The sequence below is a fragment of the Pinus tabuliformis genome, chromosome 2_1 (assembly GCF_031772625.1).
Source record: "Pinus tabuliformis cultivar Carrire ecotype Pingquan chromosome 2_1, CPIR1, whole genome shotgun sequence".
NCBI lineage: Eukaryota > Viridiplantae > Streptophyta > Pinopsida > Pinales > Pinaceae > Pinus > Pinus tabuliformis.
This window is the reverse complement of record NC_142299.1, coordinates 614,991,310-615,135,488: the sequence shown is the minus strand read 5'-3', so window position 1 is coordinate 615,135,488 and position 144,179 is coordinate 614,991,310. Positions and strand designations below refer to the sequence as shown.

General features: G+C 37.7%; 2 pseudogenes; both read left to right on the top strand.

Annotated features, from left to right (window-relative positions):
• The first annotated feature begins 27,760 nt into the window (after window positions 1-27,760).
• Window positions 27,761-123,576, top strand: LOC149202020 (protein CHROMATIN REMODELING 20-like; annotated as a pseudogene).
• Window positions 123,577-123,608: 32 nt separating this feature from the next.
• Window positions 123,609-138,559, top strand: LOC149202019 (protein CHROMATIN REMODELING 20 pseudogene; annotated as a pseudogene).
• The last annotated feature ends 5,620 nt before the right edge of the window (window positions 138,560-144,179 follow it).

The following is a 144,179-nucleotide window of genomic DNA, read 5'->3' as shown; positions in this document are numbered from 1 at the left end:
TTCCCAGAATGATAGGATACCCAGTGAGCTTTGCCTTTGGTTGGAGAACGAAGAAATCAGCTGGGTACTGCCAAGAATCAATGGAGACCATCACATCTTCCACAATCCCCTCTAGGGTCACTGTGGAGTGGTCTTCCTCAAGGAGCCTTGGAGGTTAAGTTTGATCATTGTGTCCTTTGTCATCACATTAATGGCAGCTCCTAGATCAATCACGGTATGTAGTGCCATTGTGCCACTGATGTGGGCATCAACTACTGGGCTTCCCAGGTCCAGATATTTTGGACAGATTATCTACCCCAACATCAGGTCAGATAGTTGTCCTATGACATTGATGGTTGGGGCATATCTCTTGCGCCTACCTGGATGCCTAAAGCACTTCTCTTTGATCAACCTATTGTAGATAGGAACATCTTTTATGGCTTGGAGAAGTGGTATCTTCACACATAAATGTTTCGATTCTCCCAGGAGTTAAGTCTCTTCTGGGGTAGGTTGGATTGTCATGGATATTCTCTCAGGAAAGGGTGGATTTGCTTTAGGTTCAATTTCCTCTTTATCTTCCTTAGCCTTCCCTGGGTGGAGGTTGGCTATCTGGGAGAACTTTCTCGGATCGCAAGTTAATTTCTTGAATCTCCACAGCATAAGTTGGGAACGATGGTTTCCCATTATACACTTGCTCAGCATGTCTGTTGTTCGGGTTTAGATTTGGCTGGGTAGTTATTTGGGGTTGCCTTGGTGGAGAAAAAGGTAATAGTTGTGGTTGGGCAGGTGGTGGAGGCAGAAGAGCGGGAAGAGAGTTGTATTGGGGCCTCCACCCCTAATGAGATTCATTCCACTGAGGTTGCAGCTAAGCATAGGATTGAAATGAATGGGTGGCTCGTTGGGCATGATATTGAGATGTGAAGGACCAAGGAGGAGGCGTGGACCAGCAAGGGTGAGCAAGGGGGGCCCAAGAAGGTATGGAGGTGACTTGGTTAGGGTTGTAGTATGCCTAATATGTCCCTTGCATCCCCTGCTGGTATGGTATATGTCCATGCAGCCTCCTTTGGTTTATGTAATAGATCTATTCAGTGACTCCTTCGGCCCCTTGGTATACAGCTTTAAGTTTGGGCAAGGAAGGACACTTATCTGCAGAATGATTTTCTTCATAGACTGAACAAACCTCTATAGAGTTCAATGGGAATTCATTCCTAGGATGCCTCCTGGTGCATCTAGGGCAAAAAATGGCCAAAGCCCTCTCTGCTTCCTCTTGTTTTCTTTTGATATTGAAGGTATCCATTTGCATGGCAAGCGTCTGTAGCATCTCACTCTTGAAGTCTTCCAGCATGTTTCCAATTTCACCTTTAATGGATGAATTGGAAGAAGAGGTATTAGCTATTGGTTGACTCCCCCTACCTTTCTTTCTGGCTTCTCTAGAATGGTTTCTAAAAATAGTCTTTATGTTCTCTTAGGATAGGTTGTAGATGTCTCCCCTGGCCAATAGATTGAGGGTGTGTAAAAGGTCTTCCCGAATTCCCCTAAGCATGACCAACTTCAGAGACTCAAGGTCAAGTGTACACTCGGCCCTTTTGTAACTGAGTTGGAACCTCTCTTCATAGTCTTCAAGGGACTCATCACTTCCTATGGTCATTCGAAAGATTTCTTCTTTAGTATCTTTTGACCTACAATAGTCTCAATACTTGTTGTTAAAGGCTTGTTGCATCTAAGCCCAGGTTGTGAGGCTATTGCCAGGTAATCCCATGAACCAGCGCAGTGTTGCATCCTTGAGAGTAGAAGGGAACAGTTTCAACTTTTTCTTGTCTTCTGCATAGTCATAAGTTCAACAAATGACAGCAAACTCGAACAAGAAGGTGTCAGGATCTTCTGTAGTCAAACCATGGAAGTGAGGTAGGGCTGAAGGACTTATATTATTCATTTTGGTGTCCCCATTGGTCTCCCGAATGGGGAAGGTACCCTCTATTCTCTCTCCATTTCCCCTAGCATTTTTGTTTTCAGCCATTGGCTCTAGAGGAATGTTTTCTTCTTCTTCTTCCCCTATAGGTTCTTCAAATATGTCTGGATGTTCACCTAAGGGTTCTTCTTGATTACAGCCACCGAAGAAGAGAGAAGGTTGGCTGTGTGAAGCAGTGGGGGTGTTGGGAAAAATATTTCCTAAGTTATCTCTACTCCTACGAGGCATGAAAGGAAATATTTTTGGTTGGTTTTTTGTTTCTTTTTCCCCACACTGAAAGTACCTGCAGAAACTGAAATTGTGATTGAACAAAACAAATTGCAACTAGCTGAAATGAACTTGTTGAATGGAAATTTTCAGAATTGAAAAGGAAAGCAAGGAAATGCAGAACTGAAAGAAAAGAAATGACTAGTCTACTTTTGCCAAAATAAACTATTAGCAGAATGTTGCAATAGGAAATAGAAGAAAGCAGTAATCACAGAATACTCTGACGCTTCCCCAGCAATGGCGCCAAAAAGTGGTGAGTGCTAGTATTGCAGCAAGAATGCTGCAACTCTTGGGCTACCAACTTTACTTTTATCAACCTGGTAGTTCGTAACAAACTTGGAAGCGTCGGTGCTAGCAGTGAACTTATTATACAAAAATGGATTCATTATTTTATAAATATGAAATTTTATATATCAATTTGATGCATGGCTCGACAATGATCTTAAAAAAACAAAAAAGAAAAAATTAAAAAAGAAAAAAAGAAAAAGAAAAATTAGATTAAAATATTTTAATATCTATTTTTTATTATTATAAAATATATAATATATAATATTACAATGAAGCATTAGATAACATATTTTTAAGATGTGTTTTCTCTTAAGAGGTCTCTGGTTTAAAATCAAGGGGTAGAGTGTGTATGCCTTAGTAGACTTAGCAGTAAAATCGTTGTGTGGTAGTGGGTCCCTTGTCCCACAAACAAGGGGTTCTCATACACTAATTTGGTGTGTGGCTTGGTTGTGACCTTAAAATTAGATAATTGGATAAAAATAATAATGTAAATAGCATTTGTTACAATATCAGGGGTCAATAAAATGGTCTATCAATGCCACATCGGCAGTACGACACATGTTTATATGTCCAAAAGTTTTTTCCAACATTACAGTGCAAGAAGGATGTGATGTGCTAACTGTTATGAGTGATTCCAATATTGGGAGTGCTTTAGTTAAAGGTTGTATATTGTGGGAAGAAGTTGGTATAATTCTTGGATTTTTGAGGCTGGTCGTTCTACCCAAAACCTCTTGGAATACTAATGTAATGAGTTGTTCATAGAAGAATCTTGCTAGCATAACAAAGGCATGATGGGCCTTGAACGCTCCCTAGATTCCCTTAAGAGCATATTCAATGAACTGTATAAAAAACAACTCAAGACCCCAGGGAGAAATTCTTCTTTTGACTAACCAAAAATAAGACAAAATAGTAGACCTTTCTCCAGAAAAGGTGCATAATATGCTCCAATAGATGCATCCAAGGGAATTACAATAGGAAAAAGAAGTGGGTAATTGGCTTTTTTCACTCGGGTTAGACTCAAAGATTGTGAAATCAGAAGATGTCATTCCCACATTAGAAAGGATGAAATCATATCTTTCCAAGGTGTTTCAATAAGATTTGAATTTGAATTGGAATGTGGAGCCAACTATGCATGCATTGGTACAAGCCAGAGCCTTGGAGCATCTAGATGAAAGAGTCATGCTTGTAATCGCCTCTTGTTTCAACAATATTCTTGGGATAGTAGCACCCTTTCTTCCCTACAATGATGACATCATGAAGAGGGTCTTCCAATTGGTGGTAGAGTGATTTTTAAGACTGCATGACACCTAGAGCTCAAACCTTTATAGAAGACACGTGATCCTAGACACCATGGCCAAAATTAAATCCTAGGTAGTCATGGTTGATCTAGAGTAGGATGATATGATCCTTCATTAGAGAAATTTTAAGGTAAAAAATGGGCCTCAAAACAAAAATGTACAACATAAATAAACTTTATAAGAACCAATAGGATTCAATATGATGATGTCAACCATGGGGGATGATTCACCATTTTTGGAGCCAAAAGGTTAAAACATTTAAAAGAAAAAAAAAAAACTAAATTTTCAACTTATCTCTCTACAATTTTACTCAAATTTCGAGTGGGAGCACTTATTGGAAGCATAATTTAATTTTGAATCCAAGGCATATCCATGTTGCACACTTTCGATGAACCCTACTATACAAAAAATGTGAAATACATTGAAAAATGTGACTGTGGTCACATTTTTCATGTATTTCACATTTTGTGTGTAGTAAGGTCCATCAAAAGTATGCAACATGGGTACTCCTTGGATGAAAAAATAAATTTTACATCCAATGAGTGATCCCTCTTGAAATTTAACAAAAATCATAGGGTGTTAAGTTGCAAATATGAGTTGAAAAGTTAGTTTTTTATTTTTTCCCTCCAAAACTTGATGAGGTAATCTAACCTTATTTTATTATTTCCACTATTGTTTTAAAATATTCCTTAGGAGGCCCATTTTTTTAGACCTCAAAATTTCTCTAATGCAAATGTTTTAATTCTTCTTCACCAACATCAAAAATCATCACCTTGAGGAGGTAAAATCCAACATGCAAGATATCTTATCTTCATTACTAGTTGAAGTTGATGTCTTTCACAAATAGTTGCAAACAAAATCATTAGCCATTTGGAGGAAGACATAGGTTGCCTCACCAGCGAACTATGAGCTAGCCAAAGGGGTGGTTGAGTAAAACATGAGATTATTCAAAATACATCTAACCCAGGAGGAGTTGACGACGATGCAAGATATAAAGATCCAAACATGTAGTAGGAATGAGCTGAGAAGGAAGGGTCTTTGCTTCATTTTCAATTACACTTGGGAGGCTTAACCACTCATGCTTGAATTGCACAAAGGAGATGACAGAGGCATATTAGGTGGAGATTCCTTCTAACTTTCTAGATGAGGGTTCTCGATCTATAGTACAGTCCATGGGTTTTTACCAAGATGCTTCTAAGGATCATAAGCAAACAGGTGGTGGTATTGAAAATACACCAAATTTGTAACCAAGTTTGAAAGAGGCATATTATGAGCAATCGATTGACCCCATGGGAGACATTCTAGGAGATGAGTCACCCCTGGTGATTTGTCATGAGCAGCGTATTGTGGGGTATGATTCAGATGAGGAGCATGATATGCACAGTGTGCATGATGGGCCATTTGTGGAGGGTGAGCTAGTGGCTCATGTTGAGCTCATGATGGAGGAGGATGAGAAATTGTCCTTTGGGCCATCCATTAGCAAGGAGTAGACATATGCACAGGAAGCCATTGGACTTGTCAAAACTTACCATTAAGAGGTGCTAGAGCCTAATAGGCTAGCTTTGTAGGAGATTGGTATACTGGAGGAGGACAAAGTTTCTAGTTAGATGAGTGGGGATATTCTAGAGATGGTGGTACATCCATCTATGGGTCTACCCATTGATGAGGTGAAAATAGGTGTAGTGGCAATAGGGAAGGCTCCAATATTTACTAGCAGAAGCCCTCTCGAGGAGTACATAGATAGGCCTTGTGTGTAACAATCCTGGTGAAAATTCCATGAAATAAAATTTGATGAAGGAAAAATAATAACCATGGTTGATGGGACACTTATTCGAAGCTCAAGGTTGGGCAAGACATCCTAGTGTGGGTGTTCATTGGTTTATTATGGATAAGGAAATTGTTAAAGGTAATGGCTAAAGATTTGGAAAGGAAAAATGAAAATTTTGGAACATTTATTTATGAAAATAATGGAAATTAGGAGAAAAGGAAGGTGAAAGGTCATAGGTTGCATGTGAGGAAAATAATGGAAAATTAAGAAAATTCCTCACGGTGTAGGTGGATAAATCCGATGGAATCCATGCTTGTTTTGGCCTAGTGATCGTCTGTAGATCATGGTAAAGCCTATTATTACATTTTGATTGTGTTTGCCTAGTGATCCGAGATGGATTATAGTAAAGCCTGGTTTTTATTGCTGAGGGTTAGGTGGTTTAGCCTCGGGATGCCCTGATTGGTTCTTTTGGTTTGATTCCCACATTCATTCTTGGAATATGGCATGCAGGTAAATTTTTATAGAGATAATTGGCTCATCCATTTTATGGTCGGGTGGAACTTGGTAGTCCCATCTTGGGTTGGATTTTTCATTCATTAATAAGAGGTTCCTTCCTTGATATCTTATGTACAAATGTAATGGCTTATATGTGGCTTCTATGGTTTATGTATCCTTGATATTTAGGTTGTTATTATGCTAGTTATAAGGATGTATTATTATATTGATAATGTATGGATCTCCTCATGTTTTGATTTGTAAATGAATGAATAATGTATCTATGACCTAATAGATGATAATGCAGCTAATGATATAAGGGAACAATGCTTCTTAGCGATTCTCAGATAAATAAGATACCCCTATGCTCAGATTTGTTGTTTACTCCTGTAGATTACATATTTGTGATGTGTTTGACGAAATGTTTGTCATGGTTAGTAGGGGTCCAATCAATCCCTTGTTCAAGTAATTACATTTGTATCACCATTTCATTGTTATCTTTCTATTATGAAGGTGTCATTTAGTTCTCGACAGTGATCTCGATTTGGACCTGAAAAAGTGGCTTAAATCTCGAGGATGCAAGCACATCACTGGAAATAAAAGTCCCTAAATGCTCACATACCATGTTGTGGGAGCATCCAGGGTCTTCCAGATGCATGCATACCCATATCAAGGGAGTGTGTGGGAGTTTAATGGTTGAAAACCATAGTTGGTCTCAGCGGCTGGCTACCTTAGTGGTTGGGATGTCTCTTGGGAGTTTTATTTCTAATGTGGAAGGTATTTGTAGTGTGTTTCCTTCAATTCAACTTCCTTAAGGTCACCTAGGAGGTTCTCATCATAGTAACCTCTCATCACATGTTTACCCCAATTGATCGATTACTTGGGTAGATGTGGGAGGAGGGTGTTACAGAGTGGTATCAGAGCATGGTTCACCCCTTGGACTGAATGGGCAGTGTGCGTTGGTCATGCATTCATGTAGGTTGCATAGGTGTTAATCATCCTTGTGGTCTATGTGCTTGTCGCATATGCATGGTGTCGGTCATGATTGTAGTGATGTCGCCATGTGAAAGAGGATGTGTTTGTTGAGTGTATGATTGGTTACATGTTGTTTATGCTTGTGTATCATTAGTGTACATTGGTATGGTTGTTGTCATGCATGAGGTCATGGTATGTGTAGTTGATATGGTCATGCATTGATGACTGGACTCTATCTAGAATGATGTTTATGTGTTGATGCACATATTTTTTATATGTATATATGTTGTCATGATTATGTTATACATGTATTACACTGATTGGTTGATCTTGCAGATGAGATATCCTCCCTGAATTTTGCTAAGATCCGTTTGTTTATTGTGATTTGGTTTAGTTGACATAGTATGCCTTGCAAGAAAAAGATAAAAATGACTATCAAAATGGTAGACTACAACTATTCTCCCTACGAATTAGATGAGAAACATGGTGTTGGACACTCTTTTGATTTAAAAGACACATTGAGAATCTTTAAGGAAGAAATAAGGAGTTGTAAGTGGACAATGAAAAAATCATGCATGCACAAGAGAAATAAGCAAAGGTTAATGCAATACTCCTTCAGAGTTTGTCAGAATTGTAGCGACAGGGGCCACTTCGGATCGGAAATGAATAGGAGGACATAAATAATGGGGGCATATGGCAGTAGATCTCATGGTGGTTACAAGTCAGATAGAGATGACAAAATTAGAGATGGCATATCGTTGGATACTCCAGATAGGAGAGGTGATGGATATAGGAATTATTCTAGTTCTGGTTTTGATAGGCATCATGATCGTCATTGTTATCATCCTTAGAGGAGGAGTGATAGGGAATACTTGCTGTTGAAAATGGCAACAAGAAATGCTAAAAATAGAAGTGCTAAAAATAGCAATTTGGGTACCAGTGCTGGATTGGGCAACAGGGAATGAAAAATGGAAGTGTTAAAAATAGCATTCTATTTTTTGCAATTCAGGATGGATTCCTAATTTTAGTTAGTCCCTGGACTAAAATAGGAAGTAAAATTCAAATTTGATATTAACAGCAGTTGGTAAATTAATTAATTAATTCATATTGAGTTAATTAGTTAAGGAAAAACAAACTTGAAGTCTATGTGAGGACATGCAATAGTTTATCTATTAATTGAGGAATTTATCCATCAGTTAAAGAGATAAGGATGAGTTGTAATATTGAGTTGTAATTAGTTGGCTTAGTTAACTGAGTCAAGTCTAGTTAGATTAATTTAACAGTTTGTTAAATTAATGAGAGTTCAGTTAGTTAATGCTTGCATGCATGTAACTACTGTATTTCAGATAACTGAGTATTCACTCATGGATAACTCATGCATGTTAGTTCAGATAGAGACCCAGTTGAGATCAGAGAAGGGACAGTGTACTATCAGTTGGATGAATATTTTTCCTATAAAGGAAGCTCATCCATGATGAGGATTTATCTCCTTCAAGACTGCGTAGTTGGATTAGAGGTTAGTGAATGTGTGAAGAGGCCAATTCACACAAGTGGCTGCACTAGACCCCAATTATAATTGCACAAAGAAATAGGAGGCTTGGAGGGAAAACCAAAGGTTAGATAGAGGCCTTTGACTGTCTATGAGCAGCAAAGGTATTGCAGAGAGAGCAGGCTAGCTTTTGATCTAATTCTTTTTGTAATATTGGCTATATTTCCACTTGTCTAATAAATACAGAGTTGGAGTTTTAGGCTAACACTTTCCTCGGGTATTCTTTTGTGTCATGTGTTCTTATTGATGTTGCTCATGTTCGATTAAGCTTCTGCTAAATTGTTTGTAGAAGTAGATCAAGTGTTTTGCTTTAGTACATTGCATTACCAGGTGATCTACAGGTGGAAAATTTCTATATGGTATCAGAGCGAGGTTTTGTAGAAAAAGTTCTACATGGTATCGGAGCAAAGGTGATCAAAGGAGAAAACCATATACTGAGAGGAGATTTCAAAGTTTTGAGTTTTGGGCCGAGAGTTTGTAGAGAAGATCTGAAAATTTCTGTACAAAATTTTCTAAAAACAAATAGCATACTTAGACTCCTTGCATAAAATGACCCAAATTCAAAAAAACAATCGCCTGAATCGGAGTTTGGATGAGGGAGATATCGCTGATTTAAAATCAGCTCTTTTTCCAAAAAATTTCGTGACGGTGGGAAAGTGGAAACAGGTTGGTGTGCTAGCCAAGAACCTGTATGCACTTGAGGTAAAAGATGCATGCAAAGCCTTGAGTAGCATGGCAAAGGTTAGATACTTGGTGGTTGAGAGGGAGAGTAAATTACCTCTCAACATGCAGCACTAGAAGAAGTCTCAGACAATTGTGGAGGAGCCACAATTGGTGAAGCAACTTCAGGAGGTTGTGGAGCAGCCACAACTAGAGAAGCTGAGAGGAGATCAAGTACAGACATCTACTCATGTAGAGACCTCTAGTAGGGGGGAACTTTGAGCCAGGTGGGCAGAGGGATCACATGCAGCCATACCTCTAGGTAGGAGGTGGGGCGATGTGGAGTGATCGTCCCAAGGAGGAGGAGCAGGATCCTTGAGGTACCCAACCTCTTTGATTCGAATTTGCTACAAGAGCCCCGATGAGGAGTAGCAAGACTAACTGATTGGGTAGAGACAGATGCAGATGGAGTGGCAGAGAGAGCTACAATGCAGGAAACCCAAGACAGCGCAGAGCTAGCAGGTTGCAGCAATGCGAGAGGCACAAGTGTGCTGCACCAGTGCAGGATGGCACAGAGAGGTGTGAAACAGTGCGAGATGCATGGAGATGTTACAGTAGCGTAGATGTTAGAGAGGGAGAACTTGTTAGCAGTATGTAGAGCTTCAGAATCAGAGTATGTTTCTAGCCCAACAGAGGGGTCAGTTGGGAGTTTTTTTGTTCCTAGAGTTGTTGGAGCAACCACACTTGGTAGAAGTGTTGCATGAAAAACATTCCAAAGGTACAAGATCGGGTTCGAGAGGAAGCCTTTCTTGTTGAGAGGGAGTGTTGAAAATGGCAACAAGAAATGCTAAAAATAGCACTGCTAAAAATAGCAGTTTGGGTACCAGTGCTGGATTGGCCAACAAGGAATGAAAAATGGAAGTGCTAAAAATAGCATTATATTTTTAGCAATTCAGGATGGATTCCTAATTTTAGTCAGTCCTTGGACTAAAATAGGAAGTAAAATCCGAATCTGATATTAACAACAGTTTGTAAATTAATTAATTAATTCATCTTGAGTTAATAAGTTAAGGAAAAAAAAACTTGAACTCTATGTGAGGACATGCAACAGTTTATCTATTAATTGAGGAATTTATCCATCAGTTAAAGAGATAAGGATGATTTGTAATATTGAGTTGTAATTAGTTGGCTCAGTTAACTGAGTTAAGTCCAGTTAGATTAATTTAACAATTTGTTAAATTAATGAGAGTTCAGTTAGTTAATGCTTGCATGCATGTAACTACTGTATTTCAAATAACTGAGTATTCACTCATGGATAACTCATGCATGTCAATTCAGATAGAGACCCAGTTGAGATTAGAGAAGGGACAGTGTGCTATCAGCTGGATGAATATTTTTCCTATAAAGGAAGCTCATCCATGATGAGGATTTCTCCTTCGGGACTGTGTAGTTGGATCAGAGGTTAGTGAGTGTGTGAAGAGGCCAATTCACACAAGTCGCTGCACTGGACCCCAATCACAATTGCGCAAAGAAATAGGAGGCTTGGAGGGCAGACCAGAGGTTAGATAGAGGCCTTTGACTATCTATGAGTAGCAAAGGTATTGTACAGAGAGCAGGATAGCTTTTGAGTTGATTCTTTTTGTAATACTATCTATATTTCCACTTCTATGATAATACAGCGTTGGGGTTTTGGGCTGAGGCTTTCCCTGGGTAAATTCTTCTGTGTTATGTGTGATTGGTTCCTTCTTATCAGTTATATGTGTTCTTATTGATGTTTCTCATGTTCGATTAAGCTTCCGCTAAATTGTTTGTAGAATTAGATCAAGTGTTTTGCTTTAGTACATTGCATTACCAGGTGATCTACAGGTGGGAAATTTCTACACTTTCCATATGAGTTTAAGAAATCAAATCCACATACTTTTGATAGAGACTTGAATAAACCAGAAGATCCAGAGGCTTGGATACTTGGGATGAACAAGTTCTTTGAATTCAATGAGTACGCAAAAAACATGAAGGCTAGAATTTCTATCTTTAGGCTGAAAGGTAAACCAGACATATGGTGGGAAGACGTGAAGTAGGTCAAATACATTAGGACTGAGGGCTTGAGTTGGTGTGAGTTCAAGAGGATTTTCAGGAATAAGTACTTGTCAAAAAGGTACTATAATAGTAAGGCCAAATAATTCTATGAGCTAAAGATGGTATTGATGACAAATGAAGGGTACACGACTAAGTTCCTGGAGCTATTAAGGTATGTATTGTATCTTAAAGATGAGAAGGCTAAATTTCAATGTTTTTTTAGTGGATTTCCATTAGAATTTAGAGATCAGATTGAGTATGATGAGCCTCGCTCACTTGAGGAAGTTGTTGGAAAATTGAAGCATTTCTATGAACATGAAAAGCATAGGAATGAATCTCGGCAAGGATGAAATGGAAAGGATAAGGATGAAGGTAAGGAAAAATGGCAGTCGAAAATAAAAAGACCTTAGAATGCTAAAGAGAGAAAATGTAGCACCACAAAAGAAGTTTAATGCAGCTAAACAAGGACATGGGTCACAACAACAACATAGAGGTGATGGCACTGGATGGTTGGAGTGTTGGACATGCGATAAGGAACACCTTAGGAGAGATTTTCCACAGAATTAGGGTGGTGGGAATCATATATATAGTGTACAAGAGGCACAAACTGTTGGGGATGTTGGTCAAAGCATTCCCCACATTTATGCAATAGTGGAAAATAAACAGGCAGACCATCAGGCATCTATTATTGAGATTGATGGTAAGATTTGTGATCAAGTTGTTTCTATTTTGATTGACTATGGATCTAATTATAGTTATGTTAGTCCTGACTTGGTGGATATGTGTGGTTTGAATAAAGAAGTGCATGCAAAATCTTGGTTAGGGCAGTTGGCTACAAGTACAAAGTAAAGAGTGAATCATTAGGTAATAGTTGGTGCATTTGATTTGTATTGTATGCCTACTACAACACATTTGAATGTACTATTTTTAGGATCATATAGTATGTTGTTGGGCATGGATTGGTTGTACCTTCATAAAACTAAGGTGAATTGTTATGACAAAGCCATTAAGTGCTTGGATGAAAATGGGGAACCAAGAGTCTTACAAGGAAATATGAAAGCCACATCAGTTAGGATGGTGACAGTTACGCAGGCCCAATGTAGATGCAAGAAAGGTTGCGTGTTATTTTCCATACATATCTCTAGTGACAAAAGGTAAGGAAGTTGAGAATGCAAATGTTTTGAGTAGGTACTCAGTTCTACAACAGTTTCAGGATATGTTTCCTGCATATATTTCAGAGTTTCCACCTCACAAGGAAGTAGAATTTTCTATTGAGTTAGTACTAGGAGCAGCTCCATCATCAAAATCACCTTAAAGGATGAGCATACCTGAGTTGGTAGAGTTAAAGCTACAGTTGAAGGAAATGTTGGACAAGAGATACATTAGGCCAAGTGTATCACCTTGGGGTGCACTTATATTGTTTGTGAAGAAGAAGAATGACACTCTCATATTATGGATTGACTATAGGTAGTTAAACAAAGTGACCATCAAGAACAGGTATCTGTTACCGAGGATTGATGACTTGTTCGATCAGTTGAAGGGAGAAATAGTGTTCTCGAAGATTGATTTGAGATCTGGATATCATCAGGTACACATTAAAGAAGAAGAAATCTAGAAGGCAAATTTTCGAACCAAGTAAAAACATTATGAGTTTGTTGTAGTTCCATTTGCTTTGACTAATGCTCCAGCTACTTTTATGTGCTTGATGAATAGTGTGTTGCGTCCATATTTGGAAAATTTTGTTATTGTGTTCATTGATGATATATTGGTATATTCTAAAAATGAAGAAGAAGATGACAAGCATTTAACAATAGTGTTGAGGTTCTTAAGAGAGCATCAGTTGTATGCTAAGGTCAACAAGTTTAGTTTCTTTTCGACTAAGGTACATTACTTGGGACATGTTGTATCCAAGGAGGGCATAACAATGGATCCAGAGAAGATAAGAGTTGTCATGGAGTGGGAAGATCCTAGGAATGTATATGAGGTGAGATATTTCATGGGATTGGCAGGTTACTACAAGAGGTTCATCAGGAACTTCTCACTGATCGCTTATCCTATCATATCATTGGAGAGGAAAGGTAAGAAGTTTGAATGGACAAAGGAGTGTGCAACTAGTTTTGAGCAACTTAAGTAGTTATTGACACATGCATCAATTTTAAAGATTTCATATCTAGACAAGGAGTTTGTAGTATATACAGATGCTTGCAAGAGAGGCCTTGGTGGAGTCCTTATGCAGGAAGGACAAGTAGTGTTCTATGAGTCACATAAACTAAATGAACATGAGCAAAACTATCTGACACGTGATCTTAAGTTACCAATGATCATACATGCATTGAAGATGTCGAGGCAATATATTATTGTCAGGAGGTTTGTACTAATGAGTGATCACAGTGGGTTGAGATACTTATTTGACCAGTCGAATCTGAATGACAGGCAAGCTAGATGGTTGGCAAAAATAAGTGAGTTCAAACCTACAGGATAGGATCTTGCAGGCAGGTCAATAGGATGTCAAGTATTTGGAGATTGTGCACAGGTTGTAGCAAAGTATAGGTATAGGTACAAGTGGTGGTACAGCTATAGGTACAGGTAGTAGTATAGGTACATGTACAAGTAGTGGTATAGATGCACGTGGATAGGATGTGGACTATTGTCTCATGACAAATGGATTGGTTAGATTTAGAGAAAAGATATATGTGCCAGATAAAAGCGAGCTCAAGAAGGTGATCTTGAGGGTCTTTCATACAAAACCATATTCAAGTCAACCAAGTTATCAGAGGACATTGATTGTAGTGAAGAAGTTTTATTATTAGCCGAATTTGAAGAAGGATGTAGTAGATTTTGTGGCTAGGTGTTTTGATTATTAGCAAGTGAAGGAAGAGTGTAAGCATTCATGTGGACTGTTACAACTGATTGCAATTCCGAAGTGGAAATGGCAGGTCATTTCCATGGAATTTATCATAGGATTTCCAAGGACAGTGAGACAACATGATTCCATTATGGTAGTGGTGGACAGGTTGAAAAAGGTAGCGCACTTCACTCCGTGATGTCTACATTCTCAGCTAGCGATGTAGCACAGGTATTCATTAGATATGTGGTTAGATTGCATGGAGTTCCAAAGAAGATTGTGTCAAACAGGGATGCAAAGTTTACTTCCAAGTTTTGGAAGGAGTTGTTTGCAGGTTTGGGCACAGAGTTTTCCTTTAGTACAACTTATCATCCGCAGACAGATGGAAAAACGGAGAGGGTCAACAGGATATCGGAGGACATGATGAGGATGTGTGTGGTGCATTAGCAACGAAAGTGGGAAGAGTGTCTTCCACTGGTAGAGTTCACTTAGAACAATGGGTATCAGGAATATTTGAATATGAGTTTGTTTGAGGCATTATATGGGTGGAATTGCAATACTCCCATCAATTGGAGTGATCTAGTTAACAGGGCGTTGATTGGACCGAACATGTTAGTAGACATGGAGTGGGAAATACAAGTAATCAAGAAGAATCTAAACACAACACAGGATAGGTGGAAGAGATATGCATATTGAAATAGGTTGTTAAATGAGTTCCAGGTTGGGGAACATATGTACTTATGCATCAGACCGAAGAAGAGCTCCTTGTGGATACGATCATGTGCCAAGCTGGCACCCTGGTTTTGTGGACCTTTCAAGATTATTGAGAGGATTGATCTAGTAGACTATCGACTTGCACTGCCTTCGATAGTGAAATTCCATGAAATTACAACAATGGTTAAGAAGTATGTTAAAGATGGTGGTCATGTGATTAGCTGGTTTGTATTGCAAGTGGAACCAGATCAATAATTCCATCTGGAGCCTCAATGTATATTGCAAAAAAAGGTGTTCATGTTCTGAAACCAAACAATCGAGTAGGTTAAAGTGCAGTGGAAGCACTTTGGGCCCAATGAAGCTACATGGGATATGGCAGATCAGATATGGGCTATGTATCCTTCATTGTTTTCCATTTGAGGCAAAGGAGATTTATTATGATGTTTGGTATATGTTTTGGCATATGTTTTGTTGATATTTGTTATATGTACATATGTATATGGATGTAAATACCACCATGAGATATATTATAAAGCTCCAACAAGTGGTATGGGTGTCATGTCATTATGATGTTATGCTTGTTATGTTGTGATGTTGGTTTTCTTTTCAGTGGTTTTGCTAAGGTATAGGTGTGGTTGAACACCAAGGATGGTGTCCCCCAAGGGGGAGGGTTTTGTAACAGCCCTAGTGAAAATTCCATGTAATAAAAGTTAATAAAGGAAAAATAATAACCACGGTTGATGGGACACTTATTCCAAGCTGAATTTTGGGCAAGACATCCTAGTGTGGATGTTCATTGGTTTATTATGGCTAAGGAAATTGGCAAAGGAAATGGATAAGGCTCTGGAAAGGAAAAAAGGCATTTCTAGCACATTTATTTATAAAAATAATAGAAATTAGTAGAAAAGGAAGGTGGATGATCAAGATCTTGTGGGGAGGCCCCCAAGATATGAAAATTTGCAATGCTAGAAAGAAAATGAGAGAACACAGTAAATAAAACCACAAATAAACTTTTTATTAGAATGGTTAATAACTATAAAAGCTACATTGTGGTGGACAATTTGTCCTTTCACAAAATACGACTTGTTACATATAGCCTTTTTCGGTTACAATACCACAGGTAAAATCCATGGGTGAATGAATACCATGGGTGGATGTCACAATGCAATGGGCAAATACCATGGGTGAATGAATACAATGGGTGGATGCCACTTACAATACCATGGGTGGACAAATACCATGGGTGGATGAATACCATGGGTTGATGTCATTTTATATTCAGATCATTCCTCCCTTCTTAAGAAGCAATGGTCCCCATTATGTGAAGTTCCATCCTGCGAAGCCTTTGTTGGATATGAAGAGCCACTGAAGAGAAAGGTTTTATGTGGTTAACCCATAACCATGATGAACGAAGATCCGAGGATAGAGATACGCTGTAATGATTGTGATCAACTGTGATATTGACAATGTGCAACCAAGAAAATGGAATTCGATGAAGTGTGGGTTTGTGGATGACCCATAACCATGATGAACGAAGATCCGAGGATAGAGACACCCTGTAATGCTTGTGACCAACTGTGATACTGACAGTGTGTGGCCTAGCAAATGGACTTCAATGAAGTGTCAATTTGTGGATGACCCATAACCATGGAAAACGAAGATCCGGAATAGAGATACCCTGTAATGCTTGTGACCAATTGTGATACTAGCAGTGTGCGACCTAGCAAATGGACTTTGATGACAAGGATTTTGTGCAGTTGACCCATAACTGTGATTTTGATTGTTGATGAAGTAGCAGGTGCCTACATAGCTTGGGGTGGGAGGGCACATCTCCAAAGAACCCAAGCTGGATGTTGCTATGCTGAAACTGATGAATGTAAAGCAGGTGCCTAACAAAGCGGGGTGGGAGGGCACATCCCCAAAGGGAATTGGCTTTGAATGCTGCTTCAGGTTTAAAATGGACATAACTCGGGCAATATAACTCATAATATTTATTATAACCTGTTTTTGGAAACATAATGACCATTTTGCATCTTCCCATGTGTTGGAAATCATTATCGGGACACTTTGGAATCTCAGATTCGAACTGCAATTGTTCCTCTGTCACAAAAGTTTTGAAAAAAATAGCTGATTTTAAATCAACGATATCTCCCACATCCGAACTCCAATTCGACCCTTTTTTTATAAATTGGGTGGTTTTTCAAGAGGAACTCAGATATGCAACCATTGTTTTGAAATTCTACACAAAAACTGCAAAAAATGATACGAGAGTCACCATCCACCAATTATCGTCAGAAAAAATTATATAACATAGCTGATTTTAAATCAGTGATATCTCCTTCATCCAGATTCCAGTTCGGTAGAATTTTTTTTTGAATTTTGGTATTTTTTTCCCAAGGAATCCATATATGTTATTTTGTTTTTTTTTGTAAAAAATTCACCAAATGTTTCAGATCTGATCTCCAAACTCGCCACCTAAACAAATTCCTGCAAAAAAATGAAAAATGAAAAGTTCTTCCTGCTTGGCCAAAGAAAGTGCTTTGTGGAGGTCGCAGCATGTGCATGAAGTTTGTTGAATATTGCTGCAAAAATTTGAAACTGAAATATTCATTAAACCCTCATTCCCATGGAATCATAACCTGCTCTGATACCACTGATGTGGATCTTGGGGGAGGCCCCCAAGATCTTAAAAATTGCAATTCTAGAAACAAAATGAGAGAACACAGTAAATAAAATGACAAAGAAACTTTTTATTCGGATGGAGAATAACTGTAAAAGCTACATTGTGGTGGACAATATTTCCTTTTAAAAAAATACGACTTGTTACTTATAGCCTTTTTCGGTTACAATACCACAAGTAAATTCCATGGGTGAATGAATACCATGGGTGGATGTCACAATACCATGGGCAAATACCATGGTTGAATGAATACCATGCATGGATGCCACTTACAATACCATGGGTGGATAAATACCATGGGTTGATGCCACTTACAATACCATGGGTGGATGAATAATATGAGTGGATGAATACCATGGGTTGATGCCATTTTCTATTCGGATCAATGAAAGTCACAAGTTGCATGTGAGGAGGAAAATGAAGGAAAGTAACAGAAAATGAAGAAAATAGAGGCCTAATTGATAAAAAGGCTTTTGAGGATAAAATGGTACCTTTTTGTCAGTTCAGTTTTGGAGCTCTCTCATTATTCTCTCTCTCTCTCTTACTCTTGGACACTTAGAGTTTTCTTGGAGCACTTTGGCATTGGATCAAGAAATGCCAAGAAGGCAAGTGGAAGGAAGGAGAAAGAAAGGACGAGAAGGATCAAGCAACTACAACATTATTTTTTGGATGTATCAATTTGCATGTGTGTTTTCCTTACTAGATTTGGTATGCATGGTATTTAATGTGGCTCGTTATTGTTATGACATGGATTTTGCTAGGTGTGATAGTGTTTTCAGCCTAGCCTTTCCATTTCCAGATAACCTTGGTGTGATGGGGTTCTCATGTTTTGGTTGAGATGGATTTCTAGATTGATTTGAAGCTTAGTGAGGTGGATCTATGAATGATAGAACCAATGATCTAGTTGTGGGTTTTAACCCTATACAGAAATTACTTGCATATGATTTCTAAAACAAAGAAAATAAACAATGCGAGAGCATAACACATAAAACACATATACACAGATATTTTCCCCTGGATCCCAAAACTAGGACTACTAGCTTGATTTTTCATTATATTCCTTTCAATGTTACAATACATATTTATACATGTTGAAGCATCCAATACCATGGATTGAAAACCATCACGTCCAAAACATGGACCGAAAACTGTCGCGTCCAAAACCACGTGCGAAAACCATGCAAAAAACCATAGGTAGGTCCGCCCAACCTAATATAGGGTCCAAAAAAAATTTCCCTGGGGCACTGCCCCAGACCCTTTAGAAGAGGGCTACCCGCCCCCCTCAAACCCCCTGGATAGGGGGGGCTGCCGCCCCCTCCCCTGCTACGCAATTAGCGCAATGAAGGGGGGGTCCCACCCCCCCTCTAACCCCCCGGTTAACTACGCAGGTTAATCATGGAAATAATATAACATGACCCAACATTCTCCCACTTGTTGTTTTCTTTCCACAGGGGGGGCCATAGTAGAGCTGAGTCATTTATCTAGCCCTGAAACGTCCATTTTTTCTCTACACGAAGAGAACTTCTTAGAGCTCATAGATTTTGTCAATGCATCTACAATATTTTTCAAAGTGTCCACCTTTACCAGCAACAACTTTTTGTCTTCTATCATATCCCTCACAAAGTGATACTGAACATCAATGTGCTTTGTCTTTGAATGGTAATCAGGGTTCTTTTCCAAGAAAATTGCACTTTGGCTGTCATAGTCTATCCTTATAGCTCCCTATACTAACCCCATACTTGAACACAATCTCTGCAGCCAAACTTCTTCCTTGCTTGCATGAGTGGTTGCCATGTATTCTATCTCTGTAGTTGATAGTACTACTACAGATTGTTTCTTAGTCATCCAACTGGCTGCACCTCCAAATAGGTTAAACACATACCCACTTGTAGATCTTCTCTGATCTAGATCTCTAGCCCAGTCTGCATCAATAAATCCACAAATATCCAAAACTCTATCCAATCATAGTCTTCCTTGGTAGCACAAACCATAATCAATAGTGCCACACAAATACCTGAAAACCCGCTTAATTGCTATCCAATGCTCCTTCCCTGGTTTTGACATAAACCTGCTCATACTCCCACTGCATGTGTAATGTCTAGTCTCGTACAGACCATCGCATACATCAGGCTACCCACTCCACTTGCCTATGGAACACGGGACATGTCCTCTTCCTCTTCTTATGTCTTGGGACACTATTCAGCAGATAACTTTACACCTACAGGAATAGGAACATTCACCAGTTTAATATCCTACGTATTAAACCTCTGCAATATTGTCTCAACATACTTCCTCTGGTTTAACTAGAGCTTCCTCTTTGCCTAATCTCTTTTAATTTCCATGCCCAAAATATAGTTTGCAACACCAAGATCTTTCATGTCAAATTTGGAGGACAATTGGGTCTTCAAATCCTTGATAATTTCTTTGTCATTTCCAACCAGCAACATATCATCCACATACAAGACCAGATAAATAACATTGTCACCAATTAATTTAAAATACACACAGTGATCTACCTTGCTTCTGGTGAAGCCAAGTCCCTGTATACCACATTCTTGGTGACTGTTTTAACCCATACAGAGACTTATTTAACTTGCATACAAATTCTTTACCACCCTTCACCATAAAGCCTTCGGGTTGCTTCATGTAGATCTCCTCTTCTAGATCTCCATGAAGAAATGTTGTCTTCACATCCATCTATTCTACCTAAAAATTGAAATCAACAACAACAGATAAAAGTAATCTAATAAGCTACCTTGGAAACAAGAGAAAAAATATCAACAAAATCAATTCCCGACACCTGGGAATAACCTTTTGCTATCAACCGAGCTTTGTATTTCTCCACATTTCCTTCTACATTTGTTTTCTTTTTGAACACCCATATTCTACCAATGGGTTTCCTTCTAGCCGGCAACTCCACTAGATCCCAAGCCTCATTTTTGTGTAAAGATGCCATTTCATCAACCATGGCCTCTTTCCAGAGTTTTCCATTCTCTGAATCTAATGCTTCCTTCATAGTTTTAGGATCATCATCAGTAATAGATAAAGCAAAATTTGAACAGAAAGCAGATGGACTATACCTTTTTGGTTGCCTTCTTTCTTGAATTGATCTTCTCACACCTGAATTTTGTGGCTCTTCATCCTCTGATTCCTCTTGTGCTGTAGAGTCTGATTCTTCCTCCTTAAGCTCAAACTCTATCTTCTCAGGTTCCTTTGGTTAGACTTCATGTTTGATAACATCTTTCACCTCTCTGAACACCACATCTCGGCTGTACACAACCTTCCTTGTTACTGGATTCGAAAGATTATAACCCTTTAAACCATCCTTATACCCAATAAAGATGCACTTTTCAGATTTACTATCCAACTTGGTTCTTTTCTTCTTTGGAACATGTACATATGCATCACATCCAAATATTCTTAGATGTGAAAGAGAGGTCTTACCAGTCCATACCTCTCGTGGAGTCTTGTCCTCCAACGCTGATGAAGGTGATCTGTTGACTAGGTAACATGTTGTCTCCACTGCCTCTGCCGAGAATTCTTGTCCTAACTCGGCACCACTGAGCATGCTTCTTTCCCTTTCCATCAACTCCATTTTTCTCAGGTGTGTATGGAGTAGTCTTCTGTCGTGCTATACCACACTTCTTACAGAATTCTTCAAATTCCTTGCTGCAAAACTCTCCACCGTTATCTGTTCTCAAAACCGTTATCTTCTTCTCTATCTAGTTTTCCACCAGAGCCTTAAATTCTTTAAACCTGTCAACGACTTCAAATTTCTTCTTGAGGAAATATATCCATGTATTCCTTTGAGAAGTCATCTATAAATGATACATAGTACACAAACTTACCCAATGATAGAACCTTCACAGGTCCAAACACATCATTGTGCACAAGCTTTAATATTTGTTTCGCGCTCTTAATACCAGAGGGGAAACTCACCCGATTCTGCTTCCCATATACACAATTGTCAGAGAGATCAAAATCTAGAGAGCTATTACTCATACCTTCTACCATACCTTTACCATGAAGTATTTGAAGGCCCTTCTCTCCAATATGTCTAAGCATTTGATTCCACAACATGGTCTTCTCTCCAGAGACAACTATATTTTTTGCTCCACTTTCAAGAACCACGGAACTATTGCACCCATCAACAACAGTGCTGCCTTGCAGCTTGTACAATCTTCCAATCTGAACTCCCCACATCAATACCAGTGCTCCCCAAATCATCTTGCAGGTATCCTTCTTGAACACTGTTTTTACACCTACATCATCCAACTTACTTACAGAAGTTAGATTTCTAGCCAATGCAGGAATATGCAGAACACCCAGAAGTATTTTAACCCTTCCACCTTGCAACTTCAACTTTATTTTTCCGTGACCAACAATTCTAGCCTTCCTATCATCCCCTAAGAAGACATCACCACCATTGTATTTCTCATACTCGTAGAACCACTCCCTATGGGGAGTGAAGTGAAAGGATGCACCTGAGTCAATCAACCATGCCTCATGATCTACATGTGTACTTGAAGAAGCCAAGTACACATCCCCACCTTCATCTAAGGTGGTTTTCACCTCTGCAGAAGGAGCATCATCAAATCCCTTTCCTTTGTCAAGAGCTTTAGATTTACAATCCCATTTGTAGTGCCCTTCTTTTCCACATTTCCAGCACACTACCTTTACAGTTTTTCCCGGAGATTTAGATCTCCCACTCAATGACTTATTTTTGTTTATGTTCTGGGACCATCCTCGTACAGACAAGGCATCACCATTCTGGCTCTCCATATTTTTTCATCTCATCTCCTCCATCAACAAGGATGAGACTATTTCATCAAAATGCAAGGCAGTTGCATTGCTACATATTGCAATAACCAGACTATCTCATGAATCTGGTAGGGAACACAACAAATTAATGCACTTATCTGCATCTAAAATTTTAATATCAATAGACAATAACTGACTTACCGCAATATTAAATGCATTCATATGCTCTGTCACTAAGTCTCCATCTTTCATCCTCAGGTTATACAACTTTTTCCATAGGAACATTTTATTCACCAGTGTCTTAGATTCGTACAAAGTCCCTAACTTCTCCCACAAAGCCTTCGTCGTAGCTTCCCCTGATACATTCTACAATACTGAATCTGAGACACACAATCGTATTGTGCTCTTTGCCTTCCGATCCAGCTTCTTCCATTCTTCATTGGACACTCATGTTGGTTTAGTACCTGGATCCATCGCGATCCACTGATCTTTATCCACCAATAGATCCTTCATCTTGATTTTCCACAAATCAAAACTGTGACCATTAAATTTCTCGATCTCTATCTTTCCACTTCTCACCAACAGAATCAATCCTGCAGATCTCCCACTGAACAGGGTCTACCATAGGCCTGAGTGAAACCCCTTAGTAACAAAGGCATCCCATTGAAGTAAAAAAAAAACTCTGATACCTAATGTAGGTTTTAACCCCGTACAGAAATTACCTGCATATGAATTCTAAAACACAGAAAATAAACAATGCAAGAGAATAACACATATACACAGAGATTTTCCCCTGGATTCCAAAACCGGGACTACCAGCTTGATTTTTCATTATATTCCTTTCAATGTTACAATACATATTTATACATGCCAAAGCATCCAATACCATGGACCGAAAACCATCACGTCCAAAACCATGGACTGAAAACCATCGCGTCTAAAACCATGTGTGAAAACCATGCACAAAACCATAGGTAAGTTCGCCCAACCTAATATAGGGTCCAAAAAAAAGAGTCGTGGAAAGAATATAACACAACCCAACGCTAGTAACACCTGAACTAGACTATGGGTTGCAATAAAGCTGGATTTGGTGTTTCCTCGGTGGGCCTAGGAATCCTTGACTAGTGAATGGTGGGATATATAGTAAAGAATAGAGGTAGTTTCCCTTGAATAGGCCTAAGAATCCTTGGTGAGATATACGGTAAAGCCTAGAGGGCGGTGTCTTGGTTTAGGTCCTAGTGATCCTTGGATCAGACTATGGATTGCCATAAATTCGGAGAGACTAGGAGACAAGAAAATTCTTCACGGTGTAGGTTGAGAAATCTAGTGGCATCCATGCTTGTTTTGGTCTAGTGATCTAGTGGAGATTATGGTAAAGGCTGTTATTACATGTTGATTGTGTTGGCCTAGTGATCCGGGATGGATTAGGGTAAAGCCTTGCTTTTATTGATGAGGGTGAGGTGGTTTAGCCTTGAGATTCCATGGTTGGTTCTTTTGGTTTGAGTCACACATTCATGCTTGGAATTTGGCATGGGGGTGAATGGATGAAGAGAGAATTGGTTCAACCATTCTATGGCTGGGTGGAATGTGGTAGTCCCATCCCGGGTTGGGTTTTGCATTCACTAATAAGAGATTCTTTCCTTGATATCTTATTTATAAATGTACTAATTTATATGTGGATTCTATGGCTGATGTATCCTTGATATTTCTGTTGTTATTATGCTAGTTATAAGCTTGTATTATGACAATGATTATGTATGGCTCTCCTCATGTTTTGATTTGTAAATGAATGAAAAATGTATCTATGACCTAATAAATGATAATGCATCTAATTATGACAACTGGAAGGTGAAGGAGCTTAAGAGACGGTGCACAGAACATTGGGAGAAGAGCTAGGGTTTGAAGCAGAAGAGCAGTGTTGGGCACCATGGAGAGGCAAGAGGGTGGGAGTTCCACTCCCTCCTACAGTCAGGCAGTATCTAACAGATTCAAGAAACCTCTGGAGGCTGAAGACGGGGTTTCAGGAGATAGGAAACAAGAAAACAGAGGCACTCAGGGGCAGGAAAATGAGCAAGAAGAAGCTAGTAAAGGAAAGCAAATAGAAGGAGAGAATCAGAAGGCTGATACCAGAATGAGGACTGGACCTTGTAATCCTAAGGCAACCATCATACCCCGAGTGGTGTTAAGTGATCCAACAATACAAGCACATCGGGAACACATGGCGAACTATGCAATAATTTGTAAATTCATGGGGTTATGGAATACAGAGAAGGCTTTACAGGAATGGATGAAGAATCATTGGAAACCTAAGGGGGGTATAGATCTACACCTTGGATCCAAGGGTTTCTTCACTGTGGTTTTTACAAACATTGAGGATAAAGACAAGGTGTTTGAAGGAGGGCCATACTTATATGCAACAACAGGCCTCTATATGCGGCCTTGGGTAATGAATTTTGTCCCAGAGCATGAATCATTCACATCAGTCCCGGTGTGGGTTAGGCTATACTCCCTACCACTAGATTATTGACAGTCGGAATCATTAAGAGCAATAGGAAATAAACTAGGGCATTTTGTTAAAATATTAGAGGCCACTATGTGAGGGAAGTATACCTCCTTTGCCTGTATATGTGTAGAGATGGACCTCTCTAGAGCTCTACCGGATGAAGTAATTCTGGAATTTTTTGATGAAGAATGGGTGCAAGCGGGTGACTATGAGCAAGTCCCATTCAGATGCCGAAAATGTCATGAACATGGGCATCTATTCATATATTGCCCCTTAAACAGAATGGAAAACAGAACTAAAGCTACCTCAAGGAAAGAAACTGAAAGCTTTAACAAAGTGGGAAACAAAGGTAAAGGAGAGAGAAGTTACCAAAAAAAACCAACGAGGAAAAGCAGCTGAATCAAAATAGGTACAAGGTATTAGAAGCAGAAGAGGAGCAAGATAAAGCAAATCGGACTTTGGAGGACAACCCTGTAGAGAAGGAAAAGGAAGACAGCCTGGAGGACACATAGGAAAAAAACAAAGGAGGATACTGAACACTATGGAACTGGATAGGGATCAAGAGATGACCCCTAGTGAGGTGGGAACAGAGGACCATGAACTGTAAGATATTCTTGAAAGGGAGCATCTAGATCTGGAAAATTTTCTAGAGAAAGGAACCACCAAAGGAATGGACTCGCTACCACAAGAGGAATTCAATAGGGTGCAACAACTATTCCTATGGAGAACCCAGGCGAAAGGTTTGGGAGTCAAAAGAAGCCATGAGAGTCAGAACAATGAAGGATTGAAAACAATGAAGGCAGCACCAGGATTAGCTCCTAGGAACCCAGGCAGGAAAAGAGGTAGGAAAAAATAGAATGAGCTGCTACTAGAGTGTGGAAGACTGATGATTGACTCAGGTAAGATGAAAGACCTAACTAGTTACTCATTTACAAATCTTTGTCAATGAAGCTCACAACATGGAATATCAGGGGTCTAGGATATAAAAAGAAACAAAGAAATCTCAACAATATAATGAAAGAGGAAAAATCAGACATGATTTTCATCCAAGAAACAAAATGTTAAATTGGAAAAATAAGAGAAATACCCAATAAATGGTTGATTAAATATGAATATCTAGAAGTTAAAGAAGATAAAACAGCAGGAGGAATTCTTACACTTTGGAACCCTCTGAAAATAGGAGTCCTTGATGCTGAAGCATCAAGAAACTACCTCTTAATGGTTATTCAACCTTTGGGGGACAAGGAAGATTATTTGATCACAAATGTTTATTGTCCACAAAAGCCAGAGGACAAGCTTAGGCTTCTTACCTCACTTGAGGATCTAAGAAACAGACAGTCGGGCATTCCCTAGATTTTGGGAGGGGACTTCAATATGATCAAATCCCTTTTGGAAAAAAAAAAGGTGGAACTAGAGCACTAGGCAGAGACTCCATAGAATTTCAAAATTTTATAAACAATATGAGGCTAGTAGACACAGAAACAAGTAATGGAATCTTTACCTGGAATAATAAAAGGGGAGGTGAGTCCCAGGTGGCTTCAAAACTTGACAGATTTATAATCTCAGAGGACCTTATCCTTACAGGCCTTGACCTGTCAGTAAGGATACTTCCTTTTGGGGGCTCAGATCATTGGCCTATTCAACTTGAAGCGTCCTTTATAGGAACTCCAAGAAACAGACCTTTCAGGTTTGAAAACATTTGGCTCACCCATCCAGATTTTATCAGCAATATTGAAAAATGGTGGACAGAGGAAATGCATGTTTAGGGCACTAAAATGTTCCTCCTACATAAAAGATTGAAACATATCAAACAGAAGCTTAAAGATTGGAATAAGAATTAATTTGGCAACATTTTTGAAACCAAAAAAGTGGTTGAACGGAAGCTACCTGAGATCAACCAGATTCTCATTACAGATGGCTTCAACGAGGGGAGAAAGAAACAAGAAGAACACCTTCAACAAGAACAAGAAGAATTATGCATGCAAGAGGAGATTTTTTAGAAACAGAAATCAAGGGTACAATGGTTAAAAGAAGGAGAAAGGAACACAAGGTTTTTTCACAAATCCACCATGGATCACAGGTCTCATAATAGGATCTCAGTCATCAAAGATGCTCAAGGTAAGCAACTCAATACCCATAAGGAAATAGAAGCAGCGCTGGTTCAACATTTCCAAGGCATTGTCGAGGACCCTCTCTTAGATAGATCACAGTTCATTAAGGACATAACAAAGCACATTCTGAAGCTTGTGACAAGGGAAGATAATTACAATCTAAACAGGCCTATGAATGAAGAAGAGGTCAGTGAAGTTATCAAAGAGATGCAAAATGGGAAGGTGCCAGGTCTAGATGGTTTCAATGTTGACTTCTTCAAAGCATGTTGGGGAATTGTTAAGTAGGATATTCTTGAAGTGGTGGAGGATTCAAGAAAAAATAGAACTGTATTGAAGGCCCTCAATACTTATTTCATATCCTTGATCCCAAAACAAGATAATGTAATGATAGTAGATAGATTCAGACCAATAACATTATGCAATGTGGTGTACAAAATCATTTCCAAAATAATAGCCAATAGGTTTAAGCCCCTTCTTTCAACTCTTGTTTATGTGGAACAAACTTGGTATGTGGAAGGCAGACAAATTCTCGACAACATCATTCAAGCTCACAAGGTGGTTCACTCACTTAAAAGCAATAGGTAGGTAGGTATGATCATGCAACTTGACCTAGCAAAGGCTTATGATAAACTAAGTTGGACTTACATCAGAAGAGTTCTTATAGCTTATGGCTTTGACCATAATTGGGTACGATGGGTTATGGCCCTTGTTACTACCTTGAGTTTTTCGATACTGGTGAATGGCTCACCATCCAAAACCTTTAACCCTTCAAGAGGTCTCAGACAAGGGGATCCACTCCCACCCTTCCTCTTTATTCTCATGATGGAAGGGCTTGGCAAAGCTATCAATTCAGCCAAAGCAGAAGGCGAAATTCAAGGTCTCAAACTCACCATGAATGGAGAGGCTTTAACCCATCAAAAATTTGTGGATGATACCATGCTGCAGGGTATACCTATGGTGAAGGAAGCTCTAGCCTACAAACAAATCATGAAATTCTTTGTAATGGCTGCAGGCACCGAGGTAAGCCTTACCAAATCAAAGATTTTCTTTTCTAACACTAACATTGCTATTCAAAAAAATATATCTAGAATTTTAGGCTTTCAAATAGATTTGTTACCATCCAAGTATTTGGGAGTACCACTAACAGACAAACCTCTGAGCAAGACAGTTTGGGAACCGGTGACTAATAAGCTACAGGACAAAATTAGGAAATGGACTAATAGGTCTTTGAACTTAGCAGGAAGGTTAGTGCTCACCAAAGCTGTCCTTCAAACTATTCCCATTTTTATGTTCTCAGCCCTCCAGATCCTAAAGGAATCATGCAACAATGCAGAAATATCCAAAGATACTTTCTTTGGGGCAAAGGGGAGGAAGAAAAAATGGGCCTTGGTGGCCTGGGAAAAGATCTGTAAACGCAATACCCATGGTGGTTTGGGGCTGGATGATCCTAAAATGCTAAAAAAAGTTCTGGGGGCTAAGCTATGGTGGAGATGGCTAAAAGATTCAGTTTCCCCTTGGGCCCAAATTTGGAAACAGAAATATGAAATCAATTGGCTAGAAATGGACCACATTAGAATGTTTGGGCTCGTCGAAGCCTCCCACATATGGAAAAAAACTTGGGAAAATAGAGCCATTATGCAAAAAGATAGTTTCTGGGAAAGAAGAGATGGAAACCTTTCTTGGTTCTGGGAAGATAACTAGCAACAGGAACCTAAACTGTTAAAAGAAGAATTCGCCAGTCTGAAGAACGATACTGGAAACAAGGGGTTACACAGGGTAAAAGACTTTGGGATTTGGAAAGAAGGGAAGAAAAATGGAGATCATGGAAGACCCTAGTTTATAGTGAGGACTCCCCGTTGAAGGCACAAGCAAAAGCTCTATTGAATATCTTGGAACAAAGAAAGATTTTGACTTCAGCAGATTCATACCAGCTGAGATGGGGCAATAACAATGAAGGTAACTTTAACATCAAAGAGGCCAAGCGTATAGCCCTCGGACTTGACTTCCCAAACCCTGACGTTGTTTGGAAGGACCTATGGAAAAACCAAAGTTGGATGAAAATCAAACTATTCACGTGGTTAGTGCAACATAAAAAAAATTTGACCAGGGAGAATCTTAGGAAAAGAGGGGTATATGGTCCATCCATATGTCAATTATGTGAATCACAAGAAGAAACCATGGATCACCTACTCAACATCTGCCCTTTCACTTCCACCTTGTGGAATGGAGTAGCTTCAATATTCAAAAAATAGATAGGGACTTGGGCAGCATTACCGGCACTTTGAAGAAGTGGAGGAGAAATTTCTCTAATAGCGAAACAATAAAAAATGCTTGGGCATTAATTCCAAGCTTTCTAATATGGGATGTCTAGAAAGAATGCAACAACAGAATATTCAAGAATAGGAAAGGTTCTCCCCAAAACATCATGGCTCAGATATTAAGATAGCTCAAGGAGATAGTAGGGACCCTCATTAAAGAACCCCTGAAGACTGAACTAAAGATAAGGATGTATAGATTCTTCTGCAATTGGGTCTTCAGGGGCTTACCCCACAGGGAAAAAACAGGAATGTAAGTCATATAAATTATGATAAGGATTTCTAGCAGCCTCCCCCCCAGGGATTCTTAAAATGCAATATAGATGGGGCCTCTAAAGGAAATCCAGGCATGGCGGGGTATGGAGGAGTAATAAGAGATGAAAATGGGTATATAAAAACCCTCTTTCATAGCCATTTGGGTAAATACACTAATAATATGGCAGAGCTTATGGCCCTTGAGCAAAGTCTAGAAATCTTGAAAAACTCAAATCTTTAGAATATCATAATTGAAGCTGATTCTGAATTAATTATTAATTTGGTTAAGAGAATTTGCTATGGTTCTTCTCCAGAGAAAGTCTCGAAACGTTGGCAGCTTCTGCAAGTATATCAACAAATTCATTCTCACCTACAGAACATGAGAACCATAAGTTTTACTCATGTGCATCATACTACCAACAAAGTAGCAGACTTACTTGCTAATGAGGGTGTGCATTAGACCAAGAGCAATAAAGTTTATGATTGGATAGAGATACCCCATGGCAGATTAAGGGAAGAATGTATCAGACAAGCGAATGTGAACAGGGAGCTCTATCAAAGCAGGGGAAACTGATAGCATGTTGACTAAAGGTTTCAAGGGAAGTTCGCTCTTTTATGGTGAAGCAGTGCATGGTCATTGGGGCCACGGGAGGGAACTAGCAACTAGAACTCGTCATCAGGCAGATGTTAATTTGCACCCTACACTCAATGAAAACTGAATTCTCTGCCATTGATTTAAAGTACTTGCAGTTAAGTAGTTTCGCGGAAATCCTATGGATTTCACAAGGCAACTTGCAAGGTGGTTACTTTGCACATCGGACCTAAATTGAACCTAAATTATGGTGGTAATTGATTTCGGGTCCGGATTCAATAATATCTTCCGTGCATGTTTAGCTTCTAGGTTGGAATCGGTGGATTTTGGGTGGATTACATGCGCAAAGTTTATTCCCCCATTCGGACCCGAAATCCGTATAGTTTGGTTTCTATTTCCTCATCGGGTCCATTTTTAGAACCAAATAATGTGCCTGTTTTTTATCCAATATGCGCCTCATCTATTAGATCTTTGAAGACGGATCAAATGGTCCAGGTGTTTGTTTGTAGTTTGAAGAACTTGTAGTTAGGTTTGTGGGCCTGTGGCCTAGATGTTAAGCCTTTGGCTCAGTGCCTTAAGCCCTGAGTGGGTAGTTAACTCTATGTCCCTCAAGTACTTTGGGTTTGTTGTAACATATGTAATTTGTTTCTTTGTTTCAAATGAATAGAAGGTACGACTCTTGCTTTAGCAAAAAAAGATAATGCATCTAATTATATAAGGGAACAATACTTCTTAGTGATTCTCAGATAAGTATGAGACCCCTATGCTTAGATTTGTTGTTTACTCCTGTAGATTACATATTTGTGATATGTTTGACGAAATGCATGCCATGGTTAGTAGAGGTTAAGCCAAAAACTTGTTCAAGTAATTGCATTTGTATCATCATTCCACTATTATCTTTTTGTTGTTAAGGTGTCATTTAGTTATGGCCAGTGACCTGGGCTTTGGGCCTTAAAAAGTGGCTCAAATCCCAGGGGCGCAAGCACAAAACTGGGTAGAAAAGTCCTTAGATGTTGGCATACCATCTTGTGGGAGCGTCGAGAGCCTTCTGGATACATGCATGACCATATCAAGGGAGCTTTTATTATTTTAATGGTCTAAAAACTTAGTTGTTCTTAGGGGTTGGCTACCTGAGTAGTTGGGATGGTTCTTAGGAGTTCTAGTGCTGATGTGGAAGGTATTTGTAGTGTTTTTCCATCTATTCCACTTTATTAAGGTCACCTAGGAGGTTTAATCCCATCATTGTAGCCTCTCGTCACATGTTTACCCTGGTTGGCCAGTTACTTGGGTAGATGTGGGAGGAGGGTGTTATATTGTGGCACTCTTTGCCCACCTTTATCTTTCCAAGAGAAAGGGGTAAAGTTTTCCTTGTTGGTTGATCGGTCAGAGAAATAGGAGTTGAGCATGGACTAGCATTTGCCTAGTAGACTTGTTCTATACATAGGTGTCCATTCATTATATTCTTTCCATGAGATGGATTTGCGAGAGATCATGAGTTGGTACCCTATTGATGGAGCGATATTTGTAGACAGGGGCATAGTGCAACAGGATCCCTTACATATGAGGGATACTGCATGTTTTTTTTGGTAATGGGATATATGTTGACAACTCTTCAACATTCCAACCCAACATCAATAGAGTAGGATTAGCATTTGTTTTTGCCAGAGGTTTGATTGGAGAGAAGTGATGAGTTAGTATTCAGTTGATGGAGTAGAATCTACAACTGAAGACAAAGCGCAATTAGAGACATGGGATAGGGGTGTTGATGATTAACAATCATGGCACTGGGATCCAAGGGGATATGTTGATGGAAAGACAAATAAAAGTTTAGTCAGGGATCTAATCATTAAGGGATCCTTTCATGGTTTGGTAGCATAGAGGCATCATATCACCCATTGTTTTATATGGGTTCTACGTATTTGTTTCCAATTACACAAGACAACTAGATTGGTCGACATATATGGATTTCTTGAGGGAAATAAATGTTGGGGCAGTAGGATATGTCATGTTCCTTTTTTTGGCTTTCCTTATAGCATAGTCAGGATGGACTTCTAAGTTTGGAGGCAGCTAGGTCACGAGAGTAGATTTAATCCATCAGCAGGCCCAGGGGCTTCTCGAGGGGATTTATTTGGTTTTTAGGAGGTCTTATGGGACTACATTCACTTGGCATATTCCATCATCTGCACAAATTTCCTTTTATTTTATAGCATTCCAACAAATTTTGAAAATGGGGTTATTATTGAGCCTAACTCCATTAGATATTCTTAAGGTGGTATTCCAGGATGAATACTTGATGTAACATCTTAGTGTAATAGCTCATTGGAATTGGAATGAGAAAATCTATAGGATGAGATAGTGGGAAGTGAAATTGAGTGGCCTGAGTAGTGATGGTGGTCGATTTACCATTTTCGTTAATTAAAAGGGCATTTTAATTAATTAAATGGAGGCAAAATGTACTAAGTGATTAAAATAATAATAAAAGAAAGGATTCTAGAGGGGTACATGAGATATATAAAAGAGGAGGAGGAGACCATTTGAGGACATCTTGGATTTATGCATGTTGTCTTTGGTGAGGTTTGGATAACCTAGTTCCCAACTTCTATAGCCCTATGACATAAACCATCATGTTTTTTATTATGTGTTGGATGGAATCCAAACACTCTTGAGGAGGTTTCAACCAATAATATCATGGTGATTTAGTGGGTATCTTGGAGAGCATATCGACAATAGTGTTTTTGGGCATTGGATTGGGGACCACACAAAGCTCCAATTTGGGTGATTCTCAATTACAGTTTGGAGGTCAGGTTAGCATTGAAGTAGATTATATGGAGGCCAACTTATTAATCTCAGCTATGTTTATGTAATCTTATGCAAAATAATAAAATAAAGTTGAGCTTGCTTCCATTTATCGTGTTATTTTAGGTGCCATGTTTTTACTTGTCATATTCTACTAACAATTTCATGTTAAATGGATGTAATTTCATTTTAGGAAGAAATTTGTTGAAATTAGCCAAATATTCCATTTGGGATATTACACTAAAATTATGGTGCTAGGAATCCTCTCAAATTTTCTCATCAGACTAGCCTCTAATGCTTAGTTTTTCCAAACCATTGAAATATTTGTAGTAGATAACCCTGATCACTATGGTTTGTTTCTCAGCCACAACTGGTCATCCAAATAAAACAAATGTTTCTCTACTGATTAGTCCCATCTATAATTAACTTATAAAGGGAAAGAGTATAAGATATGGGCAGAGTGAGAGAGATATATGAAACATGTAGTGACTGATCTAGAGGCCCTGAACGAACTTGTACAGTTCAATGACTTTATACTTGAAATTTTTGTATGGACACTTTTTTCAAAGACTTTCAGGCTAGTTTCTCCCCATATGTGGATTCACGATGATAGTAAAAAATAATCAATTGTACTCATATATTAGGCTCAAACTATCCCGCACTATATTCCAATGTTGTTGATGTAAATTTAGATGTTGATTTTTGGTCATTATCTTTTTATGGTTTCATATCCAAAGAGGGTGTAGGTGCTAGATGCATTCTCAAAAATTTGAAGGGAAATAAAACTCTTATTTCTTGTAGATTAGATTTTGAATACACAAACAACACTACTAGATACAATCCTTGATAAAAGGACTAAGGAAATAATTTGATCTCGATGTAAAAATCCTAACTTGTATTTGATTACCCTAAAATTATGGTTAAACAGGTACACAACTCAATAGATATTATTGTGAGTCATTTAAAGAATTACCAACACAAGGTCGATAACCTAACTAGTCATTTCTCTACATTTTGTTTTTTTTGCTCCATTCCTCATTTTCAAAATTTTGATATTGACCTATTAGTGAATGTTGCCTCTAACAATTAATTCCCTCTAAAAAAAATTTCGCTAATGCATTCTATGTGTAATTGATTTATAGCCCATGTTCTCACTTGATCCAATATTTATGGCTAGAATTAAAGCACTTTCTTACTCAAATTGCATTAAAACCTTTTTGTGGTTTCATTAACACCTTCCCACAGTCACCATTAGCTGTTATAAGTAAAGGCTTTAAATGCTACCTTTACTCATTCTAAGCCACATATTTGCATAATCCTCCCTCAACCCTATCTCCCTACAGTAGCAAAGTTATCTTCCTATCTCAGGGTTAACTAGTGTTGTGTATGATTCTAATAGAGTAAGAAATTTTTCTCTGCATATGATTTTAATAATAGGTTGCATGTTTTGAAAATCATATATTTTTATTGCATGCATGTTTCGAATGTATAAAAATATGATAAAATTTCAAGGACAAGTAAAGGCAAGGGATGAAAGACCAATATCATAAAACTCATTATAGTAGACCTACTTGTAACTAAAACCCAATTCATGGTTACCAAAGTCTATAATGGATCCAATTTATACTCATATTGGGGGATGGGGAGGGGGGGCGAGGTGGTGGTGTTCAGACATATTCCAACTCGTAACTTACCACAAATGATGAGGATTTCGATGTCATTTGCAACACAAAGAAGTTTTAGCCATATTGTATAATTACAATACCACCCATTTTGTTGTACAACAACATTAGAAGATGGGAAGTGGCACACGTTGATTTGCATAAAGAAGTCATAGTCAATAATGTAGGGGAATTCGTAGACTCCTTGAAGATTGAGGTTTTTAGTTAGATCTGTCATATGAATAGTCTACATTTTGAGTTGAATAAGCAATTCCTAGACAATTTCTGCACTAGGCATCCTAAATTCATGAAAATTATGAAAGAATGGTGGTGGGAAAATGACTCATTCAAAGATTGCACTAACAAATAGTATCCTATATAGCACCTGCGCCCAACATTCTACCATCTGACAATTATGATCAACAGAATATATGGTGAGTTTAATGCTTTCCACCTTAAATTTGAATGGTTTCCTTTAGCATTAAAAATAGTCTCCACTGGTCGCATATTTAATTTATCAAACATATTATCGACAAAATTATTTAAGGATCTTCTTTAGATAAAGGAAACCCAAGAGAATTAGGGCCCCATTTTTTATATGTTAGCATATCTAATAGATGCATTTTGTGTTGCGAACGAGTTCTCTAGTATTAATTGGAGCTGGAAATCCAATATGCCACACATATATATTTATTGTCAAGAGTTATGGGCTAACCACTATCCCAAGTTCTTCTATGATATTTATGACCAATAGTTGGCTTAAATGCATCAAATTCTCTTCGATTTTCCAGATCCAGGAATATATGAAGAGGAAATAAAAGAATTCAAAGGATTGGGGAATTGGTACTGTAAAGAACATTATACCTATATCTATATGTATGGTTTTTCGACAAATCCTCACCAAATTCCAGAAGAAGTTCCCAATTTATTGATATTCAAGGAGATTAAACTATCAAATAAATAATAGCATTTATTTTGGATAACAATTCTAAGAGATCATGACCAAGCCTTCCTATTAGAATTGGCCACTATGTACTAACTAAATCCACACAAGTAAAACATGAGGAAAACAGTCTTAAGGAAATTAAAATCCTAACTAGTATTTTTAGGAGACATCATCCTCAGGAAATAATTAAATATCATTGCAAGTTAGTGAAGCTTTTGCAAGACAATGAACAAGTCACCTCCCAATGACTTGGTATTTCAAGATATCCTAACATATGAGGAGGAAAGGCAAATGAACAAGGAAAGGGAGAAATAAGACTTATCTCCAATCCAATATCTTGAAGAGGGGCAGAGAGAAAAAGAAAGAGAACATTGAGATTTGAAGATAGGCACAATTTGAAAAGTGAAGGATGAGGAGGAAAAGATAAAGTTGAGGCCTTAGAAAAGAAGCATCTTGAAGCCAAAACTAGAAGACACAAGGGCTTCACTAGGGAGAAATACCATTCCACATTTGTTCACATTGGGGGGATATATATTAAGGAAAAAATGACATAATATATTGAGAATATAATAGGGGATGAAGGGTTTTTATCTTGGAAGATACAAAAAATAGAGCTCAAAGTTAATGAAAAATATAAAGGGGTACAAAAAATGTTAATGAAAAAATGGATACCTACAATATCTAATGTAAGTAGGGGTTTTTAAAATTTGGAAGGTGTATTAGGTTCATACTGGTAGGGAGGTAAGTAATATCATTTTCATAGGTATTTTTCAATATGTAGTCAAATAAAGGGTATTGTTTAGTATGCCACGAATGCACATGATATGTTAGATGTTCATTGACTGAATCCACCGTGCCAAAAGATAATAGGAAAGGTTATCCTAGGTCGAAGCAAAGATAGTAGAACAAACCACCACTATCAAAAAGGGACAACAATAAGAATTGTACATATAGAAAAAGGAGTTTGGTAAGGAAAATGAGCTATATCCTACCTCCAAATCCTCTTAACAAGAGAAGGTTACTAAGGAAAGAAATCCAACAAGTACTTCGATGCAGAGCTCCATCTCTACTTAGAAGCATATTTCCTTTGTCCCTTTGATCCATAAGAAAAAATCACTACACCTATTATTGATAATCCTAGGGATCTTAGCGATGAAGTCATCGAACTAGTGGATTATTATTAGAAAAAATATTTAAAAGTTTTCATTTGGAATGTTCCTAAATGAAGAAAAATAGGAAAAATAGGAGGAGAAGAAGTGATTTTAGAAGGTCTCATAAAAACAATAATATGGAGTGTTTCTAGCCAAAGAAATCAAAAGGCCATTGTAGATACTACACCTCTTCTAGGATCTCTAAACATGGAAAACAAGGCAACTACTCAAATTGTATCTATGGATGTGGAGGAAGTAACCCAAGGGATTACATCACTGAAATAAAAATTGAATGAACAAAAACAACGAATGAATTTCAAGTGCCAAAATAGGCTAGATGAATAGTGCATCACTCTTGGAGTCCTCCAATGCTCAATATGAGCAGCAAGTGGTGCAACTAAAACAAGCTCACACTACTAAGTTAAAATTATTAAAGGCGCGTCATGGGAAAGAAGTTAACATTGAGGTTGAATAAGCCCAGAAGGCCCAAGTTGGCCTTTAGATACTTAATGTATAGTATCTCAAAATCAACAATGACCTTCAAAATTCTTAACACTCTTTTGTAAGAATTTTGGGGGAAATACAAAAGTACTTTATATAGTTGGAGCAAATAACCAATGATAAGAATGTCCAATTAGAAGCCCAAAATAAAACTAGCAAGGATTTGAACCAAATCATTAATTAGTAGAAGAAAAATTGGGACACTCTAGATTCACTACCTCGACTTGATAAGAAAGAAAATGGAAAAAGACTAGTTTCTATTCAATGTTTAGAAATCATAACATGATGCATTTAGGATGGCTATAGATGAGGCTACCAATTTGGCCAAGGAAATGTGAGCTACTGCTACAGAACTAATGGAGGAATGGGACCTCTATACCATAGAGGATTTTCCCATCACTACCCCTATAAAACTAAAACTTGAAGAGATAACAAAATCCCATACTTGTGTGGTTACATAAATTCAGAAAATTTCAAATGTAGATGATGATTCGATGGATAAGATTATCATTTCTCTTTCCAGAGTGGTCGTCCAACTCGACTTTTATGCCACCAACATGAAGAAAAAATATTAAAATGTTATCCAACCAAGAATTGAAATGGGAGAAATAGCTACAGAAGATAGAAAGTCCCTGAACACCTGAAAGCCTAAATATTCACGCAGCCTGAAAGACATGTCAGTAGCAGTTACCATCAAATAAGTTTTAATGCCAAGCTAGCAACAAAGGAGTTACTATCATATTGAATTTGTAATTATAGCATAAAGTATAAATGGATAAGTTCCTTGTAGAATGGGTGGGGATTAAAGTTCAAAGGTTGGATGTTCCTTGTTTAGACTCCTTTTTGCTATATTTTGTAAAAAAGGATCTACATGTCGATTAATGCAATTAAATTTTCTGGAAGACAAATATCTCTCTTTCACATGGTAATTTTTTATGTTAATGGTTTATGAATATTTATATTTTCTTAAATTTATGAAGATATCATAATTCTAATGTTTTAAATTTATCGATCTTAACAAAAAATACACTTATAATGGTTGTAGAGAAAATTAACATGTTGGTAAAAATACAATCATTAAATTCCTATTATTACTCAGTAAAATAACTCCTTGTATAACAATTCAACTCCATCCAGTTTAGTAATTGACTCCCCTAATTCTAAAGAATTAATATTTTAGCATATCTAAAATACAGTAGGTAGATACATAAGTAAGGATTGTGTTGACAGTGTTGGACCCACCAACATTTAGGGATCTCCTCGATATGAAATCCCAACTAGACCTCATACCGTTTGCAGTAGGAGTCCTAGTAGTGGGTGGTAGTGTAATGCCTTGACTACGGTAGCGCATAGAGGAAAGTATGACAACTTTTGGTGAGAGAAAGTGTGTGACCCCACGGAGAGTCAAGTGCGATGAATGAAGGTCCTAAAACATGAAGGGGAAAAGGAAGTGTGCCCCTTAGAAGTTGGTAATAGTACGCGGCTTGAAAGGAACACACGAGTAGAATGATATCACAAGCTAAAATGAAAAATAGACCTCAAATTAAAGTGATGAGTTAATCTAACAACACGCATTCAACATGATTCATACAAATGCATACAAAGTAGTTCATAACCATATGCATAACTTAAATAAAATACATTTCTAACGTAGCCAAAATAGTCCAACTACATTATCAACATATGCATGAAAGCGTGATGGCTCTAATATTATTATTATAAGTGAAAGTTCCATCCATACATACACCATGGATGACCACTAGCTCCAATAGTGGAACATTATAGTTAAGAAAATTTGCTCCTCCTAAGAAGTATACTCACTCTACACTATGGAGAAGCCAAGGATCTTCAAAATCCTCCCAAGCCTTTTCTAAACCTAAGCCTAACCAAAAGCTTGGCTCCCAAAAGATTTTTCTATGAGTTATCAGATTCTATTTATAACAAAGGGTGGGGTGACCCTTGACATTCCCCTTTGTGACTCTTTGACTCCCCTCATGACTCTTCAACTTCTTTACAAGTAACTCATTACCTAACATGATGACTTTTCACATTCCACTAATGACACTTGGAATTTCACTTACAACATATTTACAAATAATATTACATTTTCCACATGTACCCATATAAGACAAAATAGGCTAGAGATAGCCTAAAAAGATACAACACCATGACTCTAGAGTTTGGGTGATCTGAAAATGGGGCACTTAGGCTTGTTGTCTAACTTACAAGAACCTCTCCCACTTCCAAAGCTTTAAATATTCCAAGTATTATTGATTAACCAATGCGAAATTGATAATATGCTTAAAAATATAGGTGTATGCTTATGTTTATTTTAAAACTATTACTTGTTGTAAGTTCACTTACTTATGCTGATATGTAAATACATATAACAGTAAATAATGCAGCAATAAAACAAACACACAGAACAACAATATTAATTTGGAGTTCACCCAAAACTCTTGGGCTACGTCTCCTTGAGCTCTAGTCAACTCAACTAGGCTCTCTGGGATTATGGCAATAATTCTTTTACAAGCTCCACGCTCAACTCCACTGGTTTACACAAAACTCAGTGGGCTTAGAACACCATCTTATCCCTAGCTCTTGAAGCTCTTTAGCTTTCTAGCTCTCGGCTCTGGCTCTGAATCTGGCTCTGACTCTTGGCTCTCGGCTCTGGCTCTCGGCTCTGGCTCTGGCTCTTCGGCTCTACCTCCTTTGGCTCTGGCTTTGGCTTTCTACAACTTACAGCTCTCTCGCTTTTCACTTGACCTCCAAGGGAAAATGACTCCCTCAGCTGCTTTGCGCATTCGCTTTTTGCTCTGTCTACTCTCTTTTCTTTTTCTCGTCAATTGCCTCTCTGGCTTTCTTTGAGGCATTTTTTTGGCTTTTTGTCTATGTCAGCCATTTCTCTACGTATAATCTTCCCTCTACGGCTCTGCGGCTTCTCTACTCCTTGTCAGTTCAACTGGCCATCTGGCTCTGTGGCTCTGTGGCTTCAAAATGCATCATTTCCTGTAAAAACGCCCGCTTGCAGTGTGGCATGATGATCTGGAGCGGTTACAGAGGTTTCAGGGCCTTCTCATAGGCAAAAACCCAAAAATTGAGAAAATCCCATTACATAGAGAATGTCTGCAAAATACACTATTGGGCGTGATTTTCTGACTTGAAATCCCATTCAGTCACCCCTAAAATCCCTATCGGGTCCGTCATTAGGCATTATATCGCATCGAATTAACGTATTGGGTGAGATCCCAAATACACAGGAAAACATTCAAAAACCCGACAAAATCCTTTTTATCGAACTCCAAATTATATCAGTGATATCGCATCGGGTCCGCCTTGGGTCACTTTCACAAGCTCCACCGTCGATCTGGGTGATCCCGATCCAACGATCAACATGCGGTTTTGGGTGGCTTAAGGGTATGTAGGTTACTTGCCCGAAAAGGTGGTTTCTCAGCTCCTCCGCCAAGCCATGCATCGTTCATTGTATGGGATCGGGAGCAGCCGACCCAATACCGCTTACAAAATACCGCTTTATTGGAACTCAAATAAAGTGGCGCCGCATTTATAATTCCCTTTCGAGTGTGCTTTATCGCTTCGAGCATCTTTCTTTTGTATTTCAGTTTTCATGCTGAAATGTGCCAATACACAGAAAAGTCCCTTTTACCGAAACTCAAAACTTATCGAACCGCGCCTATAAAGTCCATCGGGTCTGGCATTATCACCCCTTTTACATCATTGCGAGGCGACGTTGTGATGTGATATATCGTAATTGCAAGTTGCATTGGCCCGGGGGTCCATCCTTTGCCTCGTGGCATCACCGACGCCGATCCGCCGATATCGGCGATTGCAATATCGCATCGGCCCGGGGTCCTTGCCTTAGGTTATATGCACAAGCCTGCCTCCGACTCGATATGTTGGGGATCGGCAATCAGGGGTTTCTCCCCTTTCTGCTTAAGTCCGCCTTTTGGACCTCCTCCGATGTGATTTCCCTTTATAAGGGTTTTTTGCCCATTTTAGGGGATTTTGCCTCTTTTTCCAAAGAACAAAGGGCAACTTCTTTTTGTGATAACTTTTGCATCCTAAGTCCATTTTAGCCCATTCAAGTTGCAGTAGATTCAGAAGGAAAAGATCTCTGCAATGGGGCTATTTCCAGGAAATTCCTTAGACTTTCATTTTCCTCTGTGAGGAACACTTAGACTTAGAAGTCTATCCAAAATCCATTTTGGATCACGCCTTCCCACTAAAAGAACTTTTGGTCTCCAAAAGACTAATATATTGATCTGAACAGTAAATGAGAGTAAAAAAACCCTCTTCCTTCAGCCTCCATACACTTGCCTTGCATAGTGCCTCTGAACCAAAGCGTTTGACCACTTTCCTTCCTAGATATGCTGGTCCTCCTAGGAAGAGTTGCCTTCCTCCTTGCCTTCCTGCAGAGCTCCTGCTGAGATGGTCACAGAAGGTAGTTTGAACTTTTCTACCTTGATCATTGATCCAAGGTGGCTCAAAAAAAGTGAAGTACATCTGCTCCACAAAACTCTCATTTGTACCTATTTGAAACGCTATCAACAACAACTATTAACAACAACAGAAACACAGACAACTGGATGGCCTAAACTCCTGCTTCAACAAAAGAAACAGATTTCACATCTTGTGAATACCTCCATGTCTTGCATCTGCATACAAATGGTGGACTAGACAACAAGCCCACAAAACATGCCTTTAAGAAAAATGACCCTTCAAGTCAAGCATGTAGAAAAATACCATTAGGACTCTTTTCAAAAGATGAAACATTTCATCACTATCTCCATCTTGGAGACCAATTCAACATTACATGCATGTTACAACAAAGCAATCAACCCTTCAAGTTAATTACACATACATGTTCAAATACAAGGAAATCACCAACATCCTTGTGTTCATGCACATCATGCTCATGCATGCATTTCATCCTTCAACTTTCACTTAAGCAAACTGTACTCTCGAAGCTGAAATGAAATATAATGTTGCAGCAACAAAGTGAGCCTCCTACTCAACTTTTCCATTCACCATCTTGGTAGAAACCTGCAACTTGCATCTCATCAACAAAGAAATGCAAATAGATGCATAAATAGACATGCAATCCTTAATTGGAGAAGAACTCTAACCATTTCTTACCAATCCATTTCAAAGGTCTTTCCTTTGTCTGCACATCAACATCAACATGTGAATCATCCTGAGACACATCATTCATGGAAACTTCCTTTCCATTTCTGCCATCTTCTCTTTCCACCTTCTTCAGCTTTTGTGGAAGCATTGTTGGATTCAGAGTCCAACACCTTTCAACAAGATGCCCTTGCTTATGGCAGTAAGTGCAACACATGTGCATCCTCTCAACATCATGATTTGCCTTGTCCACTGGACCTTTGGCTTTTTACTTCTTTTCCTTCAAAAGTTTCCTGTATGTGGCCATTCTCTTCCAACATCTAGAAACATGATGGTTATCCAAACCACAAAAGGAACATGCAATTCTTTTCCCATGCTTATATGGAAATTTACCATGCTTTACAAAATCAAAAGGAAGATGCTTAGAACCAGATTTATACCTTTCTCTTTCACCTTTATTGCCTTCATGAGGAGGTGAAGCAAATGAAGAAGTGGCTTCCTTTGGAACACCATCAATCTCTTCAAGGCTGTTACAGTTTCCACAACTCTCTGGTTCAAGTGTGTGCTTCTGAACACCTTCATCCTGCAAGTGATGTTTCAAGCTATTGCATTCCTCCTGAATATAATCCTCACACTTCTGAGGTAAAGGACTTGCAATGAAACTCCCTTTTGGAACTGTTTCAATGGCCTTCATGGCAGCTTTGGAACTCTCTCCATAAGACTGTCCATAGCCAAGACCCAAATACTTAGGCCTTTCCTCAACCATTATTGGTTCAACAATACCTTGTGCATTCTTTCCCAAGCCCTTTCCTTCACAGCCCATCTTGGACATTAGCTTGGAACCTATGCCTCTAGTATGTTTTTAAAAAGAATGAATATAAGCATTCTTAGAGGAATTTGAAGACAAACTGGAATGGTTTGCCTCTTCTTCAAGCTGATACTTGAACAAGGCTTCTTTTGCAGCAAAGCGTTGTGACTCCAACTCATGCATCCTTTTTAGGTTCATATTTGCAATATGAAGTTGCCTCTCCATTTCCTACAATTTGTCAGAAAGCAACTGCTTCTCTTCCTTCATGGAATTCAACTGCTCTCTAAGTATGCTTCTCTTCCTTCCATCCTCATACATTTCTCTCACCTTGTCCATCATGATGAACAAGTATTCTTTATGTCTCCGTCAAAGAGTCTTGTGATGAAGGAGGAATTTGAGGATACACTTGTAGAAGTTGCCATTGTGACAACGAACAAAAGAACTTCAAACAAGATTAGTAAAGATCTTATTTAAGCAACCTTCTGCAACAAACCTCTTGTGCTTTAAGGATTTCCTTGGGGTCCTTTGGGATAGAAGAATGCCTTCAGCCCTTCTTCCTTCTTGTCCTTCCTGGACCGAGCTATCAATAGCTTTCCCTTCACCTATGCAAACTCAGAAAATAGTCAGTCTGCAAACAAGCATACATCAATCAGACAATCAATCAGTCAAGGATTCGATTGTCAAACACCCTTCAGACAAGCAACCTTTTCTCTGTCAATCAAGCATTATGAGCTGATACCACTTGCTCTGGTATAGCCAGCTTTAATATCACCTTCTTGAAGGTGAGGTTAACCAATCTTAAGCTCTGATACCACCTGATCTGAAAATGGGGCACTTAGGCTTCTTGTCTAACTTACAAGAACCTCTCCCACTTCCAAAGCTTTAAATATTCCCAAGTCTTATTGATTAACCAATGCGGAATTGATAATATGCTTGAAAATATAGGTGTATGCTTATGTTTATTTTAAAATTGTTACATGCTGTAAGTTCACTTGCTTATGTTGATATGTAAATACATATAACAGTAAATAATGCAGCAATAAAACAAACACACAGAACAACAATATTAATTTGGAGTTCACCCAAAACTCTTGGGCTACATCTCCTTGAGCTCTAGTCAACTCAACTAGGCTCTTTGGGATTATGGCAATAATTCTTTTACAAGCTCCACGCTCAACTCCACTGGTTTACACAGAACTTAGTGGGCTGAGAACACCATCTTATCCCTGGCTCTTAAATCTCTTCAACTTTCTAGCTCTCGGCTCTGGCTCTGGCTCTTAGCTCTCGGCTCTGGCTCTGGCTCTTCAGCTCTAGCTTCTTTGGCTCTGGCTTTATCTTTCTACAACTTACAACTCTCTGGCTTTTCACTTGACCTCCAAGTGACTCCCTCAGCTGCTCTGCGCATTCGCTTTTTGCTCTCTCTACTCTCTTTTTCTTTTCTCATCAATTGGCTCTCTGGCTTTCTTTGAGGAATTTTTTTGGCTTTTTGGCTACCTCAGCCATTTCTCTATGTATAATCTTCCCTCTACGGCTCTGCGGCTTCTCTGCTCCTTGTCAGATTGACTGGCCATTTGGCTCTATGGCTCTGTGGCTTCAAAATGCATCATTGCCTATAAAAACGCTCACTTGCAGTGTGGCATGATGATCTGGAGTGGTTACAGAGGTTTTGGGACCTCCTCATAGGCAAAAACCAAAAAATTGGGAAAATCCCATTACACAAAGAATGTCTGCAAAATACACTATCGGGCGTGATTTTCGGACTTAAAATCCCATTCAATCACCCCTAAAATCCCTATCGGGTCTTCCATTAGGTGTTATATCGCATCGCATTATTTTTTTGGTTAAGTAAAAGTGGATCTTTCTATTAACCAAAACAGGTACATTACATATTTTACAAGGTAAACCAAACTTCCTTGTATTTAGCAAAAGATGGTCCACATGACCTAATTGAAGCGAAATTGGCTTAAACCATTAACACTTGGAACCATTCCCACAATCGGGAGATATGGCCAACATAGATAATACACTAAAACCCGACCCCGTAACCTGAAAGTGCAGATTTCAAAATTATTACAATCACGACCATAAAAAAAGGTAGGACTGCATTCCCGGTACCACCAACCCTCCACCATTGATCTACCCTTCGTGGATCCCACGGTCTACGTAGATTTCGGGTGGGCAAGTAGCTCGAGGATTACCCGCCCGAAAAGCGGTATCCTCTTACCTTCTCGCTACTACGTGTCACCTGTCGAGTGGAATCAGAAGTCTTCCTCTGAATACCAGTTACCGCTTGGACCCCTTTCGAAATACTGCTTGTGGTATAGGAAACCACTTTCTTGAAAAATGACTTGCACACTCTTCCACCGAGTGATGACCGTCGATCCACCCATCAGACGCTTCCTGCTTCTTGGATGGATTTTCGATGGAGTTACGCTTAAACCTTAGTTTCTCTATTTTTTGCAGACTCACTGTGTAGCCATTGATCCAATGAATCACTGTGACAAACCTGCAGCATTTCCAGAATCTGTCCTCATGCCACTTCCTCCTTCTTTTTCCTCCACTAATCTCAACCTTTCCCATTGTTCCATATCTTTGGCTACCTGATTGAGACAATCCTCTAATAGTGTGCCTGGGGGTAAACGCTCCCAAATGTACGGGGTGTCCCTTTACTTATTAATCACACCTTCATTAGCCAAACAATCTGGTACCATGTTAGCTTTTCTTTTCATATGGACAAAGCTTACAGTTTTTAGGATTTGCAAGTGGGAGTAGATATGGTGAAAGACTTGTGAGAGCCTCCAGTGCTTCGACACTTTGTCTAGTGATGTACCATTTCATATTTTCTTGGCCGCTCTAATAATCAGTTCCGAGTCTACTTCAATGATGACATTATGAGAATCAGAATCCACCAATATTTCCAAGCATTGCTCTAGGGCCATGAGTTCCGCCATGTTATTAGTAGCTCTTCCTAAGTGGCCATGAAATATTTTCTTTATTTGACCCTATTCATCTCTTATAACACCCCCAAAACCAGTTAACCTTGGGTTGCCCTTATATGCTCCATCTATATTGACTTTTAAGAAACCATATGGAGGAGGCTTCCAAATGTTTATATCTGAATTTATTTGGCTCACTCCCTTGATAATGCCCTATGGGATTATGGACTGGAGACCCAAATGTAGAAAGATACTCGCATCTTGGGGCAGAGGAGGGTCCTTAGGAAGTGTCCTTAACAAGCCACTGACTGTGTCTTTGAGATGCCTTAAAATTTGGTCAAATATGTGCTGGGGCTTTCTTGCTTTGTTCTTGAAGATCCGACTGTTGCGCTCTTTCCATACATTCCAGATGACAAAGCTTGGAATTAGGGTCTAGGCTCTATTCACAATTTCATTCCCTGAGAAGTTTTTCCTCCAATTCTTCAAAGTGTTGGAGATGCTGAGTTTGTCCCTATCAGTGTGCCTAAAGATTGAGGCCACCCATTCCCACACAATGGAGGTGAAAGGACAAAGGTTAAGAAGGTGATCCATCGTCTCCTCTTGTGAGTCACAAAGGTAGCATTTGGATGGTCCAATGAAGCCTTTTTTCAATAGATTCTCCCAAGTTAAAATTTTCCTTTGATGAACTAGCCAAATAAACAATTTTGTTTTCATCCAGTGGGGGCTTTGCCAAATATTCTTCCAAACTTAATCAGGATTGAGATAGTTAAATCATGTTACTACATGTTTAGCTTCTTTGAGGTTAAATTTTCCCTCGGTGTTCTTTCCCCATATTAGTTGGTCAAGCAAGGAGGATACCAAAATCCTCCTATGCTCTAGATCTTGTGTAAGAGATTCTGCCTGGGCCCTCAAAGGACTCTCCTTATTATAGCCTAGATCCTTCCAATTTCTCCATTTTCCATTGTGCCTTTCCTGGTCCCAGAAGTCTTTTATCATAAGTAGAACTTTGTTGTCTGTGTCATTCTTGAGAGCTGCTAATTCATCCTTATACAAGTTGGGTTCCTGCTGCCAGTTATCCTCCAAAAATCGTGCAAGGTTCCCAACTCGAACTTCCCATAAACTATGTTGTTGAACAATATTTTTATTTTCCTGGGCAAGGTTCCAAATGTGGGAGCCCTTAATGTGCCCTGACATTCTAATGTGATCTTTCTCCTGCCAATTCTTGGCATATTTTTTTTTCCAAAGTTGAGCCCAGGGAGTTGCCAATTCCTTGATCCATCTCCACCAGAGTTTGGCTCCTGAAACCTTGTTAATGGTTTCAGGATCATGAAGCCCCAAGCCACCATGGCTCTTAGGTTTGCAGATCTTGTCCCAGGCTACTAAATCCCATTTCTTTTTCACTTCTCCTTTGTCCCATAGAAAGTCCCTCTAGATGCTCCTGATCTACTTAACTCCTTTAGAAGAAGGAATAACTAAGAACATAAATATGGGAATGGCCTACAGGATAGCCTGTGTGAGCACAACGTGCCCTGCCAAGTTTAAAGACCTGCATGTCCATTTTCGGATCTTGTCCTGCAGTTTGTTTATAATTGGCTCCCATACTTCCTTGCTGAGAGGTTTATCTGTGAGAGGTATGCCCAGATATTTGGAAGGGAGCTGGTCCCTTTGAAACCCAATAATTCTGGTGATATTTCTTTGAATAACAATCTCAGTGTTGAAGAAAAAAATGTTTGATTTGTTGAGGCTTACCTCTGTGCTAGCAGCCATAGCAAAGTCATTCAAAATTTGTTTGATCATTCTGGCTTCCCTGACTGTGGGTAAGCCCTGCAACATTGTGTCATCCACAAATTGTTGATGTGTTTTTGTCATTCCATCCAAGGTGAGTTTGATGCCCTATATTCTACCTTCAACCTTAGCCATTTTAATCGCTCTCCCAAGCCCTTCCATCATGAGAACAAAGAGGAAGGGTGAGAGAGGATCCCCTTGTCTGAGACCTCTAGAGGGTGTGAAGAGTCTTGAAGGAGCACCATTAAGCAGGATGGAGAAACTAGTCGTGGTAACTAGTGCCATAACCCATCTTATCCAGTTTTGGTCAAAGCCAAAGGCTTTTAGAACTGCTCTTATATAAGACCAGCTTAGCTTGTCATAAGCTTTCGCTAGATCTAATTGAATGATCATACCAGTGTGTTTTTTTCTTTTGAGAGAGTGTACCACCTCATGATCTTGGATGATATTATTGAGGATTTGTCTTCCTTCCACATAGCATGTTTGTTCCTCTAAGATGAGAGCTGGTAAAAGTGGCTTGAGTCTGTTGGTGATTACCTTGGAAATAACTTTATACACCACATTACATAAGGCTATGGGTCTGAAGCCATCCAGAGTCATGGAATTTTCCTTTTTTTGGATCAAAGCTATGATGGAAGCATTAAACGCCTTCAGAACCTTTTTGGATCTTCTTGAGTCTTCCACCACCTCAAGGATATCCTGTTTGACTATTTTCCAACATGCTTTGAAGAAGTCTATATTAAACCCATCCGAGCCTGGAGCTTTTCCATTTTGCATTTTATTGATCACCTCACTGACCTCCTCTTCCGATATTGGCCTATTAAGATTGTGGTTTTCTCTAGTGACCAACTGGGGGATGTACTGAGTGCAATGGTTGATGAACCTGGATCTATCCTCCATAGGCTCCTCTGCAATACTGAGGAAATGTTGTACAAGTAGAGATTCCATGTCTTTGTGAGAGAAAATTTCTCTCCCTTGAGAGCCTTTGAGCTTTGTAATTTTGTTATGTGTCGTGTGATCCATGGTGGATTTGTGAAAGAAATTCGTGTTTCTTTCTCCCTCTCTAATCCACTGTATCCTTGACTTCTGTCTCCAGAAAATATCCTCTTGAAAACACCGATCTTCCCATTCTTCCTGCAAAGAATTGGCTATCTTTTTCCGCTCCTCAGTAAAGCCCTCTATGATGTTGATTTGATTGAATTCCTGGAGTTTCTACTCAGCTTCTCTTTTGGCTTTGAATATATTACCAAATTCCTTTTTGTTCCACCCTTTAGGCTTGGATTTGATATGTTTAAGTTTATGTTGGAGCATGAACATTCTAGTGCCTTGAATGTTTAGATCCTCTTTCCACCATTTGTCAATATTACTATTGAATTTAGGGTGAGAGAGCCAGGCATTCTCAAATCTGAAAGGTCTGTTTCTTGGTGTACCCATAAAAGTGGCTTCCAGTTGTACAGGCCAGTGATCCAAACCTCCAAAGGGAAGAATAGAAGTTGTCATGGCAGGGCCTGAGAGAAAGAGTTCCTCTGAGATAATAAATCTGTCTAATTTAGAGGCTACTTGTGAAGCCCCTCCCCTCTTGTTGTTCCAGGTGAAGGTCCCATTTATTGTTTCCGTGTCCACTAACCCCATGTTCATTATGAAGTTTTGGAAGGCCATGGAGTCTCTACCTAGCTGCCTGATGCCCCTTTTTTTCTCTATAAGAGATCTTATCATATTAAAATCTCCTACAATGATCCAGGGCATATTCGGGTATCTTGCTCTTAGTTCCTCAAGGGAGGTAAGAAGCTTGAATTTGTCTTCTTTCTTTTGAGGGCCATAGACATTTGTGATCATGTATATCTCCTTATCCCCTAAAGGTTGACATACCAAAGAAAGATAGTTCCTAGATGCCTCAACATCTAGGATTCCAAATTTTTGTGGATCCCATAGCGTGAGAATTCCCCTCACTGAGTTTTTTGCTTTAACTTGTAGATACTCCTACTTGATTAGCCATTTGCGATGTATTTCTCTAATCTTATCCATTGAACATTTTGTCTCCTGAATAAACACCATATCTGGTTTTTCTTCTTTTATTCTATTACTGAGATTTCTTTGTTTCCTTCTACTTCCTATGCCTCTGATATTCCAGGTTGTGAGCTTCATTAAGAAAGATTAGTAAAGGAGTAACTGGTAATATCTTTCATCTTACCTGAGTTAATCAATAGTTTCCCACATTCGTTCAACAACTCCTTCTATCTTTTTCTTCCTCTTTTCCTGCCTGGGTTCTTTGGAGATTGTACCTGTGTCTCCTCCATCATTTTGACCCCTCTATAATCCTGTCTTTCATGATTTCTTTTGACTCCAGTTCCCTTTGATTGTGATCTCCATAGGAATAGCTGTTGAACCCTATCATATTCCTCTTTTGGCAGGGAGTCCACTCCTTTGGTCGTTCCTTGTTCCAGAATTTTTTCTAGATCTATATTTTCCCTATCTAGAATCTCCTATAGTTCATGGTCCTTCATTCTCATCTCACTTGGAGTCATCTCATGGTCCTTATTTATCTCCATCATGGTTTCTATGATATCTTCCATGCTTTCATCTCTTTCCTTCTCATTGGTAATGTTCTCCATTTCCTGGTTTGTTTCTTTGTTTCCTTCTTCTTCTTCTAGGATCTTGAAGTTGTTGTTGCTCGATCGTTTTTCCTCATTGATATTCTTTTGCGGCCTCTTTCTGCCTTTCCCTTTGCCCCCAACCTTGGTAAAACCCTCAAGATTTTTATCCATTGTGGTTTTCACATTTCTTTCCATGTTGTTTGATGGGCAGTCTCTATATAGATGCCCATGCTCATGGCATTTGCGACATCTAAATGGGATGTGCTGATAGTCCACTGCCTGTACCCATTCTTCATCATATACTTCTAAAATTATCGTGTCCGAAAGTGCTCAAGATAAGTCCATTTCCACACATATCCGAGCGAAGGAGGTGTATTTTCCTTTCAGAGTCGCATCTGAGATCTTTAGGAAATGCCCCAGTTTGTTGCCTAGTGTTTTTAGAGATTCCGGTAGCCAATAGTCCAAAGGAAGGGAGTATAGTCTGATCCATACCGGTACCAATGTAAATGTCTCACGTTCCGGAACAAAGTTCATCATCCATGGCCGCATGTAGAGGCCTACTGCAGCATAGAAATATAGTCCTCCTTCGAATACTCTATCTTTATCCTCTAGGCTTGTGAATACAACTCTGAAGAAGCCCTTGCATCCCAAATGAAGTTGTATTTAACCCTTTGGCTTCCAATGGCTCCTTATCCATGCATGCAGTGCCCTCTCTGTCGGCCATATCCCCATGAATTTGCATATGACCGCATGTTCCGTCATATGATCTCTATGTGCTTGAATCGCTGGGTCACTCAAGATGACCCGAGGAATGATGTTCGACTTAGGTTTGCAGACCCTAGTTGTCTTTATAGAAGTGGGTGTTTGACTGCTACCCCCTTTATCCTGTTCCTTACTGGCTTCCTACTAATCCCCTTCCTGTTCTTGAGGTCTGCTTCCTCCCATTATGTCTGTGTTACTTGCCATTGTTGTCTTCTCCAGCGGTTTCTTGAAACGCTACTTTCCAGTGTTCTTGCCTCTATCCGTAACTACTTGACTGTAGGAGGGAGCATCACTCCCCCCTGCGTGTCCCGCCATGGAGCCCAACATTCAAAAACCCAACAAAATCCTTTTTATCGGACTTCAAATTATATCAAAATCGCCCTAATATCACATCGAGTCCACCTTGGGTCGCTTTCACAATCTCCACCGTCGATTTGGGTGATCTCTGATCCAACAGTCAACATGTGGTTTTGGGCAACTTAAGGGTACGAAGGTTACCCACTCGAAAATGTGGTTTCTCTGCTCCTCCGCCTAGCCACATGTCATCCATTGTATGGGATTGTGCTCAGCTGGCCCAATACCGCTTACCACCTAAGGCCCGCCCGAAATCTCACTTTATCGGAACTAAAATAATGTGGCGCCACATTTATAATTCACTTTCCAATCCACTTTATCACTTCGAGCGTCTTTCCTTTGTATTTCGGTTTTCATGCCGAAATGCACCAATACAAAGAAAAGTCCCTTTTACCAGAACTCAAAACTTATCAAACCACGCCTATAAAGTCCATCGGGTCCGGTGTTATCACCAATTTTACATCATTGTGAGGTGACGTTGCGATGCGATATATCACAATCATAAGTCATGTTGGCCTGTGGGTCCATCCTTTGCCTCGTGGCATCCCCGACGCTGATCCGCTGATATCGACAATCGCAATATCGCATCGGCCCGAGGTCCTTGCCTTAGGTTATATCCACAAGCCTACCTCCGACCCGATATGTCGAGGATTGGCAATCGGGGGTTTCTCCCGTTTCCGCTTAAGTCCGCCTTTTGGACCTCCTCTGATGTGATTTCCATTTATAAGGGTTTTTTGCCGATTTTAGTGGATTTTGCCTCTTTTTCCAAAGAACATAGGGCAACTTCTTTTTGTGATAACTTCTGCATCCTAAGTCCATTTTAGCCCATTCAAGTTGTAGTATATTCAGAAGGAAAAGATCTCTACAATGGGGCTATTTCCAGGAATTTCCTTGGACTTTCATTTTCCTATGTGAGGAACACTTAGATCATTGGGGAAATTCCAGCTCAGCAAAATCCACTTAATGCTTCTTAGTCACATATCAATGCCAAGTTTGGTACTCTATGATGGTGTCCCCAAACTATTTGATGGTGTCTTTCTGGAAGCGGAATCTTGCCTCCATGGCATCTAGGTATATGGTCTTGGAACCTGTATCCAACTTGTTCTAAAGCATGAGCATCATGGTGTTGACCTTGACAGGACCACCAATGTACTTTTGCATGTTGTGTACTCCAAGTCTTCCCTGGTGGCCTCTCGTCTTCGCTACTCCATGTACTCATTGATCTCTGGTCGGAATTGGTTCTTCGGTTTATCATCGATGAGGGAGATGATTGATGGGATCTTGTGCTTCCTCAACATGACATCCAAACTATTATACAAGCGCACATATGAGGCTTGTATGCTACCAATGAATGGAGGGAGCTGCTCATAGTTATGGATCAACATTCAAACCTTCACTTTCTCCAACTCTGCCTGTGGATTCATCTTCTTTACTATGTCAAGCAGGGCCCCTTTGTACCGCATTGTCCACTCTTGTACATGGGCAATGGAAGCATGTATGTTCTTGAGAGTTTGAATAAACTCTTTTCTCTGCTGTTGTAGGACATGCTACCACATCGAAAATGGCTTTATGCACAGTGAAAAATCCATCATAGGGCTTCTGCATGGTACCCTCAAGTGTTGATACTTCAGCAAGTATTGTTGTCCTCATTTCACCCAATGCAAAAATTGCATTCTGCATTGATGCTCGGAGTTATTCTACCTCTTTCCTGGCAGCCTGCAAGTTATTTACCAGTTGTTCATTCTTGGTCGTCAAGTAATTAACATTTGAGCTTGTTGCTCCTGCATAGGCCAAGCTATCTTTGGCAAGGGAAGTTGGGTGCTTCTTAGTGTCTGACACTATCACATTTTCCTTGATGAATTCATGTTATGTTTTATCATCCAGTAAGTGCTTCCTCCGCGCTTGTACAATATTCTTCTACAACTCATCAAATGATAGATTTCTCACATCCATGACTAGATCATCATCAAGGAGAACATTATCTCCTTTCTCGTTCGGGATTGGTTTTGACACTAGAGGTGGTGGAGAGTGAGAGATGACCTCTGGTTCTCTTGACATAAGAATAGTGTCTTCATTCCATGGCTCCTGTTCCAACTCCATGTCTATCACTTCAATCAATTGCTCAATTTGTTGAGAAAGCTCCTGATCCTACATTTGTTCACTATCTTCCTTAGTTGTTGGTTGTTCTGGCTTATCAACCTATACCGGTTTTGTTTTTTCTGTCATTGCACCTTGCCTTTGTTCTTCTTCCTGAATATGCTTCTGTTATCTTTCTCTTCTTCTCAACTCATGTTCTTCCTTCAGCTTCTTCTCCGTCTCTTGCAACTTCAGTTATGCTTCTTGCAACTTCTACTTGTCTCTCTTCCTTCTCTCTACTCTCTTCATCCGCTGCTCCCTCTTTGTTTCCACTGCCAAAGCTACCTTTCCCAAGATATGATCTTCCTTCATCTTATATCTTTTCTCTCCCTCTAGGTTCTCAACAACCTTCCTCTTTCCCTTGTCCTTCGTTTGATTTTTTCCTTCTACTTTTGTTGTTGTTGCTTCTGAAGTTGCTACTGTCTGTAGAGTAGCCCTCCAATTTGTTTCTATACTGACCAGCGCATTGAGTCTGGAGGCATTGTATTAGTACCTCCAAGGGTCCTCCTCTGACTAATGAAATGTACCATGGATCCATGGAAAGTACACTCTCACACATTGGTCCTTGTAAATATCGTGGGGATCATACGGACTAAAGTAATTAGTGACGAGCTCGAACTTCACTATGTACTTAGCCTATGCATCTACATATTTCAACCTCTTAATATCATATAACCCGGTCCAAAAATTAAGAGAGGGCCATGGTGCTTTCTTCTTTCTATGTAGTCCTACTGACGACCTTGTAGCGAGGTGGTATGAAACTTCTTACATGATTAGCATGTAAGTGGCATACCTTCGTGGAAAATTCAAAGACTTCTCTCTGCCAAACGCTTTGATGAAGGTGCCACCTAGTGAGGCATACAAATTTGCAATGTTTATTATCACCTCCATTTCTTATCAGGACATGCAAGGTGAATCCTGCTTAAAGATAAGCTTGTGCAACAAGATGATAAAATGGTCAGTTAGCCTTGCCATCACTCCTTGATAGTTGTAGTTGGAAAGAAACTTGCAATAGATGTTGACGAAAATCTCTCTTGGTGTCCATATCCAACTCATGCCAGGGAACTACTGCTGGGAACAAATTTCATCTAGTAAGTATGCGGGCATGTAAAAACTTGCTTGCTCATTCTTGGGCAGATTTCGAGCCTTAGCCACATGGGTCTTGAACTAATGATCCAAAAAATCCGACCAATTGAACGACCTTCCATCATTCACTAGCTGGTGCAATAAGACCACCCACCCTTCAGGAAAGGTTTATGTTTTCTCTTGATGATATATTTTGTAGGAAAAGATGATCAAGAACTGGTAAGCCTTCCTGAGGGACTTTGTCTTGTAAACATGGGTAAGTGTTTGTCTAAACTTCGACAACTCTTTCACCCAATGCTTGAAAATATCTCTTGTGTTCACATAGCTATGGGTGGCATATAAGAGTGAGTCCATGTGCTTCACCAGCTTGGGCAAGTGATAGATCTACTGAAAGTTTTCCACCCTAAAGGTGGCAAGGTCTCTCCCGCTTGCAATGCTCAATGTCATAGTCATTTCATCTGTGTGTGGGATAATCTAGCTGATGATGTAAGCACATGGGAAGGAGGGGAACTTGCATGCAACCTTGTATAACCCTGACCGCTAGATGGTAAGATAAACCTACCGATCCTCTAAGTATGCCTTGAAGTACTATGCACAAGTGTTGTTTATATGCTACCATGTCAATGTTGTACCCTTATTAATGAACAACTCAGTATCTGCATATACTAGAAAATCGACTGATATCTGCCCCATAACTTCCCCGATACTACTATCGGCGGTTTCCTTCGAGGTAGCTCTCTTGGATGCCTGGTAATTGTAACTGCTAGAGAGATGCTCAACAACTGTTGTACCTATGGAATAGAGAGGACACTCACACAAAGAAAATGTCAAGTAAAATAAAAACAACTTCAAGACACGATCAAGCAGCAAGTCAGGGTCATGATGGGAAGGATTGCACAGTTTTGGCTGATACATGGGATTGGTTGACTGTGGGAGCTTCGCATTACACAGTCCCCACAATCAATGTGGGAGCTTGATGACTCGAACTATGTAATTCACATCAGTCTGGGCCAAGGCTGGGAGAGATTGTGCATTGTGCAGTCTCAGTGGCTAGGCTACAAGGCTAACTCTTGGAACTCAGAAGTGTGTAGTTGAATCCAGCCCAGGACAAGCTCTGTGCAATTCCAGAATCCAAGGTAGAGGCCTTGAGCTTCCATATTGCACAATGCAAGTAGTGAAGTGTGAGATCCAGGGAAGGGAACCCAAATTTGCCCATGGGGAGTGCGAAAAACAAGTAGATATGAAGGATGATGTGATTCTGAGTGTCGATCTGACTAAGTGTTGATGCATGCATGTGAAACAAGTGCATGAGTGCATGAATTGATTAAATTTAGGAAAACGAAGCATGTGAAGAGAGTCGCTACAACAACTATCGCTGGTGAAAAAACGGGAAAACACATGTGACACTTGGGAAAGGAAATCTAAAACTTGAAACAACACTTCTACAAGTTAAAAAACGTTAAAACACTAGCATTCATTCAAATAAATAAGTGAAACAACAATCTCACAAGTTAAACAACAAAAAACGATAGAAAAACGACAAAATATGTGAAAAGAAAAACTCACTCGGAAAACAAGGACGATCGCACCGAAGGCTCCTTGATCTCCTCGGGAATGCTAGAGCTCCAAGATCAAGTATGAAAATTAGCTCTAGTGACATCGATTAAATAGATTTTGTCAAATTAGGGTTTATGACACGTGTGCCAAAAATAAGGAAAAAGTGACACTTGGTGGCAGTTTCTAAAATAGCTCAATTACCTCCTTCAGGTTACTAACATAGATCCCTATTTTTTAGGGATGTTTTTTTCGTTTTTATTTTTCGAGAAAACTGTCATGCATTTCCCGGAAAGATTGCGTAGTTCTGGGAATGACTAGGTAACTCTCCAGCTCATGCACGATGCAGTTTCTGAGCATAGTGAGGTCTGCACAGTTTCTGAGCATAGTGAGGTCTACACAGTTTCTAAGCTCAGTGGCTCTGGGCTGCCTCTCATGTTTGTGCAATTTCCTAGCTCAAGGTTGGATGTCATTCACTACTACGCATTTTATGAGCTCAAGGCTCACTGGCAGTCAAGATTGTGTAATTCCCAAGAGCAAGGTGAGTTTCCCTCAAGAATTGCTCAATTATCAAAGGAAAGCCTAAAAGAGTCGAGGGACCAAGTCAAGGGATCGGCTTGTGAGTTATAAAATGAACTAAGTAAGGAAGCACAAGCGAAGATGAAAAGAATAAGGCTTAGTCGAAGCACAAGTACCTGGATGAGTGTAAGATGAGTTGTTGTAGTTTAGAAGGAAGGCTCCAAATTTGAAGTATAGGAAAAATTTTGGAGGGTTGTTGTAGCTGCTACAACATATTGAATACTAATTAGAAAAGGTGTAGTATTTATTGTAGAACATAATTTAATACTAAAATAAATAATCTCTACCATGCAATTGGCAACCAAGTCAAAATTCCATTCGGAAAGTACCATACCAAACGAGAGTACATCTATTTGGAGCCTGTGATTAGGTTGTTTCCCTACTTGAAGACTTCTCCAACAATATCCCCATGAAGGGTTTCAACACCACCACATTTGAATTGGGAGTTTGTTCTTAATCTATTTTGAGATCTAAGTAAGCAAGATGATGATCACCAGTAATCTAAATTTCTTGAGAATAAAATTGATCATAAAGAAATTTTAGAGCCATTGGAGGAAGCTAACTAAATCCTCTATGAAAAATTGAAGCCATGTGATCATCTATGCCATAGTCCTATATGAACTTGGAATCAAACTCTAATAATGTGTGCCCCATTTTTCTCTAATTTGCAGGTCTTCAACAACTAGATCTATATTGATTCTAAGGAAGTCTACATGGAAATAATACCACGGATAATTACAAGTTCCTTCAAATATATCAACGCTTAATTCCACATATCTTTTGAGATTGTTAGTGTCGGTATCTTCATCCCTCCATCAGAGATCAAATCCTCTTGTTGCATTGCATATTAGGTGTCCCGCTCAGTCAGTTTCATTCCATTAGGCGCATGGATCATCTGATGGTAGTGGCTATCCTACAGTTTCGCTCATGTTATCTACCTGCTGGCTCATGTTTGTTCATTGCAAAGCATATACAGTCATCTTTTGTCTTAAAGATTGCAAAGGTTTTGATTTAGGGTTTCATTGTCATTTAGGTCTAGGGTTTCATCAAAAGGAGTTTCAAAGTGTCCAATAACAACCAGTAGGCCATGAGGAGGTTCTAACATCAATAAATTTCATCATCAAGTGCTCAGATTATTTTTGCTTTTATGGTACAAATTTATGTGATTTGATTTTCTTCATATGTGAATCACTCCATCTGTAACCCTGCTCTCTTTCCCTAGCCCCAGTAGCTCCAACTACCTGCAAAACAAACAAAGCACAGGTCATTCAGTCCATCACAAGTTTTAATAAAGTGAAAAAAGTCCAAAAACAAAGTCCTTTTCAAAACATTGCAAAATGGGTTTTATGAATCAAAAATTTAAAAGCTCCATATATAAGTCATTCCTTCAATTTCAAAAGTTCATTTGCACTCCAAGACAAAGTGGAACCAAGGCGAAGTCATGTTGGTGAGCATGTGAGAGGAATTGGTGAAAAATTGGCCAAAAACAGGGGTGCGGCGCACTGGGCAAGTGGCGTGGCGCACATAGACGGCGCGGTGCATAGAACCGCAACCTCCAGTGCAAATTAACACGGGCGCGGCGCATTGGGTTTGATGCGCGGCGCATACAGCCGGCAAGCCGAAAACTCCAAAAACTTGCTCCAAATCACCCTAATCTCGTGGATCATCACTTGTACAAGTAAGTTGGGCTTCCATCATTGCTTTTCATCCAAGGTTAGTGCTTGTTTGATGGTGGTTGTCTTATGGTGTTGGATAGAAAAATCAAACCCTACCAAGGAAAATAGTGTTAGGGTTTTGTATTGACTATTTGGTTACCAAGTTATTCCTCCCACCTCACACTCCCTTATTCCATTTGTCCCTTGATTTTCCTATTCCCTACATTCACATACCCCTAAATTCACTAATCCCATACCCCAATTCCCATTTCCAAAAGTCCCAAATACTCTCTAACTCCCAAGCCCTAGTCCTATACAAAAACTCCTAAATCATTCCCTAATTCCCTATTTCCCTAATTAAGCCTGTCCCAACAGTCCCTAAACCCCTCATTGTTTCCCCTCCCTCATATCACTATTTCCCTTGGTGGCAAGAGTCAAACACATCATAGCTCACCTATTTCTCATCAAGACAGTTTCAAAACAATCCATCCACTAGCAGACATGGCATCTGGTCCTTCATATGATTATGAATAGGAGACCCACAATGATTCACCTACAGAGGTACGTGCACCGAGGAGGCCTCATAGAGGTGGCAAACATATTAGAGAAGAACCAACTACTCTCGCTGAATTATAGGCCTGCCCTCTTGCCATCTCTTGTTTCCAACATCAGTCCTACTATGAATTTTGTGAGAAGGTTGCTAGCATTCAGTTTCATCATGAGTTGGCTCGATTGTTTGTGCTGCATTTACATGATGGTCAAGCCACTCTAGCTGGTGTCACCTTTACATTAACACCAGAATCCATTTCACTAGCAACCGGTATTCCCAACATTGGAGAGCAATGGAACAAGAGGCAGCAAATTGACTGGCAGCATTATGAACCATACATCAAACCTGGCTATTTGAGACAACTCAGCAGAGTATTTCCTTTCTGGTACCTCAAAGATGCTTATGCTCCTTTGATGAAATTGATCATGAGGTATTTCAGCTGTGAGGGCCGGTTTTCACATTTATATGCTTATCATATCAGGTTGTTGATGCATTTTACCAGGGTAAGGATGATGAACATCCCTTACTTCATGTGCCGAAACATAGAGAAGATGACCACCCTTGTGCAGCACAAGACTCCTCAGTAGTAGTTCAACAAAATTTACCATTTTTTTCTCATTAAAATTGTGGTCATTCATCAGCTTGGCTTACAGGGCATCACTTGGGAGGATTTCATCTCTCGTGAGTTTTTCAGAGCTCCTCAAGGACCTTCAGAGGCTTTGCATGAGATAGGTGGACCTTCTTATCAGCGTGAGGGTCATAAGACACAGAACGCTAGCACGCCAGTGTTTATTACCTATCAGAAGGGAACTAGATGGTTGTTTGCACCAATTAAGCGAGTGTTATCTCCACTCGGGGTGGAAGGGGCCTCGCTTTCGTCATTAGAACAACAGGTTCAGGACAAAGGCAAGAGGCCACTACAGGAGGAAGGACCATCAGGTGAGCGGGAGACTAATTTCATTCTCATTGAGGGTGATGATACTGATATGGGCCCGAAAAGCACAAATCTTAGAGAAATCATTCAGGAACAGCAGGTGAACATTGATGCCTTGTCTATCAATTTGGATAGAGCCCAATGGACAATACAGTACTTGGAGCAAAGGAATAAGCGGTTGGAGGACCAGCAAGTGATTATGGAGTTGCAAAACATTCAGGAGAATTGCCAAGCTGCCCAAAGGAGGAGGGTGGAGTTCACTTCACTTGAGCAGGATGTTAATGCCGATAGGGATTCATGGCTTGAAAGAGCCAATATTCACTTGGAGAGGAAGCTAGAAAAGGCCATCAATGAGAAGAATATTCTTATAAACCTATCATATCATTACTTGTCAAGAAACTTGGTGTGCCAAGCGAGAATCAGGAGTTTAAAGGCAAAGTTGAAGAGAGCATCAAGGAGGCAAAAAGAGCACAAAGGACTTAAGATATTAGCTAAGGCTTCCTTGGACCACACAACGTTTGATGGAGAAGACTCAGCCCAAATTTCAAAAAATTTGGAGCACTTTTTGTATTTTTGAAATTTTTGGCACAAAAAACAAAATTTTCTGCCCTATGCATCGCGCCACGTGGCGCTCGCTTTTGCTAGGAGCCTCCAAAGAAAAAAAACTTAGCATTTTTAGACTTGGCATGAAAACATATGTTTTCCTACCAATGGCCAAGAAATGTGGACAGGTTTTGAGCCCTCAAAAAGGTCAAAAACACTCAAAAAATGACCTCATTGCCCCTATTTTGCACATAGGAAGCAGTGTTGGGAGAACTAACTTTTGGAGGGACAAATGGAGGAAAAATTGAAAAATTCCACTTGGGTTGGAAAGTAGACAGGCATACCTTTCCAACAAGAACATTTTGAGCTCATTTGGACAAAAGGAAGGCCTCCAAAAGTGGGTCCAAATAGGCACTACGTATAGAGGAAAAATTCCCAGTTTGACTAAGTATTGCTTTGTTTTTCGCCCAGCTTTGGCCAGTTTGACTTTTTCACTTTCCTAATGGAAAATTTGTGATGTAATTTAATGTACATTGATGGATCATGATGTAAATATGTCAAATGTTCACTTGTAGAGGTAGATTCATTAGTTTAAAAGTTGTTTGAAACTGAATGAATCAGTTCCCTTGTTTCTAGAGGCATGCTATTCTGTTGCCTAGTTTCTAGTTCTCAGTTTAGAATTAGTTGAAACAGATCCTAAACATGTGTACTCAACCCCTAGAGGCAAGGATCAGCTATGGTTGTCTATATTATGTTGTTTTTCAGTCATTAGCATGGTTGGACTTTTGAGAAAGCCTTGAGCTTCATTGTACACACATACCAGCATTTTGGCTAAGGAATTGAGACCAGGATTTGCAGCACTCTTTGGGATCCATGTGGCAATTTGTCTTGGTACAGTGATTTTCTTTGCAATTGTGAATTTTCTTATATGTCATGTATGCCATTCTCTATCTTGTTTCTTCTGAACTAAACAAATAAGAGTGTAAGTAGAATCCATTGAAATTGCAGTGCTCTACTTGAAGTTTGCTTTAGTTTCTTGATGTTTTTAGTTGTTTGGGGAGGATCCATGGTTGCTCTTTCCCTCTTCAACACCTCGCCTGTCTATTCCTTCCATCTCATTCAATTTTAAGTGCCAAAAACACTTGCCTGCCTTGCCCCATTGAGATCTCTGCAGGACTGAGCCTCAATCCCCACACCCAAAATCTACCTTTCCATATGAGCCAAAAAAATCATTATTTTATTCAATCAAATCGTCTTGCACATATACCTAGCCTAAGATCAGTAGATATTTTAGTCATCTCAAGCCCTCATCGATCATAATTTGCTGAGATTGACCCGGAAGTATTCTTAGGTCAATCTCAACAAATTATGATCGATGAGGGCTTGAGATGACTGAAATATCTATTGATCTTAGGTTAGGTATATGTGCAAGAGAATTTGATTGAATAAAATAATGTTTTTGTTGGCTCAGATGGAAAGGTTGATTTTGGGTGCGGGGATTGAGGCTCAGTCCTACAGAGATCTCACTGGGGCAAGGCAGGCAATTGTTTTTGGCACTTAAAATTGAATGAGATGGAAGGAATAGACAGCTGAGGTGTTGAAGAGGGCAAGATCAACCGTGGATCCTCCCCAAACAGCTGAAAACATCAAGAAACTAAAGCAAACTTCAAGTAGAGCACTGCAATTTCAATGGATTCTACTTACACTCTTGTTTGTTTAGTTCAGAAGAAACAAGATAGAGAATGACATACATGACATATAAGCAAATTCACAATTACAAAGAAAAGCACTGTACCAAGACAAATTGTCACATGGATACCAAAGAGTGCTACAAACCGTGGTCTCAATTCCTTAGCCAAAATGCTGATATGAGTGTACAATGAAGCTCAAGGCTTTCTCAAAAGTCCAACCATGCTATTGACTGAAAAACAACATAATATAGACAACCATAGCTGATCCTTTCCTCTAGGGGTCGAGCACACATGTTTAGGAGTTTTTTCAACTAATTCTAAACTGAGAACTAGAAACTAGGCAACAGAACAGCATGCCTCTAGAAACAAGGGAACTGATTCATTCAATTTCAAACAACTTTTAAACTGATGAATCTACCTCTACAAGTGAACATTTGACATATTTACATCATCATCCATCAATGTACATTAAATTACATCACAAATTTTCCATTAGGAAAGTGAAAAAGTCAAACTGGCCAAAGCTAGTCAAAAAACAGAGCAATACTTGGTCAAACTGGCAATTTTTCCTCTATGCGCCACGCCTAATTCTCTATGTGTAGCACCTGTTTGGACCCACTTTTGGAGGCCTTCCCGTTGTCCAAATGAGCTCCACATATGCTTGTTGGAAAGGTCTACCTATCTACTTTCCAACCCAAGTGGAATTTTTTAATTTGGCCTCCATTTGCCCTTCCAAAAGTCAGTTCACTCAACACTGCTTCCTATGTGTCAAAATAGGGGCAGTGGGGTCATTTTTTGAGTGTTTTTGACCTTTTTGAGGGCTCAGAACCTATCGAAATTTCTTGGCCACTGGTAGGAAAACATATTTTTTCATGCCAAATCCGAAAATTCTGAGTTTTTGTGCTTTGGAGGCTCCTAGCAAAAGAGAGCGCCACGTGGCGCGGCACATAGAGCAGAAAATTCTGCTTTTTGTGCCAAAAATTTCAAATATACAAAAAGTACTCCAAATTTTTTGAAATTTGGGCTGAGTCTTCTCCATCAAACATTGTGTTGGGCGAAGGAAGCCTCAGCCAACATCTGAAGTCCTTCATGCTCTTTTTGCCTCCTTGATGCTCTCTTCAACTTTGCCTTTAAACTCCTGATTCTCACTTGGCACACCAAGTTCCTTGACAAGTAATGATATGATAGGTTTCTAAGCATATTCTTCTCATTGATGGCCTTTTCTAGCTTCCTCTCCAAGTGTATATTGGCTCTTTCAAGCCATGACTCCCTATCGGCATTAACCTCCTGCTCAAGTGAAGTGAACTCCACCCTCCTCCTTTGGGCAGCTTGGCAATTCTCCCGAATGTTTTGCAACTCCATAATCACTTGCTGGTCCTCCAGCTGCTTATTCCTTTGCTCCAAGTATTGTATTGTCCATTAGGCTCTATCCAAATTGATATACAAGGCATTAATGTCTGCCTGATGCTCCTGAATGATTTCTCTAAGATTTGTGCTTTGCGGGCCCATATCAGTATCATCACCCTCAATGAGAATGAAATCAGTCTCCCGCTCACCTGATGGTCCTTCCTCCTGTAGTGGCCTCTTGCCTTTGTCCTGAACCTGTTGTGCTGATGACGGAAGCGAGGCCCCTTCCACCCCGGGTGGAGATAACACTCGCTTAGCTGCTGCAAACAACTGTCTAGTGCCCTTCTGATAGGTAATAAACACTGGCATGATAGCAGTCTGTGTCTCATTACCCTCACACTAATAAGAAGGTCCACCTGTCTCATGAAAAGCCTCTGAAGGTCCCTGAGGAGATCTAAAAAACTCACGAGAGATGAAATCCTCCCAAGTGATGCCCTGTAAGCCAAGCTGATGAATGACCACAATTTTAATGAGAGCAAAATGGTAAATATTGTTGAACTGATGCTGAGGAATCTTGTGCTACACAAGGGTGGTCATCTTCTCTATGTTTCGGCACATGAAGTAAGGGATGTTCATCATCCTTGCCCTGGTAAAATGCATCAACAGTCTGATATGATAAGCACATAAATGTGAAAACCGGCCCTCACAGCTGAAATACCTCATGATCATTTTCATCAAAGGAGCATAAGCATCTTTGAGGTACTGGAAAGGAAATACTCTGCTGAGTTGTCTCAAATAGCCAGGTTTGATGTATGGTTCATAATGCTGCCGGTCAATTTGCTGCCTCTTGTTCCATTGCTCTCCAATGTTGGGAATACCGGTTGCTAGTGAAATGGATTCTGGTGTTAATGTAAAGGTGACACCAGCGAAAGTGGCTTGACCATCATGTAAATGCAGCACAAACAAGCGAGCCAACTCATGATGAAACTGAATGCTAGCAACCTTCTCACAAAATTCATAGCAGGACTGATGTTGGAAACAAAAGATGGCAAGAGGGCAGGCCTGTAATTCGGCAAGAGTGGTTGGTTCTTCTCTAATATGTTTGCCACCTCTATGAGGCATCCTCGGTGCATGTACCTCTGTAGGTGAATCAATGTGGGTCTCCTCTTCATAATCATATGAAGGATCAGATGCCATGTCTGCTAGTGGATGGACCGTTTTGAAGATGTCTTGATGAGAAATAGGTGAGCTGTGATGTGTTTGATTATTGCCACCAAAGAAAATAGTGATATGAGGGAGGTGAAACAATAAGGGATTTAGGGACTGTTGGGACAGGTTTAATTAGGGAAATAGGGAATTAGGGAATGATTTAGGATTTTTTGTATAGGACTAGGGTTTGGGAGTTAGAGAGTATTTGGGACTTTGGGAAATGGGAATTGGGGTATGGGATTAGTGAATTTAGGGGTATGTGAATGTAGGGAATAGGAAAATCAAGGGAAAAATGGAATAAGGGAGTGTGAGGTGGGAGGAATAACTTGGTAGATAAACAATCAATACAAAACCCTAGCACTGTTTTCCTTGGTAGGGTTTGATTTTTCTATCCAACACCATAAGACAACCACCATCAAACAAGCACTAACCTTGGATGAAAAGCAATTATGGAAGCCCAACTTACTTGTACAAGTGATGATCCACTAGATTAGGGCGATTTGGAGCAAGTTTTTGGAGTTTTCAGCTTGCTGGCTGTATGCGTCGCGCATCAAACCCAATGTGCCACACCTGCTGAGTGTGCCGCACCTGTGTTAATTTGCACTGGAGGTCACGGTTCTATGTGCCGCGCCGTCTATGTGCGCCATGGCACTTGCCCAGTGCACCGCGCCCCTGTTTTTGGCCAATTTTTCACCAATTCCTCTCACATGCTCACCAACACGACTTCGCCTTGCTTCCACTTTGTCTTGGAGTGAAAATGAACTTTTGAAATTGAAGGCGTGACTTATATATGGAGATTTTAAATTTTTTACTCATAAAACCCATTTTTGCAATGTTTTGAAAAGGACTTTGTTTTTTACTCTGTTTTTGGACTTCTTTCACTTTATTAAAACTTGTGATGGACTGAATGACATGTGCTTTGTTTTTTTTGTAGGTAGCTGGAGCTACTAGGGCTAGGGAAAGAGACCAGGGTTACAGATGGAGTGATTCACATATGAAGAAAATCAAATCACATAATTTTGTACCATAAAAGCAAAAATACTCTGTTTTTCCTCAATACAGAGTTTTGAGGAAAAACACATTTCTGAGCACTTGATGATGAAATTTAATGATGCTGGAACCTCCTCATGGCCTGATGGTTGTTATTGGACACTTTGAAACTCCTTTTGATGAAACCCTAGACCTAAATGACAATGAAACCCTAAAGCAAAACCTTTGCAATCTTTAAGACAAAAGATGACTGTATATGCTTTGAAATGAACAAACATGAGCCAGCAGGTAGATAACATGAGGGAAACTGTAGGAAAGCCACTACCGTCAGATGATCCATGTGCCTAATGGAATGCAGCTGACTAAGCGGGACACCTAATATGCAATGCAACAAGAGGATTTGATCTCTGATGGAGGGATGAAGATACTGACACTAACAGAGACCTTTTAACTCTAAATAATCACATGAATAAAATATTGACATGAAGACTACAAACTAAGAAGTGATAGGGAAGGGATCTATTGTAGATCGATATACAAATTTTCCATGTTGATTTTCTATATTTTATTAATTTAATGGTGTTGCAAAGATATCCATAATCCCAATTACTATATAAAAACTCTATTATTTTCTAACCTATATATGGCTCATGGCCTAATATATGGATTAAAAGGTATCTACTTCTAATGAAATAGCTATAGTTATTTTCCAAATCATAATTATATGACCATTTCTTTAAAATCCTATTGAACTTTGGGCAATCTTTTATTATTTGTACAAAAAAATCCCAAAAGAAATTGCGCTATTTTTTTCTTGTTATGCTTACTTGAAATCACTTGCTTGTTGAATTGAATTATTCTTCTACAGCTCTCTTTCCATTAATGGTCGAAAGATACACAGTTTGATAAGTTTATGTTGATGTTTTAGAGCCCAAATATGGGTCCATATTCATTACATACCTTAATGATAGAATGGAAGTAGATCCAAATAAATAATGGAGGAGAGACCATGATCAAGCCAAGAGCCAAGAGTTTGATTATTCAATATTAGGGAATAGCAAAGGAGAAAACGGAAAAGAAAAAATTCCCATGACCCTAAAAGGATGGGGATAATAATAAATTAAGGATGATAGATATAATAATAATAGTATAACTATAACTATAAATAATATATGATAGTAAAGGTAAAATTGTACTAAATAGTTATATAATAAAAAAATATTATCACTACATAATAGAACTATATAAATTTATTTAGATGTTTCCCTTTTCTTCTACTATAAAACTATTGTTTTGTGTGTGTGTTTGTGTGTGTGTGCGTATATATACACACACACACAAAACAATAGTTCTATATATATATATATATATATATATATAGAGAGAGAGAGAGAGAGAGAGAGAGAGAGAGAGAGAGAGAGAGAGAGGATGTGATACTAACCTCCTCCATGAAGTTACCATGTGTAGTGGATTCCTTTAGCCCATAAGAAGTCTACCTAAACTCAAGCATCTACGAAGACCACATGAATTAGGATAAGGATTCATAATGTGTCCATATGGATTCTTTTGGCTATAATTTTTTGTAGGGCTTGAGGGCCCAACCCTCACAAGATCACCTAAAAATCCCTCCTAGTAGGATAATCCAATGAATTTTCTATGTTGTACTATGATATGAGTCAATTCAGAAATGAATGTTTCGATCTAGATAATTTTTTATGAAATGGGAGGATTATGGGTAGGAGGATTATGCATTTGGTTAAGATTTTTGTAATTTTGTGCAAACCCATGACCCGCTCACTATAATTCACCATTGTCAATGTCGTTGACATTGTGACCTAAGGTAAATTTATCCAATAATTTTCTAAGGGAAAGTAATAGGTTCTACTATTATGGAAATAATGTTTGTGAATTAGCTTGAATTACTTACTTGTATAATTGTTTATAGAGTGTTGGTAGGTGTATCGATACATACAAGTGCATTTCTTTGTCAGTAAATATTATGTTATCGATTTATGGTCAATAAACAAGGTCATCAGACCTTGCTTTTGATTTTTTTTTTATTGAACCTAATTTCTATCTAACCTCATTCTATAATACTCAAAAATTCTATCCTTGTAATTAAAAATATAAGGCTTAACTAGCATTATGCACTAGTAATGGAAAAATAATTGATATCCAATGTTGTAATGAGTGAAAGAGGTGAAGGCTATTTAGTCTTTCAGTTTCTTAAATATTGTATTAGGGGACATATTGACCTAAGCCCTAAATCAATTTCAAAGTTTACATGTCATGGTTGTGGGTTGGGATTTATTCTATCTTCATTTGGTGATGGCGGGTTTGGGTTTTGTTTAGGTGCAGGTTCAATATAATTTATATCTTGCATTTAAAGAGGGAAAAAGGTATATTTTGTTTTCATAATATAAAAGAAAATTTATGAAATACAAAAACATGGAGGTTTATTAAACCTACATTGAACCAATAAAAAATTAAGTCGACATTGGAACTCAAACTATCCTACAATATCTCCTCAAATAACTCAATAACTTGAAAAACTTCTTAGGTAACAATGGAACTGATCCGGATTTAAACAGGAATGCAACAAATTACAGAGATAACCATATACACAAAGATGCAGCAGAAATAATACTTCATTTCATTAATGGAAAATACTGAAATATGCTTACGACCAGAAATGGAAATAAACCAGCTAGGGCGATGGTAGCTTATCTCTGAGAAGAGATGTGATGGCTACATGCCTCTGAACTGTGTTACAATGAGGCTCGAAGGCCTATTTATTGTTGAGAAATAATGGAAAACCCTTAACATTCCAAAACCTAACCCTAGGAGACGAAACGCCAAACTGTGGGCCCCGTTTGGGGTAAATTGGTACATCAACTCCCCGGGGTCGTAACTTTGGCATATGATCTCCATTTGACGCATACAATAGCTCATTAGAAAGATCTATCCGAGTACTACCATTGTTGGAACAGGAAACATCGGCCCATTCCATGGCCCCATGTTGCCCCCGGATTCCCCAAAAAACGTCGTTTAGGGCCTCAAAATGGCTCCGGAAGTTCAGGACCCGAAAAACTGCTAAAAATAGTAAGTTGTGCTACAATTAAGGAAACTGAAAATGCTGAGAAAGACAATGGTGGGGGTCCAGGTGGCCACCAATATCCACCTGGATCATTCCTCCCCCCTTAGGAAGCAATGGTCCCCATTGCGTTGAGCTCCTCCATGAGATGAGGAAACTTTTGCTGAACTTGTTCCCTGGTGAGCCACTTGCCCTGCTGAAGGAGTTGGCCTGCTTTGACAACTTGATACAATTGGATATTCTATTGGCGAGTGTTCTTGATCTGTGTGTCCATGATCCGATCAGTTGCAGCTTGTTCCATGCAATCTGGATTTAATTCTGTGGGTTTGACCTGTTCTGCAATGTCGGATGTGTCTAGCAATGGTGGAAAGTATGGCCGAAGGCGGTCCACATTGAACACTGGGTGTAGGCCAAGGAATGGGGGAATGCTGAGCTCAAATGCATTGTCTCCCATAGCCTTAGTAATGGTGTAAGGACCATATCGGAGTGGTCTCAATTTCCGATAGGCTCCAGTAAGGCATTCGTTTTGCAAATGCAACCAGACTTTGTCGCCCACCTGAAACTTGTGTGGCACCCGATGTTGATCATGTCGCTGCTTGTACTTGGCATTTGATTTCTCAAGAATGTCATGGACCTGCTGGCGAATGTGTTGGATGCGCTCAATGAAGCTGGTGGCCTTATCTGTTTCGGACTGGACATGAGCTGAATTCATGTGAGTAGCTGCAAGCGGCATGGCCACATCAATGGGGCATAGTGGCTGGAATCCCAAACCCACCTGAAAAGGGCTATGGCCAGTGGAGCTGTGAAGAGCTCGGTTGTAGCTGTGCTGAACATAGGGGAGGCTCTCGTCCCATGTGCGTGGATGCTTTGAGTTATACATGCGCAGAATGTGCACAATCATCCTATTGACAACCTCTGTCTGGCCATCAGTTTGAGGATGGAAGGCTGTGGACTTCGTGAGTTTGGTGTCCAGCATTGACCAGAGACTGGACCAAAATGTGCTAAGAAACCGACTGTCCCGATCTGAGATGATAGACTGTGGGATCCCAAAGTGCACCCACACTCGTTCAAAGAAGAGTTTAGCAGTGGCTTCTGCTATGATATTCTTCTTGCAGGCCACCATAATGGCCATCTTCGAGAACCTGTTGACGACCACAAAAACACAGTCATTTCCATGCTTAGTGGAAGGAAGGCCTGACATGTAATCCATGGAGATGGATTCCCAAGGTCGACTAGGGGTAGGCAACAGGGTATAGAGGCCGTGCTTCTTAATGGTCGGTTTGGCAATGGCACAGGCAGTACATGATCTGATGTACTTCCCAACATCCTGTCAAAGATTCGGCCAATAGAAATAATTTTGCAGTACTGCCACTCTTTTCTCGACCCCGAAATGCCCAGCAGCCCGACTGTAGTGTTCTTCCCAAATCATCTTGGCACGCTCGCTTGAAGGAACACAAAGGTGACCGAGGTGGCATAATAGGGCATCTTGGAGGTGAAAATCTGCAACACGCCGACCCTCCAAGAGTGTCTGATATGTGTGGCCGAATTCTGGGTCGCTTTTGTAGAGAAGTGGCCAATCCGAAGTCTCGTGCCCACAAGAGTTGAGCACTGTGGTTAGCGCCATGATCGGTGGTCGACTGAGGCAATCTGCAACATTATTGGTGCTGCCCTTCTTATACTTGATATTCAAGTGGAACTATTGCAGGTATGTAGACCACTTCTGATGGCGATCATTCTGCAATTTCCCTTGGGTCTGTATGAACTGCAGGGGTCGGTGGTCTGTGTGGATGACCGTTTCCTTCCCCAAAATGTAATGCTTCCATTGTCGGTAGGCCTGTACAATGGAATACATCTCTTTATCATAAGTGGGGTACTTCCGGACTGTGTCTGAAAGTGTTTCACTGTGATATGCCACTGGATGTCCATGTTGAGTAAGGACTGCCCCAATAGCATAGTCAGAGGCATCTGTCTCGACCTCAAATGGTTGTTGTAAATCTGGTAACGCGAGCACTGGTGCCGTGCAGAGGCGATCCTTCAACTCCATGAATGCCTTTTGTTGAGATTCAGACCAAAAGAATCTTTCTTTCGCCCCTCCCTTGGTGACCTGACTCAAGGGCCAAGAAATATGAGAAAACCCCAACACACACCTGCGGTAGAAGTTGGCAAGACCTAGAAAGCTGTGGAGCTCTGTTAGAGTGGTTGGAGAGGGCCAATCTCGAATGACTTGGATCTTGGCTGGATCGACATGCACCCCCTGTTCATCAATGATGTATCCCAGATACTGAACCTGGGTCATGCCAAAAGTGCATTTCTCCAAATTGGCACATAGCTTGTGTTGCCGCAGTGTTTGGAGAACCTGTCAGACGTGGTGGAGGTGCTCTTCCCAACTCTGGCTGAAGATCAGAATGTCATCCAAGTATACTACTACAAAGGAGTTGGTGAATGGCCGCAAGATGTCATCCATTAGCCTCATAAGGGTTGCAGGAGCATTCGTTAATCCGAAAGGCATGACCAACCATTCGAAGAGGCCCTCCTTGGATTTGAAGGCAGTCTTCCACACATCAGAGGGTTCGATTGGTACCTGGTGATATCCTGACTTCAAATCGATCTTGCTGAAATATTTCGCCCCCTTTAGTTGGTCTAGGAGGTCATCAATCCGCGGGATCGGGTACCTATTACGGACAGTGATCTTGTTCAGCGCCCGATAGTTAATGCAGAGTCTCCATGTCCCATCCTTCTTCTGTACCAACATGATCGGGCTCCCACAGGGCGATGAGCTCGGATGGATGTGACCTTTCTGCAGGAGCTCCTGAATCTGCCTCTTGATTTCATTGTTCTCCAGAACGGAGCGCCGATAAATTGGTCGATGGAGTGATTGACTTGACAGTGCAGAGGAACCCCTGCCGGGGAGGTGAAGATGTCCTCGTACTCCTCCACAATCTTGTCCATCTGTAGTTGTCGTGCAGAGGGACCCCGTCTGGAGGCCGCAGCCACTGTCTTCTTCTTTCCTTGAGGGCGTATCATCAGGAAAGCAAATTTCCTGGTTTTGGAAATGATCTTACTGCATTGTTTTGCAGTAATCAAAGAGATGGCGGTAGGTGGTGCTACCTCTGGTATCCTGAACAACTTATTTCCCAATGTAATAATAACAGCACGGGGCCTTGATTCATACACAGCATGTCGCTTCCACAAGTATCGTTGTCCTAGTAGTACATCACAAACTTCAAGGGGAGCAATGTCACACAATACCTCATCCGTGAAGGGCTTGATGTTGTATGGAAGGCGACACTGCTGGCTCACGCGAAGATCTCGTCCTTGGTGCAGCCACCCAATGGTGTATGGTTGTGGATGTGCTCTGGTCGGTAAGCCCAACCGCTTCACGACCTTTGCCGAAATGAGGTTCTTTTGACTCCCGCTATCAACAATGAACTGTATCGGGGAGCCCTTTACCCACATCTGAGAGTGGAAGAGACGCTCCTCCTCCTCTGGATCTTCGGGTTCATTTTTCTGGATCTTTGCGGTAGCAACAGTGGCGTTGGGATCCGCATCAATGATCTGCTTCCCTTTTTCATACCCCTTATCGGGTTCTGACTCAGAGTCGGAACATGCATCTGATTCTGAAACCTTTAGCTCAGTCACCAGTGACTGCTTGGCCCGACACTCACTTGTGTTGTGAGTGGAGCTCTTATGGAACTCGCACCATTTTCCAGTGTCCTTTCTCGACTTCGCGGCACTGTTCTTTGCTTGCAGCTTCGGCTGGTTGTCTTGGGCTGTCCCGCCTTGGCTTTGTCCTTTGTTCTGTGGTTTCGGGGCACCTTTCCCCTGCTTTGGATTCGCAGATCCAAAGTCTCGCTTCTTTTGTTTAAAATTCTGCTCGACCTTGACGGCATATCGGTATGCTGCGCCGAGCGAGGGGATGTTTAGGAATTGTATTTCTTCCTGGATGTACTTGTGCAGGCAGCCACGGTATTTGAGGATCAAATGTTGCTCCGAATCCTTGATACCCAACTTTGTACGAAGGGTATGGAAAAGATTGGTGAACTCCGGCACGTCTTGGTCCCTTCCCTGCCGCAGCGTGGTCCACTTTATGTATTCATCCTCATAGCTTCCAACAGGGTAGTACTGCTCCTTGACGGCATCCCGGAACAAATCCCAGGTGGTTGCGGCTGAAAATAGTGAGCCAGTACTTTCATCCTTCTGCTCGCAGTAGGTTTCCCACCAATCCTTGACGTGGGGGGCTGCTTTGAGAAGAGCAAAAACAATCTTTTCCCGACTCGAAAATTCATGAACAGAAAAATAACCCTCTAGCAGATTTAACCATTTATCTACGACATCTGCGTCTATCTGACCCTCGAATATGGGGATTTCAAAATTAACTTGTACCTTAAAGGGTGTGGCGTTTCCAGAGTAGCTGCTGGAAGCCGAGGCGCCGCTTCTGGGTAGCCGCTGAAGGATCTGGGCAAAGTTGTCCATCATCGCGTTCCGTTGTCGCTCGAGGGCTTCTTCGAGCAAGATTTTGATGGGATCACCTGCCCCCTCGTCTTTCTTCGCGTCCGCCATGGGAGGCCGTCAGGATTTGCAAGGCTGGTCTTGCAAAGGTTCAACCAGTTCAAGCCCTAACTCCTTATATCCCGACCTTGTTGGGGACATGCAAAGAAAAACAGAGAAAAAGCAGACCGCTCTGATACCACTGATCCGGATTTAAACAGGAACGCAACAAATTACAGAGATAACCATATACACAAAGATGCAGCAGAAATAATACTTCATTTCATTAATGGAAAATACTGAAATATGCTTACGACCAGAAATGGAAATAAACCAGCTAGGGCAATGGTAGCTTATCTCTGAGAAGAGATGTGATGGCTACATGCCTCTGAATTGTGTTACAATGAGGCTCGAAGGCCTATTTATTGTTGAGAAACAATGGAAAACCCTTAACATTCCAAAACCTAACCCTAGGAGATGAAACGCCAAACTGTGGGCCCCGTTTGGGGTAAATTGGTACATCAACTTCCCGGGGTCGTAACTTTGGCATATGATCTCCGTTTGACGCATACAATAGCTCGTTAGAAATATCTATCCGAGTACTACCATTGTTGGAATGGGCAACATCGGTCCATTCCATGGACCCATGTTGCCCCCGGATTCCCCAAAAAACGTCGTTTAGGGCCTCAAAATGGCTCCGGAAGTTCAGGACCCGAAAAACTGCTAAAAATAGTAAGTTGTGCTACAATTAAGGAAACTGAAAATGCTGAGAAAGACAATGGTGGGGGTCCAAGTGGACTTGGCAGGTGGCCACCAATATCCACCTGGATCATTCCTCCCCCCTTAGGAAGCAATGGTCCCCATTGCGTTGAGCTCCTCCATGAGATGAGGAAACTTTTGTTGAACTTGTTCCCTGGTGAGCCACTTGCCCTGCTGAAGGAGTTGGCCTGCTTTGACAACTCGATACAGTTGGATATTCTATTGGCGAGTGTTCTTGATCTGTGTGTCCATGATCCGATCAGTTGCAGCTTGTTCCATGCAATCTGGATTTAATTCTGTGGGTTTGACCTGTTCTGCAATGTCGGATGTGTCTAGCAATGGTGGAAAGTATGGCTGAAGGCGGTCCACATTGAACACTGGGTGCAGGCCAAGGAATGGGGGAATGCTGAGCTCAAATGCATTGTCTCCCATAGCCTTAGTAATGGTGTAAGGACCATATCGGAGTGGTCTCAATTTCCGATAGGCTCCAGTAAGGAGTTCCTTTTGCAAATGCAACCAGACTTTGTCGCCCACCTGAAACTTGTGTGGCACCCGATGTTGATCATGTCGCTGCTTGTACTTGGCATTTGATTTCTCAAGAATGTCATGGACCTGCTGGCGAATGTGTTGGATGCGCTCAATGAAGCTGGTGGCCTTATCTGTTTCGGACTAGACATGAGCTGAATTCATGTGAGTAGCTGCAAGTGGCATGGCCACATCAATGGGGCATAGTGGCTGGAATCCCAAACCCACCTGAAAAGGGCTATGGCCAGTGGAGCTGTGAAGAGCTCGGTTGTAGTTGTGCTGAACATAGGGGAGGCTCTCGTCCCATGTGCGTGGATGCTTTGAGTTATACATGCGCAAAATGTGCACAAACATCCTATTGACAACCTCTGTCTAGCCATCAGTTTGAGGATGGAAGGCTGTGGAATTCGTGAGTTTGGTGTCCAGCATTGACCAGAGACTGGACCAAAATGTGCTGAGAAACCAACTGTCCCGATCTGAGATGATAGACTGTGGGATCCCAAAGTGCACCCACACTCGTTCAAAGAAGAGTTTAGCAGTGGCTTCTGCTGTGATATTCTTCTTGCAGGCCACCATAATGGCCATCTTCGAGAACCTGTCGATGACCACAAAAACACAGTCATTTCCATGCTTAGTGGAAGGAAGGCCTAACATGTAATCCATGGAGATGGATTCCCAAGGTCGACTAGGGGTAGGCAACGGGGTATAGAGGCCGTGCTTCTTAATGGTCGGTTTGGCAATGGCACAGGCAGTACATGATCTGATGTACTTCCCAACATCCTGTCGAAGATTCGGCTAATAGAAATAATTTTGCAGTACTGCCACTGTTTTCTCGACCCCGAAATGCCCAGTAGCCCGACTGTAGTGTGCTTCCCAAATCATCTTGGCACGCTCGCTTGAAGGAACACAAAGGTGACCGAGGTGGCATAATAGGGCATCCTGGAGGTGAAAATCTGCAACACGCCGACCCTCCAAGAGTGTCTGATATGTGTGGCCGAATTCTGGGTCGCTTTTGTAGAGAAGTGGCCAATCCGAAGTCTCGTGCCCACAAGAGTTGAGCATTTTGGTTAACGCCATGATCGGTGGTCGACTGAGGCAATCTGCAACATTATTGGTGCTGCCCTTCTCATGTGTTATTTTCCTATTAAACTATAAAGGAGTGAAAACTCATTTAGGAATGTGAATATACTTAGGAATGCATGAAAATTATTGAAACCCCTATGTTGGTAGCTACACATGCTGAGTTGGAAATCTTGTGTTGAGGAATGTCAAGGCTAGAAAACTATGAATGTGTGCACATTTTTGAAAATGCAAGCACATTAATGCATGTGTCCATTCTTGCACACACCATTGCCATATTTTTGTGCATCAACTTCCTATGAACACCCTTAGGCAACAAGATAAAGTTTGTATGCTAGGGTTTGATTGTATTTAAGTGCGATAAAGGGGAGTGGAAGCTAATAAGAGAACTAGAGGGCTATGGGAGGGATCCCAAGGAATATAGTCGCATATGGAGGGACTATATTAATAGATACCATCCAAATTGCAGCTCCCATAATTTATTTCAAGTCAGTACATCACCCACATTGTTTATGTTGTTGTCACTTTTCAATATACAGGTTGTGATAGCTAAGACCCATCCTTTTGCCACATGATACCATTTTTCCACATAAGCCAATTTCCACCCATACCTTTTAAGGAGGTTAGGGTGAGAACCCACTACCATTCCTCGACAAAGACCTCCATTTTTGTTGTTATATCAATGTTAATTATCTTGAAAAACTGGCTAAAACAAAACCTAATCCATTTTTTTCCAACCTATCATGACGATGTTGAGTCTATTTTATCTCTAATCTTTCTCACATGACTACATAGCCACCAATCAACATTTCCATTTAGCAACAACCATTTTCATTGGATTTATTGTGCAAGAAGGAAAATATGTATTTGATGCTTAAACTACCTTCAACCAACCTACTAAAGACAAGTAAACCAAATTTACATACATATTATCATTGAGGGTTGAAGGATAGTACTTATTAGAGTCAGAAAATGTTGATTTATGAGTTTGCTTCAGAGCACCCAAAGAAACATCTTTATTCACCAACTACATATCTTCATGGGGAACTAGGTTCATCGTTGAATCTTCATGAGTATGATGTGGAGCAGAAGTTTGAGCCTAATCCCAAAAAATCATATGATCAAAATAACCTTCATCCTCTAGGTCAAAAATATAAGAAGTGTCACCCTCCATAGGGGCCAACTCACAAGGTTTCAATCTTTTAGAATTAGGAATTCTATTGTCTTTTTTCTTTCTAGAATATAATAGAGGGAAAGAATTCTATAAATGGACTATCTAAAGATAAGAGCATAAATGAAAAGTAGTATTCTCATAACTAAGAGATTGGGTCCAATGATAGCTACAAATTTTTAAGTAGATTTGATCTGGAAACCCTTTGTTGATGTTAATTTCCACACAAATTCTGCTATAGGTGTAAATTCCAATCTACCCATGAGAGGGATATATCATTGGAAAGTATCCCAAGGAGCCTCTTATGCCCTAAATAATTGAAAAGTTCCATATGTGTGCAGGGAGATTAAGAAGTTGAACCCGGATTGGAAGCTCGGTAATGACTATTGTAGAAGAGCCAACATCCTGAAACCAAGGAATTATAAACAAGATAACTTTACACCAGAACCAAGGCCCACTAGTTAGGGCCTTCTGATAATATTTCATTAAGCAAAAATCACTCTGAAAATACCTTTTGAGAAAAAAATAACCTTGCACTTCTTGGTTTAGGACCAATGGATCCACTTATAAATAACGGTTGAGCATGGCCATAAGCCATTGAAATGGAAGATGAGGCTTGACTTGGCATATAGATGACGGAGTTCCTCTAGCTTGGGGTGTGAGATTTCAACATAGAGTACTTCCTCAAATTTCTTGACTTGGACTGGTTTATGAGCCACCTAAGGCCGAGCAGCTCTAGATTATGGTGACTAGAGTTGGACACCATCTTTGTAAGAGAAAGCCTAGGAAGAGGAAGGCTTTCCCACTTCTCCCCATGCAGTAAAAGGATCATGACTACAATAACATCTCTGTAGATATTGTAAAATGAAAGAGGGGGAGAATCATCTAGATTCTTACCATTGAAAATCAAGTGTTGCATTCCAGAGAGTATCCCCAATTTGAGCTCCAAAGAAAGCTTGATATATTTCACTAAATCTATATATCTAAACCACAAAAGCATAGAATGCCCATATAATAGCATTATTAAGATCTGGAAAGAGCTCTAGGGAGTTTGGGGCCAAAGGCACATGACTCTAGGAGAGCAAGGAGGTGGGCTACCAAGACCATTGTCGATGCCGAAATCCACATTTATGGGTTTCTTCCTCTTTATTAAAGTGATGAAGCATTTTTTTAACATTTGTTGTACAAATATCAAGAGCGACGACCAACATAGGAACCAAAGGAAGAAACAATTTTTCATTACAAATCACCTTTGGCTTCAACTTTGGTTTCTGGGCATCAAAGAGTCTGAAGTTGTGGAGGTTCTTAATCACATTCAAGAGCTTAGAACGATCAATCCCCTTGGAAGTTGGGAACTCCCTTAAATGAGAAATCTCATCGAGCAGTTGTAAAAACCCTGAAATGTCTCTTTCACCATGTTTTCCCAGATCTCACATTCGATCTATTATTACATTGTATATTATAGTTGTTTGAAAATATTATTAGGTTATAAAAATTGTATTAATTAATAAATTGAAATTTATCTTATATACCATTTTAAAATTGTCTCAAAATTAAATTATTAAAATTTATGATTGAATTTAAAAATAAAACATTTACAAGTATATTTCTTCATATTGATAAAATATATCAAAATGATCATATAAATAAAATGAGAATTGACAAACTTAGTTCATGAGACATTTCACATTCCATATATATATATATATATATATATATATATATATATATATATATATATATATATATATAACTAGTACAGTCATATAAATTAAATGGTTGGTAGGTGTCAATATTCATCAATACATTATAAAAATAAAAAAATCTTCATGATTTTTCTCATGTTGCTAAAAAGAAAAAAACATAAAAAATGAATTAATTTTTGTTTTATTTTAAATTATATTATTAATTATAAAAATAATTAATTAGGCCTATAGGCATGTCTATTTTAGAATACCACTTCTAGAATTTTAATTTAACATCAATAATTATCAAATGGATGATAGAGATTTAACCTCCATAGTAATCCTGTAATATGCATAGTAGTATACACAAAACAAAGGTTAAGATTCATCTCAAAGTAGTTATGATCTTTTTGCTCTTTTAATTAAATTGATTAATTAAAAAAAATTCAATGAATAAGGTTCATATGCAATAAATTATGTTTTTTGGTGCATGTAGTATTGATAAGCCATGGCATTGATCCATGGTATTGTAACAAAGTCTATTTCCAAATTAAAAATATCCATGGTTAAGAATGTGTTCCATATATACATTTTTTAAATGTATATATCTTTAACTTTTATATATATATATATATATATATATATGAATAATAATAGTAATTATTTAAAATAAAGTTGATAATTTATTTAGCTTTTATGATTTTTTTGCTTTTTTAAGCAATGTGAGTTGTATCATATAGTAAATATTTTGAGTCCCAAGAGTCAGCTCAATTGGTGGCACTTCTTCTATTAGGAGGTCACAGGTTAAATTCTCTCTACACCTTCACCTTAGCCATCAGGATTCGTGGGCCACATATAAACAAATCGCAACATAAGCTAAGCAAGTATTAGCATAAAAAGTTGGATAAGAACAATATGTAAATAAATATGCTTACCAAGAGTAATAGTTGTACTATTATATAAGTTAAACATATATAGATTTAGGAACACTTGCAAAAAGATTCTTAACCATGGAGATTCACTCCCACTTTACTAGAGTTTATCAATACTAGATGCCTAAAAAGGCATAACTCATTTCATATAACACTTGTTCATATGGCATTTCTTTTTAGATAATCAATTTAATTAAAAAGGAAAAAAAGACATAATTACTTTAGAGATCAATCTTAATCAATGAGTTGTAAATATTACTTAAATTATAGAATATTTGTGGAATTCAAATCCCTAAATCCATCTGTTGATGGTCAAAACTGACTGCATCAACATTTGAGGAAATCCACCCGGTGAGAGCTCCAAATCAGACTTTTTTCATTTGGTATGGTGGTTCCACTGGTATTTTGGGTCCAATTACCCCTTTACAACTAATTGTTTATAGAAATGGAATAGTTAGTGGTGAAAGCTACTGAAACTAATATTTTAATATAAAGACTTATATAAATTAAAACTAATATAATCCATTACTTTAACCAGGTGTATTAAATCATATGTGCTATAAATATAACAATGTTCATGACACTGAAGATCCTCATGAATTAACGTTGTCATAATCGATAAAGGAATTAATTTGGTTAAATATCTAATCGAATTAATTATAAATTCATCACATATGAAAGAAAAACATTTCCGATATTCAGTGTATATCAAATAATTTAATTCACACACAACAAAAGTGATAATGCTTGAATTGATAGAAACACATACATGAACAATATTTAAGCAATTGAAACAATCCTTTTAAAATTAGAATGCGTACAAAATTGGTAAAAGTACTTGAAATGATGACAATTTATGCAGGCTAGAATTGAAATTGGGTCATATTATATTAAAGTAAAACTTGAGAAAATGATGGCGAGTGCTAGGGTTTGTGTTTGCAGAGATCTGTTAGCAGCCGCAGCCGATCCAAAGTCTGTTGCAGGTGCTGAAGGCGGACCAGGGCTCGGAGCTACGGGGAGAGATGCTCGTTACAACGCAGAAAGGTTTTTCTCTGTGAAATGGCGCAGACAAACGACCCAAACCATTCCAGATCACCGTGGCAGTGTATCAGTGGAGTTTGTTGCCTCAAGGAATTATGCGATTCGCCATCCTGACATACTGCCCTTAGAGGCAAGGACGCGCCAGACACAGATCGTTCGGAGCAAAGGCAGGAGGGGTCTGCGCGCTGCAGGTCTGCGCCCTCCTTCAATCCATTGGCCAGAACTTTGCAGATCCGGCCTAAATCGATCTGATCCAGCCAGCATTCGCGATCCCAGGTTGCAGATCGGCGGCTGGGAGGCGCGGGCATCATCAGAAGCTCACCTCTCTGCGTGGATACACGAGGAGGGTTCTCTCTGGCGAAAGATCGAAGCCCCAAACTGCGCTCCTGAACAAGGAAACCGTCGGGCCGAATGGCGTATAGGGGCCAGGGCTCGTAAAACCCAGAACGCATGGAGAAACGGCAGGGGGGGACTGCATGTTGCAGATCCGCTTCCCCCTTCAACGCATGAACCCAAACTTTGTGTTTCCGGCTTGGATCTACACGATCTAGCCCTTATCCGAGTACAGCTTGATCCCAGGCAGCAGATCGAAGACATCAATCATAGATCGGGCAGAGTTTCTGCAGATCTAGTCATGCATAAGGAAAAACGAACCAAAACAGAGCCAGATCTGGAACTTTGCCTTCAGCCAGAGCAGGTAACAAATACTTGTTTTCAGATTCTGATTAAACCCCCTCAGGGGAAAACTCGTTTAGTATGGGTTCATGCAGGAGACACCTCCATGCAGCTGAAACAACAAATATGGGCAGAAATGGGATACCCAGTTCAGATCCAACATCTGGTCAGTGGAAGGCGGGCCCTCCAGGACTGTAGATCGTTGGAAAGTTATGAGATTGGGCCAGGATCAATCATTACTTTAAATTTCAGATTGAGAGGAGGGGCTCTGCCTCAGGGACAGACAAGTTCCTCAGGGGGAGACAAAGGGAAAAAAGTTGCAGCCCAGCACCAACCAAAGGGAGGTTTATCCTACAAAAATTTTTTACAGGGCAGCAGGAATTCAGGGCTCTCTCCAGATCAAGGCGGACACATGCCCAGGCCATACATAGTAGATCAGTCAGAGCAAACCCCAGCTTTAAACTTAGATTCTTCAGGGCTTGATGAATTCGTTAAGTCCTATGAAACGCAAGCTCTAATTTGTCGTTTCAACAGCGTTTGGCCTAAACCTTTGGATCTTTTCCATTGGATCTTCACCAGCTGGACCATGGAATGTGATATTCATCTATGTTCAAAGGGGTTCTTCATAGTAAGATTTACATCCAAGGAAGTCAGAGATACAGTCATCAGTGCTGGGCCATGGTTTTGGGGAACATCGGGGCTGTTTGTGACCCCATGGTTCCCAGATTTTGATCCAAATAAAATGACTGTAACCAAAATGCCAGTCTGGGTTAGACTATACAATCTTCCTCTGCACTTTTGGAATGAACGAGTGCTGGAAGGCATTGGGAACAGCATAGGGAAATATATCAAAACAGACCTGGAAAGGATCGATGAAAGGATCTACACCTTCGCACGTATCTGTGTGGAAGTAGATTTAAGTAAAGGGCTTCCGGAAAATATAAGGTTGATCTACAAACAACAGAACTGGTTGCAGGTACTAGATTATGAAAACACCGCTTTCAGATGTAGGCTCTGTAGGCAGACAGGACACTTACAAAGCTCATGTCCAGAAGCCAAGAATAAAAAGAAGCAGAAAGGGAAGCAGAGGAAAGGATGGCAATTTTCACCCCCAGATTCAGAGGACGAAGAATCAGAAGCAGCAGAGGAAGAGTTCCCAGCAGAGAAGACCGAGGTATCTCAAGAAATGGAGAATCAGAAGGGAATCTCATCAGACAACAAGGCAGTGAAGACAAGCATGGATCCTAGTACGGGAGGCATCAAACGGCACCACCACTCAGATACTTCAGATTCAGACAAAGAACCTGGCCCACAGAATACAGAAACACAGTTAGTCATTGCTTCGATCGAGCCCACTCAAGGAGAGTGGCGTAAGGTCGAAAAGAAAAAGGGGAGAAAAACTTGAAGCGTGAGTCCTACTCACTGCCGGATTTCAGTTTTTGCTCCTTTCGTACTCTCTCCTCTCTTCTCTTTTCTTATTCTTTGTGCATGTTAGCCCTCTAACGTTGCGTGGGGTGCGAAAGCACTCGGGCCCTTGTGGCACCTTACGGAATGCTTCAATGCATCTGCTAGTGTAACTTTTCATTATCTTTTTAATAAAAAGTTACCGTTTTTTCCTTTGGAAAAAAAAAATTAAAGTAAAACTTGAGTAAAAAAGTGAAACTAAAGATTTTCTTTTTTACCAAAATTCAGAACCTTTTGCAATGAGTTTGAGAGGGATATTTATAGTATCCTTTACAATAAAGGAGTGAAACTAATCTCCCTAAAAATGCTCAACTAAAGCATAAGAAAATTAACACAAAAAAGGAAATAGTTGTAAAAACTCTTAGCCAGTTGAAGATGAGCCAATTTTTCGCAGCCATAACCTTTGGAGTTCTAGAAATCCTTCCAGATTTGGAGGAGAACAAGGCTTAATGTGCATCTAGAAACTGAAGATAGATGCTCTTAAAGGTGGAAACATTCGAATAGTAGTGTTGGTGAGTGCTTTTCAAACCATCCAATGACTATGAGGTTTAACTAAGAATTTCCAATTTAGTTCCAAATTAACTTTTGTCAATTGGTCAATTCTCTTAATGAATTTTGTCCTTTCCTCAAGAAATCATTGAGCAACCTTTCTCCATCCGATAGAGATTCTTTTGGACAACTTGAAACAAGATTTGATTCAAGTAATGAATCATTAATAGATTCAATTAGGGAATTTGATATCTCCCATGCATCATCGCTGAGAATTTTAACCAAACCAATTTTGGATTTCCATGATTTAAAAATAATTGACTTTTGCATTTCATCTATCTTAGGAAAGTCATATTTCTTTCCTTTAATATCGTTTTTCCATTTGAGAAGCTCATTGAGATCTATTTTTGCTTCATCATAACATGTTATCATATCCACCAATTCATCAATCAAAGTATTACCCACTTTTCATTGAACTTGAATCAATCCCAATTTCTCACTGAATAATTGCTACTACTTTTGAGACAGAGCACTAAGATCAAAGGCCTCTTGTTTGAAATTTACCAAATGTGGGGTCCCTGCTTACAATTTCTCCAGTTTCTATTGTGATTCCATCAATTTTTCATCATTTAACTTAATTTCCATCGCATGTTGAATTTTAAGTGTATTTTTGAAGTTCTGCCAAGGCAATATTTTTTTGATTTAACTATGTTTGCCACTGAGTTTTCAATTGCTCTTTTTCTTTAATAAATTCTTGCTCCATAGTGGAAATTTTTTCATCTTTCTCTCTCAGCAACTCCTACACTTCTATGGATTTATCCATGGTTTTTGAGGCATGAGCACTTGTAATTTGTGTTAACTTCCCAAGCTCATTAGTCATAGAAACAAAAGGTACTTTGTAGAGGACTTCCAGAGAAGTTACTTGGGAAGTTTTTCTTGGAACCAAAGTCTGTGATTGATCTATCTTTCTCTTTTTCCTGCCTCTTTTATCTACAACCTTAAGCATAGGGCTATAAAATACATCCATGGGAGGAATTTCCTCAATATTAAGGACAATTTCAGAAGTTGGATTCGCAGGAATAATTTCAACTTTATGTTGAGTGAAGACTAATGTCTTCTCAGATGTTGTCTGCTCAAGCATTGTCTAGTGTTGCATGGTTATGGGATTTCACAAAGGATTTTGGTGTTGAGGAGTAGTATCAAGATATAATTTTATTATCTCATGTGTTCCTTACTTAGGTTGTTTAAGAATTTCATCGTATTCTTGTCATACCTTCTCCATTTTAGGGTCTAATGTATATATTTCTCCTCCAAGGTTTGAAGCAATTGTTGTTTTTTCTTGTTGTAACTAAGGAGGTGTTACTAATTGAGTGGAAGATTCTTGCTAAGTAGAAGCCCTAATGTCTTTTAGAGAGGCTTGTTTCTAGAGAGGCAATTGCAAAATGTCCAAAGGCAAACAGGCCATCCTGGAATCCTTGTAAGTGAAAAACTATTTTCGCTCCTCTACTGACAAGGTTTCATTTGAATTGTTTAGAATTGTACTATAGGAGGATGCCTCAACAAAGAGATCATCAAATTTGTTTTTTCAATGAATATATCTTCTGATGTGAGAGGTATAGGTAGTATGTTTTGTTATTCCATCATGATCATATTTCCTAGTACATATGGTAGCTAGTCTCAATGCCTCAATTGGTTGTAGCTCTTTTTCAGCATGACCATAATTGGCTATAGAGAAAACACTGAAAGACAAAAGGAACTATGGCCAAAATTTTTTGTTAGCCTTTCAATGCTTTGGTGATTTCATGGCCTACTGTCTGCTAAGCCACCTCCCTGTAGAGGAGCTTGTCTGCAATGTAAAGGGGGAAAACATGGGTAGCCACATAACTACCCAAAACTCTGATATAGGTGAATAATTCTTCACCGAAACAATTCCCAATCTTTTTTAGGTTTTCCATAGCTTTAGGGGGCTTCCTAGGAGGTTTTGTTCCAAACATGATTTCATACAAAGGAATAATGACCTAGTAGAAATTTGATAAAATTGGCTAAAATAATTAGACTCCCAAAGAATTTTGTGATAAATATGAATTCGAGAGGGGTCATAAATATTCCACTTCCAACTCATGGATGAGAAATCAAGAGAAAAACAGAGAGCATCTATGATGTAGGTTGACATATAGAATGGAGGGATTTTATTTTTAGAGAAACTGTAGGATGTAAAAAAAATCCAAAATTCGCTTGTTCAAGTTGTTGGATAATATATTGGCCCAATCGAAAATATAACCCTCAGAAGCCCCATCACTTAAGGAGACCCAAATATCAGGAAACTTTGAAACATTGGGGTATGTATGTAATCTACATAGCATGGCATTTATTTGACGAAAATGAGAGGCCAATGAATCTATAGAGTACTCACCACTTTCCTCCTCTTTTTTCTTGTTTGGGTCTTTTCTCCAATCTTTGATGGAGTTGGTTGGTTCCCCATGTTTCTTGACGAATTAATCTACATATTTTTTATTAAAGAAAAATTGAGGCTCTAGAAGATGATACATTGCTTGAAGGTATTTCACTATGAATGAGCCAATTGTATTACCTTTTATAGCATGAAGCTTCCGCTCTGTGATATTTACATTTTCGATGACCCATCTAACCATATTTGTGTAGGGCATAAGCCACAATCTTGCTCCAATTATATGCAGGAAATAATTTATTGCATCTTGCAGGGTTGGTTCAAAAGTGGAAATCTCATCATCAATTGTTATTGTTCTTACTATCACCTGTGGCCCTTCATCTTCAAGGTATTTCTAAATATTTTCCCAAGAAGAGTGGTTTGAGTCTCTAGTATAGACGGTGTCGTAGAAAATCCCTTCTCCTGGAAGCTTTTCATCAACTATTTCTATGTACAATCTTGCAGGTTTTTGCACAGGAGCTTTCTTCTTTGCCTTAGTTTTCTTCATTTTGTCTTAGTGACAAGATTCAAAACTTTCCTGTAAGTAGAGTAGAGAAAATTAGCAAAACAGAGTTTGAAATAGAAAACAACAAATGAAATGGTAAAAATAATGGTGTAAAACTCATTAAATAAACTAATTCTAACAATGAATGTGCCAACACAGACCATTAATAAAGTGTTAAATTGATTGGATGGGGAGGAGATGGGAAGCCACATGATAGATGCAAAATAATAACCGAGGAGCTTAAATCTCATGTTCATAATTTGGAATTAATTATGTCTCCGGGATTCCGAGTCTTCGAGAATTTGGGTAATAGGGGAGTGTAAGTGAAGTGAAATCCCATATGGGAAAATCTCATAATGGAATAATAAAAATCTCTAGGGATATAAGGCGTGGGATAAATAAATGAGAGAAAGGAAAACTTGGAATCCTCGATACTTGTAAGTTTTATGAATTGAGAATTAAAATATGTCACCGGTTTCTGGGTAGTAGGGATATTGAAGCGGAAAAGGGGACACATATCGTAAAATAAAACTAAAACATAAAACAATTGGGAATGTGGGCCAACATTATTAGGGTGACGTGGAACCTAGTACCTAGATGCCTGTAAGGTTCTATAATAGGAATTTTAAAAAATGTTACGGGCTTCTAGGGTAAGCGGGATTAAAAGAACTAAGTGGTGAAAGCATAGCATTTTCCATTATAATGGAATATTGGTGCAAGATGAAAATGTGGTCCAACTCTCCTAAGTGTACCATTCAAGAAAATATGATGTAATCCTGGGAATCTACATTCCCATAAGTTATTTTTAGTATTTAATCTCATAAAAGTTATGGGATTTTGGGGTTCCACAATAACCAAGAAATTTAGAGATTTAACGCTACTCGGAAGATTTTATGAGTTATGTTAAGGTTGCGGTGGTTCTTTATTAAATGCGATTTTATTATTAAAAATCTTAAATAAGGCTCTAAGTGTTTGTAAACCATAAAAATAAATATTTAGAGTAATAAAGGGTCCCCATTATTATTATGCACAAAAATTAATGGGGAATTTTTGTTTTCTACAATAATTGGCAATGCACTAGGCAAAACTATTAACTTTGTAATGAATATACAAAATTTTAAAAAGATAAAGGAATCAATTTTAGACCATATAAGAATGCTAGAATTCAAATTTTCCTTTAAAAGTCTCCTTGATAAGACAAGTCAAGAAAAAGAATCATTATTTGTGAACTCGTAAGTATTTTCCCCATAAATTTCTTAGTAATAAGAAAGCATGTTTTAGCAACAATAGATCTTTAAGTGTCGGCCATCTTTGAGAATCAAAGTAATCAATAGAGTTTAGCATTAGAAATAAACTTCAATACCATAGGTAGAGCAATTGTCACCAGCAGGTGTCCATAGCCTCAATAGGGTTACCTTTTAATCTTGGAAATTCCAGTATCCCATCCATCAGTAACACTTTAGAGCAATTATGTTTGAGACCATTTTTATATTTGGAGTTTAAGTGAATTGAAAGACAATGTCCTCGCTTGGTGACCAGATGTTGACAATGCTATTCACAAGACCTAACAGGAGTGAATAAGTCAGCGTGTGATGAGACCTCTTGTACTATAGTCATATGGATACAACCTGGCATTACCCTATCTTGGTGACCAGATATGGTAATGTCACTACTATTAGAACCCATGATCATGGTAGGTCGACTCATGATGAGACCTCCTATCTTTCAATTATTTTATATTTTTTAATTACACTCTAAAACATTTAATTAATGGATGGGGAGGCAAATCCACTCCTTAAAAGATGGGATGGTGGAAAAAAATTTAGATAGCTAATCTCTATATGATTGGCTTTATATCTCAGAAGCTGATTGGTTTTAGTTTATTGAAAGGCATAATTTGACTCTTAAAAACTTTGGGGTTAAAAATAGTTCACAAAAATAATGATAAGAAACCCATATTGAACTTATAATTAAGGATTCAATTATTTAGGAAACCTAAATATAAGCATATTTATATCATCTTAATGATGTTTCCTTGAAAGATAAAACTTTGTATATAAATAATAGAGAGTTATAGTTAGCCCAAACACAAATCCAAAAGTAATGGTATTGAACTTACAAGATTAAGACAAAGGCATGAAAGAAAAAGTATTCTTGAAAGGATAATCTAATGAAACACACCGGATTGTACATGTGATTATTTACATATTTACAAAATTCATATTAACCTTTGACGAAAAATATTTTTCCAGGATCAACCCATTCACAGGAGAAGATTATTTTCTTCCGTGAAGATCTTGTGAAATAAAGGTGGATGGACCGAGTTGTTCTACAATTTAAAATGGTCCTAGCCACAATATTTGAAATTTAGTATGTTTTCCCTTCTCCTCATGGGATTTGTCCCATTTCAATACTAAGTCGCCAACTTGAAAAGACTTGCTACCAAATGAACTAGTATCAAACCAAGATTTGACAGTCTTCTGGTGTTTGGCATATGTTTGATTTTCTTTTTCCTTTTCTTCTTCTAGCTTAAGTATTTGGGACAATATTTGTTGCAGAGATGAGCATGGTTGTTCTTCAATTTCCTAGACTAAAGCTAGGGAAGGCAAAGCAACATTAGGGGGGAGAACTACTTATTTTCCATAAACCAAGAAGTGGGGTGATGCATCTATTGATGCTTTATAGGTTATTCTATCTGCCCAAATAGTAAAAAAGTAGGGCCTTATGCCAATTCCTTTGGTTATCATCAATGGTTCATTTAATAGTTCTTAAGAGGTTTTTATTTGTTGATTCTTCTAATTCATTTCCATAGGTGTAGTAATTTGCAGAACATTTAATTTTAAAGCCTCTTTTTAATGAAAATTTAGTTAGTAAATTACCAAACAAATGTGAGGCATTATCAAATATTAAAGCGCTTGGAAGACCAAACTGGGTAATGATATGTTGATCAATAAAATCAATTACTTGTTACGAATTGACAACTTTTCCTCCACCCACTTTATGAAGTAGTTTGTGGTTATAAGGATATACTTGTGTTTCTTATATGAGTGAGGAACAATCTCACCTTTAATATCTAGTCCCCATTTATCAAACGGATATTCAATGTTTAATGGTTATAGCGGTAAGGCGACCTTCCTCTATTTTCCTAAAGTTTGGACTTTGTGTACAGTTGTATCACCTCCATAGTGTCCACCATCTAGACCATCGTGCATTTTCTATAAAACCCTGTGAGCTTCAAATTTCTCTAGGCATCTAAGAAAAAAAAAGTAATAATTTCTATGAAATAAAATACCATTCACAAGTTTATACTGGTTTTATTTCAGTCTCACGATTCTCTTCTTCTTAGGTTCTATTTCTACTAGTGCATAACCATGAGTTAGATAAAAAATGAGGTCTGCATATTGAGAATCTGAGTTTATTAGGAATACCTCTTGTATCTCTTGATTTTCACCTAAGTCGTCTTTTGATGAAGATTCGTTTGAGCCAGCGACTAATTTACACAATCCTTCACCTCAGACAATTTTGGCAGGTCTAATCTTTAACTCATATTCTTACAGGGTTGTGACCCAATTCTTTTTTCTCTAATCTCTTTATGGACTAGCAATTGTCTCACTAATGGGAATGGTACAATTACCATTGTATGTGATTTTAGTAGGAAGGGTATAAAGTGTTTAATTGACTTGTAAACAAAAAAATTATTGTTTTTCAACTTCTGAATAGTTTAATTATGCCCCCTGTAATGTTGACCTGTTAAATGCGATAGGGACTTTTTCTCCTTCATCATTATTTTGAGTTAGGACAACTGCATAAGTATGCTCAGAAGCAAAGGTATATAAAATCAAATCTTTTGAATAGTCAGGTGAAGACAACAAAGGATCCCGAATGATAGCTTACTTGATTGATTCAAAAGCATTTATTTCAGTTGTACCCCATTTATAAATTGTATTTTTCATAATCATATTCTGTAATGGCATGAGAATTTGAGAAAAATTTGGGAAAAAATGCTTGGAAAAATTAAATTGTCCTAGGAATGACTGCATTGAATTTTTTTTGTGGGGTAATGAAAATTCAAAATAGCTTTTATTCTATCAAGATCAATGGTGATACCTTATTTTGAAACAATGAATCCAATAACTTTCCTTCTGTCAAAGAAAATAATGATTTCCTAGGGTTCAGAGAAATACCATATTTTCTGCTCCTTTTAAAGATTTGTTTAAGGTCATGTAGATGATTACCTCTTTTTTTAGAATAGATGGTAATATAATCCAGGTCAATAATCATTGATTTGTTGACAAGACCCCTGAAGGCCATATCCATAGCTCTCTGAAAAGTAGCTCCAACATTAATTAAATCGAAGGGAATCTTTGGATAGGTGTCTGTTCCCCATTTGGTTCTAAACATAGTCTTCAAACTATCTGTAGGGTGTAATAAATATAATTATATCCAGAAAAACCATCTAGGAAAGACATCAACATTGAACCTTCTACTAATTGTATAATTTGTTCCATGGGTGGAAATGGAAAGTTTCCTTTCTTAGATGTTATGTTCATATTTCTAAAGTCTATACAAATTCTGATATCACCATTCTTCTTTCTGACTAGGACAAGGTTTGATACCCATTTAGAATGTATAACAGGAAATATTATTTTGGCCTTGAGTAATTTGTTAAGCTCAGCTTTGATTTGAGACCCAAGGTTTGGATAAATTTTCCTAAGTTTCTGCTGGACAGGCTTGACATCAGGAAAGATAGGTATTGTATGTTGAATTATTGAAGTATCATACATTTTTAATTCATCGTAGTTCCATGAAAAGTTATCTTTGTATCTTCTGAGTAGATATATGAAGTTAAGTCTTTCATCCGAGGAAAAACCTAGTCCTGGATTAATATTTTGAGCTTTTCTTATGAACCTAGATTGGTGACCTCAAAAATTAAGGTAGAACTTTGAGTTTTACAGTTGTTTGTATGTTTAAATTTATCTTTTAAGTCATAAATATCCCCCAACTTAAATACCAAGTTAAGGAATGCATTTTCAATTTTATCTTGACCAGAAGATTTGTTAAGTTATTTATCATGCATGTCCTCGTCTACAATTTGATCATCATAGGTCCCTTCAGATGTGAGAAAACTTATAATATCAACATCATCACTAAACACTCTCTAGTTGGTGATATTATCAGGAATATAGGGTTGAAGAATCAACTCAATTGAAAATTAATCAAGACTAAAGTCCTTTGATGGAAAGAGATTAGATGCAACATTGGCTAATAAGTCAGTACTATCATTTTCTATCCTGGTAATAGGGGAGATATTGAAAGCTAAAAAGTGTGATGTTATTAGAGACATAGTGAATGTTATTTTGTACCTACTTAATGACTATTTCATAATCCCCAAAGACTTTTACGTATTTACCGTCAAGACTATAACAACCCTGGTGAAAATTCCATGTAAAATATATATAAGGCCACAGTGATATGACATGTATTCCAAGTTGATTGGTGGGGGAAACATCCTAATGGGTGTTGATTCAGTTTATTATGACTAAGGAAATTGGAAAAGGCAATGGCTAAGGTTTTGGAAAGGCATAAGGCATTAATTGGAATTTTTATTTACGGAAAAGAATGGAAGGTGAAAGGTGAAAGCTTGCATGTGAGGAGGAAAATGAAGGAAAATAATGGGAAATGAAGAAAACAGAGGCCTCATTAATAAAAAGGCTTCTGACGATTTGTGGGCAAGACTTGGTCAATTCATTTTTGGAGCTCTCTCATTATTCTCCCTCTCTCTCATACTCTTGGAGACTTAGAGTTTTCTTGGGGCAGTCTTGGAGGGTGTGGCATGCTTGGATTTCTGGAGAAAGAAGGCAAAGGAAGAGCAGGAAAGTACAACAGGCCATCAGGATCAATAGCTAGAGAAGTTTTGCTTGCAGATAACAAGTTTCATGTACGTCTTCCTCACTAGTTTTGTCATGCATGTGGTTTCTTGGTTATGATTTATCACTAGCATGGAGGATTGCCTAGATTGACAGTGGATTTTCCTAGCCTTGCCATTTCTTGGATAGCCATGGAGATTGTGGGTTTATTTCCTTGTTTTGTTTTGGTTATTTCTCATGTTTCCTTAGCTTGGGTTGAGTTATTAGTTCCTAGAATCCTTGGTTGGACAAACACTCTAGAAGCCCTGTAACGACTTGGGTCGAGTTACTAGTCCTGTATCCTTGGTTGGACAAATGCTTTGGAAAACCTGTAACAACTTGTGTTAAGTTATTAGTCTTGGAAGCCTTGGTTGGACAAATGCTCTGGAAGCCCTTGGTGGGTTGAGTTACTAGTCCTAGAAGCCTTGGTTGGACAACCACTCTAGAAGCCCGACAACAGTTGTGGGTTGAGTTACTAATCCTAGAAGCCTTGGTTGGATAAACACTCTAGAGCACGACAACAACCGTGGATTGAGTTGCTAGTCTTGGGAGTTGGGTTGGAACAAACACTTTAGATCCCTGGAAGGCTTGGATGGAGACTAGTCTGATGATAGTTTTGTGATGTCCAACCGTGAGGTGGAATCATTGTTTGATGGTTTGAGGTGGATGGACTCTGGAAGCCCTGGATGATTTTTGATTGATGTGTTCTATGAGATCCCACATTCATGCTTAGAAAATGGCACAAGTGTGAATTTCTAAAGAGATATTTGGCTCAGCCATTCTACGGTCAGGTGGAACATGGAAGTCCCATCCCAGGTCTGGATTTTGCATCATTAATTAAAGGTAATTTCTCCTTGCATCTATATGAGAATTATGATGGATTATATGTGGTTTATATGGTTGTGATTTCATTGGTATTTTTGTCCCTATTATGTTGGTTATTTACATGCTTTATGACATCATCCATAAGTGGCTCTCATCATGTTCTTACTTGCTATTGAATGATCAATGTATATATGACCTAATGGATGAAATGACATTTAATGTGATAAGGATATAATGCTTCATAGCGAATCTTAGATAAGTATGAGACTCATATGCTCAGATGTGTTATTTACACCTGGAGGTTGCATATTTACTAAGTGTTTGACAAAATTCCTGTCATGGCTAGTAGGGATCCAGTCAAGGTCTTGAACAATTATTTTCTTTAGTAATGTCATTTACATGTTATTTTATTGATTTGAAGAGACAGTTCAATTCTGGGTAGTGATCTGGGCTCCGGGCCTGGAAAAATCGATAAAATCCCAAAGTCGTTGGCATAGTATTGACATTTTTGGTCTCTGATTGCTGGCAATAAAGTTTGTGAGAGCGACTACAGGGTTAAATTCGCATGCATGCCTTGTCATGGGAGCGAATTTGGGTTTAATTCATTGAAATGCTAGGTTAACTCAAGGGTTGGGCACCTAGAGTGGTGGATTAGCTCCCGAGGGCCCTAAATTACCTGAGGGAGGCATGTGTGTTGTGTTTATTTCGATTCCATTTCCTTAAGGTTACCTAAGATGTTGAATCATATCATAGTGGCCTCTCGTTGCATGCTTACCCTGGTTGTCTAGTTGATTGGGTAGATGTGGGAGGCAGTTGTTATAGAGTGGTATCAGAGCATGGTTGCACTCTCCTTGGGTCGTGTGTTGATCATGCTTTCATGTTGGTTGCATATGTGTCCATTATGCAAGTAGTTGATGTGATTGTTTCATTTGCATGGTGTTTATCATGGTTGTAGTGATGTCTCCATGTGAAGGTTGAAGGTGTTGTCGTGGAGTATGTCTTCATGTGTGAATGGTTGATTATGCAGTTGTTATGCATGTATGGTCTTGGTTATAGTTATGCATGAATAGTAGGGAAAACATGCCTTATGAAGTCATTATATGAAATTTAGGTCATCATGGCGATATTGGTTATTATGATGCTAATGTGTTGGCTGAGATAGAACAGGAGATGCAGATCATCATAATGAGGTCGTATCATTAGATTTTGGGATAAGAGCATATCATCATACAGGTATTGTATGTTTGGAATGCAAGTATGTAAGTTAAGGATTTTCATATGCATTAGGTTTATGTAGATGTATTTTGATGTTATGGTTACATTCATGATAGATTTTAGTTGACTAGTGTAGTTATATGCACATGTGTCGGATAGTAGAAAATGATAGTAACCTGTAGGTGTATGCATTTCTATTATTGTTTTATATTAGATAACCTGGTGATTATTTTATATGTTGTTGATGAGTATGTTATAGGTTAAATTGTTGTTGTTATATGACAGTTAGCTTGAAAATTAGGTTATAATATGTTGTCGATGAGCATGATATATGGCTTATGGTCGTTATATTCTAGTAACTTGATGATTAGGGTTATTTCATTAAGACCTTGATGTTATATGTATCATGCTAAATTGGATTGCCTATGCAGATGATTAGGGTTACGAAATTTAGGTATGAGTCGACTTATTGTGTTGCATTGTGTGTTACTAATCTAGACCGATCATACATATGTGATTGTTATGCATAAATAATAAATGCTTATGAGTTTATGATGTGAACATGTTAGTTAGTTAGTGTTATGGATATCGTGATCTTATTTATGTTTGACTTGAGATGTCGTAAAGTTATATCTTGCTAACTAGATTGATTGTGTTGACAAGATAACCTTCCTTGAGGTTCACTAGGGTATGTGTTTTCTTACGTAGTATACATGGTGTTGGATTGTTTAATTATGTCCTCTAATTGATTTATCTAACATGGTATGCTTGCGAGTTGTTTGAATGTTTGATTAATTGCATGATATAAGTATGCGTTCTAATGATCTTTGTTAATATGATTGTACTAATACATATGTGTTGGGATAGTTGATATGTACTTGAGTATAGTAGGTGACAATTGTAGCATTGTGTCTAAGGACTATGAGTTGACTATGAATTATGACATGATTGTTAGTCTTGGTAAAGGTTGATTTCAAACTGATAGATATGATTGCCTTGATATTTGGAACATGTGGTTGACATGTGTGAGTAGTTGCAGGGTAACATGTTAGGTATTAGCGTGACAAGGTAACACTTGATGTGTTTATATAACTAACAATTAGGTGAGGTAAAAATACATTATAAGCATTGATTGCAACAAGGTAAAAAGGGTAAAAGAAAGGAATTGGACAAGAATTCCTTTGGCTATCATTGGAAAACCTAATTCCAAACGAATGAGCGCCTTGCATATAGGGAATCTTCTTAACCTTGTTTTTGTCTGACATTATGTGGATATGTTCTATAGTCATGAACATGTACATAAATAGTATATTAGCATGTCTCTAGTTGCACAAGGATCTGTCAAGGGAATTGGAGTCCCTTGAGAGATGGCATGGACACGTTCAATTGTAAGAAATGTGCTTGACACAACAAGGTAAGGTAACCAGTGTATTGTTATGTTTATTTATGCACTGACAATTATGTAATGATGGCAGTATGATGTAGGGGATTACATGGCAAAGAGATTGCCACGAAATGTTGAAGAAGGCTCAGGTTGAGCTTTCCTTGGGAGCCATGGGGATTGAGTCATGGTGTTTGTTGCTAGTCTTGTGCTTTTGGCCTTTTGGTGCTTTTTTTTGCTTGATTGTGGTTTTGTTTGCATCTAGTGCATGGCTATGCCAATTGGTTTATGGTGTTTTTATTGGTTTCATGGTTTCCTTCTTGGTTGTTTCTTGTCTTGCCTTTTATGTTTTGAGTGTCTTGGGAATTAGTCAGGGAAGAGGAAATTTGATGGAGCTCTGGGAGAGTTGTGTGGCACCCAATAGGTAATGTAAGATTCAGATGAAGCTTTGTGCATGAGGAAGCATGACGGAGGGTAAGACTATGTCAACCAGTTGGACTAGTTGGGTCCATTAGTGTAAATGGATGATGGGAGGATAGGCAGGATAAAGGTAACCAGAAAAGGTAAAGTAAATCGACCTGAGATTTCAGACGGCTTGACTAAGTTGGTAACGATGGTTCTGAATGTTGTGCATGAGTAAAGAAATTTCTCCTAACCTTGACCTTGATATCTAGTATTTATGTTGTGATCATGAGTGCTTTATTCTAATGATTATATGCATATATGTATGTGTGTACATTGTTATCTCACAGGGTCGTCATGGATCATGATTGTTTTATGCTAATATTTATGTATATGTATGTGTGTGTCTATGTATCTATGTCACTGTCTAACAGGGTCATAAGGAATCGTTCCTATGGAGGAATGATTGCTTACGCAAGTAAATGACATGAAGAGGCTTTTGGTCTTAAGAGGAATAAATTGGGAAGAGTAGCCATGAAAAACATATGAGGTCAATATCATGTGGTTATGAGTTGATATTATGTGTTTATATTATGTCTATGTTATGGATAGGTTATACCAAGGGATACATCAGTGAAATGGAAGCAGTGTGGTCTACGACATGCTAGGACAAGCATGGATAAGATGCTGGAAGCAAGGTTGCTTGGTAGAGGTAGTGTGGTTTCAGATGTGTGGTATTATTGTTGTGCATATGTCATACATGTTGTCCATGTTGCATATGTGATGATTGTGTGCATGCAATATTGTTTATATGTATTGTGTGTACATGTTGTTTATGCAATATTATGTACAAGGTGTTAGTACAGATAGTGTTGTATGAATGTTACATATTCAATGCTAGGTATAGATGGTGCTATGTACATTTTGGATATACAGTGTTGTGTAAATGATGGATATATGGTTTTGTATGCACATGGTGCTCTGCGTGTGTTGGATATGTGGTGTTGTATACAAATGATGCTATGTACATGTTGGATATACAGTGCTATGTACATGTGGTGTTGCGTGCATGTTGTACATGTGGTGCTATGTACATATGGTGTGGTGTGCATGATTGTACAAGTGGTGTTGTGTGAATGTGGAATTGTGTACATGTTGTACAAGTGGCACTATGTGTAGGTGGCATTGTGTACATGTCATGCATGTGGAACTATGTACATGTGGTGTTGCATAAATGTTGTGCATGTTGTACTATGTACATGTGGTATTGTGTACACATTGTACAAGTGTTGAGGTGTACATGTGGCATTGTGTACACATTCTGTAGGTGGCGTTGTGTGCATGTGATGTTCTGTACATGTTGTGTAGGTGGTGCGGTGTACAGGTGGTACTGTGTACATGTTGTACATATAGTAGTGGTTCACATGTGGTATTGTGTGCATGTCATACATGTTGTGTTGAGGGCAAGTGGTACTATGTATGTGCATTATGTACATGCATGTATTATGTGGTGTTGTACATCGGGTATAGAGCTATTGTGTTGTGTTGTATTTTGTTATGCACTGGATGTAGGCATATGTATTGTATTGTATACATTGGGTGTAGGTGTATGTGTTGTATTTCAGGTTTAGGTGCATGTATTGCATGGAGTTGTATGTCGTGTGTGGTTGTATGTGTGTGATGCACACTATGTATATGTGCACCTGGTTGAGGAGAAGACACTGGATGTTTGTCGGGTGTTGCAACTGATCTGGTGTGCATACAAAATAAGAGCAAAGGCAGAAGTAAGGATCGATTAAAGGATAAGTATCGGTATATTATTTCAGTCTTATTATGCATGTGATTTACTATTCTGGTATATGATGATTACATGTGAATTATGATTCTAGTTTTTGATGGTTATATGTGATTTATGATTAGAACTATGATGGTTATCTTTTGAGCTAACCTGATGAAATATTTTTATACATGTTGATTGGTCAAGCATGCTAGTTTGACTTGTTGTGACAAGAAGTGAACAGGATTGCAAATGTACCTTATTGATAAGCTACCAATGCGGTATAATGTGAATTTGTTTCAATTTATTTTAAATCTAATGGAACTTATGTGCTTGGTATAGGAATTCATGAAATGCCCGCTTGGGTGATTGAAATCGACTGCAAAAATTTGCAACAAAAGGAATTGGAAAATGCAGTAGTATGCTACTAAAGCATTCAGAAACATGACCATTGTGGGACATTGGTAGCCAATAGTGTCCATTGATTTCCATGAGCAAGCTATGACTGGTATGATGGTTTTGAGGCAAGTATATGACTTGGTTTTTGTATCTTCCATGTGAGGAAGCCTTTCCAAGGGATGAACTGCCCGAGATGGGGGTGCTAGCAGAACTTGGAAGGTGAGTGACTGCATGGAAGGGGTTGACCAGATTTCCTGAGGGAATGTGTAACAGAGAAGGGAAGATGGGGGATGGATTTGTTTTGGTCATTAGCATTATCAGATAGAATCATATGCACATTGGGAGTGCACCCTGGAACAATGAGCTGGTAATTGTTCACTGAGAGGACAAGTGCATAGGATTATAGCGCTTGACATTGGATGCAGTTTGATTGTGGCAGTGGATTCTGGACTTCTTGGGAAGGAGGTGAATCCTAGTCTTACTTGAGGGTGGAGGTATGAGCCTCTAGATTCCCTTATTGCGGATGTAGCCATCGTATCTTTTTATTTGTTGGTTGAGAAAATGTGTATATGTGAATATTATTGTAAATATTGTATCGAGCTGGATTTATAAAGCTCCATAGGCGGTATGGTTATTTGTTGGTTCAGCAAATGTGTATGTGTATATGTGGTTATTGTAAATATTGTAATGAGTTGTGTTATAAAGCTCCAGTAAATGGTATGTTTGTCGTGTTTTAGCAAATGGTCATTGTACATACTGCAATGAGTTGTGTTATAAAGCTCCATGGGCAATATGTTTTGTTTTCAGCAGTCTTGTTGCTTATAAGTGTCACTGAACACCAAGGATGGTGTTCCCCCAAGGGGGAGGGTTCTGTAAGAACACTGGTGAAAATTCCATGTACAAATATATATATAAGGCCATGTATTCCAAGATGAATAGTGGGGGAAACATCCTAATGGGTGTTGATTCGGTTTATTATGCCTAAGGAAATTGGAAAAGGCAATGGCTAAGTTTTTGGAAAGGTAAGAGCCATTAATTGGCATTTTTATTTATGAAAATAATGGAAATTAGGAGAAATGGAAGGTGAAAGGTCACAGGTTGCATGTGAGGAGGAAAATGAAGGAAAATAATGGAAAATGAAGAAAATAGAGGCCTCATTAATAAAAAGGCTTTTTGAGGATAAGAGGGAAAGACTTGGTCAGTTCAGTTTTGTAGCTCTCTTATTATTCTCTCTCTCTCTCATACTCTTCGAGACTTGGAGTTTTCTTGGAGCACTCTTGGAGGGTGTGGCATGCTTGGATTTCTGGAGCAAGAAGGAAAAGGAAGAAAGCGCAAGAGGGCATCGGGATTAGCAGCTACAATAGTTTTTCTTGCAGGTACTGAGTTGCATGTATGTCTTCCTCACTAGTTTTGGCATGCATGTGGTTTCTTTGTTATGATTTGTCACTGGTATGGAGGATTTCCTAGATTGATAATGGATTTTCATAGCCTTGCCATTTCTTAGATAGCCATGGATATTGTGGATTTATTTCCTTGTTTTGTTTTGGTTGGTTCTCATGTCTCCTTAGCTTGGGTTGAGTTATTAGCTCCAGGAAACCTTGGTTGGAAAAACGGTTGGAAGCCATATAATTGTTTGGGTTGGGTTACTAGTCATGTAGCCTTTGTTGGACAAATCCTATGGAATCCCTATAACAACTTGGGTTGAGTTATTAGTCCTGGAAGCCTTGGTTGGACAAACACTCTAGAAGCGCTTGGTGGGTTGAGTTAGTAGTCTTGGAAGCCTTGGTTGGAAAAATGCTATGAAAGCCCGACAGCAGTTGTGGGTTGAGTTACTAGTCCTAGAAGTCTTGTTTGGACAAATGATCTAGAGACTGACAACAGTCCTGAGTTGAGTTACTATTCCTCGGAGCCAAGTTGGAACAAACACTCTGGATCCATGGAAGGTTTGGATAGAGACCGATATGATGATGGTTTTGTGATGTCCAACCTTGAGGTGGAATCGTTGTTTGATGGGTTGAGGTGGATGGCCTCTGAAAGCCCTGGATTAGTTTTGATTGATATGTTATATGAGATCTCACACTCATGCTTGGAATATGGCACGAGGGTGAATGGATGAAGAGAGATTTGGCTCAGTGATTATATGCTCTGGTGGAACGTGGAAGTCCCATCTCGAGTTTGGATTTTGCATCATTAATGAAAAGTTATTTCTCCTTGTATCTCTATGATCATTATGATGGATTATTTGTGGTTTATATGGTTGTGATTTCATTGGAATTTTTGTCGTTGTTATGTTGGTTATTTACATCTTTTATGATAGCAGCCATAAGTGGCTCTCATCATGTTCTTACTTGTTATTGAATGATCAATGTATCTATGACCTCATGGATGAAATGACAGATAATGTGATAAGGAGATAATGCTTCATAATGAATCTCAGATAAGTATGAGACCCCTATGCTCATATTTTTTATTTACACCTATAGGATGCATATTTACTAAGTGTTTGACAAAATTCCTATCCTGGCTAGTAGGGGTCGAGTCAAGGTCTTGAAAAAGTATTTTCTTTAGTACTGTCCTTTCCATGTTATTTTACCGATTTTAAGTGATAGTTAAATTTTGGTCTGTGACCTGGGCTTTGGGCCTGAAAACGTGGCTCAAATCCCAGATTCATTGGCATAGCACTGATAGTTTTGGTCTTTAGTCACTGGCAAGCAAGCCTGGGAGAGAGGCTATAGGGTTACAGTCGCATGCATGCCTTGTCATGGGAGTGATTTTGAGTTTAATTCATTTAAATGCTAGGTTAACTCAGGGGTTGGGCACCTGGAGTGGTGGATTAGCTCCTGGGGGTCCTAAAGTACCTGAGGGAGGCCTATGTGTTTTTTTTCTGTCGATTCCATTTCTCTAAGGTTACCTAGAAGGTTGAATCATATCATAGTGGCCTCTCATCGCATGTTTACCTTGGTTGGCCGGTTGCTTAGGTAGATTTTGAGGAGGGTTTTACAAAGACATATTTCTCTATTGATTCCTTGTACTAGTGCTTTGTATTCTGCCACATTGTTAGTGTATTCAAACTCAAGTCTGTAGGTTAACATGTTTTTTTCATTTTTTGGACTTACTAGAATACAACTAGCTCCTGCACCATCGTTAGACTTTTATCCATCAAAATAAAATGTCCAAAATAAATTATTTACAGGATTATCTACAAAATAATCCACAATATTTACACATTTGGATTAATTTGTTTGTGAGAAATTTTAAAATTTGGGAAGACACATATTTATCAGGATGAGGTGAGATCAAGGTACGAAAATTATGAAAGAAAGATTCTGAAGAATAACTACCCATAATATTGTTCATGAAGGAAACATGTTTGTTTTCCTGATCAAGGTCGATTACTATGTACTTCATATGTTCTTCTCTTTCAATCCTAATTTGATTTGGTTTTCCATTTTGAGGAAACCAAAGATGAGACCAATCAGTGGAAAAATAACCATTAAGCTTCTCTGACCAATCTCTACTTAATATGAGGCAATAAACTTTTGGGATATCAGCAACCAAAATATCAATTATTTTGAAAACATTAGGATTAGATGAGGTTCTGATTAAAAAACCATTCATTTTTCCTAGAACCCTAACCTTTGTTCTATCAATTTGGACTATTTGGGTAGTGTATTTTTGAGGCCTCATGTTTAACCTTAGGCATATTGAATAGGGCATGATATTTGATGAAGCTCTTGAATCTACTAGACAATTATGAACATTTTTGTTAAATATTTCAAAGGTTAGGGGAAAAGGAGGAGTATGTGAATTTGATCTATCTCGAATAAGCACAACATCTGATGAATCAATCTTGTCTCTAGATGAAATGGAAGCCTTTGAATTTGGACCCTTGGTTGTTACAACAATTGAAGGTAATGAAGCCCCAAGGGCTAGCTCAACTAGTTGAGTCCCTGTTGTTAAGTACCTCTCCAATTGAAAGGTCACAGGGTCAATTCTCCTCGATGCCCTTGGGGTTAGGCCTTGCTAGTCTAGCTAAAGGGCTTTAAAAGATTCCCTTCAGGGTTGATCTGCCTAGATTTTTTGTGGATGTAATAGCCACCCATGAACCACCTCTAAAAAAAAAAAATTGAAGGTAATGAAGAAGTTGGAACTGCAAAGCATGAAGCAAAAGTTTCTACTATTTTTTTAATTTGTTGACTTCATAGAGTTAAATATTGGCCTTCGTTTCCTTCCTATATTCGGAAATATTATATTCAATATTATCAGATACTATCAATGTCTTAGAAGAAGGTGAAGCTAAGAAAGATGATTTAGGAGTAGAATAAAATTTAGTAGTTTGAACAAAGGTTTTCTTAGGCATACCTTTATCAGTTGGAGAATCACTTGTAGTTTTATAGCCTTTTGAGGATGCATCTGTAGATTCTTTGCTTATGGTTGTGATATGCATGGATTCCTCTTCTTCTTCATCTGAGATAGGTAAAATATAATCCCATAGACTGTTTTCCTCAGATAATTATTCTTCTTCAGTATCTTCTTATACATATTATACTTCTTATTCCTCTTCTTCCTCATCATCATCATCAATAACTGATATTTATGAAAGTGGTTGAGAAAGTGGTGTAGCTAGTTGAGTGCATATGATAGGTTTAAAGGATCTTCTTGAAGAAGAACTTTCTGCAACTTGCTTGCTTAATTTGACCATTTCATTAGAGAGTGTTTTAAGGAATTTTTTTAGGCCTTCCATATCATAAGGATATTTGGTAGTTTTCTTTTTAGGATCCTCTTTAAATGTTACTATTATGAAACCAGCTCACAAAAAGATAGAAAATATAGATGAATGCCTTAGAAATAAGCCTCTTCGAGGGGGCAACCTCCTTTACATTACACAAATGAACAATTCTTGGATGATTCAAATGACAAAACCTCCTATCTACATATAGGAGTCTAAGGGGTCACAATATAACCAAGCTGACCTAACAATAATAATACAAAGGCACAAAAATAACAATAGAGGGATTCTATGGGGCACAATAATGACAATAAGGGATACAATGACAATATTAATGGGGGAATCACTAATATTATAGGGACCTAACATGACCCTCTCCTTCAAAAAAGTGTTGTCCTCAATGCTTGAGTAGTTCTAGATGCTTTTGTACAAAATTCTCATCCTCCCATGTGGAATCTTCAACGGGTAAGTTCTTCCACTTGATGAGATACTCTGAAATTGATCGATTTTGTAGCTGTGGAGTTCTTGTTTCTTTGACTGCTTCAGGTTCAAATATGATTTTTTGTTCCTCATCAAGTTCTTGCAATATTGTTTGAACTGGAAGCTTGTCACCTATAACCTTATTTAAACATGAAACATGGAAAACTGGGTGCACCTGGGAAGCTGCAGGAAGCTCCAATTTGTATGCCATAGTACCTATCTTTTGCAGCACCTTGTACTAACCATAATACTTTGGTGATAATTTATTATCCTTCTTAGTTTGCTTGAGGGACATTTGTTTATATGGTTGTATCCGTAGGAATACCCAATCACCTACATCAAAACTTCTTTCGCTGTGATGTTGATCTGCATGTTGTTTCATTCTATTCTGCGCCAAGGTGAGCTTATCCTTTAAGAGTTGGAGAACTTGTTGTTGATGCTCGATGTGATCTTCCACTGCTTGAACCTTAGAATTTTCTCTTAAATATGATGTGATGGATGGTGGATGATATCCATCAAGTGCCATAAATTGGGTCATTTTTGTTGCAATATGGAAGGAAGTGTTATACCACCATTCAGCCATAGGCAACCATTTGACCCATTGTGCCTGTTTATCAGATACAAAGAAATGAAGATATTCTTCCAAACATTTGTTTACTATCTCAGTTTTCCCATCAAATTGAGGATGATAAGATGAGCTATGAGCTAACTGAGTACCAAGACAAGAAAATAATTCTATCCAAAAATTTCCAGTGAAAATGGGATCTCTGTCACTTACAATAATCTTTGGGTTTCCATGTAGCTTTTGAATTGTTTCCATAAATGTAGTAGAAACTGTACTCGCTTTAAATGGATGAGATAATGCACAAAAGTGTGCATACTTAGTAATTTTTTCAACTACCACCATGATAACACTCTTTCCTTCGAACTTGGGTAAACCTGTGATAAAATCCATTGAAACCTCCTCTCAATGTTGGCTTGGAATGGATAAAGGTTGTAATAGTCCCGGGGTATTAATTGTTTCAAATTTATTTTGTTGGAAAACCAAACATTCCGCCACAAACTTTTGAATATCCGATTTAAGGCCATCCCAAAAAAAATCCTTCTTAACCCTGTGGTAGGTTTTTAGAAATCCTGAGTGCACTACTAAGGGAAAGGTGTGCAATTCCCTAAGAATCTTTTGTTTGAGTTGGGAATTCTTACATAGGTATAACTGATCCTTGTACCATAACGAATCATTTTTCCAGCTAAATTTATCAAATGTACTTGGATCTTGTTGTATCTTTTGAATGAGTGCCCACACTTCCTCGTCATTCTTCCATTCATCCCTTGCTTCATTTATCCAATCTGGTTGGATAATAGAAATGGCGCAAAGAAATGCTTCCACATCCTCATCCTTTCTTGTGAGTGCATCTGCCACAACATTTTGCTTCCCTTTTTTGTAGATGATTTCAAAGTCATAACCCAACATCTTTGTGACCCATTTTTGTTGCTCCTCTGAACATAATCTTTGTTTTGAAAAGTATTTAAGAATATCATTATCTGTTTTTACCTTGAAGTGTCTTCCCATTAGGTAGGGTCACCATTTCTTAAGTGCATGTAGTATTGCCAACATTTCCTTCTCATAGATAGCTTTTTGTAAATAATTTCCTTTGATTGGACGACTTTCGAAAGTAATGGGTCTTTCTTCTTCCATTAAAACAGCACCAATTCCATTTTGTGAGGCATCACATTCCACTATAAAGGTTTTTGTGAAGTCTGGTGTAGCTAAGACTCGTGCTTGACACATTGCCTCTTTAAGATGTTCAAAGGCCTTCGTTTCTTCTGGAGTCCATGAAAATGCATCTTTCTTCAATAATGTTGTTAGAGGTGCTGCTATTCTCCCATAATTCTTAACAAACTTGCGATAATACCCTCTCAACCCGAGAAATCCTCGTAGATGCTTTATGGATGTGGTGATTTTCCATTCCTTGATGGTTTTAATTTTGCTAGGGTCTACCTTGACACCTTCATGAGATACAATATGATCCAGATATTCCACATCTTATACTCCAAAGAAACATTTGGAGATTTTTTCATATAATTGTTTCTCCTCCAATAGTTTGAGCACCATGTCAACATGTTGGACATGATCCTTCCAAGACTTGTTGTAGATTATTATATCATCAAAAAAAACTAACCCAAATTTTCTAAGGAAGGGTTTGAAAATGGAATTCATCAAACCTTGAAATGTAGAAGGTGCATTAGTAAGGCCAAAAGGCATGACCAAAAATTCATAATGACCCTCATGAGTTCTAAATGTTGTTTTTGGAATGTCTTCAGTCTTATTTTGATTTGATGATATCCTGAATGAAGATCCAACTTGGTGAAGTAGATTGATCCAGGCAATTCATCCAATAATTCATCAATGACAGGAATGGGAAATTTATCTTTAATAGTGAGCTTGTTGAGCTCCCTATAATCTGGACACATGCACCATGATCCATCCTTCTTGTGAACCAATACTACTAGAGCAGAGAAAGAACTTTGACTAGGTTGAATTATACCGGCCTCTAGCATTTCTGCAACCATACATTCAATTTCACTCTTTTGGACATAGGGATATCTGTAAGGCCTGATGTTTGGAGGAACACTTCTTGGAATCAAATTAATAGCATGATAATGATCACGAATAGGTGGGAGACCTTTGGGAGTCTTAAATACCTTGGAATGATTGTCTAAGACATTTTGGAGATCTAGAGAAATGGATGATTTCGATGTGGGAACCTCTAGTGAACATAATTGTGCAATTATGCCTCGTTGTTATTTCTTTAGAAGCTTTGTCATTCCGTTAGAGCTGATTATCTTTCCTAGTTTCCCTGCGATACCCCTTAATTCAACTTCCTTTCCTTTTGAAGAGAATTTCATGAAAAGTTATTCAAAATTAAAAGCTATTGTACCCAAGGATTGTATCCATTGGACTCCTAGTACAACATCAACACCACCCATTGGAATGGAAAGCATTGGGCTATTCAATACATATTCTCCCATGGATAGCTTGATATTATGGCACTTTCCTGAGCAATTTATGGTTCCTCCACTTGCAACCATCACTTGACACTTTGGTGCTCGATATAGGAAGCAATTCAATTCCTTGGCTATCTTACAATGAATAAAATTATGGGTACTTCCTGAATCAATCAACACTATTACCTTTTTCCTCTGGATATGCCCTTCTATCTTGATAGTTTGAGGAGTGGTAATTCCAGCCAATGCATTACAAGATATGGTTGAATTCATTTCTTCTTTTTCTACGGTTTGTTCCTGGTGTATATCTTCTTCTTTTGACGTTTCTTGTTCCTTTTCTTCCTCCTCTTCACAATCTATGTAAAATAATTTCTTCTTTGCACACTTATGACCTTTAGTGTATTTGCTATCAAAACTGTAACAAAGTCCTTTTGCTCTTTTTTCTTCCAATTATTGTGGTGTCAACTTTGTATGTTGTGGATGGCTAGGGGCAGTGACACTTCCATCTTTGTGATTGTGAGTGGTAGGCTTCCTTGTTGCCATAATTTTGCTTTCCATTTTTCTTGCCAACTTGAATGCCTTCTCCAATGAATTTGGTTCCCAAAGGCGAACCTCATGTTGGATGTTATCTTTTAAAGTCCCTATGAACACATCAATCCTATGCTCTTTTGGAATATCTTTTACCCTTATATTCAATTTTTGGAAGTCGTCAATGTGCTCCATCATTGAACCCTTTTGTTTGAGATTTATCAATTGGCTAAAAAAAGTGTTTCTTTTTGTATCCTCATAATGTGCTATCATTTCATCCGTAAAAATAGCCCAAGTGACATTTTTTTTACGAGAACAAAGCCATTGATACCATACAAACTGATTTGTTTCTAAATATAAAGTTGCAATGTGTACCTTTTGTGTGTTTTGCACATTATGGAGATCGAAAAATTGCTCCATTTGTAGTATCCATGTTCCGGGATCCTTGCCATCAAACTTCCTCATATCGATCTTTGGAACATGGTGGTTCTTCGATCCAACGTTAGAGTCTATGAAATCATGATTAACATTTATTTTGTTCTCATCATGAGTTTTCTTTACAACCTTTTCTCCATTAGTAAGCATTTGTTGTAGAAACTTTGTCAAATCTGTCTTCAAATTTGTTTACAAATCTTCCATGCCTTTCTCTAAATCATCCAAGCTTCCATGCCATCCATCTTAGCTTCCACGTCGTCCATCTTAGCTTCCACGTCGTCCATCTTAGCTTCCATGCCATCCATCTTAGCTTCCACACCATCCATCTTGGCTTCCACGCCATTCATCTTAGCTTCTACGCCTTTCTTTAAACCATCCATCTTAGCTTCTACACCTTTCTTCAAACCATACATCTTAGCTTCTACGTCTTTCTTTAAACTATCCATATTATTTTCTATAAATTTTTGTGCGAGTTAAATTTGTTGCACTTGGTCTCGTAATTTTGATATATCATGTTGCATTTCTTCCTCTTCTTCGTGATTCATGCTAGAGCTTTCAGATTGCTTACTACATGTTTCCATTTTCTTTCTTCAGGGCATCAATTACCGATAATAATTCTTCACTATGCCCTTTGAATTCCTTCAAACTATTTTTTCAAACCAGGCTTATGCAAAAATTAATAAACAACTACACACCTTTTTTCACTTTGTAGGAGTTTGATACTGAATATGATGTATCTCTGTAATTTTGGATCCCCCAGGTATGAAATTTCTTCCTATGGTAACCTCATGAGTAATCTTTCTAACCCCACAAGTTTGATCAATATTGGATTCTCCAATGAAGAGTTATGCCAAATCTCCCACGATGACCTGAGTATAAACTGGTTCAGTAGAGCTAACTTGTATTACGTTCCGCGGGTAATTGTTTCAACCTTGGGTTCTAAAAATGATACCCAAAATTTATAATTCTCTAATTAATAGAAGCACATACATGAACAATATTTAAACATTTGAAACAATTCCTTTAAAAATAAAATGCATACAAAACTAGTCAAATTAGCCCAAGTGTTGGCTATTTGTGTGTGATGGAATTGAAATTGGTTCAGATTATATTAAAGTAAAAGTTGAGTACAAAAGAGAAACTAAAGCTTTGCTTTTTCTTCAAAATTCAGAACCTTTTGCAAAGAGTTTGAGAAGGAGATTTATAGTATTCTTTACAATAATGGTCTAAAACTAATCTCCCTAAAAATTCTCAACTAAAGAATTAAAATATTAACATAAAAAGAAAATAGTTGTAACAACCCTCAGCTAGTTGAAGATGATCCAATTTTTTGCTTCCATTAAAATTTGGAGTTTTAGAAATGTTTCTAGCTCTAGAAGAGAACAAGGCTTAATGTGCATCTAAGAACTGAAGATAGATTCTCTTAAAGGTGGTAGCGTTTGAATGGTAGTGTCGGTGAGCTCCTTTAGAACTATCCAATGACTATGAAGTTTGAATAATAATTTCCAATTGAGATCCAAATTGACTTTTGTCAATTGGTCAATTCTCTTAGTCGATTTTTCCCTCTCTTCAAGCCAATCCTTGAGCAATATTTTTACATCTAGCAGGGAATCTTCTGGGCAACTTGAAACAAGATTTGATTCAAGTAATGAATAATTAATAGATTCAACTAGGGAATTTGATACCTCCCATGCATCATTTATGATCTTTTTAACCAAATTAATTATGGCTTTCCATGCTTTAAAAATAATTGACTTTTGCATTTCATCAGTTTTAGGAAGGTCAAATTTCTTTCCTTCAACACCGTTTTTCCATTTGAGTAGCTTATTAAGATCTCGTTTGGCTTCACCATAACATATTATCATATCCACTAATTAATCAGTCAAAGTATTACCAAATTTTCATTGAACATGAATTAATTCCAATTTATCACAAAATAATTGTTGCTTCTTTTGATGCAGAGCACTAATATCATAGGTTTCTTGTTTGAATTTTACCAAATGTGGGGTCCCGACCTGCAATTGCTCCAGTTTCTATTGTGATTCTCTCATTTTTTCATACTTTGACTTAATTTCCTTTGCATATTTAAACTGAAGTGTATTGAATTTCTTTTGAAGCGCTGCCAAGGAAATAGCCTTCTAATCTAACTTTGTTTTCCACTGAGTTTTGAATTTCTCTTTTTCTTTAATAAACTCCTACTCCACGGTGAAAATATCTTCATCTTTCTCTATTAGAAACTCTTGAACTTGTATTTCTTTATAAATGGTTGCTAAGGAATAAACACCTATAATTATAAATTGTGTTAACTTCCCAAGCTCATCAGTCGGAGCAGTAGAAGATCCTTTCCAGGGGACTCCCAGGGAAGTGAGTTGGGAATTTTTCCTAGAACCAAATCCTATGATTCATCTAAATTTCTCTTTTTCTTGCCTCTTTTCACTACAACCTTATGCACAGGGCTATACAAGACATCCATGAGAGTAATTTACTCAATATTAAGGATAATTTTGGAAGTTGGATTAGCACGAATAATTTCAACTTCAAGCTGAGTGAAAAGTGATGTCTTCTTAGATGTTGTTTTCTTAGGCATGGTCTGTTGCATGGTCAATGGATTGCTCAGAGTATTTTGGTGTTGAGGAGTAGTCTCAACATATAATTTTATGATCTCATGTGTTCCTTTCTTAGGTTTCTTAAGAATTTCATCAAATTCATGCCATACCTTCTCCATTTTAGGGTCCAATGTCTGTATTTCTCCTCTACAGTTTGAAGTACTTGTTGTTGTTTTTTGTTGTAACTAACGAGGGGCTACTGATTGGGAGGAAGCTTATTTCTGAGTGGAAGCTCTAGAGCCTTTCAAAGAGGCTTGTTTCTATAGAGGCAGTTGCAAAATGTCCAAAGGCAAAGAGGCCAGTTTGGAATCCCTATAAGTGAAATACTATTTTCGCTCCTCTACTAACAATGTTTCATCTACACGGTTCAGAACCGTGCTATAGTAGGAGGCCTCATCAAATATATCATCAAATTTGCGTTCATTAATATACCTTATGATGCTAGAGGTAGAGGCAATTTATTTTCCTATTCCATCAAGATCATATGTCCTAGCAAGGATGGTAGCTATTCTCAATGCCTCAATTGGTTGTAGCTTTTTTTCAGCATGATCATAATTGGTTAGAGAGAAAATACAGAAAGACAGAGGGAATTTCGACCAAATATTTTTGTTACTATTTTTCAATGCTTTGGTGATTCCATGGCCTACTGTCTGGTAAGCCACCTCCCTACACAAGAGTTTGTTTAGAATGTAAAGAGGCAGAACATGGGGAGCCACACAACTACCCAAAACTCTGATATAGGTGAATAATACATCACCGAACCAATTCCAAATATTTTTCAAATTTTCCATAGCTTCAAGGGACATCTTGGGAGGTTTGGTTCCAAAAATGATTTCATACAAAGGAATAATGACCCAGTGGCAAATTTAATAAAATTGGCTAGAATAATTAGACTCCCAAAGAATTTTGTGATAAATATAAATTCGAGAGGGGTCAAAAATAGTCGAAATTAGATTCCCAAAGAGTTTTGTGATAAATATGAATTTAAGAGGGGTTAAATATAGTCCACTTCCAACCCATGGCTCGGAAATCAAGAGAAAAATACAAAGCATCCATGAAGTAGGTTGACATATAGAATGGAGAGATTTTATTTTTCAGAGACAATGTAGGATGTACAAAAACCCAAAATGTGCTTGGCCAAGTTAATGTATAATATAGTGGCCCAATCGAAAATAAAACCCTTAAAAGCCCCATCAATTAAGGGGACCCAAATATCATGAAACTTTGAAACAATGGGATATGCATGCAATCTACATAACATGGTAACTATTTGACAAAAATGAGAGGCCAGTGAATCTATAAAGTACTCACCACTTTCATCCACTTTGTGCTTGTTTGGGTCTTTTCTCCAATCTCTGATGGAGTTGGTCGGTTCCCTGTGTTTCTTGATAAAATCATCTACATATTTTTTTATAAAACAAACATTGTGGTTTCAGAAAATGATACATTGATTGAAGGTATCTCACTGTGAACAAGCAAATTATATTACCTTTTTGTGTATGAAACTTCCACTTTATGATATTAACATTTTTTACAAACCATCTGACCATATCTTTGTAGGGCATAAGTCATGGTCTTGCTCCAATTCTATGCAGGAAAGAGTTTGTAGCATCTTATGGGGTTAACTCAAAAGAGGGAGTCTCATCATCAATGGTTAGTTTTCTTACTGTCACCCATGGCCCTCCATCTTCAAGGTTTTTTTTAAATATTTTCCCAAGAAGAGTGGCTCGAGTCTCTAGTACAAATTGTGTTGGAGAAAATCCTTGTGTCCGGAAGATTTTCATCAATTGTTTCTGTGTGTGGACTCGCGGAATGTTGGTGAGAGATTTCTTAGTCTTCTTCATTTCATCTTGGCGAGAAGATTCAAACTTTTATTATAAGTAGATGAGGGAAAATTAGCATAACAGAGTTTGAAACGGGAAACAACAAACAAAATGGTAAAAATAATGGTGTAAAACTCATTAAATAAACTATTGCTAACCATAAATGTGGCGGTGCAAACCATTAATAAAGTGTTAAATTGATTAGATGAGAAGGATGCGGGAAGCCACATGATAGATTCCATATATAACTCAGGAGTTTAAATCCCGTAAGAGTTCAAAATTTGGAATTAATTATGTCTCCGGGATTCTAGGAATCTAGGTAATATGGGATAGTAAGCGAAGTGAAAGACCAAATGGGAAAATCTTATAATGGAATAATAAAAGTCTCTAGCGAAATAAGGCACAGTGATGTGCGGTTTGACGGTAAGACACATGGGCGAAGCCCGGGAGGTTTGAAGTTCAAATCTCATTGAGTACAGTGACCTGCTGTGGTGGCGGCTAGAGGGGCGGACCCCCCTCCCGTGGGTGTGCTCTTGCTAAAATCATAGGATCTTAGTATACCCGACCTGCAGGTGGTTGGTTATGCTCTTGGTGTTATAGTGGCAGCAATGAGGTTTGATCCTGGGTCTCCCGTGGATTAAACTTGATAGTTACCGATTCACCATGTGTTAAAAAAAAAATAAGAGAAAGGAAAACTTGAAAGCCCAGATACCCATAAGTTTTATGAATTAAGAATTAAAATATGTGACGGGCTTCTAGGTAGGTGGGACATTGAAGCAAAAAGGGGGCCCATACTGTAAAATAAAATAAAAACATAAAGCAATCAGGAACGTGGGCCAACTTTGTTAGGGTGACATGGAACTCGGGTACCCTAATGCCCATAAGGTTATATAATAGGAATTTAAAAAAATGTTACGGGCTTCCAAGGAAAGCGAGCTTAAAAGAACTGAGTGGCGGAAGCATATCCTTTTTCATTATAATAGAATATTGGTGCACAAATGAAAATGTGCGCCAACTCTCCTAAGTGCATCATTCGAGAAAAGATGGCGTAATCTCGGGGTTTCGGGATTTCAGGGTTTCAAAATAAACAAGTAATTTAGAGATTTTATTCTACTTGGAAGATTTTATGAGTTTTGTTAAGGCTATAACGGTTCTTTTTAAAATGCAATTTTATTATTAAAAAGCATAAATAAGGCTCTTAGTGTTATTTTTTTTTTCCGAAGAAAAAGCAGCATGATGTATTTATATTATGATCAAAAAAGAGATCTGAATATACAGAAAATAGAGCAGGCTTTTGACATGTCCTCCTCTACAGTCAGAGTATTTGTCTATCCATCTTTCGTTTATACAATATACAAAATTTAGAGCTGCATATATTTCATATCATCATAGAAATTTAAGAGACTTTCAAAAACTATGAATATACCTGTAGGTCTGAGATCTCAACCAGAAAATTAAAGCATGATGCATACCAGATAATTGTCCATCTTAAATGCCGGGCATATAGAAAAGGTCTTAGTGTTTATAAAGGATAAAACTAAATACTTAGAATAATAAAAGTTCACCATTATTATGCACAAAAATTAATGGAGAATTGTTGTTTGCTACAACACCATCTAACAATTAAATATTAACAAAATTATAACTTATTTAAAATTTATTATTATTTTTGTGAATTTATATGTGTGTAATATTATTGATTATTATTGAAATTCAATTCTACTTAATCATGAATATTCTTAATTTGTAATCCATTTGTAAATATCATTTATTATACTTGAGAAAAACAATGTATAACCTATTTAATTTTTTATTAGATAATTATTAGTTGTGTTTGACAAAACAAAATTTGCAAATCCTTCATAGTTTAACATTAACAATTAAATTTTATTTTTTTCATAATATATAAATTTATTTATTTCAAATATAATTGGTTAAATTCTTATAACTCTTATTTTAGCATCATAACTGGTGTACACATGTAATTAATAAAAAAACAATAACTATTTTACAACCTATGCTCCACTTAGTGATATCGGTGTCACATCATTTTACATCTATGAACAATTCCATTCCATGGAATTCATTTAAATTTTAAGAAGATATGTGTTGCCAGTTTTATTGGGTAGCTTTAATCTTCTAGCACGACCACGATAAATGGTACACTCCTCCAATCTAGCGCGTACCAAACCTAGGAAGCGATATAAAATTATGAGAACAGTTTATTTTTTGATGGGATAAATCAATAAATCTAGCGCGTACCAAACCTAGGAAACGATATAAAATTATGAGAGCAGTTTATTTTTTGAAAGGATAAATCAATAAAATTAAATGGATTGTTGTATACGACATCCCACAAATATAACAATTATGAGAACCATTTGTTTTTTTGAAAAGATCAATCAATAAGATTAAATGAATTGTTATATACATCATCCCACAAATATAAAAAATCTACGCAATTAAATGAAATTTTAAACCTTATTATTATATAAAAATATTTTGAATTTAAATAATATAGCGCTATGACCCCTGGTATAATAATATTTATAATAGTAATTTTGAATTTTATTGAAATATTAAAAAACAATGTGAAGGTAGATAATTTAGACATATATTTATTATAGTAAATATATAATTATTTTATTTATTTATTTATAACTATTTTCAATATATTATTATTTTTTGGTAAGCTAGGATTCTAACAATTTATTTATTTCTAGATTATTATTAGTTTAGATTTCACTAATGCAAGTTATAATATTTAACATTGAAAACCAATATTTATTTTTCAACATTATTGAAAATTTTATTTTTCAAACATTTAATTATGTCATAATTTCTGAATGCAATTACAATATTTATGCCATGTTTTTTAGATATTTGGGCAATTAATTTTCAATATTAAACCTCTTAAAATTAAAATACTTGAAAACAACTCATACTCACATAAATAACATATTTACAATTAGTTATAGGGACAATATATAAATAAAAATATACTTACCAAGAGTTATTGCCCACCATTATTTATTTATGTGCTTTTCAACCCTTTAACAAGTAGGAGTAAAAATGTAAATGTGCAGACTGCCTTGAATGACATGAACCACACTACTCTACAGTGTTCTAGAGTTGATGTGAATAGTTAAAATGACAATCCTAACATTATGGATTATTTTGTAAACCATGAAATTCAAAGTTCAAATCCTCGAGAGTCAAGCCTAGTAGTAATAAACTAACATTATGAATATTTTGTAAACCATGAAATTCAAAGTTCAAATCCTCGAGAGTCAAGCCTAGTAATAATAAACACGAATATTGCAAACACAAACAAGAATTAAATGAATATTGCAAATACAAACCAAAATTAAAGTTTACAACATTTCAGAGATTAAACACTTAATCCTTACAAGCGAGTGAACAAAATTTGAATAATTAAAAATCAAAATTGTAATTTAATTCTTACATGGAATAATTAATAGTCATATGGATAATTTTTATTTTTTTTCATTTTATGCTATAAAAAGTAAGAAAATATAAAAATATGACATTTAAAATTACATTAATCATATTAATGTGTTCATTTAAATAGATGCATATAATATATTATAGAAAAAACATTGTGTTTAATATAAACATATTAATATTTTTAATGTGAATGTTGATAAAATTATTATTTGTTTTATATTAATAAGAAGAATAAAGATTTTGATATATGATTGATCAGTTTTAGTAAATTAAATATTTTTAGTAAATCCATTTAACTCTTACTTTTAATTATGCATTAAGTAAATCCATATAGTTTTTCTAGAAGCTTAAGAGAAAAATTTTCTTATGAAAAAAATATATTATGAACCCTTTTGAAAGTAATTATTAACTTTACAATAATTATTCTGTGTAAAGATATATTTTAACTCAACTTAATTGAAAAACATCTAATCAAATTTTGAGCAAAATTAATTAGAAAACAACTAACTAATTACTGAAAACTAATTAGAAAATAAAATCATAAAAATTTAAAAAAATCAAATATTCAAACTACTCATATAATTTACACATTATATTCCAAGAGATAAAGATTAAAGAGTTTTATGCTTTCTAAATATAATTTAAATTTTTTTATAAAAGATTAAAAAACCAAATGTTTGAATTACTCATATAATTTGTACATATATTTGAAGAAATAAAGACCAATGTAGATCCATTTGAAATCCAAATCTAGCCGGTATAAAAAAGATCAAGCTTCTATTCTTTTCATTTTTAACTTTTACGTATGAGCATGTTATATATATATATGTATAATGATAGACTTTTAAATATACATTTATATAAACAAAATTCAAATTTAATAATTTAAATTATTATTTTTAAATTCAATCATTTTAATTATTTAAAATTAAATTTAAATATAAAATAATTATACTTTAAAGGTACTATATACTATATTTTATAAAATTATAAGAAATATTATATAAATATATATTTAAAAGTCTATTATTTATGTATCAAATCACAACATTACTATAATACTAACTATTATATAGTAATTGTTATAATACCATTATAAAAACTAAAATTCATATTTACCTGATACATGTTAACGTAACACATATTAACCTGACACTTTTGTAATGATCAATTTAATTAAAAAGAGTAACAAAACTTAATTACTTTTGAGCCAAATCAAAATTCCTTACTTAAAAAAAAAAATTAGGGTATTATGTAGAAGCTTCCAGTTCACTTAATTATGAATTACGCAGCCAGCCACACCGGAAAGTTAACTCGTTTATTTGAGCCGATGTTCCTCCAAATTCGACCTGTAAACCTCGTGGGGCACGTTCGTCAGTGTTTGTCGAGGAAAATAGTAAATTTTCGTACGGAGTTTTAAAAGTGGGGCTCGGTTGGCGTTGAAGCGTTCAAGTTTCAGCACTGGCGCACGGTCGGTGAGACCGTGAGATGCCGAAATTGCAATAATATCTTTACTGTTCACATGCATAGCTGATAGCATTAATAAATCAATGATACCTGCTGCTGCTGATTGTTTCCCATCTCACAGCATTTGCATCAAAAGTCAAGAGTGTTCACATGCATAGCATTAATAAGCGAACCATACCTCCTGCTGCTGATTGATTGATTTTTTCCCATCTCACGACAGGTGAGATGCCCAAATTACAACAGTATCTTGAGTGTTCACATGCATAGCATTAATGATACCTGCTGAATAATTGATATTTTTCCATAAATTGCAACAATATCTTGAGTGTTCACATGCATAGCATTAATGAATCAACTAGCAGCAGATTGACGGACTTTTTTCCCATCTCACGGTAGGTGAGATGCCAAAATTGCAACAATAAGTCTACGCAAACGCGGCTATTGCTGTTTGAAAAAGAATAACTCGCTTTCACATGCCTATAAGAATGGCTGGAGCTAACCAGCCATATATTGGGTATTTAATGCTCTCAGAACAGCTCGCAACTTAGCCCGATAACACGGGAGCGGGCAAATATTATTTAATGCCGAATTTGCCCGCTCCCGTGTTATCGCGTTAAATCGCGTGCCGCTCTGAAGGCATTAAATACCCGATATATGACTGGTTAGCTCTTTCCTATAAGAATCTCCTACATTCTCATATAGATGTGGTGCTGACATCAGTAGACATGCTCACTCCAAGTGGGGTTGCTGACGTCGGTAGAGGATGATTTTTTCTCGGTAACGTCACTTCGTTCGAACCAATCCTACAGGTGTGGTGCTGACGTCAGTATACATGCTCACTCCAAGTGGGGTTGCTGACGTCGGTAGAGGATGATTTTTTCTCGGTAACGTCACTTCGTTCGAACGAATCCAATGGTAAGCGGCAACCTTATCAACTTAGCACAATTATATTTAATTAATTAATTACAATCAATGGAAGAATTTAGGAATTATAGATAAATATATAACAATAATAAAAATATTACAATAAAAATATAATAATAATAATAATAATAATAATTATTATTATTAAAATTAAACAATAATAAAATATTAAATAATTAGTATTTAATTATTAAATTTGAATGATAATTATTAATTAATCAGTAATAATAATAATTAAATAATTAGATATAAGTTTTCTGGATTAATCACATTGATAAGATTTGGTCGACGTTTCAAATCAACTAATGTGGTTTATCCTCACTCTAAGGAATATGAACATTTCCATTGATAAACTGAAGGGATTGATAATATAAACACAAGGGATCAATTCTAAAACCCAAAGGTATTATAAACCCAAGGGCATAATATTAATCCCAAGGGATTAATATTATAAACCCAAGCTATATAAACCCTCAGATAAATATTATAAACCCAAGAGATCAATATTAAAACCAAAGGGATTATAAATCCAAGGGAATAATCTTAAACCCATGACATAAATATTATAAACCCAACGTATATAAACCCTAAAATAAAGATGGTTGACCACAAATGATTTCCATATTAACACAATCTTTGTCACAATGCGACATTGGACAATGTTTGGTCGTGGTTATTTTCATATTGAGACAATCTTTGTCACAATGTGACATTAGACCATGGTTAACCATGGATGGCCATGGTTGTCACAATGTGACGTTGGACCAAGAGACAATATTTGTCACAATGCGACCATGGTTATTGATCATCGTTGACCATGATTGATTGTAATGTCAAGAAAATCTGTCACAATGCAACATTGGACCATGGTTGATCGTGGTTGATTTTCATTTTGAGACAGTCTTTGTCACAATGTGACAATGGATCATGGTTGAACATGACTGATTTTTATATTGAGAGAAGTCTATTAAAAACCCAAGGTATATAAACCCTAATATAAATATTATAAACCTCAATATAAACATGGTTGACCATGGTTGATGACGGATGATTTTCATATTGACACAATCTTTGTCACAATGCGACGTTGGACTATGGTTGACCATGATTAATTTTCATATTGAGACATCCTTTGGCACAATGCGACGTTAGACAATGGTTGGCCATGGTTGATTTTCATATTGAGACAATCTTTGTCACAATATGATGTTGGACTATGGTTGACCATGGATAACCATGGTTGTCACAATACGAGGTTGGACCAAGACACAATATTTGTTATAATGTGACCATAAACCCTACAATAAACATGGTTGACCATAGTTGACGATGGTTGATTTTCATATTGAGACAATCTTTCGGAGAATGCAATGTTCGACCATGTTTGACTATGTATGACCATGGTTGTCATAATGCGACGTTGGACTATGGTTGATCATGATTGGTTTTCATATTGAGACAATCTTTAGAACAATGTGACTTTGGACAATGGTTGATTTTCATATTGAGACAACCTTTGTCACAATATGATGTTGGACCATGGTGTACCATGATTGAGTTTATAAAACATGGTTGATCGTGATCAATATTATAAACCCAATGGAATAATAAACCCTAGGGATTAATACTGAAAACCGAAGGGATTACAAACCTAAGGGAATAATATTAAAACCTAAGAATATGAACCCTTAAATTAATAAACCCAAGGGATAGATGTGATAAATCCAAGGGAATAATAATAAAACCTAGGAATATGCACCCTTAAATTAATAAACCCAAGGGATAGATATTATAAACCCAAGGGAATAATAAACCTAAGGGATAACTAGTATAAATCCAAGGTATATAAACCCTAAGATAAATATTATAAACCCTAAAATAAACATGGTTTACCATGGTTGATTTTCATATTGAGACAATCCTTGTCACAATGCAAATTTGGACCATGCTTAACCAAGATTGATTTTCATATCGAAACAATCTTGTCACAATGCAACGTTGGAGCACGGTTGACCATGGTTGATTTTCATATTGAGACAATCATTTTCGCAATGCGATATTCAATCATGGTTGACCATTGTTGGCTATGATTGACCATGGTTGACCATGATTGATATTATAAACCTAAGGGATTGAATCTTGATATTATAAACCCAAGTGAATAATAAACCAAGGTATTAATACTAAAACCCCAAGTGATTATGAACCAAAGGGTCTAATATTTTGAACGCGATGTATATAAACTCGAAGATAAATATTATAAACACTAAAATAAACATGGTTGACCATGGTTGATTGTAATGTTGAGACAATATTTGTCACAATGCAATGTTGGACCATGGTTGGTCATGGTTGATTTTCATATAAAGATAGTCTTTGTCACAATATGACACTGGACCATGGTTGAACATGATTGATTTTTATATTGAGAAAAGCCTATTATAAAACCAAGGTATATAAACCCTAAGATAAATATTATAAACCTCAAAATAAATATGGTTGACCACGAATGATTTTCATATTGACACAATCTTTGTCACAATGTGACATTGGAATATGGTTGACCATGTTTGATTTTCATATTGAGACAACCTTTGGCACAATGCAATGGTGAACAATGGTTTCCCTTTGTTGGCCATGGTTGACCATGGTTGATTTTCATATTGAGACAATCTTTGTTACAATACGACATTGGACCATGGTTAACCATGGTTGACCATGGATGACCATGGATGACCATGGTTGACCATGGATGACCATGGTTGTTGCAATGCGATGTTGGACCAAGAGACAATCTTTGTTATAATGTGACCATAAACTCTACAATAAACATGGTTGGCCATGGTTGACCATGGTTGATTTTCATATTAAGACAATCTTTCTCACAATGCGACATTGGACCATAGTTGACCATGGATGATCATGGTTGTCACAATGCAACATTGGACTATGGTTGATCATGATTGATTTTCATATTTTGGCATCCTTTGGAATAATGCGACGTTGGACAATGGTTGATTTTCATATTAACACAACCTTTGTCACAATATAATATTGGACCATGGTGTACCATGATTGAGTTTATAAAACATGGTTGACCATGATTGATATTATAAACCTAGGGGAATAATAAACCCTAGTGATTGATATTATAAACCGTAGGGATTGATATTATAAACCCAAGGGAATAATAAACCGAAGGGATTATAAACCTAAGGGAATAATATTAAAACCTAGGAATATGAACCCTTAGATTAATAAACCCAAGGGAATAATAAACCTAAGGGATAACTATTATAAACCCAAGGTATATAAACCCTAAGGATAAATATTATAAACCCTAAAATAAACATGGTTAACCATGGTTGATTTCTATATTGAGACAATCCTTGTCACAATGCAATGTTGGACTATGGTTAACCATTCTTGACCAAGATTGATTTTCATATCGAGACAATCTTGTCACAATACGACATTGGAGCACGGTTGACCCTGGTTGATTTTCATATTGAGACAATCATTTTCACAATGCAACATTCACTCATGGTTGACCATTGTTGGCTATGATTAACCATGGTTGACCATGGTTGATATTATAAACCCAAGGGAATAATAAACCCAGGGGATTGATATTATAAACCCAAGAAAATGTCCCTGCGCTCTAGTCTCAATTGGGTCTTTCTCAGAATCGACATGCATGAGTTTCCAATAAGGGAATCTTTAGTTAACTGGAGTAGCACTAGTTAATGCATTAGTGCACCAACTGACTGTTAACTCACTATTAGTTCCTCAAATAGTTTGGAACTAATTTAACTGGACTTAACTCAGTAAACTGAGTTAACTAATTACAACTCATACTTAACTCATCCTACACCCCTATAATATAGGGATAACATATACATGACTTCAGAAAGACTTCCAACTCAAAATTCCTAAGTTAATTAAGTCAACTCACTCTAGTTAACTATTACAAGTTGTTATGAGAAGAGAATTCAATTTGAATTCTCAGTTTAATTGAAGGCCAAATTAAACTGGAATTTCTCGATTCTATTTTTATCATTTCTTGTTGCTATTTTCAACAGGTTATTAAAAAAATGGAGGAGAAAATGTGGAATTCTACTAATAGGCTATGTAGCATTTCAAAACTTATATTTATGAAAAATATGTGAAAGAAAAGGTTGTCGCAGATGTATTTGTGAGGCTTTGTAGAGTGGTCCTGATTTACTCATTTTTTATGAGGCACACATGATAGAAAACATAAATTCTGATATAAAAAATATATTAAAACAAGTTAAGACCCAACGCATAATTGCATTGATAGGTTAACCTTTACAAAATAATTTGATGGAATATTATTTTATGCTATACTTTGTAAGAGAAGGATACATGGGAACACAACCATATTTCAGACAATGTTTCTAAAATGAAAATGGGTAGCATGCTAATTCAATTGAAGATGATGTGAAAATTATGAATCAAAGATCACGTGCCTTATATAATAGTTAAAAGGTTTTGTACAACATATGGGCTTGAATGTGATGAAGGATGAACTTCCTCCAAAATGTGTATATGTGATATCTATAAAATTTTCTCCATTACAATGACAATTATACATCAGATTCCTAGAAGTACGTGGGTTTATGAAGAATGAAAATAATTTGTGTAAAAGGGGCACATAGGAAATGCTTCTTCAACTCATATCATTCTTTAGCCAAGATTTGGAATCATCTAGGGTTACTGCAAATAGCCAAAGAGGGTAGAGACTCTTAACAAGGCGATGACATAGTTGAGAATTTCATTTTGGATGGTAGCTTCAGTGATGATGATATGGATCATGACTTCTTGAAGAGAAATAAGATGAAAGGTAAAGTGAATTGGACAAGAAAAAACAAAGACAGTGATTTAGAGGAGGTGCCACTACAAGCTAATAAGTGGTGGGAGGACATTATTCTAGATAAAGCTTATAAAAAATTTGATTATAGTGGTAAGACGATCTTGTTTATAGATATCCTGGAGATGATCTCTAATAAATATGATAAGGCATTGGTTTTTATCCAAATGCTTCAGTACATTAGATCACATTGAGTCACTCCTAACAAAATTACCTCTGTGTGGAAAGAAAGATGAATATTGGAGGCAAGGTAAGGAATGGTATAGGATTGATGGACACACTAGTGGTGCCCAAAGGAAAAGCATAGTAGATAAATCTAATAATCCTTCAAATAAAAAGGTCCATTATGTTTTAATATCAACTAGAGCTAGATCATTGGGTAAAACTATTTCAACAACCAATCGTGTGATAATTTTTTATGGTTCCTGAAATCCAACACATGATATTTAAACTCCTTTTTGTGTGTGGAAAAGTGGAAATACAAAGCATGTTTATCCTTATTGCTTGGTTTCTCATGGAACAATGGAGGAAAAAATCTATAAGCGACAGGTAGCAAAGGAGGGTCTTGCAACAAGAGTTATCGATAAGAAACAGGTTCACACGTCCATGACTAAAGAGGAAGTTTTACTTCTATTCAATAATGAAGATAACAACAATGTTGCTAATAATTCTGATGGAGTGAAAGACCTAGCTAGAAAATACAACAGAAGAACCAGTAAATTATAACGAAAATCCATCAATTGATATGCTTGGTTAATCACCAACAAATGCTCCTTTTATGAAGAGATTACTTAAATATCATTACTAAAGTTGGATTTCCAATTATCATGAACATGAGACTATTCTCCAAGGTAATGAAGATGAAATAATTTCCAAAGAAGAGAAATATATGGCATGGGAAAAATTAAAAAAGTTCTTGGAATAAAAAAATATCAAGCATTCCATTGAAAGCTCTCGTGTTTAGTTGGTTCAAGTAACAAATAAGAATGTTAAAAAAAATGTTGGAAATTATGACTTAAATATGGGACAAGCCACAGTGGAAAATTTAAGTAACAAGAATCATGCTAATGACCACAATTTCAACAATGGTGACAGAGTTATAGTTAATAGAATAAACCGAAAATCTAATAACATGGTTCATCCTATGTAGTAGAGATCATACAATAGGGACATTGTCCCAATATGGCTCAGAAATGCAATAAAAAGAGTCATGCAAATATCCTGCTTCGAAGTGAAGTGATTCTCCCAGGTAAAGTTAGACGTGGTGACTATGGTAAAGAGATTGGTTGGAAGCACTTGGTGAAAGGCGGCAATAGGAAGTAGTTCGTGTTCCCCTCTAAAGTTTGATGATGAAAGTTATCAGATATTGTGAAAATATTGTATTATTTTTTTCATGATAGCATGTATTTGTATCTCAGTTAAGAAGATTTTAAGTAATTCTATATTTTATGGCAATTATAAGTATGGAATTTCTCCATTGTTTCTTGAAAAAAAGGGAAACCTTTTTGGAATTTTTGAAATGGAAGATTTATATTAATGACAACAATTGATAGGTTCCCCCCCATAGCATCCATGAGAAAAGGTAGCCATTTGGAATGACATGAGTAATTCGCACGCGTCTTTACATCATAACTGTAAAGACAATTCCTTCATTTGTGACAGTGAGTGGACAAAGATTGGAAGAATAGGGTAATTTCGATGGAGCGTTGAAGCTTCAGTGAGAACCTAAAAATAATTGTATAATTATCACATACTCTTATCAAACCAGATGAAGTGAATCAAAAACAATATTTTAAACCCAATTCTTGGACATGGTCACATTTTTTAAGGCTTTCCAGGGAATTATAAAAAAAAATCTTACAATTCACAAGATTGATAGTGCTAAGCCCTTTAAAAACCATAGCAAGAACTCAACACCTAAATCTTGCAAATTGGTTATGGAAGTCAAGGAAACATCCTACAACAAAGTAAAATTATTCACAAACCCTCCAAACCCTAGATTTGAAATGAATTCTTGTGGTTGGTTAGGGTTCCTTAATCATACAGTAATTGTAACTAGGTTTTTAAAGGATTCAAAGGCCAACTGGAGATCTCGGTCTTGCAATTGATCCATGCAATTAGAGATATTTTAAGTGCTTAACATGTTTGAAGCGAGAAACAAGAGAAGGAAGGGAGGAGTGCACAGGACTCGATCATGAGTTGTTGGGTTGTTGTGTGAGCACTTTGTTCCATAATTTGCACACCATGGATGCAGAGCGCAGATCTTGCGGCCCCGGTAGTCGTGTCAATATAAGGGACAACAAGCCCTTGTCAGTTGTGGCAATAAATTCTCTCCATTTTTTTTTCTTTCGTTATCAAAAACTATAGATTTGATCTAGTGAATCAGCTTGTGGAAATCACTGATCTCCATTTTTTTTTGTTCCAAAAATGGTAGCTCTTTTCTCACTAATCAATTCAATGATAATGCACCATCATTCCACTTCTACTCATTCCTTCCATAGGGTACCATCATTATGCTCCCACGCATTCCTTTCGGGCACCATCATTTTTCTCCGACTCATTCCTTTTATTATCATAAAAAGTGAAAAAATGTCATAAGATAGATGAAAAAGGATAAATAAACGTTAATTAAGATAAATAAGAAGTAGGAAAATGACAAGTTGAGACGAAATTGTTATTTTGTCTCAAACTATTGTCTTAAAACTCCCTATCATGTAGTAGTGCTTGGAACTATAGTGATATTGGGAGAAAATTGTCACATAAGCGACATGTTTGGACCTTGGTTCAAAGGCTAGTATTTTCTTGTCTTATTTTGCCTTTGAATCAACAACTATGTTTACTGCAGATAGTGATTTCAACATTGATAATCTAGGATTCAACTTTTAGGTTCACTAAAGTTTTGGTTCCCATTTTTTTCTTCAAACAAAAATTCTAGTGTTAGTTTAGCCTTTTTATGAAATATTCATTGTATAGGTTTGTCAACATTAAAAATATGGATGTGCAAGAGTTTCAAAGAGTTTTTAAAAGACATGAGGAATTCATTCAATCCATTAGAAGAACACTTCGTTTCGTATCCTATAAATTTATTAAGAATGATCATCTATGCATCAATTAGAAAGTAAACATCGTGAATCTATTTGTATAATAGAGGAAAAAGATTGACATCTTTGAAGAAGAGTACAAGATGCTTCATAACCTAACACTTAATCTTCACAATAAAACATTATCAATGGTATCAAACAATATTGGTTTAGAGAATTTATCCCAAATTGAGCTCAAAATGGAAGAGATAGTCCACAGAGAGACATGTTTGGACCTTGGTTCCAAGGCTAGTATTTAGTTACCTCCTCTGGTCATCTATCCCAATAATTTCATAAATGAATAAATTGGAGAAATCAGCTTGTAGCCCTGGTCATTTTAGCGATACGTACATGTTTGGAAAATTAGGGCTTGAAATCTTCTAGAGCCATTTTGAGGCCTTAAATGAAATTTTTGGAGTAAAACATTTCTCATTTGTTTCCAATATCCTTTGATGTTGTTCTAGAATTATATATATTTTCCACAACATAATAATTGCATCACTTAGAATCCATATACAAAATTTATTCCTCCCATAATTTGACATATTGTATTGAGCACCATGGTATGAGAGGATTCCATGTTTGTTGGATATGTGTTGTATTATTTGCATGACTACCTCCACACATTGTACATTACACTAGGTGTAGTGGGAGGGTCACAAAGGATGTGACAATGCCCCTAAAAAACTTGGGTAGTTTTTTTTTCATATGTCTTTACTGTTTTTTGGCACATAATTTTTGTTTTTAGTGGTTTTGTAGTTGATATGTAAACTACAGTGGAGATTCCAATGGATTAACCATCACAACAAATCTAAAATCTACACTATGAGAGTTTATTTCTATTTAGATTTATGGATCTATAAATTATTTTTTATTACATACGCATGTGAATTATATTTATGCAGAAAATATAGAACAACTAAATAAGAAACTCATAAACCATAGTGAGCAAAAGATATAACTTGGGAAACCCAGCAGGAAGGTGAGATCTCTCTACTCTCTTTATCTAAATAGAAAATGGTTGTGAGTACAAAGAAGTAAGACCCGTGGCCCATGGGATACTACAATGCACAAATTCTCTCTATGTGATCTCCCCCCATCCCTCTCGGCTACTCTGCTTGTTTATGGAATAAGTGCACTCGAAAATAAAGGAACCCCCATTTTCCTCTTATTGGCTTGGTTATAACACAACTCAATAACCTATTATTGGTTAGGTTTGAATCCAAATCTTAATTTGAGTTATAACATTGACTCTTCTAGAGTTATATTCATCATGATCATGTGGATAGCCCCGCTTCCATGATTAATGGGGCTGACGTGGCATCATGTTGTATTACTGTGGACAAAATAGGAAGGTGAACTTCCAAGTGGCATAACTTTTGCATACATACTATGACTGGGGTGATTCTTATGTCATTGGAAAGATTTGTGTGTGTATAACATGAAAACACTATGTTATGCTAAATATAAAAAGTTTTACCCCCCAAAATATCCCATTTGATGCCTCAAAATTCTCACTGAAGGTTTCAATACCCAAGTTGCCAAACTACGTTCCACTGGTAAAAATGGTCCTATGAGCTTATTCCTCCACTTTTTTTATCCGAAATTAAATGGGAACACAAAAAATTACATATATAACCATAAATACAAAGATGTAGGAGAAATAACACTTCATTTCATCAATACCAGATACTGAAATAAGCTTAAAAACATAATGGATATAAATTAGCTTGGGCGATGGTAGCTTATCTCTGAGAAGAGATGTGGCAGCTACATGCCTCTGAATTATGTTATAATGAGGCTAGAAGGCCTATTTATTATTGAGAAACAACGGAAAACCCTAAATATCCAAAAACCTAACCCTAGGAGATGAAGCACCAAAACTATGGGACCATTTTGGGTAAATTGGTGCATCAACTTCCATGGGTCATAACTTTGGCATACGATCTTTGTTTTACGCGCATAATACCTCGTTAGAAATATATATCCGAGGAGAGCAACTTTCAAGTGGAAAACATAAATCAAACATTCATGATTTCCCTAGTTTTCCCAAAAAAATGTTGTTTAGGGCCTCAAAACGGCTTCAGAAGTTCAGGACCCGAAAAACTGCCAAAAATAGTAAATTGTGCTACAATTAAGGAAACTGAAAAACTGAAAGAGACAGTGGTGGGGGTCCAAGTGGAATAGGTGGGTGACCACCAATATCCACCTAGATCAGTCCTCCCCCCTTAGGAAGAAATGGTCCCCATTACGTTGAGTGCCTCCATGAGATGGGGAAACTTCTGTTGAACTTGGTCCCTAGTGAGCCACTTGCCTTGGTGCAGTAGTTGGCAAACTTTTAAAACCTAATATACTTGGATATTTTGTTCGTGCATGTTCTTGATCTGTGTTTAATAAATATATTCACTTTGTCAACCAATGACTATCTGTGTCGTTTCATGAGGCATGGCAACATCAATCAAACACAATGGTTGAAATCCTAAACCCACTTAAAAGGGACTACGACTAGTCGAGCTATGGAGAGATCTATTATAACTGTGTTGCACACAGGGAAGACTCTCATCCCAAGTTTGTGGATTCTTGGAGTTGTACATGCGAAGTATGTGCACTATCACCTTATTGACGACCTTCGTCTGGCCATCAGTCTGGGGATGGAAGGTAATCAACTTTGTCAGCTTGTGTCCAATAGTGTCCAGAGGCTTGACCAGAATGTGCTCAGGAACCTGCTCTCCCGTTATGATATAATGGTATGTGGGATCCCAAAATGTACCCACACTTGTTGAAAGAAGATTTTGGTAGTGTCCTCAGTTGTGATACTCTTCTTGCAAGCTGCCAATATATTCATCTTAGAAAATATGTCCACGACCACAAATACAGATTCATTACCATGCTTGGTAGAAGGGATGCCAAACATATAGTCCATGGAGTGTGAAAATTCCTAGATCTAATAACCTGAGGAATCCTATTGCAACCAGCTGAATCCACTTCTCCTAGATTGTAAATTATGTTACAAACTAATTTTAGATTTCTTAATGAAATATTGAAGCAAATTATTGAAGAAACATACACCAAATTAAATATGATTCTAAAACATAGAAACTGAGAAAGGAAAATAGAGACACATAGGACAGTTATCTTTGGACAAAAGTCCCCTGAAAAGCACAATGCGGGAAAACCAATACATTAGCTCTTAGGGTTTTATATTATTAATCAATAGAAAATTCTAAATAACTCACAGGGTTATTCAGTTATAGAGAGAAATACTAGCAGAAGCTTTGTGAATTTATCTCACACAATCACTGAGAAATCCTAGTTGATCCATACCCAAACTGACTTCCCCCCCAACTTTTATGGTTTTCTCTACATAGTGTTTGCGTTAGCCCAGCTTCAAGCTCTCTGGGTGTTGCGTCACTTCTCTAGCTGGTCAATTTGTCGCCCAGAAAATTCGATTTCTACCTCCCGGTAACACACCACTGCTCCCGGCTTATGAAATTCAAATTCCTCTGTAGATTTCAGACTCCTCCCTCTCCTTCTGCACTGCTTCTACATGGCCCTTATGGCCCTGCGTTAGTCTCTACATCAAGACTTCTAGGTCACTCACTACCTCTCTCTACTGATGTATCTTTGGCTAAGAATCTCTCTCTCCGGAAGTTGCTATCCCTGCCCCTCAATTGCAAGAGATCTCCTCAATTGATTTTTCCTCCTCAGAACTTCTCACTTCAGGAAATTGATTTTTTATATCTCTTTGTGTGTTTTCCAAATGACCCTCAAGCCCCTTCTGATATCATTATGTTGGACAACAACATCCTAGATTAAATCATAATCAAAGGCTCAGATTGTTTTGGCTTGATCTGTGTCTTTTTCTAGAAGTTTCACCCCTGATTAGATTAATAACCCCATTAATATTTTAATTTTCCTAAGTTTAGACGTAGGAACTCCATTAAAAATATTAATTATTTTGATAAAATCATTTATGGGTGGAATTTCTAAAAATGATTTTTGGGTTCTTTGGAATACATGTGCCCAAGCCTCCCAAAAAATTTGAGGTTTAGATCACATCCGATGCTACCCAAAATCAAAACTCCCTCTTAGTGAGGAATTTGCTCTAGCAATATACTATTGTTGCATACTTCTCTAACTCTCAAGCATCGTCCTTTGCACTGCTTATGTCTGACATGTTTTCCACCAACTTTTGTGCTGTTGTTGCAACTGTACTGTTTCCTTTGACACTGCCATTGCCAATGCTACATTTGTACTACAACTCCCTCTCAAATGTTGCATTTGTTATGCTACTAGCACTGCCACTGCTAACACTACATCCATAATGCAACTCAGTTGTTGAGAGAAGAAACTGAAAACACCCAAAACTGGACAATTATCCAGTGGATACACCTCAGTTCTGAAATTCTGACTGCTGCTAGTCCCACGCTCTCTTCTGAAGCCACTACGTTATTGAAGCTATACACTGTGCCTCCTTTCATTGTTGCCTCTCTGCTATGCACTACTCACATTCTGGTGCTACTAACCACTGCATCTATCAAATCAACACTACATGGTACCAACTGAAACTCCACCATCTCGCTACTACTAATCATGGGCTCCTGTAGCAAGACGATGATCCAAGAGGTGGGCTCCTCAAGGATCCTTCCCATCTATCGCTTTATTGAACTACAATTCTATATCATCCCACCTCCCTCCTAGAGGTCTTAGTTGTCATGGATAACTCCTCCTCCTATTCGATCTTTGCGGCAACAACCTTGAGATCATGCTTCTCATCCTTGTCTTTTTTCTTCAAAGGACATCGGGATGCATAGTGGCCCATCTCACCACATCTGAAGCACTTCACCTTAGAGATGTCCTTCTTACATCTCTGTTGCCCCTGTTGTCCCTTTGATGCAAGAGTTTTGTATCCTCCTCCTCTACTTTGGGCTTCGACCCACTGCTATTGCTCTTATCAAGTTTGACCTCAAGTAGGTCTCTCCTCAACTCTTCTTGTTTCAGAGTTGCCCACATCTCGTCCCAATTTGGAAATGTTGCTCTGCCGAGGATACTCTGGACAAAGCTTTTCCACTCATCCAAGACGAAATTTAGAGCCAGTGTCACTAACTCTGAATCTTGAGGTGGATGTCACACAACTGACAGCTCATCAACGGTCTCCTTTAGTTTCGTGAAGAATGGATCTAAACGTTCTCCCTTCTACATCTGAGAAGATCTCATCTTCTGCTCTAAGTACATCTTCCACTACTCATAAGATCCATGATACAATGTGGCCAAGGCATCCCACATCTCCTTATCAGTTCACTTGCTTACAACGTGGCACACCAGGTGATCCTTGACTTCATCAAGGATCATCCTCTTCGCCTTAGCCATCTCAGCTCTATACTTCTTCAACAGATCTGCATCTGTCGGGACAACTACCACATTATCAAAATATGTCTTGAGGGCATGAGCATCTAGAAGGAAAGTCATCCTAGCCTTCCATATGGCATAGTTGGAAGCCCCGTCCAGCCTATCCTGATCCCTCAAGCCACTAGTTGCCATATCCTCCGAAAAATGTCGAACAACTCCCTCTTTCTCCCTACTGCGTAGCTCCTAGGCTAACTTATGCACTCCCTGATGGAGCTGGTAATCTATTGATCCTTTTCTTCTCAAAAAATGAGAAATATTGATTTCTTCCACAAGAAATCAATGAGGAAGTATTCCCTCACTATCCGATCTAGTTCTTCCTTCTAACAACTTTTCTTCTCAGCACTCTTCTTGCAAAAAACTGTGTCCCTCTAGCTCTGCGTAACAAAACTTAATTACTTTTGAGCCAAATCAAAATTCCTTGATTTATAGTGATTACTTAAAAAAAAAAATTAGGGTATTATGTAGAAGCTTCCAGTTCACTTAATTATGAATTACGCAGCCAGCCACACCGGAAAGTTAACTCGTTTATTTGAGCCGATGTTCCTCCAAATTCGACCTGTAAACCTCGTGGGGCACGTTCGTCAGTGTTTGTCGAGGAAAATAGTAAATTTTCGTACGGAGTTTTAAAAGTGGGGCTCGGTTGGCGTTGAAGCGTTCAAGTTTCAGCACTGGCGCACGGTCGGTGAGACCGTGAGATGCCGAAATTGCAATAATATCTTTACTGTTCACATGCATAGCTGATAGCATTAATAAATCAATGATACCTGCTGCTGCTGATTGTTTCCCATCTCACAGCATTTGCATCAAAAGTCAAGAGTGTTCACATGCATAGCATTAATAAGCGAACCATACCTCCTGCTGCTGATTGATTGATTTTTTCCCATCTCACGACAGGTGAGATGCCCAAATTACAACAGTATCTTGAGTGTTCACATGCATAGCATTAATGATACCTGCTGAATAATTGATATTTTTCCATAAATTGCAACAATATCTTGAGTGTTCACATGCATAGCATTAATGAATCAACTAGCAGCAGATTGACGGACTTTTTTCCCATCTCACGGTAGGTGAGATGCCAAAATTGCAACAATAAGTCTACGCAAACGCGGCTATTGCTGTTTGAAAAAGAATAACTCGCTTTCACATGCCTATAAGAATGGCTGGAGCTAACCAGCCATATATTGGGTATTTAATGCTCTCAGAACAGCTCGCAACTTAGCCCGATAACACGGGAGCGGGCAAATATTATTTAATGCCGAATTTGCCCGCTCCCGTGTTATCGCGTTAAATCGCGTGCCGCTCTGAAAGCATTAAATACCCGATATATGACTGGTTAGCTCTTTCCTATAAGAATCTCCTACATTCTCATATAGATGTGGTGCTGACATCAGTAGACATGCTCACTCCAAGTGGGGTTGCTGACGTCGGTAGAGGATGATTTTTTCTCGGTAACGTCACTTCGTTCGAACCAATCCTACAGGTGTGGTGCTGACGTCAGTATACATGCTCACTCCAAGTGGGGTTGCTGACGTCGGTAGAGGATGATTTTTTCTCGGTAACGTCACTTCGTTCGAACCAATCCAATGGTAAGCGGCAACCTTATCAACTTAGCACAATTATATTTAATTAATTAATTACAATCAATGGAAGAATTTAGGAATTATAGATAAATATATAACAATAATAAAAATATTACAATAAAAATATAATAATAATAATAATAATAATAATTATTATTATTAAAATTAAACAATAATAAAATATTAAATAATTAGTATTTAATTATTAAATTTGAATGATAATTATTAATTAATCAGTAATAATAATAATTAAATAATTAGATATAAGTTTTCTGGATTAATCACATTGATAAGATTTGGTCGACGTTTCAAATCAACTAATGTGGTTTATCCTCACTCTAAGGAATATGAACATTTCCATTGATAAACTGAAGGGATTGATAATATAAACACAAGGGATCAATTCTAAAACCCAAAGGTATTATAAACCCAAGGGCATAATATTAATCCCAAGGGATTAATATTATAAACCCAAGCTATATAAACCCTCAGATAAATATTATAAACCCAAGAGATCAATATTAAAACCAAAGGGATTATAAATCCAAGGGAATAATCTTAAACCCATGACATAAATATTATAAACCCAACGTATATAAACCCTAAAATAAAGATGGTTGACCACAAATGATTTCCATATTAACACAATCTTTGTCACAATGCGACATTGGACAATGTTTGGTCGTGGTTATTTTCATATTGAGACAATCTTTGTCACAATGTGACATTGGACCATGGTTGACCATGGATGGCCATGGTTGTCACAATGTGACGTTGGACCAAGAGACAATATTTGTCACAATGTGACCATGGTTATTGATCATGGTTGACCATGATTGATTGTAATGTCAAGAAAATCTGTCACAATGCAACATTGGACCATGGTTGATCGTGGTTGATTTTCATTTTGAGACAGTCTTTGTCACAATGTGACAATGGATCATGGTTGAACATGACTGATTTTTATATTGAGAGAAGTCTATTAAAAACCCAAGGTATATAAACCCTAATATAAATATTATAAACCTCAATATAAACATGGTTGACCATGGTTGATGACGAATGATTTTCATATTGACACAATCTTTGTCACAATGCGACGTTGGACTATGGTTGACCATGATTAATTTTCATATTGAGACATCCTTTGGCACAATGCGACGTTAGACAATGGTTGGCCATGGTTGATTTTCATATTGAGACAATCTTTGTCACAATATGATGTTGGACTATGGTTGACCATGGATAACCATGGTTGTCACAATACGAGGTTGGACCAAGACATAATATTTGTTATAATGTGACCATAAACCCTACAATAAACATGGTTGACCATAGTTGACGATGGTTGATTTTCATATTGAGACAATCTTTCTGAGAATGCAATGTTCGACCATGTTTGACTATGTATGACCATGGTTGTCATAATGCGACGTTGGACTATGGTTGATCATGATTGGTTTTCATATTGAGACAATCTTTAGAACAATGTGACTTTGGACAATGGTTGATTTTCATATTGAGACAACCTTTGTCACAATATGATGTTGGACCATGGTGTACCATGATTGAGTTTATAAAACATTGTTGATCGTGATCAATATTATAAACCCAATGGAATAATAAACCCTAGGGATTAATACTGAAAACCGAAGGGATTACAAACCTAAGGGAATAATATTAAAACCTAAGAATATGAACCCTTAAATTAATAAACCCAAGGGATAGATGTGATAAATCCAAGGGAATAATAATAAAACCTAGGAATATGCACCCTTAAATTAATAAACCCAAGGGATAGATATTATAAACCCAAGGGAATAATAAACCTAAGGGATAACTAGTATAAATCCAAGGTATATAAACCCTAAGATAAATATTATAAACCCTAAAATAAACATGGTTTACCATGGTTGATTTTCATATTGAGACAATCCTTGTCACAATGCAAATTTGGACCATGCTTAACCAAGATTGATTTTCATATCGAAACAATCTTGTCACAATGCGACGTTGGAGCACGGTTGACCATGGTTGATTTTCATATTGAGACAATCATTTTCGCAATGCGATATTCAATCATGGTTGACCATTGTTGGCTATGATTGACCATGGTTGACCATGATTGATATTATAAACCTAAGGGATTGAATCTTGATATTATAAACCCAAGTGAATAATAAACCAAGGTATTAATACTAAAACCCCAAGTGATTATGAACCAAAGGGTCTAATATTTTGAACGCGATGTATATAAACTCGAAGATAAATATTATAAACACTAAAATAAACATGGTTGACCATGGTTGATTGTAATGTTGAGACAATATTTGTCACAATGCAATGTTGGACCATGGTTGGTCATGGTTGATTTTCATATAAAGATAGTCTTTGTCACAATATGACACTGGACCATGGTTGAACATGATTGATTTTTATATTGAGAAAAGCCTATTATAAAACCAAGGTATATAAACCCTAAGATAAATATTATAAACCTCAAAATAAATATGGTTGACCACGAATGATTTTCATATTGACACAATCTTTGTCACAATGTGACATTGGAATATGGTTGACCATGTTTGATTTTCATATTGAGACAACCTTTGGCACAATGCAATGGTGAACAATGGTTTCCCTTTGTTGGCCATGGTTGACCATGGTTGATTTTCATATTGAGACAATCTTTGTTACAATACGACATTGGACCATGGTTAACCATGGTTGACCATGGATGACCATGGATGACCATGGTTGACCATGGATGACCATGGTTGTTGCAATGCGATGTTGGACCAAGAGACAATCTTTGTTATAATGTGACCATAAACTCTACAATAAACATGGTTGGCCATGGTTGACCATGGTTGATTTTCATATTAAGACAATCTTTCTCACAATGCGACATTGGACCATAGTTGACCATGGATGATCATGGTTGTCACAATGCAACATTGGACTATGGTTGATCATGATTGATTTTCATATTTTGGCATCCTTTGGAATAATGCGACGTTGGACAATGGTTGATTTTCATATTAACACAACCTTTGTCACAATATAATATTGGACCATGGTGTACCATGATTGAGTTTATAAAACATGGTTGACCATGATTGATATTATAAACCTAGGGGAATAATAAACCCTAGTGATTGATATTATAAACCATAGGGATTGATATTATAAACCCAAGGGAATAATAAACCGAAGGGATTATAAACCTAAGGGAATAATATTAAAACCTAGGAATATGAACCCTTAGATTAATAAACCCAAGGGAATAATAAACCTAAGGGATAACTATTATAAACCCAAGGTATATAAACCCTAAGGATAAATATTATAAACCCTAAAATAAACATGGTTAACCATGGTTGATTTCTATATTGAGACAATCCTTGTCACAATGCAATGTTGGACTATGGTTAACCATTCTTGACCAAGATTGATTTTCATATCGAGACAATCTTGTCACAATACGACATTGGAGCACGGTTGACCCTGGTTGATTTTCATATTGAGACAATCATTTTCACAATGCAACATTCACTCATGGTTGACCATTGTTGGCTATGATTAACCATGGTTGACCATGGTTGATATTATAAACCCAAGGGAATAATAAACCCAGGGGATTGATATTATAAACCCAAGAAAATGTCCCTGCGCTCTAGTCTCAATTGGGTCTTTCTCAGAATCGACATGCATGAGTTTCCAATAAGGGAATCTTTAGTTAACTGGAGTAGCACTAGTTAATGCATTAGTGCACCAACTGACTGTTAACTCACTATTAGTTCCTCAAATAGTTTGGAACTAATTTAACTGGACTTAACTCAGTAAACTGAGTTAACTAATTACAACTCATACTTAACTCATCCTACACCCCTATAATATAGGGATAACATATACATGACTTCAGAAAGACTTCCAACTCAAAATTCCTAAGTTAATTAAGTCAACTCACTCTAGTTAACTATTACAAGTTGTTATGAGAAGAGAATTCAATTTGAATTCTCAGTTTAATTGAAGGCCAAATTAAACTGGAATTTCTCGATTCTATTTTTATCATTTCTTGTTGCTATTTTCAACAGGTTATTAAAAAAATGGAGGAGAAAATGTGGAATTCTACTAATAGGCTATGTAGCATTTCAAAACTTATATTTATGAAAAATATGTGAAAGAAAAGGTTGTCGCAGATGTATTTGTGAGGCTTTGCAGAGTGGTCCTCATTTACTCATTTTTTATGAGGCGCACATGATAAAAAACATAAATTCTGATATAAAAAATATATTAAAACAAGTTAAGACCCAACGCATAATTGCATTGATAGGTTTCCCTTTACAAAATAATTTGATGGAATATTATTGTATGGTATACTTTGTAAGAGAAGGATACATGGGAACACAACCATATTTCAGACAATGTTTCTAAAATGAAAATGGGTAGCATGCTAATTCAATTGCAGATGATGTGAAAATAATGAATCAAAGATCACATGCCTTATATGAACAGTTAAAAGGTTTTTTACAACATATGGGCTTTGAATGTGATGAAGGATGAACTTCCTCCAAAATGTGTATATGTGATATCTATAAAACTTTCTCCATTACAATGACAATTATACATCAAATTCTTAGAAGTACATGGGTTTATGAAGAATGAAAATAATGTGTGTAAAAGGGGCACATAGGAAATGCTTCTTCAACACATATCATTCTTTAACCAAGATTTGGAATCATCTAGGGTTACTGCAAATAGCCAAAGAGGGCAGAGACTCTTAACAAGGCGATGACATAGTTGAGAATTTCATTTTGGATGGTAGCTTCAGTGATGATGATATGGATCATGACTTCTTGAATGGAGATAAGATGAAAGGTAAAGTGAATTGGACAAGAAAAAACAAAGACAGTGATTTAGAGGAGGTGCCACTACAAGCTAATAAGTGGTGGGAGGACATTATTCTAGATAAAGCTTATAAAAAATTTGATTATAGTGGTAAGACGATCTTGTTTATAGATATCCTGGAGATGATCTCTAATAAATATGATAAGGCATTGGTTTTTATCCAAATGCTTCAGTACATTAGATCACATTGAGTCACTCCTAACAAAATTACCTCTGTGTGGAAAGAAAGATGAATATTGGAGGCAAGGTAAGGAATGGTATAGGATTGATGGACACACTAGTGGTGCCCAAAGGAAAAGCATAGTAGATAAATCTAATAATCCTTCAAATAAAAAGGTCCATTATGTTTTAATATCAACTAGAGCTAGATCATTGGGTAAAACTATTTCAACAACCAATCGTGTGATAATTTTTTATGGTTCCTGAAATCCAACACATGATATTTAAACTCCTTTTTGTGTGTGGAAAAGTGGAAATACAAAGCATGTTTATCCTTATTGCTTGGTTTCTCATGGAACAATGGAGGAAAAAATCTATAAGAGACAGGTAGCAAAGGAGGGTCTTGCAACAAGAGTTATCGATAAGAAACAGGTTCACACGTCCATGACTAAAGAGGAAGTTTTACTTCTATTCAATAATGAAGATAACAACAATGTTGCTAATAATTCTGATGGAGTGAAAGACCTAGCTAGAAAATACAACAGAAGAACCAGTAAATTATAACGAAAATCCATCAATTGATATGCTTGGTTAATCACCAAAAAATGCTCCTTTTATGAAGAGATTACTTAAATATCATTACTAAAGTTGGATTTCCAATTATCATGAACATGAGACTATTCTCCAAGGTAATGAAGATGAAATAATTTCCAAAGAAGAGAAATATATGGCATGGGAAAAATTAAAAAAGTTCTTGGAATAAAAAAATATCAAGCATTCCATTGAAAGCTCTCGTGTTTAGTTGGTTCAAGTAACAAATAAGAATGTTAAAAAAAATGTTGGAAATTATGACTTAAATATGGGACAAGCCACAGTGGAAAATTTAAGTAACAAGAATCATGCTAATGACCACAATTTCAACAATGGTGACAGAGTTATAGTTAATAGAATAAACCGAAAATCTAATAACATGGTTCATCCTATGCAGTAGAGATCATACAATAGGGACATTGTCCCAATATGGCTCAGAAATGCAATAAAAAGAGTCATGCAAATATCCTGCTTCGAAGTGAAGTGATTCTCCCAGGTAAAGTTAGACGTGGTGACTATGGTAAAGAGATTGGTTGGAAGCACTTGGTGAAAGGCGGCAATAGGAAGTAGTTCGTGTTCCCCTCTAAAGTTTGATGATGAAAGTTATCAGATATTGTGAAAATATTGTATTATTTTTTTCATGATAGCATGTATTTGTATCTCAGTTAAGAAGATTTTAAGTAATTCTATATTTTATGGCAATTATAAGTATGGAATTTCTCCATTGTTTCTTGAAAAAAAGGGAAACCTTTTTGGAATTTTTGAAATGGAAGATTTATATTAATGACAACAATTGATAGGTTCCCCCCCATAGCATCCATGAGAAAAGGTAGCCATTTGGAATGACATGAGTAATTCGCACGCGTCTTTACATCATAACTGTAAAGACAATTCCTTCATTTGTGACAGTGAGTGGACAAAGATTGGAAGAATAGGGTAATTTCGATGGAGCGTTGAAGCTTCAGTGAGAACCTAAAAATAATTGTATAATTATCACATACTCTTATCAAACCAGATGAAGTGAATCAAAAACAATATTTTAAACCCAATTCTTGGACATGGTCACATTTTTTAAGGCTTTCCAGGGAATTATAAAAAAAAATCTTACAATTCACAAGATTGATAGTGCTAAGCCCTTTAAAAACCATAGCAAGAACTCAATACCTAAATCTTGCAAATTGGTTATGGAAGTCAAGGAAACATCCTACAACAAAGTAAAATTATTCACAAACCCTCCAAACCCTAGATTTGAAATGAATTCTTGTGGTTGGTTAGGGTTCCTTAATCATACAGTAATTGTAACTAGGTTTTTAAAGGATTCAAAGGCCAACTGGAGATCTCGGTCTTGCAATTGATCCATGCAATTAGAGATATTTTAAGTGCTTAACATGTTTGAAGCGAGAAACAAGAGAAGGAAGGGAGGAGTGCACAGGACTCGATCATGAGTTGTTGGGTTGTTGTGTGAGCACTTTGTTCCATAATTTGCACACCATGGATGCAGAGCACAGATCTTGCGGCCCCGGTAGTCGTGTCAATATAAGGGACAACAAGCCCTTGTCAGTTGTGGCAATAAATTCTCTCCATTTTTTTTTCTTTCGTTATCAAAAACTATAGATTTGATCTAGTGAATCAGCTTGTGGAAATCACTGATCTCCATTTTTTTTTGTTCCAAAAATGGTAGCTCTTTTCTCACTAATCAATTCAATGATAATGCACCATCATTCCACTTCTACTCATTCCTTCCATAGGGTACCATCATTATGCTCCCACGCATTCCTTTCGGGCACCATCATTTTTCTCCGACTCATTCCTTTTATTATCATAAAAAGTGAAAAAATGTCATAAGATAGATGAAAAAGGATAAATAAACGTTAATTAAGATAAATAAGAAGTAGGACAATGACAAGTTGAGACGAAATTATTATTTTGTCTCAAACTATTGTCTTAAAACTCCCTATCCTGTAGTAGTGCTTGGAACTATAGTGATATTGGGAGAAAATGGTCACAGAAGGGACACATTTGGACCTTGGTTCGAAGGCTAGTATTTTCTTGTCTTATTTTGCCTTTGAATCAACAACTATGTTTACTGCAGATAGTGATTTCAACATTGATAATCTAGGATTCAACTTTTAGGTTCACAAAAGTTTTGGTATCTTCCCTTGTGTTTCTTTGAACAAAAATTCTAGTGTTAATTTAGCCTTTTTATGAAATATTCATTGTATAGGTTTGTCAACATGAAAAATAGGGATGTGCAAGGGTTTCAAAGAGTTTTGAAAAGACATGAGGAATTCATTCAATCCATTAGAAGAATACTTCTTTTAGTATCATATAAAGTTATTAAGAATGACCATCTATGCATTAATTAGAAAGTAAACATCATGAATCTATTTGTACAATAGAGGAAAAAGATTGACATCTTTGAAGCAGAGTACAAGATGCTTCATAACCTAACCCTTAATCTTCACAATAAAACATTATCAATGTTATCAAACAATATTGCCTTAGATAATTTAGCCCAAATTGAGCTCAAATTGGAAGAGATAGTCCACCGAGAGACATGTTTGGACCTTGGTTCCAAGGCTAGTATTAAGTTACCTTCTTTGGTCATCTATCTAGGTACTTTCAGAAATGAATAAATTGGAGGAATCAACTTGTAGGGTCATTTTAGCGATAGGTCTCAGTTTGGAAAATTAGGGCTCGAAACCTTCTAGAGCCATTTTGAGGCCTTAAATGAAATTTTTGGAGTAAAACATTTCTCATTTGTTTCCAATATCCTTTGATGTTGTTCTAGAATTTAATATATTTTCCACAACATAATAATTGCATCACTTAGAATCCATATACAAAATTTATTCCTCCCATAATTTGACATATTGTATTGAGCACCATGGTATGAGAGGATTCCATGTTTGTTGGATATGTGTTGTATTATTTGCATGACTACCTCCACACATTGTACATTACACTAGGTGTAGTGGGAGGGTCACAAAGGATGTGACAATGCCCCTAAAAAACTTGGGTAGTTTTTTTTTCATATGTCTTTACTGTTTTTTGGCACATAATTTTTGTTTTTAGTGGTTTTGTAGTTGATATGTAAACTACAGTGGAGATTCCAATGGATTAACCATCACAACAAATCTAAAATCTACACTATGAGAGTTTATTTCTATTTAGATTTATGGATCTATAAATTATTTTTTATTACATACGCATGTGAATTATATTTATGCAGAAAATATAGAACAACTAAATAAGAAACTCATAAACCATAGTGAGCAAAAGATATAACTTGGGAAACCCAGCAGGAAGGTGAGATCTCTCTACTCTCTTTATCTAAATAGAAAATGGTTGTGAGTACAAAGAAGTAAGGCCCGTGGCCCATGGGATACTACAATGCACAAATTCTCTCTATGTGATCTCCCCCCATCCCTCTCGGCTACTCTGCTTGTTTATGGAATAAGTGCACTCGAAAATAAAGGAACCCCCATTTTCCTCTTATTGGCTTGGTTATAACACAACTCAATAACCTATTATTGGTTAGGTTTGAATCCAAATCTTAATTTGAGTTATAACATTGACTCTTCTAGAGTTATATTCATCATGATCATGTGGATAGCCCCGCTTCCATGATTAATGGGGCTGACGTGGCATCATGTTGTATTACTGTGGACAAAATAGGAAGGTGAACTTCCAAGTGGCATAACTTTTGCATACATACTATGACTGGGGTGATTCTTACGTCATTGGAAAGATTTGTGTGTGTATAACATGAAAACACTATGTTATGCTAAATATAAAAAGTTTTACGCCCCAAAATATCCCATTTGATGCCTCAAAATTCTCACTGAAGGTTTCAATACCCAAGTTGCCAAACTACGTTCCACTGGTAAAAATGGTCCTATGAGCTTATTCCTCCACTTTTTTTATCCGAAATTAAATGGGAACACAAAAAATTACATATATAACCATAAATACAAAGATGTAGGAGAAATAACACTTCATTTCATCAATACCAGATACTGAAATAAGCTTAAAAACATAATGGATATAAATTAGCTTGGGCGATGGTAGCTTATCTCTGAGAAGAGATGTGGCAGCTACATGCCTCTGAATTATGTTATAATGAGGCTAGAAGGCCTATTTATTATTGAGAAACAACGGAAAACCCTAAATATCCAAAAACCTAACCCTAGGAGATGAAGCACCAAAACTATGGGACCATTTTGGGTAAATTGGTGCATCAACTTCCATGGGTCATAACTTTGGCATACGATCTTTGTTTTACGCGCATAATACCTCGTTAGAAATATATATCCTAGGAGAGCAACTTTCAAGTGGAAAACATAAATCAAACATTCATGATTTCCCTAGTTTTCCCAAAAAAATGTTGTTTAGGGCCTCAAAACGGCTTCAGAAGTTCAGGACCCGAAAAACTGCCAAAAATAGTAAATTGTGCTACAATTAAGGAAACTGAAAAACTGAAAGAGACAGTGGTGGGGGTCCAAGTGGAATAGGTGGGTGACCACCAATATCCACCTAGATCAGTCCTGCCCCCTTAGGAAGAAATGGTCCCCATTACGTTGAGTGCCTCCATGAGATGGGGAAACTTCTGATGAACTTGGTCCCTAGTGAGCCACTTGCCTTGGTGCAGTAGTTGGCAAACTTTTAAAACCTAATATACTTGGATATTTTGTTCGTGCATGTTCTTGATCTGTGTTTAATAAATATATTCACTTTGTCAACCAATGACTATCTGTGTCGTTTCATGAGGCATGGCAACATCAATCAAACACAATGGTTGAAATCCTAAACCCACTTAAAAGGGACTACGACTAGTCGAGCTATGGAGAGATCTATTATAACTGTGTTGCACACAAGGAAGACTCTCATCCCAAGTTTGTGGATTCTTGGAGTTGTACATGCGAAGTATGTGCACTATCACCTTATTGACGACCTTCGTCTGGCCATCAGTCTGGGGATGGAAGGTAATCGACTTTGTGAGCTTGTGTCCAATAGTGTCCAGAGGCTTGACCAGAATGTGCTCAGGAACCTGCTCTCCCATTATGATATAATGGTATGTGGGATCCCAAAATGTACCCACACTTGTTGAAAGAAGATTTTGGTAGTGTCCTCAGTTGTGATACTCTTCTTGCAAGCTGCCAATATATTCATCTTAGAAAATATGTCCACGACCACAAATACACATTCATTACCATGCTTGGTAGAAGGGATGCGAAACATATAGTCCATGGAGTGTGAAAATTCCTAGATCTAATAACCTGAGGAATCCTACTGCAACCAGCTGAATCCACTTCTCCTAGATTGTAAATTATGTTACAAACTAATTTTAGATTTCTTAATGAAATATTGAAGCAAATTATTGAAGAAACATACACCAAATTAAATATGATTCCAAAACATAGAAACTGAGAAAGGAAAATAGAGACACATAGGACAGTTATCTTTGGACAAAAGTCCCCTGAAAAGCACAATGCGGGAAAACCAATACATTAGCTCTGAGGGTTTTATATTATTAATCAATAGAAAATTCTAAATACCTCACAGGGTTATTCAGTTATAGAGAGAAATACTAGCAGAAGCTTTGTGAGTTTATCTCACACAATCACTGAGAAATCCTAGTTGATCCATACCCAAACTGACTTCCCCCCCAACTTTTATGGTTTTCTCTACATAGTGTTTGCGTTAGCCCAGCTTCAAGCTCTCTGGGTGTTGCATCACTTCTCTAGCTGGTCAATTTTTCGCCCAGAAAATTCGATTTCTACCTCCCGGTAACACACCACTGCTCCCGGCTTATGAAATTCAAATTCCTCTGTAGATTTCAGACTCCTCCCTCTCCTTCTGCACTGCTTCTACATGGCCCTTATGGCCCTGCGTTAGTCTCTACATCAAGACTTCTAGGTCACTCACTACCTCTCTCTACTGATGTATCTTTGGCTAAGAATCTCTCTCTCCGGAAGTTGCTATCCCTGCCCCTCAATTGCAAGAGATCTCCTCAATTG